The sequence below is a fragment of the Saccopteryx bilineata genome, chromosome 3, assembly GCF_036850765.1.
Source record: "Saccopteryx bilineata isolate mSacBil1 chromosome 3, mSacBil1_pri_phased_curated, whole genome shotgun sequence".
Classification (NCBI taxonomy): Eukaryota; Metazoa; Chordata; class Mammalia; order Chiroptera; family Emballonuridae; genus Saccopteryx; species Saccopteryx bilineata.
The window spans coordinates 149,535,298-149,652,962 of NC_089492.1; the positions used below are offsets into that span (position 1 = coordinate 149,535,298).

Here is a 117,665-nt window from a genome sequence, read left to right on the forward strand (position 1 = left end):
AGACTGGAAAAGCCATCTGCAGCATGTGTGGAGATGGAGCTTCTGTTCTCCTCTGCCTGGAGAGATGAGACCAGGTTGCTTTTCCCTGGAGCTCTGCAACTGTGGCTTGGTAAAGAGAATTTTGGGATACACTAAGCTGGGTGGCAAAGGTAGATTCATAATAGAAGTTGGCAAAAAGGGGAAAGAGAGCTCTAAATTAGGAGTAGGTCCCAGCCTGAAATATGAGTGGGGCATTGAGGTAAGAGGAATAAAGGAAACACTATATAATATTAAACAAGCAGCAGAAAATAGGACTATCAATACCCACAACAGAGATCTTCGAGGGAAGAATAAAAAACCTGACTATTTAGGCAAGACATAGTTAAGTGGCCCTTGTGCAAATGAGATCAGTTTACCTGCTTCTTGGAAGAAATACCCTAAGCTCATCCACAGTGTCATAGATGGAGCCTACGGCCCTGGGCACCTTCAGCCTTCAGTGGCAAACCCCAGCATTCTGGGCAAGGTTAGGTCATAGGTGGCTGGAGCAGGGCTGGAAGAGACTGAACCCTCCCTTAGAGGAGCGAGGGGTAAGCCTACCTTCCAGTGTCCCTGTTTCCTCAATACATGAGAATGTTTTATATTTTTAACATTTTTTTTTATTAAAGATTTGTCTGCGAGCCAGATGCAGCCATCAAAAGAGCCACATCTGGCTCGCGAGCCATAGGTTCCCAACCCCTATTCTATAAAATAAAATGGGGCAGACCAGGAGTTTGCTGTCTCTCTTGGTTCCTGAGATTAGCTTTAGAGAAGAGAGCAGAGAAAGGCCAGGTGGAGGCCAGGAGAAGCAGCCAAGATGGTGGAGTGCTGAAGAAGAAGCCAGTTTGTGCAGGAAGAAGGAGATGGGGAACAGAGGTGAATAAGGCTGGTGAGGTAGAAAACTTTGATTCTAGGAAACTTGGATAAGTCAGTGGCTTTGGGAGCCCTGAATGGAAAGGGAAGTGTTTTCCCACTGTGTATATTTCTTGCCCACCAGGTGCAAGCTAGGATAAAGATGATGGCCCACCAGTTCTTGGCTCCGTTGCTTCATTACCATCTGTCCGAATCAAATGCGAATCTGCATGGGCCAGATGGCTGTGATGGTGGCTGTGGCTACTGGCTTTACACACACTTATGGAAACTAGAAAAATTTCTTGAGCTCTAATTCTCCTGCTGTGTGGTATCCTCAGGTTAAAAGTATCAATTGATATCCTATTGCCTAAAAAATAGTTTAAATTCTTTATCCAAAAATGTAAAATGTGTTATGTGGGGCAACTGTGTTAGGCTTGCTCATGGGGTTTCCAGCTGCAGGCACTTTGCCTGATTGATACGTGAGTGCATGGCTGTGCCCAGTGTGTATGGCCTATACAGTATAAAGCTATGGGTTCTTGTGCTCAAGAGAGATTGGAGATTGCAGATGGCAGATTGCTTCCCCGCCACTGTGAGGGGCCATTTTTGTTGTTCATTTGCCTGAGAGATGGTTTTCCCTGCCTGTGTGCTTGTCCACCATTGTGAAACTTTATTAAATGGAATGTCCCAACCCTTTCTAGCTCCACAGTTTGTCTCCCATCTGCCTGAATCCAACGTGAATCTGCCAGGCCTCAGCCACCAGCATTGTGTGTTGAAACTATGTCTGCATTAAAATGGTCTCCTGAGAGTCCTAAAACACTTCTTGCACTTTGTAGCCTTAGTGTCTGGGTACCTCCTCATTCCTTTATTTGGAATGTTGACCTTTAGGGATTAGCTCAAATGCCTCTTCTCAGAATACTTCATGCCAAGAAAGAGCCTACTGAGGACTGAATCCTTGTGCCCTACCATCCCCCAGATTCCTGTGTTGAAACCATATTATATGTGATGGTGTTTAATGGTGGGACCTTCAAGAGGTGCTTAGGTCATGAGGGTGGAGCATACATAAATGGAATTAGTGTCTTTTCCACCAAGTGAGGACACAAGGAAAAGATGGCTGTCCATGAGTCAGAAAGCAGGCACTCACAAGACACTGAATCTGCCAGCATCATCATTGTGGACTTCTCATCCTTCATAGCTAGGAAAAATAAATTGTTTTTTATGAGCTGCACAGTTTACATTATTTTTTGTCATAGCAGCCCAAACAGACTAAGACAGAGCCACTCTTTAGAACTATAAGTAAACTGCCTGTGGGAAAAACGGCTGTGTTAGACTTGCTCACGGGTTTACCGGCCACAAGCACTTTGCCTGATTGGCCAGTGGGTGTGTGGTAGCACTACTTGTGCGTGGTCTATGTAAGGCTGGGGGTGCTTTTCCTGGGGAGCGATTCTCCCAGATCGCTCTCCCATCACGATGAGGTGCTATTTTCCCTGCTCCCTTGCCCTTACTGAGAATAGCAGATTTTCCTTTTGCTGTTTATTCGCGTGCCTGTCTGTGATCCTACATGTAAGGCCGTAAGGCCAGTATGCACAGCCACCATGACAGCCACCAGGCCCATGCAGGTTCGCACTGGATTTGAACAGTCAGTAAAGAAACAACAGAGCCAAAAGCTGATGGGCCATCATCTTTATTATTTTTTATTTTTTTATTTTTTTATAGAGACAGAGAGTGAGTCAGAGAGAGGGATAGACAGGGACAGACAGACAGGAATGGAGAGAGATGAGAAGCATCAATCATTAGTTTTTCATTGCGCGGTGCAACACCTTAGTTGTTCATTGATTGCTTTCTCATATCTGCCTTGACCACGGGCCTTCAGCAGACCAAGTAACCCCTTGCTGGAGCCAGCGACCTTGGGTTCACGCTGGTGGGCTTTTTGCTCAAACCAGATGAGCCTGCGCTCAAGCTGGTGACCTCGGGGTCTCGAACCTGGGTCTTCCGCATCCCAGTCTGATGCTCTATCCACTGCGCCACCGCCTGGTCAGGCAGGCCATCATCTTGAATCCTAGCTTGCACCCAGCGGGCAAGTAAAAACACACACTGGGCTCCAAAAATCACTCATTCAGTGCTCACAAAGCTACTGACTTATCCGAGTTTCCTAGAATCAAAGGTTTCTAGCTCACCAGACTTATTGACCTCTGTTCCCCATCTCCTTCCTTCTCTCTGCACAAACTGTGCACAAACTGGCTTCTCACTCAGCACTCTACCATCTTGGCTGCTTCTCCTGGCCTCCTCCACGTGGCCTCTCTCTGCTCTCCTCTCTAATGCTAACCCCAGGAACCAAGAGAGAGCAAGCTCCCGGTCTGCCCCCATTTTATAGTGTAGGAATCAAAACCTTTAATCCAAACAAGGAAGTCTCTGATACAAAGTCACTTATCTGAAGCATAATGGGATTCCTCATGAGAGTGCATGCACCACCCTACATCAAAAAGGGTAGGGCCCTGGCCAGTTGGCTCAGTGGTAGAGCGTCGGCCTGCGTGCAGGAGTCCCGGGTTCAATTCTGGCCAGGGCACACAGGAAAGGCGTCCATCTGCTTCTGCACCTCTCCCCCTCTCCTTCCTCTCTGACTCTCTTTTCCCCTCCTGCAGCCAAGGCTCCATTGGAGCAAAGATGGCCCGGGCACTGAGGATGGTTCTGTGGCCTCTGCCTCAGGCGCTAAAGTGGCTCTGGATGTGACAGAGCGACGCCCCAGAGAGGCAGAGCATCGCCCCCTGGTGGGCATGCCGGGTGGATCCCGGTTGGGCACATGCGGGAGTCTGTCTAACTGCTTCCCCGTTTCCAGCTTCGGAAAAATGCAAAAAAAAAAAAAAAGGGGGGGTAGGAAAGGCCCTGGCCGGTTGGCTCAGTGGTAGAGCATCGGCCTGGCGTGCGGAAGTCCTGGGTTCGATTCCTGTCCAGGGCACACAGGAGAAGCGCCCATCTGCTTCTCCACCCCTCCCCCTCTCTTCTTCTCTGTCTCTCTCTTCCCCTCCTGCAGCCGAGGCTCCATTGGAGCAAAGATGGCCCAGGAGCTAGGGATGGCTCCATGGCCTCTGCCTCAGGCGCTAGAGTGGCTGTGGTCACAACAGAGTGAGGCCCGGATGGGCAGAGCATCGCACCCTGGTGGGCGTGCCAGGTGGATCCCGGGTGGGTGCATGCAGGAGTCTGTCTGACTGCCTCCCCGTTTACAGCTTCAGAAAAAAATAAATAAAATAAATAAAAATTTTTTAAAAGGGTAGGAAAGGCTAGTCTTAAAACTAAGCCTTAGGCTATAAGAATCCTGCCTGCTTAAATCCTGTCCCCCCACATCCAAAGCAAACTTTAAGCGAGTAAACATATATATCATTATTCACAAACTTATTTGACCAACATTCCACCCCTTTTGCTCCCTTCACAATCTATAAAGCACAGGTATTCCTGCACAAGGAAATTAGGCACATTACACAAATTACAACAACATGACAAATCATACAATTTCAACACTTCCTCGTCTGGTCCACGAGACCCCAGGTGGAAAGCAGCATTCTTCATACTTAGTTCCTGAAGGACCTTTACTAACTCACTATATAGCACTGCCACCAATTCACTGCCCCCAGCAAGTCCCCAGCATCCTGCCAGACCATATGAATGGCAGTCATCAACCATTCTAATAGGGTATAGTCTCCTGGGTTGTCATGGCAGTTCTGAAGACGCTGCCTCAAGGAGGAGTGTGTGGTAATGGTGGCCAATTTCTCCATCTCTGTTCCATACAGCATAATACCATCCACCCCTATGTCCTCAGTAGCTAGGCTGCCAGAGGCTCCATGGGTTTCTGCCTGAATTGTGCCCCCAATTCAATCAACTCTGCCCGGGTGTAGGGCCGGACCACAGAGTGCTCCACTATCTGTGGAGGAAGCTGTGGTTGCCCCTGAGGGACTCTTTGCTGCTGGGGTTCTTACCTTCTTGGCAAGCACCAGCCAGGCTCTGAGTCTGTGGACCGCGGTTGCAGGCCGAACCTCCTCCTCAGAAAACAAGGAGCTGGAAACATCTGCTCCAGCCACTCTGCTGGCAGGAATGCAGCTCCATCTTCTGCGCCTGCTTTGGCTCCCGCAGCTTCTGGCTCTTGGCCCAAAGCTGACTCTCGAGCTCCTGAACCCAATTCTCAAGGTCCTGAACCCACAGTTGTTTCTCCAACAGCTGTTGCTGCTAATGTTCAGCTTCCAGGGCAAACTACAACTTGTAAACCCACAATTTCTTCTCCAGAGACCACTCCAGTTCCAGGCACCATTGGTGTTCAGCCTGCACCTCACAATGCAACTCTTGAACCCGGTCGGCCTCCCTCTCCAGTGCTGGCTCCAGTTCACATAATCGCTGGTTCTCAGCCCTTAGCCTGACTTGCAATTCTCAGTACTGCAGCTCTTTCTGGAGCTTTTGACCTCAGGCCACCTCTCACACAAAGCTCTCGGTTTCCTCTTGCAGGGCTATAAAAAACACCCAGCCTACGGCCCCCAAAGGGATAGCCACAGGGAACCATACGCTGGAGAACAGCAACCACTCCTCTACCCCACCCTTCAAGGGTATTGGCGGCTCCATACTCATCTGCTCTGAACCCTGCCCACTATGCCAGATATAATGCAAGTGTCCAAAGCCAGGCAGGTTCACATTAGATTTGGGTAGATGGTAGAGAAACTGCGGAGCCAGAAAGTGTCGGGCCATACCCATTTATTGGAGGCTTGCAAAGACAGATGAGCAAGCAAATAAACAACAAAAGAGAAAGAGCTAATAAACAAAGGAAAATCTGCAATTGGTAGCAAGGGCAACAGAGCAAGGAAAACTGAACCTGATGGTGGTGTGAGAGCGATCTGGGAGAATCGATGCCCAAGGGAAGCACCCATAGCCTTATATAGGCTATGCATACGTGCTCATGGACTAATCAAGCAAAATGCTTGTAGCTGGTAAACCCGCAGGCAAGCCTAACACAGCTGCCCCACACCCTACAATACTCCCAAAGATCCTCAGTCCTCAGGTGCCAGCACAGTGCTGTGTTCCCAATAGAACATGTCACTCTGCCATCACCCCCATACCCCACAGCACTCCAGTGTCATTAACAGCACTGCTTGGATTCTTGGTATGACAAAGTCTCTTAAGTAAACAAGTCCTTCTGTTCTGCCACAAACCCACTTTGCTCATGAGGGCTCAAAACACAGGTCCAGCCCTGACCCAGTGATTCAGCAAATAGAGCATCGTCCTAGCACACCGAGGCCACTGGTTTGATCCCCAGTCAGGGCACATATGAGAAGCAATCAATGTACTGTATTTCCCCATGTATAAGTTGCACCTTTTTTTGAAAAAACTTTGGGATCTAAAAACTGGGTACATCTTATACAGTGGTTGTAGATTTTTTTACTTGTATTTCCCGCTTTTTTGCATTTACTGTCTTTGTGCTTATTGTTTTGCACTTGTTACCAGTATATTACAGTAGGTTACGTTTTGCCACATTCTGCCCAGAAATGACTGAGAAAAGATTTTCGTACAGTGCTGAGTTCAAGTTAAAAGTGACCCAGTTTGCAAAAGTGATGGAAATTGCGTTGCTGCTGAACATAAGTTTGGTCCTCCTCCAACTAAGAAATTAATCTGAGACTGGCTACAGGAAAAGCCTACTGAAAATGCCACAGCAGAAGGCCATGAGAGGAAAGTCAGTAAGATGGCCTGATTTAGAGAAGGAATACAACATATGGCTTGAACAGTGAAGGACAATTGGAATCCCTGTGTCCACAAAATGGTTTAGCATAAGGCAAGAAAAATTGCTGATGAAAAAGAATTTACTGATTTCAAAGGAGGACACAATTGGTACTTCAGGCTCATGAAACAGAATGGACTAAGCATGTGTACACACACCAGACTTGCCCAGAATATGCCTGAAAGCTATGAGCAAGAGGTCCTTGAATTTCATTGTTTTGTCATTCAGTGTTGGAAGACACATCAGTTTGAGTTGGGACAGATTGCAAATATGGACAAAGTCCCCCTTCAATTTGATGTCCCAAGTAACAGAACTATTGATAAGAAGAAGCTGAAAACTGTTACTGTGAAGACAAGTGGACATGAAAAGAGTCATTATACAGTTGTTCTAGCTTGCGCCAATAAAACCAAGCTGCCTCCTATGCTGATTTTCAAACACAGAACAATGTCAAAAGAAGACATTCCTAGAGGAGTGATTGCCCACATTCATGACAAGGGTTGGATGGATCAGGATGGGCTGACATCTGGTTTGAGAAAGTTTGGAGAAGGAGACCAGGTGGGCTCTTATGCAAACCTGCCCTATTGGTGCTTGATCAGTTCAGGGCACACATAACAAAAAACACAAAGAAGATTGCTGCAGAGCAAAAAACAAAACTTGCCATCCTACCTGGAGGCTTGACATCCCAGCTCCAACCACTTGATGTCAGCATTAACAAACCCTTCAAAGCTGCCATGAGAGACAAATGGAACCAATGGATGAAGTCTTCTGCCACCAGCATGAAGAGTGAAGAAACCAACTATAGAAGAAGTTTGTAATTGGGTGAAAATATCCTGGGACAATATCAAGATTGAGATCGTTGTCAAGTCATTTAAGAAGTGTGGCAGTTCAAAAGAGAACACGAATAGCCTCAGCAATCTTAAAAAAGAAGATAAAGGGGGAGGTATCACACTTCCTGATATCAAGCTATACTACAAGGCCATTGTACTCAAAAGAGCCCGGTACTGGCCCTGGCCGGTTGGCTCAGCGGTAGAGCGTCGGCCTGGCGTGCGGGGGACCCGGGTTCGATTCCCAGCCAGGGCACATAGGAGAGGCGCCCATTTGCTTCTCCACCCCCCCCTCCTTCCTCTCCGTCTCTCTCTTCCCCTCCCGCAGCCGAGGCTCCATTGGAGCAAGGATGGCCCGGGCGCTGGGGATGGCTCCTTGGCCTCTGCCCCAGGCGCTAGAGTGGCTCTGGTCCCGGCAGAGCGACGCCCCGGAGGGGCAGAGCATCACCCCCTGGTGGGCGGAGCGTTGCCCCTGTCGGGCGTGCCAGGTGGATCCTGGTCGGGCGCATGCGGGAGTCTGTCTGACTGTCTCTCCCCTTTTCCAGCTTCAGAAAAATGCAAAAAAAAAAAAAAACAGCCTGGCACTGGCATAAGAACAGGCACATAGATCAATGGAACAAAACAGAGAACCCAGAAATAAACCCACAGCTCTATGGACAACTGATATTTGACAAAGGAGGTAAAGGCATACAATGGAGTAAAGACAGCCTCTTCAACAAATGGTGTTAGGAAAATTGGACAGCAACCTGCAAAAAAATGAAACTAGACCACCAACTTACACCATTCACAAAAATAAACTCAAAATGGATAAAAGACTTAAATGTAAGGCATGAAACCATAAGCATCTTAGAAGAAAACATAGGCAGTAAGCTCTCCGACATCTCTCGCAGCGATATATTTGCTGATTTATCTCCACGGACAAGGGAAATAAAGGACAGGATAAACAAATGGGACTATATCAAACTAAAAAGATTTTGCACAGCCAAAGACAATAAGAACAGAATAAAAAGACAAACTACACAATGGGAGAACATATTTGACAGTACGTCTGATAAGTGGTTAATAACCAAAATTTATAAAGAACTTGTAAATCTCAACACCAGAAAGACAAACAGTCCAATCAAAAAATGGGCAAAAGAAATGAATAGACACTTCTCCAAAAAGGACATACAGATGGCCAATAGGCATATGAAAAAATACTCAACATCACTAATCATTAGAGAAATGCAAATTAAAACCACAATGAGATATCTCACACCAATCAGAATGGCGCTCAGCAATAAAACAGAATAAATGCTGGCGAGGATGTGGAGAAAAGGGAACCCTCCTGCACTGCTCGTGGGAATGCAGACTAGTGCAGCCTCTGTGGAAAACAGTATGGAGATTCCTCAAAAAATTGAAAATTGAACTGCCTTTTGACCCAGCCATCCCACTTTTAGGAATATACCCCAAGGACACCATAGAATGGTTCTAGAAGGAGAAATGCACCCCCATGTTTATAAGCAGCATTGTTCACAACAGTGAAGATCTGGAAACAGCCCAAGTGTCCATCAGAGGACGAGTGGATTAAAAAGCTTTGGTACATATATACTATGGAATACTACTCAGCCATAAGAAATGATGACATCGGAGCATTTACAATAACATGGATGGACCTTGATAACATTATACGGAGTGAAATAAGTAAATGAGAAAAAACTAAGAACTATATGAACCCATACATAGATGGCACATAAAAATGAGACTCAGAGACATGGACAAGAATGTGATGGTAACAGAGGGTGGGGTGGAGGGGTGGGGAGGGGGCGAGGAAGGAGAGGGAGGGGGAGGGGGAGGGGAGGGGCACAAAGAAAACCAGATAGAAGGTGACAGAAGACAATTTGACTTTGGGTGAAGGGTATGCAGCATAATCAAATGTCAAAATAATCTGGAGATGTTTTCTCGAAACATATGTACCCTGATTTATCAATGTCACTGCATTAAAATTAATAAAAATAAGATAAAAAATGTGCAGTTCAAATGCCATAGATGGAACTGAGGATGAGGCAATACATGAAGACAGTGATTCATCATCAGACATAGATGAGAACAAGCTAATGGATAGGAGGTTTGACAGTGATGAGGAGTTGTATGAATTTTATGATGAATAAAACTTGAGTTCAATAACTTTATGTAATACATTTTTTTTCAAATTTCAGGCCCCAAACTTAAGGTGCGTCTTATACATGGGAGCATCTTATACATGGGAAAATACGGTATATCAATGAATGCACAACTAAGTGGAAAAATGAGTTGATGTTTCTCTGTTTCTGTCTCTTCCTCCCCATCCTCCCCCATCAATGAAATAATTTTTTTAAATGACTGGGTTCATTTTTCTTCTCTCTCTTTATAGTTATTTAAATTTATTGGGGTCACATTGATAAATAATATTGATGTAAGAAATGTTCAAGCATGTAGAGAATGTTTTATCCGTTTATTTGAGCCAAATTGATTACAATTGCTGGGAAGCAAAATCCCAACAAATTGAGAAATGCTGCAGAGAATGGCAGGTTTGCAGCTTATTTTCTACAAGTCAAAAAGGAGATGTAAGGGGTCGGGCTATGTGAAATTCATTGGTGGTAGATTAGGGAGGCAGGAGAAAGCAAAGTAGTGAAATTTCAGATTGGATAAAGAGTAAACCAGAGAAGCATATCATATTTCCCCACGTATAAGATTTACCCTTTTTCGAAAAATTTAGGGTCTAAAAACTGGGTGCGTCTTATACAGTGGTTGATATTTTTACTTGCATTTCCTGCTTTTTCGCACTTTTTTTTTTTTTTCAAATTTCAGGCCCCAAAATTAATGTGCCTCTTATACATGGGAAAATACAATACCTTTTTTTTTCTTTTTTTTCTTTTTTTACATTGGTGGGTATGGGACAGTTAACAGTTACAAAAAGAGATGATATGCAGGATAAAGATAAAAATGGAGCCTGACCTGTGGTGGGGCAGTGGATAAAGCGTCGACCTGGAATGCTGAGGTCACCAGTTCAAAACCCTGGGATTACCTGGTCAAGGCACATATGGGAGTTGATGCTTCCTGCTCCTCCCCTCTTCTCTCTCTCTCTCTCTCTCTCTCTCTCTCTCCTCTTTCTCTCCTCTTTCTCTCCTCTCTAAAATGAATAAATAAAGTCTTAAAAAAAGAAGCCTCAACTCTTAGTTGCAGCATAAAAAAAATACATTAAAAAAAAAGATAAAAATGGAGGGTTCTGGGGTCTGTGCCAAGGTAAAAGGTTGTGCCTTGAGGGGTCTGGAAAAGGGGATTTTCTGTTATACTCCAAAGGTATCTTACCTTAGATACAAAAGACAATATACAGCCTGGCCAGGCGGTGGCGCAGTGGATAGAGCGTCAGACTGGGATGCGGAAGACCCAGGTTCGAGACCCCGAGGACACCAGCTTGAGCGTGGGCTCATCTGGTTTAAGCAAAAATTCACCAGCTTGGACCCAAGGTCGCTGGCTCAAGCAAGGGGTTACTCGGTCCGCTGAAGGCCCATGGTCAAGGCAGATATGAGAAAGCAATCAATGAACAACTAAGGTGTCGCAATGGGCAACGAAAAACTAATGATTGATGCTTCTCACCTCTCCGTTCCTGTCTGTCTGTCCCTATCTATCCCTCTCTCTGACTCTCTCTCTCTGTTTCTGTAAAAAATATATAAAATAAAATAAAAGAGTTTTAAAAAGACAATATACAGACTTATTTAATGTCAAGATTGACCTCTGTCAAGGAAGTTCAGGTCTAGGAAGTAACTACCCCTATGACTTGACTTTTACACATTTTTTTCATTTAGACCAGTGGTCCCCAAGCCCCGGGCCATGGACTGGTAGCGGTCCATGGACCATTTGGTACCGGTCCGCAGAGAAAGAATAAATAACTTACATTATTTCCATTTTATTTATATTTAAGTCTGAACGATGTTTTATTTTTAAAAAATGACCAGATTCCCTCTGTTACATCCGTCTAAGACTCACTCTTGACGTTTGTCTAGGTCACGTGATACATTTATCCGTCCCACCCTAAAGGCCGGTCAGTGAAAATATTTTCTGACATTAAACCGGTCCGTTTAGCATGTGTCCCTTTCTTTGTCCACTTTAACATTACATGTTTCAAGTATACAATTTCGTAATACATTATTTAACTATTGAACCGTGTGCTCATAACTGTTAGTCCAATCTCCTTCCATCAGGCTATATTTGCTCCCCTTTATCCCCCCCCCCCCCTGGATTGTTTTCTATTGCTGTGTAAAATACTAGGGCAACTCCCATGGGTTAGGAGTCCAGGGAAGCAAGTCCTCTATTAGGGTCTCTCAAGACTACAGTCAAGGTATTAGCCACACTGGATTCGCACCTGGAGGCGGTGCTGGGGAATAATCTGCTTCCAAGTTTATTCACGTTGTAGGAAGTTAATATCCTTTCGGTTGTAGGACAGGAGGACTCTAGCTTTTAGCCTGCTGTTGTGCTGCCATTCCCAGAGACCACATCCGTGCTTTGCTATTTGAGATTCCTCAACATGCTTGCTTACTTCGTCCAGCCCACAGGAGAGTCTCCAGCCTGTTAATAAATTTTTGTAACAAGTAATCACGGTAGCGAAATCCCAGCAAGTCACAGCTCCAGGCCCCGCTGCACGGTCACGCCCTCACTGCACAGAAGGCGGCACTGGACACGCCTCCCCCACCCACCCCCGTAAGCGCGCAGTGCCCTGTGACCCGCCGCGCCATGTGACCCGCCCTGCCGCAGGCCCTCCTGCGCGCTGGGCGCGATGGCGGACGTGTCGGAAAGGAAGCTACAGCTGTCAGTGCTGTTGGCTTTCGCCTCTGGAGTGCTAGTGGGCTGGCAGGCGAACCGGCTGCGGAGGCGCTACCTGGACTGGAGGAAGCGGAGACTGCAGGACAAGCTGGCGGTGACGCAGAAGAAACTGGACCTGGCCTGAGCCCGGGACGTAGCCCCGCTGGATCCCGCGCGTCCACGTTGTCCTGTCTGCGCGGGGCCTTTCGCCTGAGTCAGGGTCGTTTCACACTCCAGGCTGCTCCCGAGTCGGTGAGCAGTACTCAGAGTGGCTCTAAGCCTTAGGGGAGACTTTGGAGAGGGGCGGATGTCTGGGAACTGCTCCTGCAGACACCAGAAAGGAGGAAACTGTTTTCCCCAGTAACTTGCACTGGTCCCCTTGTTCAGTTCTTGGCGTGTGTTCCCTCGGAATTACCACGAGCAATGTCGGTCGCTGCATTCAGCTTAAATGTTAATACTGGAAAGAAGGAAAGGACAAGCCAGTCAGAGAAAGACAACTATCATATGATTTTACTCATGTGGAATTTAATGAACAAAATTAACTAACAAGCAAAGTAGAGACAGACCCATGAAGAGCACGCTGACGCTGCTCTATGTGTGTTTTGGTGGAGGTGGAAGGATTGAGCTAAAAAAAGATAACCCAAGGACAACTGTGTGGTGATTGGGGGAGGATATGTAGGATAAATGGTGATGAACAGAGACGTGGCTTGCGGTGGTGAATATACAGTACATTGTACAGATGATGTGTTGTAGAACTGTGCACCAGTATGCTTTTGTTAACTAGTGTCACCCCAGTAAATTCAATAAAAAGGAAAAGATTTTTAAAGAACGAAAGGAAAAAAAGATGTCCTTGCCACCCTTTACCCCTACAATCATTCGTTTCAATAATATCCTTGGTAGCACCCTAGTTTTTTCATTCTTTCTAATCTTGTCTGAATCCTTAGGTCATTGGCAGCCTGGCAAAGTGGTGAGGAAAATGGCCTGGAAGTCAGAACTGTGCAAATAAATGTTCAGGGTCTGATTTTTCTAACTTGTAATGCTGTATCTTGTAGTTCATGTTTTAACTGTACTATAGGATAATTTAAAGTTAGTAATTTTTTTTCTTTTTTCTGTTTCCAACAGCTTGTTGAAGATGGATATAGAGCACTGGACAGAAATAATTTCTCCATATATATTATGAATCAATTTTATTTTTTAAAATAAAGTTTTAAACATCTTTGAAACTTTTATTAAAAGGAAAATGGATGTCTTGCCTGCTGTGCAGTTCACTGCATCAAGAGATCTGGATGATCAAAACTGATTAATTAGTACTTTTGAGCAGACACGTTGTTTCTTAAGGAATCTATGCTAGTTCCTTCATAAAACTGCAAAGCAGAGTTAGCTTGGGCACCATTATGAGCCCCTTTGGTCAGTTATTTTACCAGACTGGATCAGCAAAGTAAGAGGCTATGTAACAATAACTGAGGTAGGCGTGATGTATAGAAGACCTTTGAGTGTCTAGGGCTAATAATATTCTTAAGGTACAGAGTATATATTTTTATTGGTAAAAATTTTATTTGTGTCATGAAATACGCACGTGACGGAGAATTCCTTGTGAATAGAGCTTAGTGGTAAATCCCAACTATGTCTAAAAATCAAGAGTAAGTGACCAAATCACTGATTATCTTTGGATTTGCAAGAAGTATTTTCTAGAACACTGCCCTTGCTCATTCCTGTAAAGATTAATTTTAGGTTTTAGCCAGTTTAATAGCAGCTCCATGTTAACAGAAAATTCAAAGAAGTTGTTTCCATAGAAAGCTTTCTATTTTTCCATTTTTTAAGAGCCATTATGCTTTGTTACTTCCAACATTATGTTCATTCTGCAAAAGTAGTGCTCGAGCACTGAAATGCTGGCTCTTAGAGCGCTATCCCATCTGGGCTGCAGTCATTATTGCTCATTGAGGCTCTTTGAGAAAAGGTAGGTTTCTTAAGGCACATGGTGCTCCCATACTGTGGGTATTTGTCCAGGTAAGCATCTAGGTTATGACTAGCTCTGCCTGTTTGGGCCTCTTCACATGTAGTGTTTGTGGTGAACCTGGTCATTCCGATGTTGTTTCCTTTCCCATTATTTATGTGCAGCCCCCTGACACACTCATCTCCCTCTCCTGTCTCACCTCAGTGTTCTGTCATACCTGGCCCTCTGGGCTGTGCAGTTCACTCTGAGTCCTATCTTGGTGCTTATGTGGTTTTCAACCAACTCATGCCACTCTTAATCGTTTCCTCGTTTTCCGCTGACTGCCTCTTTAAACTGTGGTTCTGTGTCCCAGCTCTGTGATGGGCATTATCTCTGTCACCATTTCTCCTCTAGCCCTCTACCCCTTGCCTTACTTAAATGCATGTTAGTTTTTCCTCTAAAAATGTTGTCTCACACAGAAATGTTCCTTTGTCCATGGTAGCTAAAATTGGCAATGAAGAGGTTGGGAGATGGGTTATGATGCCAGTCATGTACCCTGGAAATTATAAGCTGTTCGCTTGTTGAAATATGTATACATGTCTCAACACAACCCCCTGCCCCCCACCATGTTGATCTTGATGGCGTTCCAGCATTCACAGGGAATAAATTCTTATAACTCTGACTATGGAACAGAAATATATAAGACCAAAGTCATCTTTCTACCTGAGCCGTCTCTTTGCTCATATTTGCACACATAAGTAGGGGTTTTGTTTGTTTTTTCCAACATAAACTATGGTCACAACCCTGTAACTTCTCCATTTATAATATGAGAATTCCTATAAATCAGATATAGGATATTTTTAAAGTTTATAGACATTTAAAATAAGGATTTTATAAATGATTAATTGCCTTTAGTGTAATTACTTTTTGCTTACCTCTTACAAGGTAACTTAGAAGTACTGACTTGTTAATCCATTTTAAAATATATTATAGCACTTAATCACTTACTCATTTGTTACATTTTTAATGGAAATACTATATCCAGCTATTTAAGTGAACTTTTAAGTATCATATGTCATAATGGAGAAAATAAAAATAAAGACATGAGCTACAAAAAGAGAGTACCAAGTGTTGTTAAGGACATGAACAAAAACCCATATGCTGCTGGTAGGGAATAAGTCAGTAAATGTTTGGGAAACTAGGCAGTATCTCCCAAACCTGGACATAAAATATGCCCTCTGGCCCACCATCCTGTACCTGTGTTCCTACTGTATACATGTGTATATAGTAGCACTAGTTATAATAGCCCTAACATGGAGACTACCAACATCTAACAACAGTAGAAGGAATGAATCTGAGTACATCAAGTAAAATACCGGGATGGACGAACTACCACCTCACACAGTGTACAGGTGCATCTTAGGACACAGTGCATGATTCCCTTTCACAGTCCAAAGGAGCAAAACAAGATTTTGCTCTTAGCATTATATTGTGTTTAATTTTGTTGTGGGAGGGAAGACTGGCAGGCAGATGTGAGCAGAGCAAGGCCTATAGGCCAAGCACAGAAGGCCACCCAGATGAAAGCTCCAACAGCCTAGCAGTGGGCAAAACTGGGAAAAGAAGGACCTCGCCCCTCAGTGTGACCTTTCATTTCTTAGCTGGTCACAGGGTTTAGACCCCCTGCTTTCGTAGTATTGCTAGTTGCAGAATTCAGACCCTGCCCTGGCCTATCACTAGTCATGTGGTTTTAGGCCCCCTTAAAGGAGAAACGAACAAGAAAGCCTGAGAATAACACTTAAGCATCAACCTCTAGAGGTAACATCTGGGCCTCAGTTGTGTTACAGCTCCAGAGTGAGAAATGCAGCAAAACCAGACAAAGGAAAGCCACAGCTGACCTCAGGACCAGCTACATTGACTAATGTCCCCCTGATTCAGCTTTTGGCTGGGATGCTGCAGGGACTGCAGCTGGCCACGCGGCCTCTGCAGCCCCAGCAGATGACATTAGGGGGTGATGCCATCAGCATATGCCCACCTCAGCCCCCTGCTTTGGCTGTTATGGGGCCTGGGCCGTGGGGCTTCAAGGGCGCTGGAGATGGAGAGTTGGGCTCTGGAATCCTGGAGCTGCCGAGATCCACAGACCTTCCCCACTATTATGCTCCCATCCCAGATTCCCTCACCAAACCCAGGTTCTGACCCCTCATCCATCCCAATCCCAGGGACCCAACCTCCCGAAATGGTGACCTTAGACTGAGTGCCCTCACCATAACATTTCAGTCTCCGAACCTAACACCGCACCTCCAAATCCAACGTTTTAACAGTAACCATTTCCAACCACCTCTGCACCCAACGCCACTCTCCACTCTCCAGCCCGGTGTCTCCAGCCTTCCTCCAGTGGAGGCTGTTACTGCTTCACTGGGACTCAAGTTAAATAGGAGAGTTATAGAATAATCCTAATATGCAAGAGCAAAGGACTTGAACTGATGAAGAAGTACAAGTAACTAATACACAAGAAAAGTTAACTTCAAAGATAAGTAATTGCAAAGTAAAAATATCTCAAACTATATATATATTTGGGCTCACCAGCTTGCGCATGGGGTCGCCTCCTTGAGCAAGGGATCATAGACATGAGCCCAAGGTCGCTGGCTTGATTGAGCAAGGGGTCATTGGCTTGTTGAGGCATTGACTTAACCTGAGCTTTGGCTAGATATTTAATATGGTTCTGTATCTAATGATAATACAGTGCAGCATTGGAAGAACCAGGAAAAGTTTGAGATGTAAACTACAAAAATTGTTATTAAAACAAAGATAAAAACTGTTAATAAGGGCCTGACCAGGCGGTGGTGCAGTGGATAGAGCATCGGATTGGGATGTGGAGGACCCAGGTTCGAGACCCTGAGGTCGCCAGCTTGAGTGCAGGCTCTTCTGGTTTGAGCAAAGCTCACCAGCTTGGACCCAAGGTCGCTGGTTTGAGCAAGGGGTTACTCGGTCTGCTGAAGGCCCGTGGTCAAGGCACGTATGAGAAAGCAATCAACGAACAACTAAGGTGTTGCAATGAAAAACTGATGATGATGCTTCTCATCTCTCTCCGTTCCTGTCTGTCTGTCCCTATCTATCCCTCTCTCTGACTCTCTCTGTGTCTCTGTAAAAAACAACAACAAAAAAAAAACCCCAAAAAAAACTGTTAATAAGGATTGTTCAACCTGGAGAAGAACAGGCTCAGGGGCCTTTGATACCCTGAATATTTCAAGCTCTTTGATAGTGTGAGCTCATTCTTCCCTGTCCCTACATAGGAAATACAGAACAGAGTTCCAACTGGTGTTCAAGGGACAAAAGCACAGCTCATTCATGCCTGTGATGACTGACTGTCACCAGGTGTGTGAATGTTGTAATAACATCCAGACAGATGCGGAATAGCAAGAGTAGAGAAGCTAGTGAGCTTTTATCTCTCATTCTTCATCCACATTATGTTCACATCATTTATAGAAAAGAACACAATGGAAGTATAAGGCTCTTTTGTGGGTACCTCAGTAAATTTACATGTAGTATTTTGAAAATACTCAGTCAAGATATAAGATAGCCTGACCAGGCGGTGGCGCAGTGGATAGAGTGTCAGACTGGGATGCAGAGGACCCAGGTTCGAGACCCCGAGGTCGCCAGCTTGAACGCGGGCTCACCTGGTCAGGGCACACATGAGAAGTGATCATCTGCTCCTCTCCCCCTTGTTATCCCCCTCCTCTCTCTCTTCTCTCACAGCCAGTGGCTCTATTGGTTTGAGCCTTGGCCCTGGATGATGACGATAGCTCAGTTGATTCAAGCATCAGCTCCAGATGGGGGTTGTTGGGTGGATCCCGGTCAGGCTGGTCAGGCATGTGTGGGAGTCTATCTCCCCTTGTCTCAAAAAAATAAAATAAAATAAAATAAAATGTATGTATTTTATTGTATGTAAATTTATGCCACATAGTGAATTCTAATTAGTGATATCCATCACGCATTATTTAGAGGGAGATGTATTGATGATTGCAGTTTCTTTTGAAATAAATAAAGAAATAAGATGGACTGATGAATAGATGGATCAAATAAGTAGAATTATAGTAAAATGTTAATGGTAGAATCTAGCTGGTGGGTTCGGGTGTTTACTGTAAAGTTATTTCCACTTTATTGTATGAGTTCATCATAAAATGTTGGGGGGGCCTGACCAGGCGGTGGTGCAGTGGATAGAGCATCGGACTGGGATGCAGAGGACTCAAGTTCGGGACCCCGAGGTCACCAGCTTGAGCGCGGGCTCATCTGGCTTGAGCAAAAAGCTCACCAGCTTGGACCCAGGGTCGCTGGCTCGAGCAAGGGGTTACTCAGTCTGCTGAAGGCCTGTGGTCAAGGCACATATGAAAAAGCAATCAATGAACAACTAAAGGTGTCGCAACGAAAAACTAATAATTGATGCTTCTCATCTCTCTCCATTCCTGTCTGTCTGTCCCTGTCTATCCCTCTCTCTGACTCACTCTCTGTCTCGGTAAAAAATAAATAACTAAATAAAATTTTAAATAAATAAGTGAATAAAATGTTGGAGGGAAGATTAAAATTTAATTTCCTAAAATTACATGGTATTTAAGAACATGATATTTTAATGTCTCCATTTATTGTGGGTTGGTAATTTGCTTTTTGAGAGTTGTTTGAAAGGAGCTCTAGAAGCCAGTAAAAGGCAAGATATTTACCATAGGTAAAGCATACTAACTTTTATAAGCTTCCCAAGAACTATACTTACATTTCAATGAGCTGTGTTTACAGCATAGAAACTGAGGATTTCTTTCCTTTTTTAAAATTAGTACAATTTTGCCTGACCAGGTGGTGGCGCAGTGGATAGAGCGTCGGACTGGAATGTGGAAGGACCCAGGTTCAAGACCCCGAGGTTGCCAGCTTGAGCGTGAGCTCATCTGGTTTGAGCAAAGCTCACCAGCTTGGACCAAGGTTGCTGGCTTGAGCAAGGGGTTACTCGGTCTGCTGAAGGCCCACGGTCAAGGCACGTATGAGAAAGCAATCAATGAACAACTAAGGTGTGGCCGCGAAAAACTGATGATTGATGCCTCTCATCTCTCTCCATTCCTGTCTGTCTGTCCCTATGTATCCCTCTCTCTAACTCTCTCTCTCTGTCTCTGTTAAAAATACATAAATAGGCCCTGGCCGGTTGGCTCAGTGGTAGAGCGTCAGCCTGGCATGCAGAAGTCCTGGGTTCGATTCCCGGCCAGGGCACACAGGAGAGGCACCCATCTGCTTCTCCACCCCTCCCCCTCTCTTTCCTCTCTGTCTCTCTCTTCCCCTCCTGCAGCCAAGGCTCCTTTGGAGCAAAGTTGGCCTGGGCCCTGAGGATGGCTCTATGGCCTCTGCTTCAGTCGCTAGAATGGCTCTGTTTGCAGCAGAGCAACGCCCCAGATGGGCAGAGCATCGCCCCCTGGTGGGCATGCCGGATGGATCCCGGTTGGGCGCAAGTGGGAGTCTGTCTGACTGCCTCCCTGTTTCTGGCTTCAGAAAAATACAAAATAAATAAGTAAGTAAATAAATAAATAAATAAATAAAATACTTACACATTTAAAAAATAATAATAAAATTAGTACAATTTCTAAAAATAAAAACCTAATAATGAGTAATAATATTGAGAAAACAATGAATGAAATTTTTCAAAATCTATTTAAAAATGTTTTACCTACCCATTAAAATTAATAAAATAAAATAAAAACGGCAAAAAAAATGTTTTACCTATGGCTTCCAGGTCTAAATATTGAATGATAATATTATATTGAGAATTACAAATGTTAAAAAGGGCAACTTGACTCTATGTAAACAGAAATTAAAATCATAAAAAAAAGAGGCAACTTAATTTATTTTTAGGGTGGTTTGCACTCTAAAAACATTTTCTTTTTTCCTTTTTAAAGTATTTTCTTAAGTGAGAAGCAGGGAGGCTGAGAGACAGACTCCTACATGTGCTTTGACGAGGATCCACCCAGCAAGTCCCCTACGGAATGATGCTCTGTCCATCTGGGGCCATTGTTTGGTGATCAAGCTATTTTTAGCACCTGAGGCGAGGCCATGGAGTCATCCTCAGCGCCAGGGGCCAACTTGCTCCAACCAAGCCATGGCTGCGGAAGAAAAGAAAGATAGAGTGAAGGGAAAGGGGGAGGGGCGGAGAAACAAATGGTTGCTTCTCCTTTGTGCCCTGACTGGGAACTGCACCTGGGACATCCACACGCCAGACCAATGCTCTATCATTGAGCCAATCAGCCAGGCCCTAAAAACTTTTTCTTAATTAATTTTCACAATAACACCATGAAAAATCAAGGTTCACAGTGGTTAGTTAATTTGTCTAACATTACTTTGCTATAAAGCATTAAAATGAAAAGGCAATAAAAATGTTTAAAGTTTGCTAAGAAATTCTAGATTTAGTCAAGCAAGAGAAGGAACATCACTGAAGTTGCAGTGGAGATGCAGTGTTGGTTCATTGGACACCAATGGAAGAATGACATCACGGTATAACTTGGATCTAGGAGAAACCACCCTGAACCTAAAGGTGTGGACTAGTGACAGCAACTGTAATAACTGCTCAGAGAGAACATAGGTAGTTAGGCAGGATTACGGTGGGTCCTTGGCCTGTGTAGCCCCAGATCATGTGATCTGGTCAGAAATCTCTGTCTATTAACAATGCAATTCCCTTCAGGTGGGAAAACTGTTTTCTTGGTGGGTAAGGTTTTTGTTTTCTTTTGGCTTTTTTTTTTTTTAACCCTGGGAGAGTTTAAAATTACATAGTCATGATGAACTAAATCAAGTTAGACTATTGTATTAAGTTTAGGACAGGGGTCGGGAACCTATGGCTCGCAAGCCAGATGTGGCTCTTTTGATAGCTGCATCTAGCTCACAGACAAATCTTTAATAAAAAATAATAATAACGTTAAAAATATAAAACAGCCTGACCAGGAGGTGGCGCAGTGGATAGAGCGTTGAACTGGGATGCGGAAGACCCAGGTTCGAGACCCAGAGGATGCCAGCTTGAGCCCAGCTCATCTGGTTTGAGAAAAGCTCACCAGCTTGAGTCCAAGGTCGCTGGCTAGAGCAAGGGGTTACTCGGTCTGCTGAAGGCCCGCAGTCAAGGCACATATGAGAAAGCAATCAATGAACAACTAAGGTGTTGCTACACGCAACGAAAAACTAATGATTGATGCTTCTCATCTCTCCCCGTTTCTGTCTGTCTGTCCCTGTCTATCCCTCTCTCTGACTCTCTCTGTCTCTGTAAAAAAAAAAAAAAAAAAAAAAAAAAAAAAAAAAAAAAAAAATATATATATATATATATATATATATATATATATATATATATATATATATATATATATATAAAACATTCTCGCCCTGGCCGGTTGGCTCAGCGGTAGAGCGTCGGCCTGGTGTGCGGAGGACCCGGGTTCGATTCCCGGCCAGGGCATATAGGAGAAGCGCCCATTTGCTTCTCCACCCCCCCCTTCCTCTCTGTCTCTCTCTTCCCCTCCCGCAGCCAAGGCTCCATTGGAGCAAAGATGGCCCGGGCACTGGGGATGGCTCCTTGGCCTCTGCCCCAGGCGCTGGAGTGGCTCTGGTTGCGGCAGAGCGACGCCCTGGAGGGGCAGAGCATCGCCCCCTGGTGGGCAGAGCGTTGCCCCTGGTGGGCGTGCCGGGTGGATCCTGGTCGGGCGCATGCGGGAGTCTGTCTGACTGTCTCTCCCCGTTTCCAGCTTCAGAAAAATACAAAAAAAATAAAATAAAATAAATATATATATTTTTAAATATATATAAAAAAACATTCTCATGTATTAAATCCATTCATTTCCTACCGCTCATGTTCATGGTTGCGGGTGGCTGGAGCCAATCACAGCTGTCCTCCGGGACAACATCAAATTTTTATTGGATAATGCCTAATGTACACGGGTTGTTGTATGGCTCTCACGGAATTACATTTTAAAATATGTGGCGTTCATGGCTCTCTCAGCCAAAAAGGTTCCCAACCCCTTTTTTAGGACATCATTAAGATAATCTGTGGTTTGGGATATTTAACTCATTTATAACATTCAAAAGAACATGAGGTTGATTCAACTAATTTAAGTGATTCTTTAGATTCATTTGAAGAACTTTTACTAAGTGAGGCATTCATAGTGCTTAAAAGCAAGATAAAATTTATATGAATTTTTAAATGTCTAAAGGAATTTAATTACATTCTTTTTGTGACAGAGACAGAGAGAGGGACAGGTAGGGATAGACAGACAGGAAAGGAGAGAGATGAGAAGCATCAATTCTTCATTGCAGCACCTCAGTTGTTTATTGATTGCTTTCTCATATATACCTTGATGGGGGGGGGGGGAGCTACAGCAGAGCGAATGACCCCTTGCTCAAGCCAGCGACCTTGGGCTCAGGTCTATGATCCCTTGCTCAAGCCAGAGACCCTGCACTCGAGCTGGTGGGTCTGCACTCAAGCTGGTGACCTCGGGGTTTCAAACCTGGGTCTTATGCATCCCAGTCTCACGCTCTATCCACTGCACCACCACCTGGTCAGGCTAATTAACTACATTTATTAGTAGAATTGATTGTTTTAGAAATTTAGTTCAAAATCAAACAATACTGAAAGAATGTGAAGGTGCTTGTATTGCTGAACTAGAATTTAAAAATAGGATAAGATTTATAGGCTAAATTTGAAGTCCCAAGGAAAACTAGGTTTTTAAATTATATTTTAATAAACTAATTAGTTTTAAATTCAAGTAACCATAAAATAGTCTTCTCTGTGTATAAAATGCTATAGCAAGGAGCTTCCTAAACCTCAGATCACTGACTCGGAGAGTGAGGAGCCTCAGAGGACTCAGGCCAGTGACTCTGAAAATGAGGAACTTCCTAAACCCTGTATTAGTGACTCAGAGAGTGAGGACCCCCCCCCCCCAAGGAACCAGGCCAGTGACTCTGAAAATGAGGAGCTTCCCAAACCCTGAGTCAGTGACTCTGAGAGCGAGGAGCCTCAGAAGGAACTGGCCAGTGATTCGGACACTGAAGAGGCCTCCAGACACCAACAGAAGCTAGAGTCAGATGATGACAGTGATGGGGAGAACAAGGGGGAGGAGACAGAGATGCAGAATAACGTCTTCAATTCAGACAGCCATGTAGACAGGAAAAGGTTTCACAGTTCTGACAGCGAGGAGGAGGAACCTAAAAGGCCAAAAATTGACAGTGACGAAGATGAAGAAAAGGAGGGGAAGGAGGAGAAAGCAGTGAAGCGAAAAGCTGCTGTCCTTTCGGACAGAAGAAGAGAAAGCATCAGCAAAGAAGAGTTGTGTTGTCTCAGATGCAGAGGACTCAGACAGTGATGTTGCGTCAGACAAATCAGGTGGGAGAGGGAAGACTGCAGCATCCGACAGTGATGAAGGAGCAGGGAAGGAGCTGTCCGACTAGAAAAACGAAGAGAAGGATCTGTTTGGGAGTGACAGTGAGTCAGGGAATGAAGAAGAAAATCTCATTGCAGACATATTTGGAGAATCTGGTGATGAAGAGGAGGAAGAATTTACAGGTTTTAACCAAGAAGATTTGGAAGAAGAAAAAAGTGAAACACGTGTAAAAGAAGCTGAAGAGTCAGATTCTGATGATAACATAAAGAGAGGAAAGCACATAGACTTTCTGTCGGATTTTGAGATGATGTTGCAGCGGAAAAAGAGCATGAGCGGCAAGCACAGACGCAATCGTGATGGCGGTACTTTCATAAGCGATGCGGATCATGTGGTGAGCACCATGATCACCAAGATGAATAAGCCTGCTGAGGAAGACAGACAGTTGAACAATCAAAAAAAGTCAGCACTGAAAAAATTAACATTATTACCTACTGTGGTTATGCACCTTAAAAAGCAGGACCTTAAAGAAACATTTATTGACAGTGCTGTGATGTCTGCCATCAAAGAGTGGCTCTCACCTCTACCAGACAGGAGTTTGCCAGCACTAAAGATCCGAGAGGAGCTGTTGAAGATTCTGCAAGAGTTGCCCAGTGTGAGCCAAGAGACCCTGAAGCACAGTGGGATCGGACGGGCAGTGATGTATCTCTACAAACATCCCAAGGAGTCAAGGTCCAACAAGGACATGGCAGGGAAACTAATCAATGCATGGTCTCGGCCTATATTTGGTCTGACCTCAAACTACAAAGGAATGATGAGAGAAGAGTGGGAGCAGAGAGACCTAGAGCAAATGCCTCAGCGTCGAAGGGTGAGCAGCACCGGTGGTCAGACCCCTCGAAGAGACCTGGAGAATGTTCTAACAGGAGAGGAGAAGGCTCTTAGACCTGGAGATCCTGGATTCTGTGCCCATGCAAGAGTGCCAATGCCCTCAAACAAGGACTATGTTGTCAGGCCCAAGTGGAATGTGGAAATGGAGTCATCCAGGTTTCAGGGGACCTCCAAGAAGGGTATCAGTCACCTGGATAAACAGATGAGGAAGTTCACAGTTATCAGGAAGAAAAGCAGATCCGCACATGCCGTGAAGATCAGCATTGAGGGCAATAAAATGCCTTTGTGACCTTGCCTGGGAGGCATTCCCATCTCTAAGAAATGCTCAGTGGACTCTTTGGAGAAAAGATGATATTTTAAATTTTTTTAGTGTATCTATCTGTAAATGGTTCAGGTTGTATCAAGTATTGTCATAGGACTTGCATCTCTCTCCATTTTATTTAAAACCATTTGTTGTGTACTTTGTACAAAGGAATAGTAGTCACACTTCTATAAACTTTACACAATAAAATTCCAGTCTGGTTTTGGGAGAAAAAAAATGCTATAGCAGAGCTGGGACCAGAACTCAGTGTTCCCATCCTTCTGTCAAGGTCCCACTTGTCCACGATGCCATATTGATTTTGGTATTAAATTCATGACAGACATGGCTCAATTGATTCAAGCATGTTGGCCCCGGGCACTAAGGATGGTTTCATGGAGCCTCTGCCTTGGACGATAATAGCTCAGTTGTGAGCGTGGCCCCAGATGGGCAGAGCATCAGCCCCAGACTGGGGTCGCCAGGTGGATTCTGGACAGGGCACATGCGGGAATCTGTCTCTATCTCCCCTCTTCTTACTTAAATAATAATAAAAAAAATTCATGGCTGAAAGACTCATTCATAATAACCTCATTCTTTTATTCATTCCAAGATCTTACAATGTTATTGCATGTATTTGGTCATGGTGAGTAGAACCTGAGGTCTTTATGTATCTCAGAGCAGAGCGAGAGGTGGGCTTCCCAGCAGAAGGTAGAACAGGGTCAGGGGAGTAGGAGGGGCAGGAGTATACAGTATAAACCTCAAGGGGACAGGAGTTGGTGGCCTAGAGTGCCTGTGGTAAGCAATGGTGTAGATTAAGCAAAACTGAACCCCATCTTGAACAGCATCAGGCCTGCAGCCTGGGATATGGATGGAGTATCAAACAAATGGGAATGGAGAAATCAGCTAGCAGAACTAGAGTTAACTTCCAGGAAAAAAAGAGGCACTCGGTTAGAAAGACAAGAACACAAGACCTCAAGGGTCCTAGAGCCAGGCTGAAGGGGGGTTATGCTTCCTGATCTTCCAGGTGGAAAAGCTCTCAGGACATGGAGCATGCAGGAATGGGGGAAAGTAAGGGGGAACCTGGGACATCTCAGGGATCCTTGTGTCGTGGTGTTCAACCCGAGTAGGGACAAACAGGAGACTTTACCCAAGGGCCTGCTACAACTTCCTGTCCCTAGGCCTGGGATCAGGACATGAGGAAAGCAGACAAACACAGGGTTGTTGTAGCAGTGACCTGCACAGGGAATATAATAATTGCTTTATTATATAGCATAGACCAGGCATGCCCATCCATATACTGACATCTGAAATGAAGAAGGCACATTAGGCCAGGCAGCAGGTCATAGGATGGCCCCATATGTGCATTTTCTGATAAAACTGCAATATCATCTTGTCCCTAAATGATGCCCGCGTCTTTACTGAATATCTAAATGAGGTATAAGTGGTGGAAGGGTCCATAGAAACCACATTCTAATATATCCACATTGAGGGGAATGTAAAGCTCAAAGGGGCTAGGAGCTGCCGTGGCTAATAGGGAGAAGGCACTGGTCACATGGATGAGTGAATAATGGACATGGGCCAGATAGGACAAAAACTACCTTTAATCCACATAAATGGCTTTGATTTTGGAGTATTCCAACTAAATAGGCCATTTTCATAACTAAATAAATTCCCAACTAACACTGTTATTTCTGAGATGCATTCTTTCCCAAAATTTCAGAGCCATGCATTCATAAATTAAACTTTTAATTATTCATATAGATTTCCACTGCTGCGAACCAGCACAGCTAGTAATTCCAGGTCCGGAGGGAGAACGCTGCAGAATTAAGAAAATAGACTCATCAAGAAAAGAGGATGAGCTCGGGAGGCCTTTTCAATGCTGATGGCAATATCAGAGAGAGCGAGACTCTGGTCTTTGCTTTATTATATAGCATAGACCAGGCATGGCCAACATATGGCCTGCGGGCCAAATCCAGCCCACATGATAAGTTTATGTGACCTGCAATTAAATTTTTAATATTCTCTGCTACTTTAAAATCCCAGCTACTCAGAAGCGAAAGCATCTTTGATTATTGGAAATCGAGATATTTAAGAAGATAGTGATACGCAGAAATGAATTATACGTGTGACTAATCTAGGGTTAACTTCCAATAATTGGTCGAATGGATTCACAATACTTATTTATTTATTTATTTATTTATTTATTTATTTATTTTTGTATTTTTCTGAAGTTGGAAACGGGGAGGCAGTCAGACAGACTCTCGCATGTGCCCGACTGGGATCCACCCGACACGCCCACCGGGGGGCGATGCTCTGCCCATCTGGGGTGTTGCTCTGTTGCAACCAGAGCCATTCTAGTGACTGAGGCAGAGGCCACAGAGCCATCCTCAGCACCCAGGCCAACTTTGCTCCATTGGAGCCTTCGCTGCGGGAGAGGGAGAGAGAGACAGAGGAGAGAGAGACAGATAGGAAGGAGAGGGGGAAGGATGGAGAAGCAGATGGGCGCTTCTCCTCTGTGCCCTGGCCGGGAATTGAACCTGGGACTCCTGCATGCCAGGCCGACACTCTACCACTAAGCCAACCGGCCAGGGCCACTTCTTTATTTTTTAAAAAAATTCCATTATAAAGATTTACAACTTTTGTATTCGTCTCTACTCGGCATGAACTGTTTGACATTTAGCGGCAATGTGAAACCTACATTCTTTTTAGGTGGAGTTTGCCAGTGCGCACCCAAGATCAAACAATTCGTTATTTTGTGGTCAAGTGTGCTGAATCAAGTGGCACTGTAGCATAGACAATAGCTGCAGTTGATAACTGAAAATGTGTCCAGGTTGTTTGTAAAATGAAATAATTGTTTTATTTGCAATATAACCCCTTCAAGCTCATTCTATTAATTAAATATTGTTTTGATTGATTGCGATACAGTTTGGATATTTACACGGTATGTAATTATATTTTTATTAAAATAATATTGTATATTAAAATTTTTCACTCACATTTATTCATAAACAAATTGCATAATAAAATTTTGTTTACTTAAGTGAATTGTTTTTGTAGTAAACATTTTTTTTTTTTTTTGCATTTTCTTTTCTGAAGCTGGAAACAGGGAGAGACAGTCAGACAGACTCCCGCATGCGCCCGACCGGGATCCACCCAGCACGCCCACCATGGGGCGACGCTCTGCCCACCAGGGGGCGATGCTCTGCCCATCCTGGGCGTCGCCATGTTGCGACCAGAGCCACTCCAGCGCCTGGGGCAGAGGCCACAGAGCCATCCCCAGCGCCCGGGCCATCTTTGCTCCAATGGAGCCTCAGCTGCGGGAGGGGAAGAGAGAGACAGAGAGGAAGGCGCGGCAGAGGGGTGGAGAAGCAAATGAGCACTTCTCCTATGTGCCCTGGCCGGGAATCGAACCCGGGTCCTCCGCACGCTAGGCCGACGCTCTACCGCTGAGCCAACCGGCCAGGGTCTGTAGTAAACATTTTTTAATTTCAGTATTTCATCCAGCCCGTGAAAAAAATTTTCTTTCTAATCTAGCCTGGGGGCAAAAACTGTTGGACATGTCTGGCATAGATAATTAAAGCCATTAATCCAATGTACAAATAGGAAAGTCTCTGATACAAAGCCACTCATCTGAGGCATAAATTGGATTCCTCATAAGAGTGTACAACCCTACATCATGTAACAGTCAAGGGTGTGGAGAAAAGCTTAGTGTTGAGAAGATCTTAGTATTAAAAGATCTTAGTATTAAGAGAGTGGGAAAGACTCAGTCCCAAACCAAGCCTTAGGCTACAACGACCCCGCCAGCCCACAGCACATCTCCCACATATGCCCCTTTTTTATATTTTTTAAATTTAGCTCATGTGCTTGATAGATACATGAATTCACCAGAACTTCCAACTGCCCTTTTGCTGTTCCGCTTGTCTATCTGACCCCACCCTTGCTTACTTACTATCGCCTCTGAAGCAGAACAGTTCTAGGAAGCTGGTCGACTGCCCCAAGGAGAAGTGTTCCAGGAGGCCGAAATCGTAGGACTGCAGAAGGGAGCATACCAGAACTGCTGACTCAACACATACTTGCTCAATGCTCTCCCCCCTACTCTATAAAATTTTGCCTCAGAGTCTGTTTCAGTGTCCTTCTCCCCGGAGAAGTGCCTGGCAGGGTTCCTTTCTTCCTTTCAATAAAGCCTGTTATTCTGGTCTTTTCAGACTCCCATGGATTCCAACAGTGCTGAGATTTGCACTCGTCTGATTTCCCAGATTCTAATACAGAGGCAGATAGAAAAAATACAGAATAGGCCCTGGCTGATTGGCTCAGTGGTAGAGTGTCGGCCTGGCATGCAGGAGTCCCAGGTTCAATTCCTAACCAAGGCACACAGGAGAAGCGCCCATCTGCTTCTCCACCCCTCCCCCTCTCCTTCCTCTCTGTCTCTCTCTTCCCCTCCCGCAGCCAAGGCTCCATTGGAGCAAAGATGGCCCGGGCACTGAGGATGGCTCTGTGGCCTCTGCCTCAGGCACTAGAATGGCTCTGGTTGCAACAGAGCAACACCCCAGATGGGCATAGCATCACCCCCTGGTAGGCATGCCCGGTGGATCCCAGTTGGTCACATGCGGGAGTCTGTCTGCCTCCCCATTTCCAACTTCAGGAAAAAAAAATACAAAAAAAAAAAAAAGAAAGAAAAATACAGAATAAACAGAAAATTAGCATAGCCAATGTTAACAGATACCGAAACAAGTGTCTTAATACATTACAGGTATGAAAGCCTTTAAGCAAATTCTTAGTCAATATAACAGGATTTATAATAGTGTCTTTGCTGTTTTGAATGTCCTTTTAAGAATTTATTTTTTATTTTTTATTTACAGGGACAGAGAGAGAGAGAGAGTCAAAGAGAGGGATAGCTAGGGACAGACAGGAATGGAGAGAGATGAGAAGCATCAATTATCAGTTTTTCGTGGCGACACCTTAGTTGTTCATTGATTGCTTTCTCATATGTGCCATGACCGTGGGCCTTCAGCAGTCCGAGTAACCCCTTGCTCGAGCCAGCGACTTTGGGTCCAAGCTGGTGAGCATGTGCTCAAGCTGGTGACCTCAGGGTCTCAAACCTGGGTTCTTCCACATCCCAGTCCGATGCTCTATCCACTGCACTACTGCCTGGTCAGGTAGTTTTGAATGTCCTTAACATGTTCACCCAGTCCATGCTAACACATCATCATTCCACATTCCCTGCAAATGCAACGCAACCCCAGTTCAGTCCATTAAGAGCTGTCATAAGGAGCAGGAGTCCAGGAAACACATCCAGGAAAAGTCCAGGAGTCCCAGAAAAGTCCAGGAGTCCAACAACACATCCAGGAAAAGTCCACACAGCACTGGAATTGTTGTCACATTTCTACACTTTGCAGCTAGAGTCCAATTCCCAATGACCACTTCTTCTAGGTGGTAATGATTCAGGTAGACTGGAAAAGCCATCTGCAGGCATGTGTGGAGATAGAGCCCTTATTCTCTTCAGCCTGGAAAGATGAGACCAGGGGGCCCTTACCTGGAGTTTTGCAGCCCTGGAAGTGGTGAGGAGAACCTTGGGATATACTATGCTGGGTGGCAGAGGTAAATTCGTCTAAATTAGGAGCAGGTCCCAGCCTAAAATAGGCATGGGGCAAACAAAGCAGCAGAAGATAAGACTATCAACACCCACAACAGAGATCTTCGAGGGATCAATAAAAACCCAAATATTCAGGCAAGGCATAATAAGTGGCCCTCGTGTTTACAAGAAACGAGATCAGTTTACCTGCTACTTGGAAGAAATACCGTAGACTCGTCCACAGTGACATGAGATGGGTCTATGGCTCTGGGCACCTTTGGCCTTCAGTGGCAAGTCCCAGCAGGCTGGGCAAGGTTAGATCACAGGTGGCTGGAGCAGGACTGGAAGAGACTGAACCCTCCCTTAGAGGACCAAGAGGGATGCTTACCTTCCAGTGTTCCTTTTTCTCCACAGCAAAGGCATGTCCCTGCTGGGGGCTGAGAAGCCTGGCAGGCTTTAGCTCAATGACCTTCCTTTCCACTCTTGAAGCAGGGCCCTGATTAGTCCTATGAGGCATCTTCAGGGCATTGGAACCTTTAAGGGCATATACCAAGAGCTGGTATTTTGTCTGATCTCTTTTGGGCTTTGTCTGCCTCTTGGTCATTATAGACCTTAAAAGCCATGCTCAGAAGATCTCGCTGATGGGTTTGAGGGTCTTCATCTACAAACTTTTTCCATATATCTGGAGCTATTTGGAAAAAGAGAAATCATTCATCTGAGGCATAAATTGGATTCCTCATAAGAGTGCACCATCCTACATCATGCAACAGTCAAGGGTGTGGTGAAAAGCTTAGTGTTGAGAAGATCTTAGGATTAAAAGATCTTAGTATTAAGAGAGTGGGAAAGGCTCAGTCCCAAACCAAGCCTTAGGCTGCAATGACCCCAACATCCCACAGCCTGTCTCCCACATTCCACAGCCTATTAGTGTCTTCCATTAAACTTAAACTTCAGGCTCTGGCCAGTTGGCTCAGGGGTAGAGTGTCAGCTGGGTGTGAGGATGTCCCGGGTTTGATTCATGGTCAGGGCATACAGGAAAGTGATCATTTGCTTTTCTACCCTTCCCCCTCCCTTTCTCTCTCTCTATGTCTCTCTTCCCCTTCTGCAGCCATGGCTTAGTTGGAGAAAGTTGGCCCTGAGTGCTGAGGATGGCTCCACGGCCTCCTCTCAGATGCTAAAATAGCTCAGTTGCCTAGCAATAAAACAAGGGCCCTAGATGGGCAGAGCATCATTCCATAGGGGGCTTGCTGGGTGGATCCTGGTCTAGTGCGATACATGAGTCTGTCTGCTTGCCTCCTCTCCTCTCATTTAAGAAAAATTAAAGATAAATAAATAAATAAATAGCCTCACCAGGCGGTAGTGCAGTGGATAGAGTGTTGGACTGGGATGCGGAGGATCCACGTTCAAGACCCCGAGGTCGCCAGCTTGAGTGAAGGCTCATCTGGTTTGAGCAAAGCTCATCACTTTGGACCCAAGGTCGCTGGCTCGAGCAAGGGGTTACTTGGTTTGCTGTAGCCCCACAGTCAAAGCACATATGAGAAAGCAATCAATGAACAACTAAGGTGTTGTAACGAAAAACTGATGATTGATGCTTCTCATCTCTCTCCGTTCCTGTCTGTGTGTCCCTATCTATCCCTCTCTCTGACACTCTCTGTCTTTGTAAAAAATAAATAAATAAATAAACAAACCTTCAACTTCAAAGGTTCTGACACAATGTGCAGGTATTTAAGTCTTAGATTCCCTTCTAAGCCTTGGTTAAATGATTTTCCTACTCATATTTGTAGCCTCCATGGAAAGATCAACTCTAACTGTAAATGCAGAGTGTGAACTGTGGGCCACTGATACCTGACATCCAGACAGCTTCTACAAGGAGCAAGACCAGCCATCTTCCATGTAGGCCATCAGGGGTGGTCATTTGCCCATGTCTGTTCCCGCACAGCCATTCTGCAATGATGGGCCTGTCTGTGCGGACAGTCGGCCACTGCCCAGGATGCAGCTGAGAAGCAGCTGGGAGGGGCCGTCGCTGAGGCCCAGCATCACGTGGTAGAACATTCAGTAGCTACAGTTGTGGACCACTGTCCTGTGAATGGACACAGGCTGAGGGAAGCCACTTTCTTTTTTTTTTTTTTTTGTATTTTTCTGAAGCTGGAAATAGGGAGAGACAGACTCCCGCATGCGCCCGACCAGGATCCACCCGGCACGCCCACCAGGGGCGAAGCTCTGCCCACCAGGGAGCGATGCTCTGCCCCTCTGGGGCGTCGCTCTGCCGAGACCAGAGCCACTCTAGCGCCTGGGGTAGAGGCCAAAGAGCCATCCCCAGCGCCCGGGCCATCTTTGCTCCGATGGAGCCTTGGCTGCGGGAGGGGAAGAGAGAGACAGAGAGGAAGGAGAGGGGGAGGGTGGAGAAGCAAATGGGCGCTTCTCCTATGTGCCCTGGCTGGGAATCGAACCCAGGTCCCCCGCACACCAGGCCGACGGCTCTACCGCTGAGCCAACCGGCCAGGTCCGGAAGCCACCTTCTTATGAGAAGGTGGCTAAGCAGGCAAGCTCAGGAGACCCCAGACAAGAAGTCAAATTCTACACTCCCTTCTCCTCACTGTGTGGCCTAGTGCTATAGGTGGAAGCTGATTGGCCCCAGTGCCCAGAACTGATGTGAGCATGCTCCTATCTCCTAGCTGTGTTACCTGGTGCTGTAGGTGGCAATGACTGTCCCCACTTCCCAGCACTGAGGCACAGGCCATGCTCCCCCTAGTGGCACGCTCCCCCATGCCCCTCCTAGTGGCAGTAAGGAAGCTGCTTCGCCCCAGGCTCTTCAGAGCATCAAATTCAACAGAAAATCAAGCTCCTTCCTTGCAGTTTACAAATGTCCCAAGATTCACTATAATCTGAACAGTTTGGGATGGACATTGTCCCTGAGTCCCTGTGACCAGGAGGATTCAGTTCCCTGACTGGCCAGACCTAGAGTTCCTTGTCTACCCATGTGGATGAGAAGAGGGAGGAATGGTTCCAGGAAAAGAAACCAAAGTACTTTTACTAGAGAGGAGGGGGGTGATGATGAGTGGCTGAAATGCAAACATCTACAAAGGGAGAGGATGCTGGGCTTGAGGCTACCGTTCACATTAATCTACCCCTCCCGACAAGGCTGGGCTCCTGTTGGTGTGTATCCCCGCCCCATCAGCACACCCATCACACGGTGCTGTCATCGTTTTCTCCTATGTCTTTCTCTTCAAGTTCCCTTCAGTCATCTTTGTTTACCGAGCTGATGTCAGAATGTCTTCTCTTAGATCTCAGCTAGTGAGGAAAGGAGAGAAAAGGTAGTTGCCCACTAATGAAATGTCACTGTAGAGCAGGGCTCAGGAACCTTTTTGGCTGAGAGAGCCATGAACACCACATTTTTTTTTTTTTTTTGTATTTTTCTGAAGCTGGAAAAGGGGAGAGACAGTCAGACAGACTCCCGCATGCGCCCGACCAGGATCCACCCGGCATGCCCACCAGGGGCGATGCTCTGCCCACCAGGGGGCGATGCTCTGCCCCTCCGGGGCGTCACTCTGCCGCGACCAGAGTCACTCTAGCGCCTGGGGCAGAGGCCAAGGAGCCATCCCCAGCGCCCGGGCCATCTTTGCTCCAATGGAGCCTTGGCTGCGGGAGGGGAAGAGAGAGACAGAGAGGAAGGAGGGGGGGTGGAAAAGCAAATGGGCGCTTCTCCTATGTGCCCTAGCCGGGAATCGAACCTGGGTCCCCCGCACGCCAGGCTGACACTCTACCACTGAGCCAACCGGCCAGGGCCAACACCACATATTTTAAAATGTAATTCCGTGAGAGCCATACGACCTGTGTACATTACGCATTATCCAATAAAAATTTGGTGTTGTTCCGGAGGACAGCTGTGGTTGGCTCCAGCCATCCACAACCATGAACATGAGCGGTAGGAAATGGATGGATTGTAATACATGAGAATGTTTTCTATTTTTAATGTTATTATTATTATTTTTTATTTTTTTGTATTTTTCTGAAGCTGGAAACGGGGAGGCAGTCAGACAGACTCCCGCATGCGCCCGACCGGGATCCACCCGGCACGCCCACCAGGGGGCAATGCTCTGCCCATCCGGGGCGTCGCTTTGTTGCGACCAGAGCCACTCTAGTGCCTGGGGCAGAGGCCAGTGAGCCATCCCCAGCTCCCGGGCCATCTTTTGCTCCAATGGAGCCTCGGCTGCGGGAGGGGAAGAGAGAGACAGAGAGGAAGGAGAGGGGGAGGGGTGGAGAAGCAGATGGGCGCCTCTCCTGTGTGCCCTGGCCGGGAATCGAACCCAGGACTTCCACATGCCAGGCTGACGCTCTACCACTGAGCCAACCGGCCAGGGCCTACGTTATTATTTTTTATTAAAGATTTGTCTGCGAGCCAGATGCAGCCATCAAAAGAGCCACATCTGGCTCGCGAGCCATAGGTTCCCAACCCCTGCTGTAGAGATACACCAAAAAATGCAACAGAAACTCAAAGAAGGGCAAGATTGAAGGGGTCAGGAAAGCGATTCTAGGGTCTGAGGGCCCTGAGAAATACAGGAGTGGCAGCCAGGGGCCAAATATGTATTGCTGCTAGAGAGGCTGGGCTGGAGTACACACGAGGCCAACCCCTAGCCAGAGAAAGCCTCCCCTGCTCCTGCCCCCGTAGGCTGAGCCCTCCTCAGTGAGAGCAATGGGCTTATGTGCTCTAAAGGCAGCTCACACTCCCAAGAGGTATGACCAGTTCCCTGCTGCCATAACCAGAGTTGTCATTTTTGACTTTCCCTGAGGCCAAGCATGTGAGAGGACAGGGTATTACCCCTATTGGAGCTCCCTGCTTGCAGAAGGAAACAGGTTAGGTTTCCAAAGGTTCTAAGAGGAAGTATTTAAGGTAGGTCTACCTAGGACCTAGGTCCTAAGCTCCAGGGATTGAGAGCCTTTAGGCCAACATTTTTAGCTGAGCCAGTGAAGGAAGGAAGGAAGGAATCATACGCAATCACTTTCTGGGCTCCAGGCCCTTCACTGTTCACTTGGGAAAATAAGTACAGTTCTTGCTTAAAAGAGGCAGGGAGCCTTCCTCCCAGGTCAGGGTTGGTGGAGGCTGCCTGAACAAGATTCTCACCAGGGATTTTGATCTGGTTCTGAGAAGGGCTGACTTGTATGCAGCCCTGTCCTTGATGACAAACACAGATGCTTTCATGAATTGTTTAAGGTTATAGATCAGGGGGAAATTGCCTGCTATGAAAATTCATGTGCTGATGAATAATTGGATGAATTTTGTAGACACTTCCATTCTGAATAATAGATGAATAAAGCTTTGGGTTACATACCGTTTTGAAGAAAGGAAAACGCAATTATTGCTGCCTTTTGGCTTGATAGTTGGAGCCTGGTTATTGTATCAGACTCACACAGTTATTTCCCAGGTACTAGGGGAGAGGGAACCAAAACATAGGCATCAAAGCTAACCCTAATTAACTTAAGAGTTGGTCCATCTAACCTTCTGGGGAATACCTATCCTTAGGGGTAATGCCTGAGAAATTTCTACATACACTACTGGTAACGAGTGCTTCCTCACTCTCTGCCAGGTTCCCACACTGGGAGAGATGTCCAGTCATCTCACCTGCACAAGGAAGGGCTGGACAGAGGGCAAGGGCATCTGCTGAGGGACAGCAGAGAAGGCTGGCTGCAGAGGGGAGTGTGCAGTGCCCCAGCACTTTCGTGACCTAACTCTCAATACAACTTTCCTGGACAGGCATAGTTTATTGAACTCAATGTCAGTTTGTTTCAGGTTGGGTTCCCTGGGAAGCTAACTTTGAGATTAATATATGGTATTGAGAGTGCTTTCAGACTCAGGATCTATGGAGAGGGAAGGAAATGGCCTTGGTCAGAGGGAGAAGGTGATGTGTAATTTCAATAATGGCCTCAGCTGAACCTGTTGTGAGAGTTCTGAAGCTGGTCTCTCAAGTTGTCCTGAGTTGGAGTCAGGGCCAAAGCCTTTACACCCCAGCTTCAGCCAGTCATGGGATGCATGCTGTTCCCAGAGAGGAGGGTGTGACCTAGGGGAGGAAGCTCTCTTCATTTGCAGACAATTCCTGAAAAAGCCCTTCCGTTGTGAGGGTAGACCTGGATGGTTTATCATGGTGTCGACTACTCCTTTGCTACTCAGATTCACACTTCTTTGTATGTGTTCTGGGAGCAGCTGTACTTTTCCTGGAGAAAAGTGATGGTTAATGGGACAAACTACAGTCCCCTCCACGGCAGCTGGTCTTGAGGCCCCAACTGATAATCTCTCCTCTATTATCCCTTTTAGATGCTTCTCGCCTTCAAAAAGCACCTATGCTGAGTCCCTGGTCACCATGCCCTTTTCAGGATGTACCTGTCCACTTACCATTAAAACTGAGTAAGGGTGTATGGTTTGCCTTTTTCCTCCATTGTATAACCTGGCTCTTCCTGATGAGCAGGGTCAGTTGCTCCTGCCAGGGCAGTGCCTACTACTTCTCGCCTGGTGGTCCCTTGGCATGAGGAGCTCAAAGTGCCTGGTGGCAAGTATAAATTAAAGTTCAGTGGGACTTTTGCTATATCCTTTGATGGAAATTTTTTTTTTTGAGAACCAGGGTCTCAAAATGCTCAGAACTCAGAGTTGTGATAGAAATACCACAGTGTGATCATTAGAATTAATGGTAAGAGGAGCCATTCTTTCTTCCACCCTTGGCCCCTAGACGTATCTGTGCTTCTTACTGGGACAGAGCATCACACTCTTTGGCAAACTTTTTACACAGGGGGCCAGGAAAGTCTGTCCCACAGACCTTTCGTTGGAGGGCCACCACATACAGTGCTCCTCTCACTGACCACCAATGAAAGAGGTGCCCCTTCCAGAAGTGCAGCAGGGGGCCGGATAAATGGCCTCAGGGGGCCGCATGCAGCCCGAGGGCCGTAGTTTGGGGACGCCTGGTGGTGCCCCATCCTTAGATGGCAGCCTCTTTGTTTCAGTTTTTTGAAATGAGCTTCACTGTATTTATGTACTGAGGGAGAGCAGTAGAGAGGAAGAAAAATGGTCGGACTAGAGGGGCTCACTCAGCTGGAGTTCAGAGAACTCATTTTGATAAAACAAAATACAAACAGAAACAAAATAAAAAGACAAACAGAAGTGCTAAGCTCCTTTTAATCAAGGAGCACAGTAGGAACATTCAACCTCTCTGCCAACAGCCCCCTCCCAGCCATTTTACCATCTCTTAGAAAAGCCTGGCTCAACAAAGCATCAAATACTAACTGTTATGTACCCATTTCTCCTTACTTGCTTTCAAGGAAAATTAACATCAATACTTATCACTAGAGTAAAATCAGACAGTCTGGATACAACAGATATAAATTTCGGCTCCCAGTAAAGCATGGATTTATATTTCTCTTTTTGGAAAAACATCTTTTATTAACAACACCTAAAATTGCTCCATTAGCTACCATAAAATTTCTAATGCGTTGCTTTGGAATCAGCCCAGCCCCCTTAACATCAAGACGTTCTTCAACAATGTTTTTGTTTAATAAGGTACTTAATATATGTGGAAAAAAAACAATTCATTGTAGGGTTTCCCTGTTGGCCACCCAGCAGCTTCATTTTTACGAGGTTGGGGACACAATAGTCATTGAATGTCCTTCCAGATCATTTAGCTAGGCTCTTCATGGGTGCTGCAAAGTAGGTTTTAGGATACCAGTTTACCTCCTAACTTTGGTATCTTTGGATCACAGCTCCTCCCCGACCTGGGGCATGTGCAGGCAATTCCAAAGAGCGACCAATGATCAAGGCTGAGACGGCCACCAGCACACATGGCTCTCCAGAAAGTGTCCTGGGCTCTAAGGATTCCACCCGCTCCGCAAAGATTACACGAGTGCACAGACTCCGACCTCGGGTACCATCTCGGCGCCCCGGATATTACGGGTGACTCGGAGACAGCCACCTGGGGAGGCCGAGGAGCTGCTGCCAGGCCTCAAGAGCGTTTCCATTCACCAAAGGCGTCTACACGGTCCCGCCTACCTGGACACCCCGCAGAGGCAATGCCAGGATCCTATCCCAATCGCAAATCAAATTAATGAGTGCGGCGACCCAGCACCGCGCAGGATTCCAGTGACACTTGGCCCCGCCCCTTCTCCCGCGGGGCGGGGTCAGGCGACCTGAAGATGGCGGCGGCGGCGGGGTCCGATGGTCACTCCCCGGGGCGCCCTTGACTGGCTTCCGCCGCCGCGCCACCAACCTTGCTAGAGAGGGGACCCGGCGCGTGCGTGAAGGGGAGGGAAAGAAGGGTAACGAGCACTTGGAGCGGCCAATTAGCAGCGAGGAGTCCAGGCGGCACCCAATCAAGGCCGAGTTCGCAGATGCGAGTAGTTGCAGTAGGACAGCGTGTGTGGCGGACGCCGAATACCCAGGATCGAGCAGCCCGCCTCACTTTTTCCTGCACGTTCCGCATCGGGGCCTCTGGAGCCGGCGAGAGGGCACTGAGGAACTGGCCAGGTTCGTTGCCGGGGCCCACGAGCGCCTTCTGCAGCCGTTGCGGGCCACCTCCTCAAAGCGGACCCTTCCTCGGCGGCTGCTGCAGACAAACATGACGGGCTCGGCGCCGGCCAACTAGGAGAGTCGCCGGAGGCAGCGGAGCCCTCCCGGACTCATTCTTCGGTCCAGGGCGCGCGGCGGGTGGCATGTTTCCACGGAAGCTGGCGGGCGCGGCGGCGGCGGCGGCGGCGGCACGCGTGGTGCCGCGGGGCGGGGGCCTGTTCGCCCTGCTGGCCAATCAGTGCCGCTTCGTGACGGGCCTGCGCGTGCGGCGCGCGCAGCAGATCGCTCAGCTCTACGGCCGCCTGTACTCGGACAGCGCGCGCCGCGTCCTCTTCGGCCGCCTCTGGCGCCGGCTGAGGGGTCGCGCTGGCCATGCCTCGGCTGTGATGGCGGCACTTGCCGGCGTTTTCGTGTGGGACGAGGAACGGATCCAGGAGGAGGAGTTGCAGAGGTAGGACCAGTGGCAAGGTCGCTGCGTTCCCCGGGTGGCGCGGCTCAGGTGGAGAGCGCGGAACCTTAAATCTGCGGCTGCACTTTGGTTCTGCAAGCGGCGGCGCAGTAGGTGGATCCTGTTTTTTAGTCCGCGCTTTTTAAAATTGTGTGTACATTTGATTCGTCGGGCTCGAAATAACAGGACGTGTAGACTAATGTAGAAGAGAGACTTTGGGGTAGCAAGACTGTAAAGAAATAGCATTATTAAAAGTAAGTGAAATGTTGAAGGCACCTACATGGGGCCATTGTTCGCCTAATCTTTAACGCGCCCAGAAAAGTCAAATTCAAGGTAAGTTTCAAATTTGACTTGAAGGGGTAGACATACAGTTTACAAAGTGACCTCGTTCCCAGTAGGACTTGGTTAGAATCGTCACTGTGACTCTTGGGGCAGAATGATGAGACTGTAAGGGATTTTGCCCTCCTCTGACAACCCAGTAGCCCAGACACTAACTTGTGAGAGTTAGGTATTTTGGTACTCTAACCAGAACTTTGAGAGGACTGTTTCATTCGGCTCTGAAATCATGCTTCCTTCGTCAAAACCTCAGTGTGAAAAGCATGTGTCATTGAATTTGTTAACTTGTTATTCAGAATCAGAGCCCTTAACACTTCTCAAGTAATCTGATAGAGAAGCCTTGCCTCAGCTCTTGCTTCACGTTGTCTCTGTATTTTTTTTTAACTGATACTCCTTTTTTTGGGGTGACAGATAGGGACAAACAGGAAGAAAGAGAGATGAGAAACATCAGTTCTTCCTTGTGGCACCTTAGTTGTTCATTGATTGCATTCTACATGCCTTGACTGGAGGCTACAGCAGACCAAGTAACCCCTTGCTCAAGCCAGTGACCTTGGAGCTCAAGCCAGCAACCCCGTGCTCAAGCCGGCGACTTCACGTTTCGAACCTGGGTCGTCTGTGTCCCATTCCGACCCTCTAGCCACTGCGCCACGGCCTTGTCAGGCTAACTGATGTTCTTAAGCTGTTCTCTCTCTCCATACCACATACACTGTACCCCGGGAACCTAGAACATTGTCTCCCCCCCCCCCCCCCCCACACACACACCCTTGCATGAATCCCACACAGGTCTACTTATTACAGATATTTTTTCTATTATGACTTATTTTTGGTTCGGTTAAATATGGAAATACTTGAGTAAAGTTAACATTGTGATCTGTTTGGAGGTGTAGCACCCAAATGCCAGGCATATTTGTGCAACAGTGTGAGTTGTGGGTAAATGGAAGTTAATCTTAGGAACTGGTAATACTTTTTCTAGCAGGGAGGATAACTGTTTTATAAATGCAATTTAAAATCGTAACTACAAATGATCTTATTCACAAAAAGTTAAGATACCAAAGCATGATTGCTCATTTGCCTAGCTTCTGTTAGTATTCTTTTGCTATTTGTCCATTTGTCTAATGAAAGAACCTCAGATGTAAGAAATAAAAGGAAACTTTTTAAAAATCAATTGATTTTTAGAGAGCAGAGAGAGAAGGGGGGAGTGAAAAGCATTCATTTTGTTCCACTTAGTGGTTGCTTCCCATGTATGCCCTGATCCCAGGTATTGAACACACACCTTGGTGTTTCCAGATGACACTCTGACTGAGCTAACTGGGCAGGTCCTAAAAGAAACTTTTTTTTTTTAGATTTTATTTATTCATTTTTAGAGATAGAGAGAGAGAGAGAGATGGGGGGGGGGGGGGTGCAGAGGAGCAGGAAGCATCAACTCCCATAAGTGCCTTGACCAGATAGTCCCAGGGTTTCCAGCGACCTCAGCGATCCAGGTCGACACTATCCACTGCACCACCATAGGTCAGGCCTAAATGGAAACTTTGAAATTGAGAAATTATCAGCTGTTTGAATTTTCATTGTTGTGTGTGTGTGTGTGTGTGTGTGTGTGTAACAAACAGTGAGAGAGAGGGACAAATAGGAATAGACAGGGAGGGAGAGAGATAAAAAGCATCAATTCTTTGTTGAGGAAACTTAGTTGTTCATTGATTGCTTTCTCATATGTGCTTTGACTGGGGGCGGGGGGACTACAGCAGAGCAAGTGATCCTTGCTCAAGCCAGCAACCTTGGGCTTGATAGCGACCATAGGATCATGTCTATGATCTCATGCTCAAGCCAGTGACCCTGCGCACAAGCCAGCAACCTCGGGATTTTGAACCTAGGTTCTCTGTGTGCCAGTTCCACTGTGCCACCACCTGGTCAGGCTTATTCTTTTTGATGATGAAATACCCATATTCCACAGTGGTGAAGTTTGAGGGGGAAGTTCCCAGTTGGATCTGTTTTGGGAAGAGGAGAAAGACCTGAAAGGGGCTATTGGAGTGAAAGAGAGGGAAGATGTTTTGGGGAGTCAGAGTTGAATGGTATTGGAGCCTAGGGAGCAGATGTCATATTTTGTCTTACTTTGTGTGTTTTTTATGGAGATATGTCCTGGAAGTTCTGTTTAGTGGGTCTCCCATTTGCCGGAGCTGTAAGGAGATACAAGATAGGAAATCAAAGTGTAAAAGTTTGAGTTAGTCACTATCCACAGGGGCAGAAAAATAAGAGCAGTTGATGACCAGGCCCAGTATTCATTCCATTTCCCTCTCTTTGGGTTGTTTCTGAAAGCTGGAAGACAAATAATATGCTATTCAGCTCTATCTTCGTTGTATAGTAGTTTCATATGTCTTTGTTCTGATAGTTTGGTAGTTCTATTTTGTTTAATACAATGAAACACTCTTGGTTCTAATGCAATTCCTAAAGAAGTATTGCTCTGGGTTAACCCTTTTGGGGATTTATGAAACTTAAGTGAAGGCTAGTCAGAACACTTAAGGTGCCTTTTTGGACTCTCTCCAGGGTTGTTATAATAAAGGCCCTCATTTAACACTTCATCGTCCAATTTATGCTTGAATTCAGTCATATACTTAAAATTTGATCAAGTTGTTCATTTTGAGGAGTTTTAACAATGTTTGTTAACTTTCTTTTCCCTTTTTTCCAAGTGAGACTCCCCCACATGTGCCCCCAGCTAGGATTCACTCAACAACCACCATCTTGGGATGATGCTCTACCCATCTGGGGCCATGCCTGCAACTGAGCTATTTTTAGTGCCTGAGTCAGAGGCTCCAGGGAGCTGTTCTCAGTGCCCAGGGCCAGTGTGCTCAAATCAGTCAAGCCATGGCACAGGAGGGGAAGAGAGCGAGAGAGTAGAGAAGCAGATAGGTGCTTCTCCTGTGTGCCCTGACCAGTAATTGAACCCGGACATACACACACCAGGCTGACACTCTACCATTGAGCCAACTTGCCAGGGCAAAAATGTTTGTTATCTTGATAGAGAGACAAATAATATACTATTCAGCTATATCTTGGTTGTACAGTAGTTTCATATGTCTTTGTTCTGTTAGTTTGGTAGTTCTATTTTTAATACAATATTCTGGTCCAGTTCAACTTTTTTTGATTGGTGTTTAAGTATATTTACTTTAATAGAGGCACTGTTAAGGTTGTTATAGCTAGGTTCTTACAGCTAAGGTTGTTAAAACATTGTAGATTTTGTTTGTTCTAGTAAGATGATTTTGTGTAGCTTCCCTGATGGAACACAGCTGAATGTGCCTTGGGACAAATGCATTTCTTTCATTGTTAATGGAAGAAAAGAATAATTGTCCCTTGGCCCTTAAATCGTGGACTTTGGCTCTTCAGCGCTGTTTCTGTATCAACTTGTGCTGGTACAAACTAATTCTGCAATTGTCTTTGTTAAACAGTGATGGAGTGTGCAGGATGTCTCTTTGAATATTTTAAAGTGGTATGTGTATTTTCTTGTGTTATTTGAGTTTCTGTTTGGAATGAAAAAGAATAACCTTTTCTATTCTCTGTGTTTAAGAATATCTTAACACATTGGACCTCATGAATCTAGCAACAGGAAGAAAATGGGAGGAGAGAGGGGGTCAGGTGTACTAATCAAGTCTTTTAATGCTTGGTCTAGTATTCGTACCCTATTGCCCTCAATTAAACAAACAAAATCACTTCAATCCTTATTTCAATGCTACGTGGCATTCTGAGTCCAGGGCAGATATTATGGAAAAATACAAAAGTAACTTTTTATTGCTTTGGAACATCAAGAAAAAATTATGGGAACAAAAAGAGGAAGGAAGTTAAGAAATATGAAAGGCTAGGGGAAAATGTTCCATTCACTTTTCCCTTTAAAAAAAAAATTACAGTTCATTGCTCTAGAAATTTGAGTAAATAAGTGCCAGTAAATTTTCATACAGAAAACTGGCTGTTTTCTCATTTCTGCCTTTCTGGGCATTTAGAATACGTACTTTTATGTGCAGTATGCTATTTACATAAATCAATAAAAAGTCCTTTTGATTAAAGGATTTTTTAAAGAACACTATTGAGGATATTTATTTGATATACCCTTCTTCGATCATCATAACTACATAAAAGCTGACTTGAATTTTTTGGGATTGTCTTCACTATTTTACCATTAACCAGTTGGCCCAGAATTGCAATGAGCTAGTCTTATTTCTAAATGTGTTCATAACAGTTATACTTAAAAATCTCTAATTTTGACAGTAATTTGGAATTTGAGGGAGGGGCTATGTGAAATAGTTATCCTACTGAAATTGTTAATTACAGGGATGGCTTTATTTGAATCATTTTCGAGTCTTATATCAAGCTCTATACTGAGACCAGGACCCCTAGATGAACCAAACATGGTTATATACTTACTGTTCTGTTTTAATGGTTTTATGCCTTCTGTTTCTGTAGCTCTCGGTCTAGCCTTTCCCAAATTTGAACCCATTTAAGTTTTGGAGAAAGGGAAGCATTGACTGTCTTTCCTTGATCCTCTTACTAATCTCTTCTGTCACTATTTTGGGAATAATCTCTTTTGTCCTTTCTTTCTTATTACTTGTTTAAGTCTCTTTGATAACAAGGTTTAGACATCCATCCCACCCAAACAAGATTTGGTACAACAGGTTACAGCGATGAGTGGTGAGAGCTGTTTTTCCTTCCTTTACACCAGGGGCCCCCAAACTTTTTACACAGGGGGCCAGTTCACTGTCCCTCAGACCATTGGAGGGCCGGACTATAAAAAAAAACTATGAACAAGTCCCTATGTACACTGCACATATCTTATTTTAAAGTAAAAAAACAAAATGGGAACAAATACAATATTTAAAATAAAGAACAAGTGAATTTAAATCAACAAACTGACCAGTATTTCAATGGGAACTATGGGCCTGCTTTTGGCTAATGAGACGGTCAATGTTCTCCTCTCACTGACCACCAATGAAAGAGGTGCCCCTTCCAGAAGTGTGGCGGGGGCCGGATAAATGGCCTCAGGGGGCCGCAGTTTGGGGACCCCTGCTTTACATATAGGGTAGTGAGTGACTGTGCACGTGGGTCTGTCATGTTAACAATTGAGACCTTTTAGAGATTTTGAACCTGAGGAGATAATCATTTACATTTTCATGATACAGACTTGCTCCAGCATTTATATTGTACTATATTCAAAGACTGAACGTTATTTTTTTACAAGACATTTCTTGTCCCCTGTTGGAACTTAGTCTTATAATTTTAATAAAGGCCACTTAGTGCTCTAATTATATGGGTCAAAAGCTCTGTACCACATTGAGTCTTCAGAAGGCCATTAAAAATATTGCTTATAGTCATATAGCTTTTTTTAAAAATAGAATTTAGACAAAGAAAGAAACATTGATATGTTTTTCTACTTATTTGGGCATTCATTGGTTGATTCTTGCATGTGCCCTAACTGGGGAATGAAACCCACAATCTTGGTTTATTAGGATGATGCTCTAACCTACTGAGCTACCTGGCCAGAGCAGTTTAATTTTCTTAATACCTTATTACTATGTAATTTAGGGAGCCTCTGATTTATTTTTAATAAGATATTCCTGCCTCTCTTTATTATGCAATAGCAATAGCAGCAGTCAATCCTATTTTGCAGCTTTTAATTAAAATTAAAACTTATTTTATTATTTTATTTTATTTTAATTTTTAATTGTTTTGTATTTTTCCAAAGTTAGAAGCAGGGAGGCAGTCAGACAGACTCCCACATGCACCCGACTGGGATCCACCCGGCATGGCCACCAGGAGGCGATGCTCTGCCCATCTGGAGCATTGCTCCGTTGAGGCCCGAGCCATTCTAGCACCTGAGGGGAAGGCCATGGAGCCATCCTCAGTGCTGGAGCCAGCTTTGCTCCCATGGAGCCTTGGCTGTGGGAAGGAAAGAGAGAGATAGAGAGAAAGGAGAAGGGGAAGGGTGGAGAAGCAGAAAGGTGCTTCTCCAGTGTGCCCTGGCCGGGAATTGAACCCAGGACTTTCACACACTGGGCCGACACTCAACCACTGAGCCAACCGGCCAGGGCCTAAAACATTTTAAAGTCACTACCTTCTAGGAGGTTTTATTTTATTTTATTGTTTTTTAATTTTTATTTATTGATTTTAGTGAGAGGACAGGAGAGACAGGAACATAGATCTGTTCCTGTATGTGCCCTGACTAGGGATTGAACCAGCAACTTATACACTTTGGGAAGATGCTTCAACCAACAGAACTATCCAGCCAGGGCAAAACTTTTCTAAAAGGGTTAATTTAAACCTTTTCATTAGACCCTTGGTCGGCAAACTGTGGCTTGCGAGCCACTTGCAGCTCTTTGGCCCCTTGAGGCCAGCTTAGGAATACCCTAATTAAGTTAATAACAGTGTACCTACCTATATAGTTTAAGTTTAAAAAATCTGGCTCTCAAAAGAAATTTCAACGGTTGTACTATTGATATTTGGCTCTGTTAACTAATGAGTTTGCCGACCACCACATTAGACCATCAGTATAAATAATAGGTTCTTAGTGGCCAACAAAGAAATTGATATTGGTTAACTTAAGACACTCAGAGCACTGGTAAGAAGGCCAAAGAAAAGGTTATGCAAGGGAACAGACAAGACCAGCTACAGGAATAATCTTCTTAGGGCAACTGCTGGTTTTGTTTCCCCTAGATCCATTGCATTACTGCACTCAACTCCCTCAAGGTCACTGAGACTACTCTCCAAAATATCCTGTCCTTTCTTATTTCCTTAGATTCACAGTCTCTCCCAGAAGTCCTAACCTCAGTTAAATCAGGAGCGGTGCTCTGATGGAGAAGGGGGCTCCACCCCACCTACTGTGGGATTCTCCCCAAGTGAGAAAAGGTTTCAGTCAGTCAGAACAACAAATTTCCCCCTCTAAATATCAATATTTTCATCTAATTCCGAAGTTTAAAATTCGGAGGCCTGGCCTATGGTGATAAACTTGGAATGCTGAGGTCACTGGTTCGAAACCTTGGGCTTGCCTGGTCAAGGCACTTCTGGGAGTTGATGTTTCCTGCGTTCCTGCTTCTCCCCCGCTTCTCTTTCTCTCTTTCTCTCTCTCTCTCTCTCTCTCTCTCTCTCTCTCTCTCTCTGTCCCCCCCCTAAAATGAATAAACAATAATCTAAAAAAACTGGAAAATTGGGATTTTAGAGCTAATAGAAATCTTCAACAAATAATGTCCTCACTTTACAGATGGAAACAGGGAGGGCTTTACAGATGAAATATACTTGCTTAAGATTACACAACTAGTTGGCAGAGCCAGGACTAAAACACATATCTTTACACTCAGCGTCACTTTGTGTCACTCTAAATCAGGGGTCTCAAACTTGCGGCCTACCGAACAATTTTGTGCGGCCCACAGACTAATCCACGGGCTTACTTAATTTTATCCAAAATATTTTGAACTTCATGGATTAGTCTGTGGGCCGCACAAAATTGTTAGGTGGGCTGCATGCGGGCCGCGAGTTTGAGACCCCTGCTCTAAAATTTCCATCTGGGGTTACCAGTATAACTTTAAATTTTTGACTTTTTTTTTTTTTTTTTGTATTTTTCTGAAGCTGGAAATGGGGAGAGACAGACAGACTCCCGCATGCGCCCAACCGGGATCCACCTGGCACGCCCACCAGGGGGTGATGCTCTGCCCCTCCGGGGTGTCGCTCTGTGGCGACCAGAGCCACTCTAGCGCCTGGGGCAGAGGCCGAGGAGCCATCCCCAGCGCCCGGGCCATCTTTGCTCCAATAGAGCCTTGGCTGCGGGAGGGGAAGAGAGAGACACAGAGGAAGGAGAGGGGGAGGGGTGGAGAAGCAGATGGGCGCTTCTCCTGTGTGCCCTGGCCAGGAATCGAACCCGGGACTTCTGCACGCCAGGCCGACGCTCTACCACTGAGCCAACGGGCCAGGGCCTATTTTAATTTTTTTACACAGAGACAGAGTCAGAGAGAGGGATAGATAGGGACAGACAGTCAGGAACGGAGAGAGTAGAGAAGCATCAATCATCAGTTTTTCATCACAATACCTTAGTTGTTCATTGATTGCTTTCTCCTATGTGCCTTGATGGAGGCCTTCAGCAGACCAAGTAACCCCTTGCTCAAGCCAGCGACCTTGGGTCCAACCAAGCTGGTGAGCTTTGCTCAAACCAGATGAGCCTGCGCTCAAGCTGGCAACCTCGGGGTCTCGAACCTGGGTCCTCCACATCCCAGTCCAATGCTCTATCCACTGTGCCACCGCTTGGTCAGGCTAAATTTTTGACTTTTAAAGCAATGTATTAATGTAATCTTTTAATAAGAATTTGAATTATTGAGACCTACTTACATATTCATTTACTTGCTTAGTTTATTCAGTAAGCATTTGTGGAGCATTTAATGTTTACCAGGTACTTGCTAGGACCTGGGAATACAAATATGCAAACAATTGCTGATTCTGGCCATTAGGGAATTCATAATTTAGTAAGGGAGGCAAATATAAAGATTAATTATAATGTGGAATGTTTCTGTAGAAAGAGTAATTGTATATGATTAATTGCCTAGAAGTTAACCTTTAACCTTGTGGGGTGTTTTGAAGGTTGAAGAGTAGTAAAGTGCACTTCAGACAGTGTAACAGTAGTTAGTGGGGGTTTTTTTAGTCTGAACGACGGAAGAGTTGTACATGACATAGATAGCTAACAATCTTTCTTTCCTGCTGTTTAAAGGTTAAGGGAAATGTACAAGCCATGTTTTTAAAAATTAAAATAAAATGTTTCAGATATATAGAAAGATTAAAAGAGTAACATGAATGTTACAAATACAGTTATTTTTAAGAAATAAAATATTTATTAACAAATTAATACCTCTATATCCTTTTCCAGTTGCACTCTCCTCTCTCCAGATTATCCCAATTTGCTGTATTTTATTTCACCCTCATAAATATACACATACACACACACACATACACACTTATCCCTAAATGATGTATAATGACACATAGTATGATATATGGTTTTGTTTTGAATGTTTTAAAGCTTTATGCAGTTCTGTACTAAATGTGTACTAATGAGCTGAATCCAGCAATATATAAAAAGGATCATATACCACGAACAAGTGGGATTTACCCCCGAAAAGCAAGGTTAGTTCATCATATAAAAACAACTTAATATTCCATATTAATAGAATAGAAGGGAAAAACCATTTGGCAAAATCTAATCTTCTTTCATGTTAAAAAATTTAACAAAGAATAAAGGAAACTTTTTCAACCTGGTAAAGGGCATCTATGAAAAACACAGTTAACAAGAATAGTTATTAGTGAAAGACTAAAAGTTTTTCCTGTAAGATCAGTAACAAGACAAAGATGGCTATGCTCACCACTTCTATTTAACATTATACTACATGTTCTTGCCAAGGAAATCAGCAAAGATAACAAAATAAAAGGCATCCATATTGGAAAAGAAGAAGTAACACAGTGTATTTGAAGCTGACCTTGTGTTGTATACAGAAAATCCTAAGGAATCAACAGGAACCTGTTAGAGGTAATAAAGGAGTTTACCAAGGTTGCAGGATACATGATCAACATTTAAAAATCCTACTTCTATATACTAGCAATGAACAATCCAAAAATAAAACTAAAGCCATTATATTATACTAGAAAGCCCGGCGGTCATACGAAATGACTGCTGTTCTAGATATTATAAATTGTAATTAAAATGATTTGTGCAAAGGTGTCTGCTAATTCAAACTGAATTACCCAGGGCAGGCTGCGAGGACGCCCCTTTGCTTACTGCCCCACGGGGTTTCCCCCTTCTACTTGCTTAATTGCTTAAAGTAGAGTGCAATGAAGGAAATCACTGGCGGTACATTTCTTAAGAGCCACCGCTAGCTCAATAAATAAAGGTGATTTAAATAATAAAATGTTAATTCACATGTCAAAGATCTCTTTGTACACAACATTTCTTGTGTAGCTCTTTCCATCATTTTTATTTTTTTTTATTTTATTTTATTTTTATAACTAAAGAACATTTATTTGTTTCTCACTGACTTTATCTTAGGACATAACTAAAACTGTGCCACCAATGGACTGGATTTAGCTCAGCGGTTCCTTGGAGTCAAATTTACTTGTTAAAATTATGCCACCACCCACCCCTCTTGAAGAAGGGTTAGTACAGTGAATGTTATAAAGCAGATACGCGCAGTTTTAAAAAGATTGGAACCACATTAACTGACAAAAATTTCCTTCTAAATCATAACAATGTTTAAGTAGAAAAAAAAAAGGTGGTGGGGGAGGGAGGCAATGGGAGCTTCAGATTGAACAAGATCCTCACATTTCATCTAATACATTCAATCCTGGCTAGAATGAACCAAATGCATACAGGATATCTATAATACAAAACTTCCACTACAGATTGCTGTACATATCTGTGTTCCAAGCCCATCCCTAAACCCCTAATGCTTCCAACACAACTATTTCCCGGCTTGTTGGGCCTGCCGACGGAGGAGCACGTAGATCTTCTCTTTAATCCAGTCTTTATTATAAGGCTGGTATGTCTGGGTATCAGCTCGGTAAACAAGACAGCTGAGGTCTGCCAGATCATCAATAAAATCAAACAACTGGCTGATATCGTATGTGATAGAGGGGCTGTTGGGATTCATTCTCTTCAGATGTTCTTCATACATTTTACAAACACCTTCCATGCATTCATTCACTGATTCATAATCGGCGTAAGTTCTGCCTTCTGGCCTCTTGGTAGGCTGTACCAGCAAAATGGTGTGAGACATCGCGCCAAACTCTTTCGCTGCAGCCGCCGCCAACAGTGCCGCCACACACGAGCTTAGCCACACGCAGCCCTTTCCATCATTTTTAAGCTCGCCTTGCAGAGGACCATCAATTATTATTATTATTATTATTATTTATTTATTTTTTTTACAGAGGCAGAGATAGACAGGGACAGACAGACAGGAACGGAGAGAGATGAGAAGCATCAATCATCAGTTTCTCGTTGCGCATTGCGACTTCTTAGTTGTTCATTGATTGCTTTCTCACATGTGCCTTGACCACGGGCCTTCAGCAGACCGAGTAACCCCCTGCTGGAGCCAGCGACCTTGGGTCTAAGCTGGTGAGCTCTTTGCTCAAGCCAGATGAGCCCGCGCTCAAGCTGGTGACCTCGGGGTCTCGAACCTGGGTCCTTCCGCATCCCAGTCCGACGCTCTATCCACTGCGCCACCACCTGGTCAGGCCATCAGTTATTTTTAATTTTATGTCCGTTCTTTCATGAACTCTTGAACAGGCAACATAAAGTTGACCATGTCCGAATGCAGGCTCAGGTAAAAAAAATGCCAACACGCTTAAGCGTTTGGCCCTGAGACTTATTGATGGTCATAGCAAAGGCAAGTTTTACAGGAAATTGTCTATGTCTCAATTGAAACGGCAACCCTGTTTGAGATGGAGCCAAATCAATTCTTGGAATGACATGTATTTCACCTTTAGAGGAGCCAGTCAAAGACTTAGCTATTATGACATTATTTTTCAATTGGAGAACCTCTAGTCTTGTACCATTGCAAAGACCCCTTCTGGTGTTAAGATTTCTTAACAGCATAATAATTGCTCCAATCTTTAACCTCAATTTGTGAGGTGGCATGCCAGAAGGTGGGACTATTTGAATGCCGTGGCAACTTCACCCCATTGGCTAGTACAGTTATGCAAGCAACCAATAAGCTATTGGCGACAGACACTTAAGCCGCATATTTATATTATATTTATAGTAGCATCAAAAGGAATAGAATACTATGCCTGACCTGTGGTGGTGCAGGGGATAAAACTTTGACCTGGAATGCTGGGGTTGCTGGTTCGAAACCCTGGGCTTGCCCAGACAAGGTACATATGAGAAGCAACTACTGTGAGTTGCTGCTTCTACTCCTGTCCTGTTCTCTCTCCTCTCTCCAAAATCAATAAATAAAATAATTAAAAAGGGGGGCCTGGCCGGTTGGCTCAACAGTAGAGCGTTGGCTGGGCGTGTGGAAGGCCTGGGTTCAATTCCCCATCAGGGCACGCAGGAAAAGCAACCATCTGCTTCTCCACCCTCCCCCTTCTTTCCCTACCCCCCCCTTTCCTGCAGCCATGGCTCGAATGGGTTGAACAATTTGGCCCCAGGCATGGAAAATGGCTCCATGGCCTTGCCTCAGGCCCTGAAATGACTTGGTTCTGAGCAACAGAGCAGCGGCCCCAAATGGGCAGAGCATTGCCCCCTAGTGGGCTTGTCAGATGGTCAGGGCACATACAGGAGTCTGTCTCTCTACCTCCCTGCCTCCCTGCTTCTCACTTAATTTAAAAAAATTTAAGAAAATGCTCTGGCTGGTTGGCTCAGAAGAGCCTTGGCCTGGTTATGGATGTCCGGGGTTCAACCCCCTGATAGGACAGGACACACAGGAGAAGTGACCATCTGCTTCTCCACTCTTCCACCTCCCCTCTTCTTTCTCTCTCTCTGGCAGCCATGGCTTGATTGGTATGAGCACATTGGCCCCAGGAGCTGAGGAAGGCTCCATGGAGCCTCTGCCTCAGGCACTAAAAATAACTAGGTTGCGAGCATGGCCCCACATGGGCAGAGCATCAGCCCCTGATGGTTGTCAGGTGGATCCTGGTTGGTGTGCATGCAGGAGTCTATGTCTCCATCTCCCCTCCTTTCAACTTGGAAAAGAAGAAAATAATAGAATACTAAGGAATAAATTTAACAAAAGTCCATTACATAGTGAAAACTACAAAAGATTGTTGAAAAAAATTTAATCTTATTTTATATTTTTAAAAAATTGATTTTAGACTCTGACTAGTTGGCTCAGTGAATAGAGCATCAGCCCAGCATGAGAACATCCCAGTTCATTCCTTGGTCAGGGCACACATGAGAAGCAACTATCTGCTTCTCTTCTTCTCCCTCTCCCCCTTCTCTCTTTCTTCTCCTCTCACAGCTCTCTCTATTTGTTTGGGTGCCAGCATCAGGCGCTGAGGATAGCTCAATTGATTTAAGCATTGGACCCAGATGGGGGTTGCCAGGTGGATCCCAGTTGGGGTGCATGCCAGAGTCTGTGTATCTCCCCTCCCCTTACTTAAAAAAGAAAATTTAAAAAGGCATGACCTGTGGTGGTGCAGTGGATAAAGTGTCAACCTGTAATGCTGAGGTTGCTGGTTTGAAACCCTGGGCTTTCCTAGTCAAGGCACATATGGGAGTTGATGCTTTCTGTTCCTCCCCCCTTCTCTCTCTCTCCCCCCTCTCTAAAAATTAATAAATAAAATCTTTTTAAAAATAATAATAATTTTAAGAAATTGATTTTAGAGAGAGAATAATTTGTTGTCCCCCTTATTTAATTTATGCATTCATTGGTTGGTTCTTACATATATGTGCCCAGACTGGGGATAGAACCTGCAACCTTGGCATATGGGGACAACATTCTAACCAAGTAAGTTACCTAGCCAGGGCCAAAAGAAATTTTAAAAGACATAAATAAATGGGAAGATATACTGTGTTCACGGATTAGAAAACTTAGTATTATTCAGATGGCAATCTTATCCAAAACGATCTATAAATTCACAATTTCTATCAAAATTGTAGGCTATTTTGTGGAAATTGACAAGCCAACGATACTTACATGGAACTGAAAGAGACCCAGAATAGTCAAAACAATATTGAAAAAGAAAGACAGACTTGGATACTCATCCTTCCTGATTTCAAAACTTAACCACAAAGTTATATTAATTAAATGATAAAGTACTGGCGTAAGGATAGATATTAAAATTGTTGGAGGTCCCTGGCCCAGAAAGCTCAGGTGGTTAGAACATTGACCAGATATGCCAAGGTCAGGGCACATACAAGAATCAACCAATAAATACTTAAGTAGTAAGTGGAACAACAAATCAGTGTTTCTCTCTCCCCTGTCCTCTTAATAAAATCAATTTTAAAATTGTTAGACTCAAATTGAGAGTTTAGAAATAAACTCCTACATTTATGGTGAATTAATTTTTAGCAGAGATGCCAAGACAAGTCAGTGGGAAAAGAATAGTCTTCAACAGATGGTACTGGAACACGTGATGTAACATGCAAAATAATAAATTTAGGCCCCTTATCTCACATCATACACAAAATTTAACTCAGTGGATCAAAAACCTAAATGTAAGCTGAAACTAAAAACTCTTAGAAGAAAATACTAGCATAAGTCTTTATTTTTATTTTTTGAGAGAAAGAGATCAGCTCATTGTTACTTCTTATTAATTGTGCATTAATTGATTCTCGTACATACCTTGCCTTGACTAGGGATCAGGCCATCAGACTCAAGTTGAGCCAACAACCCCTTGCTCAAACCAGCATCCTTGGGCTCAAGTAGCAGATCCCACACTTAGCCAGCAAGCTTGGGTTTTAAACTGGCAACCTCAGTGTTCTGGGTTGATGCTCCGTCCACTGTGCCACCACCAGTCAGGCTAGGCATAAGTGTAAGGTTAAGACCTTACATTGGTCAAAGTTCTGATATAATACCAAAAACATAGGCAATCAGAGAAAAAAGAGATAAATTGGACTTCATCAAAATTAAACTTTTGTTTCTGACCAGGCAGTGGCTCAGTGGATGGAGCGTCAGACTAGGATGCGGAAGGACCCAGGTTCGAGACCCCGAGGTCACCAGCTTGAGCGCGGGCTTATCTGGCTTGAGCAAAAAGCTCACCAGCTTGGACCCAAGGTCGCTGGCTCCAGCAAGAAGTTACTCGGTCTGCTGAAGGCCCGTGGTCAAGGCACATATGAGAGAACAATCATGAACAACTAAGATGTCGCAACGAAAAACTGATGATTGATGCTTCTCATCTCTCTCCATTCCTGTCTGTCTGTCCCTATCTATCCCTCTCTCTGACTCTCTCTCTGTTCCTGTTAAAAAAAATAAAAAATAAAAAAAATAAACTTTTGTGCCTGACCAGGCGGTGGCGCAGTGGATAGAGTGTCGGACAGGGATGCCGAGGACTCAGATTCGAGACCCCGAGGTCGCCAGTTTGAGCGCGGGCTCATCTGGCTATCCCTCTCTTTGACTCTCTCTCTGTTCCTGTAAAAAATAAATAAAATTTAATAAAGTTAAACTTTTATGCTTCAAAGGTCACTATCAAGAAAGTAAAAACAACCCACAGAAGGGGAGAAAGTATTTGTAATTTGTATATCTAATAAGGGTTTAGTATCCAACATGTATAAAGAACTCTTGCAATTTAACAATAAAAAGACAATTCAACTTTAAAATGGGCAAGTATTTCAATAGATATGTCTCCTAAATCTTCATTTTGGAAGAGACACAGATGGCCAATTAGCACATGAAAATATGTTTAACATCATTAGTCATTAAAGAAATACAAATTGAAGGCCACAGAGATACTACTTCACATGCACTCGCATTGCTACAATCAAAAAGGTGGACAGTGACAAGTGTTGGCAAGGATGTGAAGCAGTTGAAACCTTCACACTGTTGGTATGAATATAAAATGATGCAGCTGCTTTGAAAAATAATTTGGCAGTTTGTCAAAAAATTAAACATAGGACTAAACATGACCCAGCAAATTTACTCGTAGGAAGAGAACTAAAAACCTACATTTACACAAATGTTCAAAGCCATATTATATGGCCCTGGCCAGTTGGCTCAGTGGTAGAGTGTCAGCCTGGTGTGCAGGAGTCCCGGGTTTGATTCCCAGCCAGGGCACACAGGAGAGGTGCCATCTGCTTCTCCACCCCTCCCCCTCTCCTTCCTCTCTGTCTCTCTCTTCCCCTCCCACAGCCAAGGCTCCATTGGAGCAAGGTTGGCCCGGGCGCTGAGGGTGGCTCTGTGGCTTCTGCCTCAGGCGCTAGAATGGCTCTGGTTGCAACAGAGCAATGCCCCGGATGGGCAGAGCATCGCCCCCTGGTGGGCATGCCGGGTGGATCCTGGTTGGGCGCATGTGGGAGTCTGTCTGACTGCCTCCCTGTTTCCAACTTCAGGGAAAAAAAATTTATTTATTTATTTATTTATTTATTTATTTATTTATTTACCTATGCTGGCATAGTGGTTAAAACCTTGACCTGGAAAGCTGAGGTCACAGATTCGAAACTCCAGGCTTGCCCAGTCAAGGCATATATGGGAATTGATGCTTCCTGCTCCTCTCTCCTTCTCTCTCTCTCTCTATCTCTCTTCTCTAAAATGAATAAAAAAAAAAAAAAAAAAAAGCCATATTATAATAGCCAAAAAGTAGAAACAACCTAAATGCCATCATCTGATGAATGGATAAATTAAAGGTGATATATCCTTACAGTGGCATATTAGCCATAAGAAAGGAATAAAAAGAACATGAATGAACCATAAAAATAGGTTAAGTGAAAAAAGCCAGACACAAGAGACTGTATTGTATAAAACGTCCATTATAGACAAGTCCAGAGAAACTCTAGTTTAGTGGTTGCCAGGGGCTTTGAGGAGGCAGGAATGAGGAATGACTGTTGATGGGTATAGGTTTCTTTTTGGGATGATGAAAATGTTCTGAAATTAGTTGTAGAGGCTGCACAACCGTGTGACCATCGAAAGCACTAAATTGTATACTGTAAAAGGATTCTTTTTTTTTTTTTTTTTACAGGGACAGAGAGAGTCAGAGAGAGGGATAGATAGGGACAGACAGACAGGAATGGAGAGAGATGAGAAGCATCTATCATTAGTTTTTCGTTGTGACATCTTAGTTGTTCATTGACTGCTTTCTCATATGTGCCTTGACTGTGCACCTTCAGCAGACCGAGTAACCCCTTGCTCGAGCCAGCAACCTTGGGTCCAAGCTGGCGAGCTTTTTGCTAAAGCCAGATGAGCCCGCGCTCAAACTGGCAACCTCGGGGTCTCGAACCTGGGTCCTCCGCATCCCAGTCTGATGCTCTATCCACCTCGCCACCGCCTGGTCAGGCAAAAAGGATTCTTATGGTATATGAATTATATCTTTTTAAAAGAGGAGTGAAAATACAGAAATACTCTTATAATGTAATAGGAAGACAAACAACCCAATTAAAAATGGGCAAAAGGAATTAAATGACCTTTCACAGACACAGATCTTAATAGAATATTTAATAAAACATTTGAGCCTCAATTATGTGCCAGGTCCTAAGCACTTTATATATAAATTTCATTTTTACAATCAACCTTTGAGGGCCCTGGCTGTATAGCTTGGTTGGTTAGAACATTGTCCCAAAGCATAGAAGTTGCTGGTTTAGTCCCTGGTCAGGGCACATACAGGAACAGTGATGTTCCTGTCTCTCTCTCTGCCTCTCTCTCTCTAAAAATCAATAAATTAAAAAAAAAAAATTTTTAGGTCAAACTTTGAGGTGGGCAATATTGTTATCCCCATTTTACAGATTAAGAAATAGTGACTAGTTAAATAATTCAATATACTAGTTTATAAATGTTGGAGTGGGAATCAGACCCTGGAACTCATGTTTTTATTCACTTCACTTTCTATTATTTTAAACCCATACTGTTTTTACACAAGTCTTTGTGTGTACATGTCAGTTTCCAGGGCTGACTCTATCCAACCACCTTCACTGTGCCTGTTGTTTTTCTCCTTTCTAGATCCATTGATGAAATGAAACAACTGGAGGAAATGTCAACTGTGTTTCAGAGCCCTGGGGTTGAGCGCCACCCTCCAGAACCAAAATCCCCAACAGAAGAGAATGAAGGTTTAGGGAGCAAAGAGCAATCTTGGGAAATGGTGATGGATAAGAAACACTTTAAGCTGTGGCGGCGCCCAATTGCAGGCACCCATCTTTACCAGTACAGAGGTGAGCTCAGCTTGGCTGCTGTGGGTGTTCTGTTGTTGCCCAGGTGTGCAGGACTTCTATTCCTCATGCTCTAAATTGTTTGTTCCTTAGGGAATTTGCCATGGTATACTGTTTGTTGTTTTTCTTCTCCTAGATGGCAAAGAGGTACTCTGTCTCCTTTGCTATATGGTGTCTTTGCCGCCTCAATATGACTTCTAGTTTCTGAATTTGCCTTTAGGATCTGTCAGTACTATAATTGAAATACAGTTAAATAATAGGAATAAGGTGAGTGTTGAGAGTGTGGCAAACATTCCTGATTCTTTCTTGTCATTCTAGTTTTTGGAACGTACACAGATGTGACACCCCGGCAGTTCTTCAATGTTCAGGTGAGTACATTTTTCTTCCCAGATTTGGACCCTCTAAGCTTGGAAGTTCAATTAACCACCATCCATGTGAATCCTTTGTGTGTGTGTGTGTGTGTGAGAGAGAGAGAGAGAGAGAGAGAGAGAGAGAGACAGACAGACAGACAGAGACAGAGACAGAAAGAGAGAGAGGGACAGATAGGGACAGACAGACAGGAAGGGAGAGAGATGAGAAGCATCAATTTTTCATTGCAGTTCCTTAGTTGTTCATTGATTGCTTTCTCATATGTGCCTTGACCAGGGGGCTACAGCAGAGTGAGTGACCCCTTGCTCAAGCCAGCAACCTTGGGCTCAAGCTGGTGATCTGTGCTCAAACCATATGAGCCTGCGCTAGAGCCAGTGGCCTTTGGGTTTAGAACCTGGGTCCTCCGTGTCCCAGTCCGACGTTCTTATCTACTGTGCCACCACCTGGTCAGGCTCTATGTGAATACTCTCTGATTCAGAAGACATTGGCTTCAGTCCATCCATCTACCTCTGTACCCCTTATCCCATGTTGAATAGCATCTGGGTAAACATTTGATTCATAAATCTCTGTCCAGTGGGGACAAGACCAATTCTGCCCCCTCAGTTGCTAGTTAATTATAATACCCATTGTAATATGCAAGTGCACACTTTGCTCACAGGGATGTTGCAAAGATCATATAGAGGAATGGATTTTTAATGCTTTGACATGTTTTGTAAGGACTTGTAGTTTACTTTTTCTAAACATTTTAAGAGTAAGTTACATACCTGGCCCTTTATTCCAACATCCTTCAGTGTATTTCCTAAAATTAGACATATTCTCTTAACTAACCATGATACCATTATCAAAGTCAGTAAATTTAACTTGATGCAACACTTATATCACGTTATTGTTTGTATTCCAGTTTTATATATTGACCCAATAATGTCCTTTATAGCATTTTTCTCCTTAGTACAAATTTAGTCAGGGTTTAGTAATTTGGAATGTTTCCACAGCGAAGGTTTTTTGTCTTTTGTGAAGGATGAGAATGTTTGTTCAAAGACTGCTTTTTTTCCTCCTTGGGGGGAAACATGAAAAGGGCAAGGGGGACCACCCAGAGTTCTCCAAACAAGTTTCATCCTTCCTGGATTTTTCATTTGTTTTGCTGGACTTTACAGACTAATTAATGATTATGACATTCACTGTATTGTGAAAGTGCACAAACTTTCCCTGAATTTTGTCAGTTTACATTAAATTTGTGTTGGTTTGGATGTGTATGATTGTGTTTAATTATGAAATTCCTTAGTTGCTAGTGATGTTAGAAATTTTAAAAAATATGGTACTTGCATTTCTTTGTTGTGATGTGCCTGCTTATCTTTTTGGACTTTTGCCTGCTTAAAACTTTTTAGATTTACTTTGCTTTTACACATTTATATTATTATTATGTGTTACAGCATTTTTTTTTTTGCACTGTTTTTTGGCTTATCTTTTTTTTTTCAGTCACTTTAAATTTAAAAGACTCATCTGTAGTAAACATAGCAATGTCTTTCACACTTTAGCACTGTTTTTGTTTGTTTGTTTAATTTATTTTAGAGATGAAGGGAGAGGGAGAAAGGCAGATGGAAACATTGAGATCTGTTTCTCTCTGTGCCCTGACTAGGGATCAAACCGGCAACCTTTGTATTGGGTCAGTGCTCTAACCAGCCAAGCTCTCCGGCTAGGGCAGCACTATCTCTTAGGTTGGATCACTGTTTCAGAAAACGTCCTAGGGTCAGAGGCCCAAGCATCTGAGGAAGGCCTCTGCAGCTTTGTTTTAAATCTCGGGTCTTTCCTCTTTCCACAGCTGGATACAGAGTATAGAAAAAAGTGGGATGCCCTGGTAATCAAGCTGGAAGTGATTGAGAGGGATGTGGTCAGTGGTTCTGAGGTTCTTCACTGGGTAACACATTTTCCTGTGAGTATTTTTGCTTCTGGTTTTACTCTTATCACATCCATGTGAGCCAGAAACATAACCGTGCTGCTTTTTTTTTTTAAGTATCCGATGTACTCACGGGATTATGTGTATGTTCGTCGATACAGTGTGGACCAGGAAAACAATGTGATGGTGTTGGTGTCACGGTATGTATGGTTTACCTGAGTTTTGTTAGCTGTGTCCTTCGTTCATACATGTCTGTGGGGGTTTATATGCTCTCAGTGCCCTTCTGAGTGAAGCCTGGGCCCCAGCCGTCCCAAATAGAACTGGAGATTAAAGGGATATAAGCTTTTCATTATATCATTTCTTTAGTTTCTTAATATTGATACTCTAAAAAGGAAGTGCTCTGTCTTCAACACAAAGCCTGGTGAGTTGGGAATTACGTAAGGGAACTACTTTGCTTTAGAAGTTAGTTTGTATTCATTTGTCTTAGTGACTCCTCTTGTATTTTAAATATTAGTGCCAGCTTTTTAGATTTTTCCTCTTAACTTGAGCTTCTGCTGTTTTGTACATAGACATTATTCAGTTTCCTTAACTTTTCTCCTTACCAGTGCTGTGGAGCACCCTAGTGTGCCGGAGTCTCCAGAATTTGTCAGGGTCAGATCATATGAATCCCAAATGGTTATCCGTCCCCACAAGTCGTTTGATGAGGTGAGTGTTATATCATCCAAGAGATGATATATAGTGGCTTTGGGATTTTCTTGAGGAGTGCCTTTTGTCTGAAATGGAGAAGGTGTGGGTTGCTGTAGGGCAGTGGGTCTTGGAATCCACTAAAGCTTGTTACAAGACAGTGATATGCTGCGGCCTTAGAATTTGCATTTTTAGGAAGTTCCCAGTTGAGACTGATGCTGCTAGTCTAAGGACCACACTTTGGGAACCCCTGCTGTGGGCTGATAGACCTGGTGGAACCTCCCCTGACAAAGGTCCATTTATGTGAAAGCCAAAAAGATATGATTGTCCCCGACTCTGCAGCTTGTGGTTAGCAGCATTCTTTAGGAATTAGTGTGAGTACTTTTCCATTAAAATTTCACCACAATAGGTAGAACATATACAACCACCTTTCTGGACTACTCTTTCCCTATCTATAAAATAAGAGGGCTAGACCAGCAATATTTCAACCTTTTTCATCTCATGGCGCACATAGAAAAACTCGATGGCATACCAAAAAAAATTTTTTTTGCCAATCTGACAAAAAAAAAGAGTAGGTATAGGTTTGAGTCATTCATACCAGGAGGCTATTGTTGTGTTAGCTGTTGGCATTTTTTAATTTGACAATCTAAAGGAAAAGAATTCAGTGTCCTTGACTAAATAGTCAGATATGGCATGTTTTTTTGTGACAGAGGTAGAGGGACAGATAGGGACAGACAGATAGGAAGGGAGAGAGATGAGGAGCATCAGTTCTTTGTTGCAGCACCTTAGTTAGTTGTTCATTGATTGCTCTCTCATGTGCCTTGACTGGGGGGCTACAGTAGAGTGAGTGACCCATTGCTCAAGCCAGCAACCTTTGGGCTCAAGCCAGCAACCATGGGGTCATGTCTATGATCCCATGCTCAAGCCAGTCACCCCGCACTCAAGTTGGTGAGCCCGTGCTCGAGCCAGCGACCTCAGGTTTTTGCACCTGGGTCCTCCACATCTCAGTCTGACCTCTATCCACTGTGCCACCGCCTGATCAGGCAGGTATGGCATGTATTAAAAATTCATGCAGCACAGAGGTTGAAAACTGCTGGGTAAGATTTAATGCTCTCTTCCTTCTTTAAAATTCTATGACAGTTCTTTGAGAATGTTTTCATCAACTTAATGGAGGGCTTTTTGTTTGTTTTTTGTTTTGAGAGAGAGGCAGAGGGAGAGAAAGACAGGAACATTGAGCTGCTTCTGTATGTACCCTGACCGGGAAATCTAACCAGCGACCTCCACACTCGGTCGATGCTACAACCAACTGAGCAATCCACCTAGGGCTTAATTTTTTATTGATTTTTTTAGAGAGAAAGAGGGAGAGAGAGGGGACAGAGAAGAGAAGCATTCATTCGTTGTTCCACTCAGTTGTGCATTCTTTGGTTGCTTCCTGAGAGTGCCCTGACCGAGGGTCAGTCCCACAACATTGTCGTTTCAGGACAACACTCTTAAGCCTACTGAGCATACTGGCCTGGGCCTGGATTTTTGTTTTGTTTTTTAAGATTGTTTTTATTGGTTTTACAGAGAGAGGGGTGGGGGAGCGAGAAGTATCAATTCATAGTTGCTTCACATTAGTTATTCATTGATTGCTTGTCATACATGCCTTGACTTGGCAAACCCAGGGTTTCAAACTGATGACCTCAGTGTTGTTCCAGGTTGACACTTTATCCACTGTGCCACCGCAGGTCAGACTTTTTTTATTTTTAGCCAAATCTTTGTACACACTGATTCTAGTGATTGCGGTTTTCAGTTCTCTTTCACTTAATATATCTAGTATAAAATGCTAACAAAGCGAGCACCTGTTTCTCTTTGTAATGACATTTTTTCTCCCCATTTTTGTTTGTTTTAGAGCTACATGAACTGTGTTCTTTAGTATGGTTTTGATGTTTTCATCAAGTTTTTTTATTTATACCATCTGAAGTGGGACTTTAAATATGACAAAGAAATTGTGGCTCATTTCAGGTGGTGTAGTATTTGCCTCTTTCACTGGGAGATCTGTGTGTTTACTTCAGAGCTATTTTTAGAGAAGTATTTTTAAAACCATGGTTTAGTATATTTGTGGCAAGCTCTTATGAATAGGGGAAGGCTTGAGTTGGTTCTTGTGAAAGGCAGGTAGAATGTAGATAGAGGAAAATAGGAAGAGCACTGGGTTTGAAAACCTGGTTCAACCCAAGACAGAGATAAGAACGAGCTCTGCATGTGTTCAGAGATGCCCAGCATAGAAGGGCGGCAGAGGCCAGGGAGGGAATGATAAAATGCATTGACCTGTACAGAAGATGCTGGGAAAACAGCCAAGCTTGGGTTGGCCTAATGGAAAATACATACTTGAGCCAAGGTGTAGTGTATGTTTTATTGTCAAAAATTTGAAATTATACAAAAGATAAAGAATTAGCAACAACCTTAGGTATTCATCCCAGCTGCAGCAGTGATCAGCTCATAGCCAAACTTGTTTTATCTGTACCCTTTCCCACTCCTCTGATTATTTTGAAAGAAATTCTAAATTTTTTTGCTATAGAAGAACCCATAGAAGAATTCTCCTATAGATGTTTCAGTATTTATTCAAGAAAATATTTTTGAAAACATAATGTCGGCCCTGGCTGGTTGGCTCAGTGGTAGAGTGTCGGCCTGGCGTGTAGAAGTCCCGGGTTCGATTCCCGGCCAGGGCACACAGGAGAAGTGCCCATTTGCTTCTCCACCCCTCCCCCTCTCCTTCCTCTCTGTCTCTCTCTTCCCCTCCCGCAGCCGAGGCTCCATTGGAGCAAAGATGGCCCGGGTGCTGGGAATGGCTCCTTGGCCTCTGCCCCAGGCACTAGAGTGGCTCTGGTCGCAACAGAGCGACGCCCCAGAGGGGCAGAGCATCATCGCCCCCTGGTGGGCAGAGCGCCGCCCCCTGGTGGGCGTGCCGGGTGGATCCCGGTCAGGCGCATGCAGAATTCAGTCTGACTGTCTCTCCCGGTTTCTAGCTTCAGAAAAATACAAAGAAAAAAAAAAAGAAAGAAAGAAAAAGAAAACATAATGTCAATATTATAATAATGTTTAACATCAAATATTTGGTCATTGTTCACACTTTCCTGGTTGTCCATGATTTTTTTTTAAGTTGGTTTATTGGAATCAGGATCAAAATAAGATCCAGACATTGAAGTTTGTTCATATGTTGTTTTGGTTTTTTTAGAATTTGCTATGACTAATATGTTGCACATTTGTACATAATACTTTCATATCAAATAGGATAATTCTTACAACAGTTCTGTGAGGCAGGCCTTATTTTGTAAATAAGGGAACTAAAGTCAGAAGGTTAAGGGACATACCGATTTTATACACCTGTGATAATACTGGTTACCCCATTATATATTTAACAGCCCCTGGTGCTTTGTATGTGAATTGTTCATTACAATGCAGTGAGATAGATACTATAATTCCCAATGAATAGATCAATACATTGACATGCTTTAGAGTTATTTCACCTGCCTATAATCACACAAACAGCAAGTGGTAGAGCTGAGATTTCAATCCACGGTGAGACTGACCTCCAAGCCCAAACACCAGGCAGCATTTATTGTCCAATCTGGTAAGTGGTACAGTCACAGATTGAACCCACATCCTCATAATCCAGAACTGGTGCTCAACTACTCTGTACATTTTGCTAAGACACCACTACTCTCAAAAACTGTCAGCTTGTTTGAGTTTCCCATCTGGCACATGATTTAATGAACAGTGAAATGACCAGTGATCAAGTAGATAGAAAAGAGAGATAGAAGATGGAAGCTGTGTGTAATTCTTGTATTAAGACCATCAGCCTTCCGAATACCACATTGTGCACTGAATATAAAATTTCATTCAGAATGGGAGTATAAGTGCTCAGCTATCTAGAAGAGTATATGTGGCTGGCTATGAGGATTGGCAATACCACACTGTATGAGCTGCTGTGCCGGGGGCTGACCCCAGGAGATGGAATTTGGGCCAGTGGGGTCCAGTGCCTGCTGACACCTCCTTTTGGGTATGTCACTTGTGGAGCTAATCAGGTTATGTTTGTTTTAGTCTGAAGCCATTCACTGCGTATGTTGTTTCAGGGGGCTCTTGGTAGGGACTCCAGGGCAAGTCAATATCAGGTGCTGCCTGTGACCTGCCCTGGACTACATGTTAAGAGTTGTAAAGTGGCCTGACCAGGCGGTTGCGCAGTGGATAGAGCGTTGAACTGGGATGCCAAGGACCCAGATTCGAGACCCCGAGGTCGCCAGCTTGAGCGCGGGCTCATAAAAGCTCACCAGCTCGGACCCAAGGTCTCTGGCTAGATCAAGGGGTTACTCGGTCTGCTGAAGGCTCGTGGTCAAGGCACAAATGAGAAAGCAATCAGTGATCAACTAAGGTGTTGCAATGCGCAGTGAAAAACTAATGATTGATGCTTCTCATCTCTCCGTTCCTGTCTGTCCCTGTCTATCCCTCTCTCTGACTCTCTCTCTGTCTCTGTAAAAAAAAAAAAAAAAAAAAAAAAAAAGAGTTGTAAAGTGATCCACAGTCGGTAGCTGCTTGTGGTGGGGTCTGGGTGTACATGGGAGGGTCAAGCTGTGTACTGAGGCCTGGCTACCACCAGTACCAGGCCTCAGGCAGGTCAGCAGAAGGCCCAAGGTATCCTGAGACCCACCGGCTGCCTTTTAGGCTCAGCTACTGAAATGATCTCGGGCACTATGTAAGTTTTATGAGTCAGGTTCTCAGGGAGTCACCACAGAGGGGCTAGTGGTGTTCACAAGGTTACTGCAGACTCAAACTTGGCGCCAGTGCTGGGTCTGAGGCCACTCAGCAAAAGTCACCTCATCCACCTACACACCAGCTGCAACCACCTGGGATCTTTGTATCTTTGTGGTGGGGCACGGTTTCAGGGAGTCATCGCTGTGGAGCTAGTAGAGTTTATTAGACTAAAGCAGATTAGGATTTGGCCTTGTGGAGGAGGGCTTAGTGTAGTATTAGTGGTGCCTGTAAAACGGGCGATAAGAGGTCTTACATTCTAGGATTGTTGTGAGAATCTGAAGCAGTTCTTGGCACATAGTTAAGCACTATATAAATGTTTTCTGTTAGTAGTAGAGTTAATACTATTTTAGTAAAGATTAAGATCTTTTAAACATTGAGGGTATGCCTTGGGATCCTCAAGACCACCCCCACATTAGAAGATTCACTAGAAGGACTCACAGGACTCAGCACGTAGTTGTCCTCACGGCTCAGATTCATTACAGTAATATACAAGGATGCACGGCTGGATCATAAGGGAAAAGGCAGATTTTGGAGGGATCCATGTACAGGCTTCCTACGCCTTCTTCCTGCCATTAGGGTTACATTCTTCCAGCAACAAGGCTGCAGCAACATGTGTGTGATGTTCCTGCCCAGGGAAACCCATGAGAGACTTGGCATCTCGGATTTTTAGTAAGATTGGTCACATAGATACCCTCTCCCCAGAACATACCAAACTCGCAGAGTCCCAGACGGAAGCAAGTGCTCAGCTTAAACTGCATAGTTTGCACTAATACATGAGGCCCAGGGAGCCACCCTTGGCAGTTGATTGGGGACACTCCAGGAGCCAAGTTCCCAGACTCCAGTCAAGAGCCACCCTTGCAAGCAGGCCTTTCTGCTGATAGTACTCTCTCAGGTATTCAGTTTTCGCTCTACTGCTGAGGGTTAAAAATGGTGCTCTGCCCAGACTCGGGTCATGGTTATCCTGTGGGCCCGGATAGTGGAGGCTGTTTTGGGTAATGCAGGTACCTTCATCTTTGCTCTTTTTCTTTTCCAGAATGGCTTTGACTACTTGTTGACATACAGTGACAATCCCCAGACAGTGTTTCCTCGCTACTGTGTCAGTTGGATGGTCTCCAGTGGTGAGTGGGCACTTGTGTGCAGGGGAAGAAACCTAGATTGAACATTTGATTTTTCTCTAGCTTCTCATTGGCAATAAAAAGAGTACATTGGAGCCATGTTGGGGAAATTAAATGTCCTCCGAAGCTGGTGCAATACTGTGAAGCTTTGGAAGCCTCCAGCTGGCTTTGGATAGATAAGTTTGAATTCTCAGAATGGAACTGTACCCAGAGGGGAGTTTTAAGAACATTTGCTTAGTGCCTTAAATTTGACTGTGGTCAATAATTCACTTAATAATTTTCTTTTTAGTGTTGGAGGTCATAAAATATGGCAGGGAAATGGGGCTGTAGGATGGTCTCCTGGAGAAAGGGGCATGCCTGTCCTAGCAGGTTGTACACTGGCTGTGCCCCACCTTTCCCTTCTAGTGTCTTGCCTTTTAAAGCAGCCCTGATGTGATGTGTTTTTCTTCTAGAAGCTTCTTATATCTAGGAGAGAATGGAGGGGAGACTAAGTGTTTCTGTGTGATACTTATTGAAACAAAATTGGCAGATATGCAGGCTGTGCTACTGATAAGTGATGTTTTTTTCACCTGAATGAGAGCTAGTTGGGGTTTAAGTGACCTGATCAGCATCCCTTTTCAGAGGATTTCTGAGGTCATAGGTTCTGTTTGCTCCCTGTACATTTTCAGAGGCAGTTGTCACAGGTAGTCAGGCTGTGATTTCTGTAAGGAGGGATGGGCTCCACCAGAAGGAAATAGGGCTTTTGAAATTTGAGCCCGCTGCTGGTTTGTCTGTCAGCCTACTAAATTTCCCTCTTTCCCAACAGGCATGCCAGATTTCCTGGAGAAGCTACACATGGCCACTCTGAAAGCCAAGAACATGGAGATCAAAGTAAAGGACTATATCTCATCTAAGCCTCTGGAAATGGGTAGTGAGGCCAAGGCCGCCACCCCGTCTTCCGAGCGGAAGAATGAGGGTAGTCGCGGTCCTGCCCAGATCGAGTATGCTTGAAGGGCTTTGGGATAAGAAGGGACAAGATGCTTCTGGCCCTGTCTGGTCCTTTTCACTCTGCTACAGAATGGGGACATGTAGTAGAAGACATCTGCTGTAACCACCAGTGCAAGATAATTCAGTAGCTGGTGTCTGATTTCATTTGGTGTCCTCCTTGTTATCAGAACTGAGAGGAAGGAGGCATCCTGGCGTGTTAACGATCTCAGACCAAGAATTTTGCAATTCAGTATTTCAGAGAGCTAATCTGGAACAAACCTCACCTCGGGCCAGAAGCGGACGACTTGTTTTTGCTTCCTCTGCATCATCTCTGCCAGCATTCCAGTTTTCACCATCAGTTCTGCCACATTTGGACTTCCTTTAGTCTGAAGGTCCAGTTGGAAAGTGAAGTTGGCTGGTTGGTGATTCAGTGAGGGATCATTGGGAGTACTCTTGGTAGTAGTATTAGTGTTGAATGGATGTGAGCTATTGCTTGGCAGTGTAAGTGCCTTGTCCTCACCTTGCTTCCATCTTTAGGGACACAAAATTTGTACCAAGAATTTCTCTCTTCGCCTCCCAGATACCATCCATTGACTACCCAGAGCCATTTCCTTTGGATTCTCTATTCACACACTAGGCTAATTTGGCTTGGTGCCTCCTTCCTTGGCCCATTTACCAATAACACTGGGAAATAAATCCTTTAGGAAGCAGCTTTCTGACTTATTACTGTTTTACTAGGATCAGTGGAGATGCTCAAAGCATCATACATTAATATATTTTTAAAATCTTTGTGTCAAGTAGGAATTGGGGATTTGAATAGAATTTCTCTAGTCCCACTGTTATTTTTTACACTTCGTGTTTGACAGGATGCCAAGTACTTGTGCATCTCGAAAGACTGAAGGCAGAGAAGTGGGGTTGGGCCACTCCCTGGAGCTGTAGGCGCTGTAGACAAGCAGTGTGAACCAATAGATGAATTCTTGCCCCAAACACTAATATAATGAGTTTACGTGACCCTTTTGTTCCTCTGAAAGCTTTTCCTCCTCAGTTCTCCTTGCTGATTCTGTGTGGTTATGCTGCCATCTTACGGGAGAATATTAAACCCTTCTCCTTCCCCCCTTTTTTTAGAATTTAAATGAACAGGTTTCTCTCCTTTTTCCTACTTGGATGTGAAAGTAACTTAAGCCCCTCAACCTTTTTGTTACCTGTAAACTTCTGTGCCAAGGGAATAACTGCCCAGTGTTCCCTGTCTCCTCTGAGTCATTGGCAGAACAGAGACACATTGAGCAGTCCCAGCTTCTTTCACTGATCTTTCCTCTTTTCTCATCCCTGGGACCTGACACTCCAGGGAAGAGGCTCTGGGTTAATGTCTGCACTTAGCTCCAGTGATTGTCAGGGCGGGGGTGGCCGTGGGCAAGAGTATGTAAGTGCACAGGTGTTAAGGAGCTCTGTGTTGCTCTTGTTCTGATTTTTGGTAATTTCACTACACTTGGGGTCAGTTTGTGTGGTTACTTATGTCATAATGATTTTACTCCTGATATTTTTATGAAATGTGTGAATAAATAAAGATTGGTACAAGAGTGTTTCTTTTTGGACACATGGTGAAGGGGAAATCTTGCATATTGGGCTTATCATTTCTTCCTAATTATAAAGTTTGAAAAGGAGTGTTTCTGCTCATAGAGTTGGCATGTGGAAATAGGTGTGGTCTTGCCTTGTGGTTGACAGATAATCATCTTGTCAAGACAGCCTCTTCTAAGTGACCAGTTGACAGCTGAAAACAAGCAGCCTATTTCTACTTTCTTGTGTTGATCTACTAACCCTCGCCCTTTGCTTTCACAGAATGATCAACTAAGAAGTAACTGGTAGATAGAGCCTTGCTGGTAAAACATGAGGGAATGAGGAGGGGAGGGACTTGAGCAAGCCCAAATCTAGAGTTGTGGAGGATCAATTCCAGACCCTGTTGGAGAACTCAAAACCCACTTGGGTTACACAGGCCATTCCTCTAGAACGCAGATTTCTTCTGAGCAGTTGATGGAGACTCTGGAAGCATAATACGTAATTTGAATTTATGTGTGATTTTGCCTGTAGGTAACACTAGGTCAATACAAGTGCACACCCAGCCTCTTCACTCTTTTCTTTAAACTTCTCCAGGATCACTGGAGAGACTACTGGTTGTTAGGGATTGTGTGCTTGCACATATGTCTGGATGGTATGAAATCTGGAGTTGGCTGTTCAGGCCACCCCACTGCAGAGGCCCCACACGGCAGCCCTGATGTCGCTCTCCAGGCCCTGGTGAATGCTGACACGCATCAGACAGCTCTGGTATGCCTCCTCATGTGTCTTGCAGTGGGTCCAACCCTGTCCTTGGGTTGGCAGAGGAAATGCTGCCATGGGTCACGTCACAGTCTGGAGACTATTCATGGGACCCTATGCTTTTCCTGGCTTCATGTCTTGAGCAGCTTCAAAATTCCTCCAGCATTTTATTTGGAAAATTTTCATATATAATGAAAAGTCGAAAGAGTAATAATGTAGGCTTGGGTAAAAGGTTAATAGTTCGTATGGGAAAAGACATGTAGGTTATGATTATTACAAAGCCTTTGTGCTTATCTGTAAAACTATTGCCCCACTATGTAATAAGACCTTGTTAGACCCCTTGCGTAACTAACTGCAAATAACAGCTTGCAGTAGTATGTGCTTTATTCTTTTTCTCTACATACACTTTGATAAGTACTGAGTTGTGTCCTTGAAAATTTGTGTGCTGAGGCCAAGACCCCATGTGATGACATTCTAGGTGGGTCCCTTGGGAGGTGATTAGGATTAGGTGAGGCCTGAGGATGTGGCCCCCACAGTGGGATTAGTGCCCTAGTAAGAAGTGACAGTAGGCTGTTCTCCCAGCCTTGTGAGGACAGAAGGTGGCCATTGGCAAGATTCACCAGGAACAGAATTGGCTGATCTTGGACTTCTAGCAACTAGAACTGTGAGAAATAAATTTCTGTTGTTTATAGGATTTTGTTATGACAGCCCAAATGGACTACACTTTTCATCACCATTTGAAAGTAAGTTATAAACATTACCATTTTCATTCCTGAACACTTGAGTGTGCTTTTAAAAAGTTTTTTTTTTTGCATTGATTTAATTTTAAAAATCTTAAATTTATTGATTTGAGAGAGAAAGGAAGAGAGAAACTGATTTGTTGCTCCAACCATTTATGCACTCATTGGTTGATTCTTGTATGTACCCTGATGGGGGATTGAATCTGCAACCCTGGTGCATTGGGATGACACTCAAACCAACTGAGTTACAGTGTGGGTTTAAATAGACTTTTATAATAAGGATATTCTGTGTAACCACACTACCATTTTAGCACACAGATCAACTATTTAATAATTTAGTCTATATTAAAATTTCCCCACTTGTCCCCCCTTGAAGACTTTTCTCTCACCCCGCCCCCCAAATCCAGGCTCCAGTTAAGTACCCTGTGTTGCATTTGTGTCTTTGGTCATTAGCAGCTGAGTAGCTGAGGCACCCATAACCTGCCATTTGTGTGGAACACAGCTTTATGGGTGCTTTCAGGGAAGTACATTGCAGTACAGGGGTCCTCCAAGCCAGCTGTGCCTGGGCCCCACCCCCAGACCAGTCACAGAATTGCTGGGGTCCAAAGCGTGGAATGTCCATGCAATCAAAATCCAGAATAGGCAGCAGTCTCCCTTGATCTGTGTACTGCTAATACAAGCTTAGGTGTCATTTGTCACATACGTTTGCCTTATGTTGACCTTGGGATCAGATAGACATTGCCCCCATTACTGAACACTTGCTGTGTGGGACACTGCTTCATGCTTTTAAGCAGGATCTCATCCTACAACTGCCTTTGAGTATATAGCTATCCCTGTTTTATAGGGAGGAAACAGCATCAGAGGTTAAATAATTCTCAAGGTCACAGGAAATGACTTCGCTTTGACCTCTCCAAAGACACCTAGCAGCATGGATTTAGACTCCGGTTAGTTTCTCATAAATGCTGCCATTATAGTTCCTTTCCCATCTGTTGACTTCTGAACCTGAGTCATAGGCTTTTTATCCATCTTTGCTAAATTTTAGGTGCTTTAAATTCCCACTTTCACCCCCTAGTTTCATCATGCAATTGCCAATTGTTGCTCCTTCTAGGAAGATCAAAGCCTAAGTATACCCCTTATGCCTGACCAGGTAGTGGCGCAGTGGATAGAGCATCGGACTGGGACATGGAGGACCCAGGTTCAAAATCCCAAGGTCACTAGCTTGAGCATAGGCTCATCTAGCTTGAGCACGAGCTCACCAGCTCAATTGCGGGGTCACTGGCTTGAGCAAAGGGTCACTTGTTCTGCTGTAGCCCTCCCTCCGCCCCGTCAAGGCACAATGAGAAAGCAATCATTGAACAACAGGAGCTGCAACAAAGAATTGATGCTTCTCATCTCTCTCTCTTGTCTGTCTGTCCCTCTCTCTGTCTCTAAAAAAAAAAAAGTATATCCCTTAGTATTAAGGGAGGGGGCAGTATTCTTGAGGACATCTTGAGGTAGCATTTTCTAAAAATGTTGCTAAGACAGGAGTCTGGAAATCCTTTTCAAAATGAAAATACTCTTCATAAAATCTGAGAACTTTTTTATTTAATTTTTATTTTAGTGAGGGGGGTAGGAGCAGGAAGCATCAATTCCCACATGTGTCTTGATGGGGCTACCCAGCAATCTCAGCATTCCAGGTTGATGCTTTATCCACTGCATCACCACAGGTCAGGCATCAGATTTCTAATAAATAAACTTGCAAGTGTCTAAAAAAATTAAACTATAACATGGATGGAAGTGATTTTTTAATTTTTATTTGTTGATTTCAGCAAGAGAGGAAGGGAAAGAGACAGGAACACTGACCTATTCCCATCTGTGCTCTGACTGGGGATTGAACCAGGAACCTCTGCACTTCAGGACAATGCTCTAACCAACTGAGCATTCCGGCCAGAATGGAAGTGATCTTAATATCAAATATTTTTTCTACAAACTTCAGTGGTTACTTGATAGAGCATTATTCTAAAAGAGCCCCCAGAGCACACACACTGTCACAGTTGCTCTTAGATCCTCATGGTTGATTTTGATCCACAAATACACTAAAAATTTTTTTAAACAAATAACTTATGACTGACCTAACTTTATCATCTACTTTTTTCTTGTGAGGGAGGCCATATGCACCCTGACCAGGATCCACCTGGCAACCCCCATCTAGGGCTGATGCTTAAGCAAGCTATTTTCAGCACCTGAGCTGACGCTCAAACCAGTCAAGCCACTGGCTGTGAGAAGGGAAGAGAGGTGAAGAGAAGACGGTCACTTTTCCTGTGTGCCCTGCCCGGGGATCAAGCCCAGGACCTCCTATGCGGGGCCAGTGCTTTATCCACTGAGCCAACCGGCCAGGGCTATCCTCTACTTTTAAAGAGCCTAACTACACCTAAAAAGGTAGAGTAAATGTTTGAAAGTAGTAATAGGTGTTTTTATGGTTAGTGCATTTTATCATATAACTCAGCTGTGTACATGAATTAGGATTATGTCTTCTTAGACCTAAACTCCTGCTGCCATTAACCCCCCTTCATCCCATGGGGCTGGCATTGGGTTATACTTCTGGATAAACTATAGTTTGTCACTGCTTTTCCTAAAATGTGGGCCCAACTGCTTCCTCGTGGGTGAGCCCATGAGGATGGGCTGTGTCTGTTCATTGCCTGCTCACTGAGTCCTCAGTGCCTTGTGGGGTCTGCTCCACTACTGGGAAGGAGCAGAGGAGAAAAGAGTATCCCTCTATTGATCCACCCAGAATGGCACTCCATTTCTGCTTACACCCCAGTGGTCAGAACTTAGAAGACCACACCAGCTACTAAGAAATAGTCTATACTTTGGCAACCATGTGCCCAGTTATAATTCAGAGGTAATTTTGTTGAGGAAGAAGGAGAATGGAAAGGGGGCATCTGGCAGGCTTTGCCAAATTGTAGCTAAAACAACTTTAAAGGCATCACTTTGAAGACTTTTTTTTGAAGGGGGGATAAGTAATCCTTTGTGACTATAATCTTTTTTTAATTGGATTTATTGAGATGACATTGGTTAATAAAATTATCTAAGTTTCAGGTGTACAATTCTATGATACATCATCTTTATATTACACTGTGTGTTCACCTCCTCAAGTCAAAGACATTCAGTTACAAATGTTATCAGATAGGGGTCTGCCTGGGGTGGGTCTGTCCCTGCACGGTCTGGGATATGTGGATTCTTGACTCGTGCAAGGGAGATTTGAAGACACATGTGCTTGTGAAAGTGGGAGAAAGTGTATTAAAGCTTGGATCTGGATAAAGGAAGCAAATCATAGGGTCAGGACTGAGCCAAGGTGGGGCTGCTCTAACTCAGAGAAAAGTGAGGCAGGAGGAGGGCCCTGTTAGCGTAGGAGAAAGAAAGTGCACATTTGAGGAAATGGAGGCTCTTCCTTGGTCCTGAGGATTTTATCTGTTTTTTTTGTTTTTTGTTTTTTTTTTGTGATAGAAACAGAGAAAGAGAGAGAGAGGGACAGATAGGGACAGACAGACAGGAAGGGAGATGAGAAGCACCAATTCTTCATTGCAGCACCTTACATTAATAGTTTTCTCATGTGCCATGACCAGGGATGGGGGGGGGTGCAGCAGAGCGAGTGACCCCTTGCTCAAGCCAGCGACCTTGGGCTTCTAGCCAGCGACCTTTGGGCTCAAGCCAGCAACCATGGGGTCATGTCTGTGATCACGCACTCAAGCTGAGCCCGCGCTTGAGCCAGCAACCTCGGGGTTTTTTTTGTTTGTTTTGATTTTTAGAGAGAGAGGAGAGAGAGAGAGAGAGAGAGAGAGAGAGAGAAGGGGAGGAGCAGGAAGCATCAACTCCCATATATGCCTTGACCAGGCAAGCCCAGGGTTTCGAACCGGCAACCTCAGTGTTCCAGGTTGACGCTTTATTCCACTGCGCCACCACAGGTCAGGCCTCGGGGGGTTTTGACTTGGGTCCCCTGCATCCCAGTTGACACTCTATCCACTGCATCACCACCTGGTCAGGCTTATCTGTTTTCTATAAATGGGATTTTTAGAGGAGGTTCCAGGAGAGAATCTTTAAAAGTGTTTATTTTATTGATTTTTTAGTGAGGAAGGGAGAAAACGAGAGAGACAGGAACATCTGTTCCTATATGTATCCTGACCAGGGATCGAACCCCAAAATTTCTGAGGTTCAGAAGCATGCTCTAACCATTTGAGCCATCCAGCTAGGGCCCAGGAAAGCATCTTAACATACAATTTAACTTTATTGGTGTGTCAAGTATGTTGATATATCAAAATGAGCTTGGTCAATTTTACATCTATCTTGGATTAGTCTGGCTCTAATTGGTTTTCTGGCTTTAATTGGGTTTTTGTTATCTGTTCCCCTAAGGTGACTTAAGCCATTTGCTCTTAGATATCTTTGGTTGGGGAGGAGAGGTTTAAACCCTCTGTTCCTGGGTATCTTTGGTTAGGGAGGATAAGGTTTTTGTGATTTATTAGCTGGCTGCTAATCGCTCTGCCTTATTGGGGTCGTTGGTCTCAGTTTCTGCGTTCCACTTGCCAGGAAATATTCCTAGTTTCTTGCTAACCTGCCTCAGAAAGGCAAAACATTCCCAGTAAAGTTGGGACTGCTATTGTAGGCAGTTAGGCATGAGCAGAGCAAGGACGTCGGGGTCAGGTAAAGAAGGTCACCAGAACAGGGAAGATAGGCGAGCGGCAGGTCCAGAAAAGCAGCAAAACCAGACAAGGGAGACTCCACGCTGACCTCAGGACCAGCTGCATTAAGGACCCTCTGCCCTGGTGCAGAACAATGACCCTGAAAGGACACACCTGGAGAGTGGATGAATATATGAATATTCTATTGAGATCCTCCCCTGGAACTGCCCCTAAAATTTTTACCCTTAAAAACCCTTAAGCTGGAGAACCCAGTTCTCTCTCCCTCCTGGGAGTACATCTGTACCTTTCCCTTCTGTTAGGTCACCAAAGGAGGGACACACAAGGCCTGATGTTTTGTTTTGTTTCTTAATTTAATGAGAGAAGGGGAGGCAGAGACAGACTCTCACATGCACCCCAACTTAGACCCACCTGGCAAGCCCACTAGGAGGCAATGCTCTGCCCATTTGGGGCCATTGCTCAGCAGTGGAGTAATTTTTTAGCGCCTGAGGCAGAGGTCATGCAGCCAACCTCAACGCCTGGGACCAACTTGCTCCAGTCAAGCCATGACTGCAGGAGAGAAGGAGAAAGAGAGAGAGAGAAGTGAGAGGGGGAGAGGTGGGAAAGCAGATGGGTGCTTCTCCTGTGTGCCCTGACTGGGAATTGAACCTAGGACATCCACATGCTGGGCCAACGCTCTACTACTGAGCCAACTGACCAGGGCCAGGTTTTTTTTTTTTTTTTTTTTTTTTTACAGAGGAGAGGGAGAGACAGAGAGAGGAGAGACAGGGAGAGAGAAGGGGGGAGGAGCTGGAAGCATCAACTCCCATATGTGCCTTGACCAGGCAAGCCCAGGGTTTCGAACCGGTGACCTCAGCATTCCAGGTCGACGCTTTATCCACTGCGCCACCACAGGTCAGGCCCAGGGCCAGGTTTTTAAGAAATGTATTTATGTATCTGTGCACAGGCGGGCTGAGACCCCAGTGGCATCAGCAGTGAGAGGATGGGAAGCCTCAGCCTATATTGGTCTGAGTTTGGCTGTATTTCTTGCCACAAGGGGAAAACTCTGTTACCTGTGGCAGTTGGACAGTGGAAAGGTTAACAACGGAGGGTAGTGATTAATGGCCAAGCAGCAGAATGTTCAGTAAGTGAATGGGAGGGGTGACTAACTGGCAGAAAGTCCGAGGGTCAGGCAGAGGGAAGACATCAATCAGGATTGCTCAGGTGAAGAGCTACAGGAACTGCCCTGTTGTGGGGTCACCTAAAGTTCCACCTGGCTAGTTGAGGCTTTTGGTAAGGGACCCTAGACCCGAACCTGCAGCCACCGTCCTCGTCCTCCCAGGCGTGTTTTCCTTGCCTCTCTCTTTCTCCAGAGGGTTGGGACCTCACACAGCTGGGTCTGGGCTTGGCCCACCAGTCCTGCCTGGATCTGTGGGTGACCCACCTAGACTGAGGACTTTCTCCTAAGCTCCAAGGACTCTGTAACTTGCTTCCTAAAGCCCATTTCTTCTAGCTCTATAACTTTCTAAATAAACTTACTCTTACTGCTTGAATCTTGGCCTGGAATTTTTTCTTAGCCAGAACTCAAGTACTGAGGTTGCTGAACCAGGTCTGGTCTGACCTCACCAGTCTAAAATCTGGTGCCATTTTGCCACAGCCAACACTAGGACAAAGTACCACAAACCGAGTGGCTTGCACAAAAAGATATCATCTCCCAATTGTGGAGGCTGGAAGTCTGAGGTCAAGGTGAGGCAGGGTGGGTTCCTTCTGTGGCTGTGAGGGGGCATCTGTTCCACGCATCTTGGAGCTCCTGATGGTTGGCAGCCATCTTTGGTGTTCCTTGGCTTGTGGAAACATCACCCTAATCTCTGCCTTTATGTCCACATGTGCATCCCTGTGCCCAAATGTCTTATTTTAGTAAGGACACCAGTCATATTGGATTAGAGACCCACTCTAGTTCAGTATCATCTTTTTTTTTTGACAGAGAGAAAATCAGAGAGAGGGACAGATAGGGATAGACAGGCAGGAAGGGAGATAAGAAATATGAACTCATCTATGTAGCACCTTAGTTGTTCATTGATTGCTTTCTCATATGTGCCTTGACAAGAGGGCTACAGCTGAGCCAGTGACCCCTTGCTCAAGCCAGTGACCTTGGGCTTCAAGCCAGCGACCTTTGAACTCATGCCAGCCACCATGGGGTTATAGACATGACCCCATGCTCAAGTCAGGGACCCTGCACTCAAGCTGGTGAGCCCATGCTCAATCTGGCAACCTTGGAGTTTCAAACCTGGGTCCTCCATATCTCAGTCCAACGCTCTATCCACTGCGCCACTGCCTGGTCAGGCTAGTCCAGTATCATCTTAACCTGACTAATTACATCTGCAATGGCACTATTTCTAGTAAGGTCCCATTCTGTGGTCCTGTGGGTTAGGATTTCAGCATATGACTTCTGAGAGGACACAATTCAAATCATAATAGGGGGAGATCACAGAGAGCTCAATTTAAGAATAGCTTTTCATAAGAAATGGCCCCTTAGGGAGTACAGAAAGATTTCCCTGCCTGGTGGGTCCCCTGTCCTGTAGCATCTGTGTGATGGCAGCAGGGGGGAGGGCTGCGCCTCCTGTAGGAGCCTCTCAGGCTGTCCTTGGCCGCTGGAAGGATCACACAGCTCATAAAAATCCATGGTTCAATGTGAGTCTATTTGGGCACCACCAACCTGCCCGCAAACCCCGATTGTCCTCGAGACCTATTAATAAATGAGAGGAAGTGGGTCAGATGACCACACCCTGTGTGGGTACATGGTAGGCTGGGGAGAGGAGGCGGCCAAGGGCAAGTGGGAGGTTCACAAGCTCCCAGCCCAGGACTAGGAAGCCCTGTGTATGTGGGGGTGTAGGGGGCAGTGCCGGGGTCCAGCCCGGGGGGAGGATCCAGGGGTCCCACAGGAGGAGATGGCGTCGGCGAAATCGAGTGAGAGAGCCGAATTCTTTATTCTCTGGTTAGCATTTACTGCCAGGCATCTCTCTCAATGGCTGGTCTAACATTACTTTTTATGCATACACACTGAGTTACAGTCACATGGTATTTTGTTTCACTATGGTTACATGTTTCCAGATAACAGTTAATTCATATCTATAAGCTACAAGTCAGGTGGTAAGTTATTCAAAGTACAGTTATACAATAGTAATAATAATATTGGTACAAACTTCTAAAAGATTAGTACTAATTAATAACTCTATTTTACTCTTGTTGTGAGTCAAGGGCACAGAAAGAGATAGCAGACGAAATCATCAAGGACTAGCAGAGGACCACCGCTTGCTCAGGCAAATAGCCTTGAGTTCATGTAGTGTCCTAATTCTTTTCTCACAAGACTACAAAAGGCTTCCTATTAAGAAACTGACATAGTATAAAGAGTAATTTTTACTTAGAGATACATAGAGTGCACCTGCAAGATAGCTAGTAGCAACATAATATCAGAAGGCATTAGTTGCTATTGCTGCTGTGAATCCCACCACATACCTCTCCTATTCTTGGAAAATACAAAAATCTCATGAGAATGTTTTACTGAGAAAAGCCCAGCAACTGCCTTCAGTGACAAAACAAGTCTTTTAACAAAACATTCTTTACTAGCCAGCTGCACTCCTATCCAAGGCCACGCAACAGGCCACTCCACTCCACTTTACCTAAGATTCTAATGTCTAGTTAAACTTTATTTATTTACTATATTCATATACTAGCTAAGTTCTAACTATATTCTTTCTAACATGATTAATAAGAAGAAATTCTCCTACAAACTTAACCCTTTATGAGGGATATCATGGCCAGCCTCTTATGTTTATGAGCCCAGTTCAAGGGGCTTACAGGCTTTTCCGTGCAACTTACACCTTCTGTCTCATTTCCAAAGAAATTACTACAAATCTACAGGGAAAGCACGGTACTATTATCCCTGTGCTACAAATAATAGCACACTCCCAGAAAAGGGGGGAATATAAGGCCAGATTAATTCAAAAGATTAAAGGGGGAAGTGTCGTTGTGCCTTTCCTTGCGGTGACTTTGTCAACCCGCAGCTGTTGGTCTTTACTGCGGTGACTCTATCTTCTTTTGCTGTGACTTTGTCAACCAGCAGTTGTGGATCTTCTTCTGCTGTGACCTAGTTAGCCAGCATTAGTGGATCGGCTCCCGACAGGGCAGAGGTGAAGAAAAGGAGGCAATGGCTCTGACTAGCTGCCTTCTCCTCCTCGGCCTCCCTGCTTCTGGTGGCCCATCCAGTCCTCAGTCTAGGGAGGTGGGTCACCCACAGATCCAGGCCGGACTGGTGGGCCAAGCCCAGACCCAGCTGTGTGAGGTCCCAACCCTCTGGAGAAAGAGAGAGGCAAGGAAAACACGCCTGGGAGGACGAGGACGGTGGCTGCAGGTTCGGGTCTAGGGTCCCTTACCAAAAGCCTCAACTAGCCAGGTGGAACTTTAGGTGACCCCACAACAGGGCAGTTCCTGTAGCTCTTCACCTGAGCAATCCTGATTGTCTTCCCTCTGCCTGACCCTCGGACTTTCTGCCAGTTAGTCACCCCTCCCATTCACTTACTGAACATTCTGCTGCTTGGCCATTAATCACTACCCTTCGTTGTTTAACCTTTCCACTGTCCAACTGCCACAGGTAACAGAGTTTTCCCCTTGTGGCAAGAAATACAGCCAAACTCAGACCAATATAGGCTGAGGCTTCCCATCCTCTCACTGCTGATGCCACTGGGGTCTCAGCCCGCCTGTGCACAGATGCATAAATACATTTCTTAAAAACCTTCTATATTCAGCCCTGGCCGGTTGGCTCAGCGGTAGAGCGTCGGCCTAGCGTGCGGAGGACCCGGGTTCGATTCCCGGCCAGGGCACACAGGAGAAGCGCCCATTTGCTTCTCCACCCCTCCGCCACGCTTTCCTCTCTGTCTCTCTCCTCCCCTCCCGCAGCCGAGGCTCCATTGGAGCAAAGATGGCCCGGGCGCTGGGGATGGCTCTGTGGCCTCTGCCTCAGGCGCTAGAGTGGCTCTGGTCGCAACATGGCGACGCCCAGGATGGGCAGAGCATCGCCCCCTGGTGGGCAGAGCGTCGCCCCTGGTGGGCGTGCCGGGTGGATCCCGGTCGGGCGCACGCGGGAGTCTGTCTGACTGTCTCTCCCTGTTTCCAGCTTCAGAAAAATGAAAAAAACAAAAACAAAAAACAAACAAAAACCTTCTATATTCAGCACCTAGGAAAGAAGGCATGATGTGATATTCAGCAGTTAATTAACGAAGGTCCACTATTGCTGTATGGCTTTTAAAGAGTTCCATAGCCCTGGGGAGATGACACTGAAGTAGACAGTATTAAAGGAATCTCACTTCTGTGTGGTGAAGAGGAGGCAGGAGATCAGTAAGTAGTCTGGAACATATTGAAATGTGTTATGCTGATTCCAGTGAAAGCATTCTTGTCACTCTTGGATTTTGCCTTTATATTCTTTTGTTTTCCAATGTAATTGTAAGATTGAATGGGTAAAGTATTTATTTTATACATAAAAATATAAAGAAAAATAACCAATAATTCTTACAAGCCAAAGAATCAGTGTCTTTTTCTAAACTCCTATATGTATATGATATTTTTGTGGCTTTATCAAAGCATTTATAAACACAGTTTAAAAAGTCAAATTGTTTGGGCCCTGACCTGTTGGCTCAGTACTAGAGTGTCTGCCTAGCATGTGGATGTCCTGGGTTCAATTCAAAGTCAGGGCACATAGGAGAAGCGACCATCTGCCTCTCCACCCCTCCCCCATCTTGCTTCTCTCTCTTTCTCTGTCTTCCCCTCCTGCAGCCATGGATCGATTGGAACAAGTTGGCCCTGGGCACTAAGAATGGCTCCATGGCCTCCACCTCAGGTGCTAAAAATAGCTTGGTTGCTGAGCATGACCCAAGATGGGCAGAGCATTGGCCTGTAAGGGGCTTACCATATGGATCCCAGTCAAGGCGCATAAAGGAATCTGTCTCTGCCTCCCCTCCTCTCACTTAATTAAAAAAAAAAGTCGAATTGTTCATATAAAATTTGTTACAAATTTTTTGTGTGTGTATGAGAGAGACAGAGAGAAAGAGGAATGGAGAGAGATGAGAAACATCAACTCATAGTTGAGGCACCTTAGTTGTTCGTTGATTTCTTCTAATATGTGCCTTGATTGGGGGGCTACAGCTGAACCAGTGACCCCTTGCTCAAGCCAGTGGCCTTGGGCTCAAGGCTGTGACTTTAGACTTCAAGCCAGCGACCTTTGGGCTCAAGCCAGTGACCCTGGAATCATGTCTATGATCCTGCGATCAAGCCAGCGAGCCCACACTCAAGCTGGTGAGCCTGCACTCAAGCCGGTGACCTCAGGGTTTGGAACCTGGGACCTCAGTATCCCAGGTCGACCCTCTATCCAACAGTCAGGCAAGTTTGTTACAAACTTTATAACATACTTCCCCTTCCCAGGAACAGCCAGCTTCACCTCTCGAAAGGATTCTATTGGTACTTTCCTCCAAGTCAGTAAATAACATTCTGCATTACCACTCCCCAACTTTTCATTTTAGGCATTATATGAAAATTCCTCTCTTCCTTCCCCTTCTTTCACCCCTCCCATTCCCTCATTCTCCTTTAGCAGTTATATCGAATTTTAGTTCCAGCATTATTTAGCATTTGCCACATGTTGTGATGAGCATGGAAATGTTAATCACAGACATGACACAGTAGGGCGTCTTCTTTCTTTCACACCTTTTTCTTTTCTGAGAGTGAGTACTTGGTGTTTCATTGGCTTTGTTGTGTTATTACAAATTCCCCTCCAGCCTCTGTGCTCCTTGTGATCTCTCGATATTCTGGGCAGAAAGTGCTGCCCTGGGCGCCCGCTTGGGCTTGGTGCCTGGGCTCTCCCTGCCCCTTCCCCTTCCCCTTGGCTCCTTTCATGTCCACCCGGTGCTCTGTGTCCCATTCTTCCTCTGTTTTCCTCGATGGTCAAAGAAGAAAGGGTCCACAGGAGGTAGAATTTTCTAACTTCTCACAGGTTGGCTAATTCAGTCAAGAACTGGTATTTCAAGAGACATACCAGTTGGAAATAGTTTGCCTTCAGAATTTGGGTGAAGTCTGCCAGTATTTGGGTTTCTAACTCTTTCTCTGTGATATGTAGCCTCCCCTATCCTCAGCCCCCACCCCTGGAGCTCTGCTCTTTGTTCCTGGTTTCTGCCTGACTTGTTTTACCTATTGTGCTATCACTACACCTTCGTTTGTACACTCACGACTTTCAGTTCTGGGGAATTTCCTGGAAGTAGTTCATTTTCCCTCTTCTCTCTTTTGGCCCTTCTGTTATTCAGATGTTTAATCGCTTGAACTGTTCTCTCGTTTTCTTATCTCTTTTCTCCTGATTTTCACCCATTTGTCTTTCTGCTCTACTTTCTGGAAGTTTCCCTCATCTTTATCTTTTTTTTTTTTAAGATTTTATTTATTGATTTCATACAGGTGGGGAAGCAAGAAGTATCAACTCATAGTTTCTTCATTTTAGTTCATTGATTGCTTGTCCTATGTATTTTGATCCAGCAAGCCCAGGGCTTCGAACCCGTGACCTCAGTGTTCCAGGTTGATGCTATATCCATTGAGCCACCACAGACCAGGCTATCTTTCAGACCTAATATTGAATTTCTAATTTCTGCTTTCTTATTTTTACTACCGAAGAGAGCTGCTTTCTGAATGTTCCCTTTTGTGGTAACTGTCCTTTTTTTATGGGTACAGTATCTTCCCCCTTCTAAATATATTTGTGATTTTTGTTAAAATGTTCTTTTTCCTGCATACTTTGTTTCATATGAGTGATTTTTCCTATCAGATTCCTCTCCTGCACAATATGGAGGGTCTTGGTTGTCGGTTCATATCCGGAAACCTGGCCCGGGAGCTCTGAGCGTGTGCGTGTTGGCGGCTGGCTATGAACTCCACTCACTGCAGGGTGGGCTGGCTGCGTCTCACACAGACCTTCTGCTGGTTCTTATTCTACTCCCCTTTCTTCACCCCTCCTGGGATCCCACTTATTCTGAGCCCTTGGGCATTCTCCTGTGCAAACAGGATTGGCCCTCATCCCCACTATTGACCAGGAATCCAATGTTTTGCTTCTCATAAGCCATTTACTGTTTTGTGTACTACTTTCTAGTCTCCAAACATTTTCCTGTTTGCCCTCTCCTTTTTTTTTTTTTTTTTTTTTTTTTTTGGTGGCAGAGACAGAGAGAATCAGAGAGAGAGGGACAGATAAGAACAGACAGACAGGAAGGGAGAGAGATGAGAAACATCAATTCTTAGTTGCGGTTCCTTAGTTGTTCATTGATTGCTTTCTCATATGTCCCTTGACCAGGGGGCTACAGCAGACCGAGTGACCCCTTGCTCAAGCCAGTGACCTTGAGCTCAAGCTGGTGAACCTTGCTCAAACCAGATGAGCCCGCACTCAAGCTGGCGACCTCGGGGTCTCGAACCTGGGTCCTCCACATCCCAGTCCAATGCTCTATCTACTGCGCCACCGCCTGGTCAGGCTGTTTTCCCTCTCCTTGATCATCAAGTTTGCCATAAATTATGCTTCCTTCTCTGTTGTGGCAGTGAGTTGCAAGAGGAGCAAAAGTAAACCTGTGTTTTCAACCTGACATCACATCATTGACTGTTTTTGTTTGTTTCTTTAGTTTATCTCCCAACTCTATTGATGTGTAATCAAAGTACAGTTAACTGCACGTATTTTAAATGAACAATTCATTCAGTGTTGACCTGTGTATACACCTGTGACATCATCATCATGATTAAGGTAATGAATATTCATCACGCACAACAGTTTCCTTGAGCCCCCATCCTTAGGCAACCATTGATCTGCTTTCTGTCTCCATAAAATAGTCTACATTTTCTAGGATTTTATATAGATGAACTAATCCAGAATATACTAATTTTTCTATGGCTTTTTTCATTCAGCACAAGATTCTGAGATTTGTTCATGTTGCATTATAAAGAATTCATTTTTTTATATTGCTAAGTATTTTTTCTTTGAATGGATATACCACAGCTTGTTTATTCATTTACTGTCGAGGAACATGTGGATTGTCTCCTGATTTGGCTATTACAAATAAAGATGCTATAAACACTTATATACAAGTCTGTGTGTGAATATGTTTTCGAGGCTTTCTTTTTAGGTAGATACCTGCAAGTGGAATGCATGAGTCATACAGTAAGTGTATTTTTAAATGTTTTTGAGTAGCCACCAAAATTGTTTTCCAAAGTGGTTATAACATTTTATATTCCCACTAGTAGTGTATGAGAATTGGGTTGCTCCATCTTGTCTAAACCTGTTATGACCAATGTACTCTTTAAGTTTTAATTTGCATTTTCATGATGACTAATGATGTTTAGCATCTTTTTATGTGCTTATGGGCATGCATAAATCTTCTGTAAAGTATCATTTTAAATCTTTTGTTCATTTTTACTGGGTTGTTATTATACTATAAAAGCTTTTATAACATAAGAATTTTATTTTTTTCTCCTTTAAAAATGAGTTACAATTCACATACCATAAAATTCACCCTTTTAAAGAGTACAATTCAGTGGTTTTTAGGATATTCACAAAGTTGCAGTTCCTTAGTTGTTCATTGATTGCTTAGTTGTGGTACAATTCAGTGGTTTTTAGGATATTCATCATCACTATCTAATTCCAAACATTTTTATCCCTACCCATAAATAATCCCCAGACAAACCTCCAACCCTCTCCCCCTAGTCCTTGGCAACCATGAATCTACTTCCTGCCTCTATGGAACATTTGATATAAATGGAATTAATACAGTATGTGGTCTTTTGTGCCTGTCTTTCTTCACTTGGAATAATATTTTCAAGGCTCAGCCATGCTATAGTATGAATCTGCACTTTATTCCTTTATTTTTTATTTTTTATTTTTTATTATTAATTTAGTGAGAGGAGGGAAGGCAGAGACAGATTCCGCATTTGCCCTGACAGGGATCCACCTGGCATATCCACTAGGAGGCGATGCTCTGCCCATTTGGGGCTCTTGTGTGGTTGCAACCGGAGCCAATTAGCTCCTGAGACAGAGGCTGTGGAGCCATCCTCAGTGCCCAGGGCTAACTTGTTTTAATTGAGTCTTGGCTGCTGGAGGGGATGAGGAGAGAGAGAGGGGGAGGGGTGGAGAAGCAGATGGGTGCTTCTCCTGTGTGCCCTGACTGGGAATCTAACCCAGGAGGTCCACAAACTGGGCTGATGCTCTTCCGTTGAGCCAACCAGTCAGGGACTGTATTTTATTCCTTTTTATAATCAAATAATATTTCACTGTATCGATATACCACATTTTGTTTACCCATTCATCAGTTGCTGGAGTTTGAGTTTCCTTATTTTGTCTATTATGAATAATACCATTATAAAAAACTTATGTACAAGTTTTTATATGGGCATGTTTACACATATCTTGAGTAAACACCTAGGACTAGAATTGCTGGGTCATATGGTAACTCAATGTGTAACTTTTCAGGAACTGCCAAACTGTTTTCCAAAGCAGCTGCACCACTTTACATTTTGGCTAGCACCATATGAGGGTTCAATTTCTGCACATCCTCACCATTTGTTACTGTTTTTTTATTCTAACCACTGGGTGGGTGTGGAGTGATATCTCAGTGTGGTTTTGACTTGCATTTCCCTAATCACTAATGATGTTGAGCATCTTTGCATGTTGCTTATTGGTCATTTATACATCTTTTTTGATGTAATGTCTGCTCAAAACCTTTGCTTTTTTTTTTTTGTTTGTTTTGTTTTGTAGTTTGCTGAAGTGAGAAGCAGGGAGGCACAGAGATCCATCTGGCATGCCCACTAGGGGTGATGCTCTGCCATCTGGGGCGTTGTTCCGTTACAACTAGAGCCATTCTAGTGCCTGAGGCAGAGGCCATAGAGCCATCCTCAGTGCCTGGACCAACTTTGCTCCAATGGAGCCTTGGCTGCAGGAGGGGAAGAGAGAGAAAGAAAGGAGAGGGGGAGGGGTGGAGAATCAGATGGGTGCTTCTCCTATGTGCCCTGGCTAGGAATCAAACCTGGGACTTCCACACACAGAGCCAACACTCTACCGCTGAGCCAACAGATCAGGGCAACCATTGCTTGTTTTTAATTGGGTTATTTTTTATTTTATTGTGGAGTTGTATATTTATATATTTATATATTTTAGGTGCAATCCCTTTGTCTGATATTGTTGGGGATATTTTCTCACTGACTGTGGCTTGCCTTTTTTTTTTCTAGTCATGTCTTTCAAAGAGTACAAATTTACAATTTTGATTAAGTCCAATTTTTCACTTTTTTCTTTTATGTTTTGTGTTTTTATGATCTATATAAGAAACTTTTACCTAACTCAAAGATGCAAAATATTTTCCCCTTGTTTTCTTTCGGACCTTTTGTAGTTTTAGGATGTACATTTAGGTTTGCAATCTGTTGAGGTTATTTTTGTATATGATGTAAAATAAGAGACATTTAAAATTGAGGGTATTTCCCATTATTTCTTTCCTCCATTGTTGCATATATACTGTCACTACATATTATTTTATATTCATGTGAGGCAGAATGGGAGTGTCATTCTCCTTCAGACCCTATCCCACCTTCCCCACATCCCTGACAGGAAGATTTTTCTGAGCTGTGTTTTTTGTGCTTTTATTTTTTAAGAGTAAAGATTCTGAGCTATTGCCAACCTGGAGTATACCTTTTTGATTCAATAGTGCCACACTGCTTTCCCTATACCTTTGATGACACTGTAATATAGAACTTTGATTTTTTGTTTAAAATAATTTTTTTTTTTGCCAATCTGGATGGTGTAAAAGGATATTTACAGTTTCATTTTTTATTTCTCTAGGAGTAGAATTGCTGGGTCATATGGTAACTCAATGTGTAACTTTTCAGGAACTGTCAAACTGTTTTCCAAAGCACCGGAAATGTAAAATGCTTGGAAATTTAAGTATCTCTTCACATATTTGTTAACCATTCATATTTTCCTTATATGAATCGTCTGTTATGGCTATATCTATTATTGATATTTTTATGTAATTCCTCTATTTTTCTTGATTTGTAAAAATTCCTTGTATATGCTAAATTAGAATTCCTTAAGAGTTTATTTTATTTGTGAAATTAAATATTATAACATATATATATGTGCAATAACCATCATCAGTTTTAGACACTGCAAGCATTTTCTTTCATTCTATCACCCATCTATCTGTTAACCCTGTCTGTGGTGTTGTTTATTGAACAGAGATCTTTAATTTTTACTCGGTCAAATCTATCATTTTTTCAGCTACACTCTGTGCTTTTAAAATCTTAACTCCCTCAAGGAAAAAGGATGTCTTTCTTCAAGCTCCTCTCTTATCTTCATGGTTTTCCCTTTTATGTTTAGGTGTTTACTCCATCAGGTATGTGTTGTGAGGTTTGAATCCAACTTTATTTTTTCTATTGTCCTGGTTTACCAGTTCTGTGTCCTAATTATAGTTAGCACAACTGCCAGGCAGCTGAGGGGTGGAGCGGCCTGAGGATCAGGGCCCTGAGTGGGGGCAGAGCTTGAGCCGTCTGGTGCTTCTCTCCAGCGGCCTGGGCTGAGAGCTGGAGTGGACAACTTTAGGGGTTTCTCCTAGGCATCAGAGTCAGATCAACAAGGTGGAAAGGGGGCTCAGGACTGGGCAGGGGGCAACAGTGGACATGATAATGAAATATAGAAAGAGCATATCCCTAACCATAGCATGAGTTTTGCAAGATTTGCAGATGAGTAAATGAAAAGAGTTCTGTAAAGGCCATAAATGTTCACTAAAGTCTAGATTCTGGAAAGCCCTCAAGATGCTGCCTTAACAACCTCTGTAAAAGGCCAAGATAACCGAGCACATTCTTTTTCTATTTGTAAAATGCTTCACCAAGCACTCTCTCCCTAGATTGTTCCAACAATAACCGAAAGCCTGTTTCACTTTGTAAACTGCTTTGGCTAGGCGCTCATCCCCTCCCCTCGCTTCTTTATGCCTTTAAAAGCAAATCCCTGAGTTTGTTCGGGGCTCGCAAGTTCTTTTTTTTTTTTGTATTTTTCTGAAGCTGGAAACGGGGAGGCAGTCAGACAGACTCCCGCATGCACCCGACCGGGATCCACCGGCATGCCCCCACCAGGGGGCGATGCTCTGCCCATCTGGGGCGTTGCTCTGTCACAACCAGAGCCATTCTAGTGCCTGAGGCAGAGGCCATGGAGCCATCCTCAGTGCCCGGGCCAACCTTGCTCCAATGGAGCCCTGGCTGCAGGAGGGGAAGAGAGAGACAGAGAGGAAGGAGAGGGGGAGGGGTGGAGAAGCAGATGGGCGCTTCTCCTGTGTGCCCTGGCTGGGAATCAAACCCAGGACTCCTGCACGCCAGGCTGACGCTCTACCACTGAGCCAACCGGCCAGGGCCAGGGGCCGCAAGTTCTTGAAGATGTGAATTCACTCGTGGTCGCCGGCATTATATTAAAGACTGCTTAATTTGGCTACTTAATTGTGTGGCAAAATTTTTGTTTCCTCGCTGTCCAGACATAACATTTGAGGGCTCATCCAGGATCGAGTCCTCTGGACACATTTGGTTCCTGCCACACACGGACAACTGGCCTCCTCGGCCTGACTGCCGGGAACGGAAACCCAGCAGGGGAGGTGCCACTTGTGATGTTCCAGAGCTCCGCTGCTCTTTTCTGTCTGGCCGACAGTCAGCTGTGGACAATCAGCATGTCCATCCACCCATTTGGAGTCATCTAAAAAGCCTCTGGAGGTGAGTAGAGCAAATTTGCAATTTGCTCAAATTCGTAACCTGCTTCTGGCTAGCAGTCTTGCACCTGTTGCGATCAAGGATCAGACGTGATCGCACTAACACAACGGGCTCTCCAGGGCCAAGATTTTGGCAGAGAGTAAGTGTGCTCTCAGGGAAGACATTGCAGGGCCTAAGTTAAGTTCCACCTCAGGCTTCCCGGGACACGTCTATTTGTGCTGTCTGTTCTTGTTGAGATCTCATCCTTTGCTTTTGCTTTGTTATTCTGTCTCTACACTGAAAACCACTGAGTGATTAGTATGTGAATAAGGATTTCTGGTGCCTGCACCTGAGTTTCCAGTTTGTGGCTCCACCCACGCTACGAGATGCCTAAGCTCCCGCAAGGGATGTTGCCAGGCAGGCACCTAAGTAGCCCCTCATGGGGCAACCCCTTTTCTTGTTTGTTAAACTGTGTTGAAAAGTCAAGAATAAATGTAGATAGTAAATTGTCTGTTTTGTAGGTTTTCTTGTTTTTCAGGAAAATCTCTGGTACAATTTCAATTGGAAATTTCTGGCTTAAAACCAGAGGGCAAAGTGAAGGGAAATTCATAAACTCCATATGGTTTAGTGGCCGTCTACCGAAAGCTGAGGGAAACTCTTCCATCTCCAGGTCTGACCTAGTCAGGGTTGTGTACTGACCGGCCTATACTAAGGAGAGCATATATCCCAAGGTGGACTCAGCAGATAGTTGTCACTTTTGAAAGGCAACTGAGAAAACTGTTCTAAAGCCCACAAATTATAAAAAAATAGCAAAGCAAAATTCATAGAAATATCATATTGCTTAAAGCTAAAACTAACTAAAGACCTAAGAGAGTGCTAGAGGAATGCGGGGCTGCCACACCCTCGCTACAGTCCCCTACTTCCTCTGCTTTGGCTCCGGGGAATCACTGCCTCATACCTAAAGCCAGACCCGAGGAGAAGATAGGGAATACTGCCCCTTCTAAACCCATTTTGCCCCTGAGGGAAGCCACCTTTCATAGTTTAAATCCCTTTCTCCTCTAGTGACTTGTATAATTAGAAGGCTCAAAATTCTCTTTTCTCAAAGAAGCCTTAGGCCCTAATAGGACTGTTAGAATTTGTATTGGACACACTTTGCCCCACTTGAGACTATTGTCAGCAGCTTCTGGTTACCTTGTTCACCGCTGAAGAGAGGGAAAGAATCAAAACTGAGGTGAGAAAAGCTGCCATGTTAGGAATAAATAAGTCTGAGGAGGATAACCGAGACCACCTTGAGAAGTTGTTTCCGGTTGTCGGCCTGAATGGGACCCTAACACCACAGCGGTATGAGAAACTCTGAACACTTTTCACCAGTTTATGTTAGCCTTGATCAGGGGAGCTACTAAGAACCCATGAATTTGTCTAAGGTGTCAGAAGTTATTGGAGATCCTCAGGAGACTCCCGCGGTTTTCTTAGAAAGACTGCAGGAAGCCTACGGGGTCTATTCACCTCTACACCCAGAGGCTTCAGAAAATGCTAGGGCAGTTAACTTAGCTTTCGTGTCCTAGGCAGCTCCAGATATTAGGAAGAAGCTACAAAAATTAATAGGCTTCCCAGGGATAGTAATTCCCCAACTGTTAGAGATAGCTCAGAAAGTTTCCAATAATAGAGACACCTTACAGAAGAAACAAACTGAGAAAATAACTAAGGTTGTTGTAGCTGTTCTACACTTGATCTTAGCCAAAAGGCCGAGAAGTGATTATTGTAGCTGTTCTAGAACAGTGGTCCTCAACCTTTTTTGGGCCATGGACCGGTTTAAAGTCAGAAAATATTTTCACGGACTGGCCTTTAGGGTGGGATGGATAAATGCACAAAATAAAATTATGTGACTGGCGTAAAAACTGTGGTATTTTTAAATATAATTGTCGAACTTATGAGACAAGCATTAAGAGTGAGTCTTACACGAATGTAACAGAGGGAATCTGGTCATTATTTTAAAATAAGACATCGTTTAGACTTAAATATAAATAAAACAGAAATAATGTAAGTTATTTATTCTTTCTCTGCGGACCGGTACCAAACGGCCCACGGACCGGTACCGGTCCGCGGCCCGGGGGTTGGGGACCACTGGGTTAGAGAGCATCATCCCAATGTGCAGAGGTTGCTAGTTCAATCCCCAATCAGGGCACATATGGAAACAGATCAATAATCCCATCTCCAACATCAACAAATAAAAAAAAAAATTTTTAGCCTGACCTGTGGTGGCGCAATGGATAAAGTATCAATCTGAAATGCCGAGATCGCTGGTACAAACCCTCAGGCTTGCCCAATCATACGAGAAACAACTATTATAAGTGGATGCTTCCTGCCTCTCACCCATCTTTCTCTATCTCTCTGTCTCTTCTCTCTAAAATCAATAAATAAAATCTTTAAAAAAATTTTTTTTAAGCCTAACCAGGCTGTGGCGCAGTGGATTGAGCATCAAACTGGGATGCAGAGGACCCAGAATCAAAACTCTGAGGTTGCTGGCTTGAGCACAGGCTCACCAGCTTGAGCACGGGATCATAGACATGACCTCGTGGACGCTAGCTTGAGCCCAATTGTCACTGGCTTGAAGCCCAAGGTTGCTGCCTTGAACTCAAGGTCTCTGACTTGAGCAAGGGGTCACTTGCCCTGCTGTAGCCCCCTGGTCAAGACACATATGAGAAAGCAATCAATGAACAACTAAAGTGCTGCAACAAAGAATTGATGCTTCTTATCTCCCTCCCTTCCTATCTGTCCCTTTTTCTGTCTCTGTCACACACACACACACACACACACACACACACACACACACACACAATCTCCACTGCTCCATTGAGATACGCCTTGCCAGGTACTCTGAACACCCCTAGTGAGTGATACAATGGCATTCTGCAGAATGATCTTTGGGGTGCGTTTGGGAGGACAAAATAAAGTTAGAGAGATGACACCCCGAGTGTCTGAGTAGCCTGGAGAGTCAGAATCAGGGCTGAAGCAGGATGGGCTCTCTTAGAGCTGTCCTCAAGGGCTTCCACACCCTTTGGGCGGCCTCAGCAGGCACCCTCCACTCGGGCCTGTCATGTCACCTTGAACACCTCATTCTCCCTAGACACCCTGGGTTTGTAACCAATGTTCAATGAAGACACACGCATAGGATGGTGTGAAGAGCAATGGTACCCATCCCTGATGACACATACACAGTACTAGATACCATGACACATGCCTTCTGGGGACAAGGAGCTCTGGAACAGGGGCTGTCACGAGCGCCAGCATGGACAAGCATTCTGAGGCCTTGGAGCCGTCTAGGGATGTGGGAGAGGCTGTGCTGCCTGACTGGGGCAAGTGGAGAGGCACTCATCTGCCATAGGAGAGTCACAGACATGGCCACACACAGACACACACAAATGTAGGAACACCCATGCATGAGACACATAGGTGTGTGCAGGCCAGGAACAAGACACCCACACCCATAGGATGACCACATACATGAGTGTACACACACACAACCCCACACACCTATCCACATGCTCCAGGAAGGAAGTGGGGTCTGACCACAGCAGCACTGGACCCAGTTCTGAGTCATGGACACAGCTTTTTCCTCATAGGACCAATGCCTGTAACAGGAATAAGGTTGGAGCCAGTCTCCCAGAACCATATCTGGGAAAATCCACCAGCATAAGAGAGCTTGGGCCGAGGGCAGAGAGTTAAGTGTGCACCTTCCTCCTTCTGTTTCCCACACCCTGAGGCACAAGGGAAGGTAAGTTCTGATTAAGAAACAGCTTTTGAGCATTTTCCTAGACATTGACTTGAGACCAAATGCTTGGGAAGTTGTTTTTTAAACAAAACAGTATTTTATTGACACATCCTCAAAGTTCTGTATAAATATAAAGTGCTAAGTTTCCAGCCCCCCCCCCACACACACACAGAGGAAGTAGGGGCGGAGTGTTAAATGTCAGTTGAACACAAGTAACTTTCCAGTGCCAACACAGGTGTGAAATGCTCAAATATACACACACAAGCAAGAGGTCCACATGCAGGGGACACATCCCTTCCCGGAACCCAGCTCCCCAGGAGCACAGGTCTCAGGCTCCAGGCCCTGGGGTATGCCACTCCCAGACAGTGCTCCTGGTTGTCACAGCTTGTTCCTTGGGCTCTCAGGCTGCCAAGGGCTTCAACATAGTGGTGTGACCAGTGGATCCACTGGTGTAGAGTCCAGTTAGTTTCTGCCAGAGGATGGGGGAGGAGGGACGCAGACAAACCCTTCACTCTTGTCCCCAAATGAGGGCCAGCCCTCATACCCCTAGTAGAAGAGCACCAGGAGAGAAAATCTAGCATTCCTGAACTTCCAGTACCCCCATCTAGAAGCTGAGCTCTCCCTGAGATGAGGGGGCTGTAAGGCCAGGAAGGGAGCCCAGCTGTTCCTGGTCAGGTCCCCAGGATCATGGCTGTGTGCACCTCGGCCCTGCCTCAGTGACACAGCACCTGAGTCTCAAACTGTAGCAGCTGCCCCATGAAACTGAAGTTTGGGGAAATGACTCCCCGGCGTTGCTTAACAAAGTCAAAGGCCTCATCCAGCCGCACACGGCGGCTCTGTATGAGGTATGCCAGGCAGATGGTGGCGGAGCGGGAGATGCCCGCCTGGCAGTGCACTAGCACTCGGCCTCCACTGTTCTTCACGGAGTCTGCAAGGACAATGGGAGAGGGTCAGTAAGATGGGAAGTTGAGGAGGGAGGAGACCATGCCCCAGTCCCTCCCCTGAGCATCCTCCATCCCAAGGCTGAAGTCCCTCATACCAATGAAGCCTATGGCCTCCTGGAACCAGGCACTGATCTCCACCATCTGGTTGTCCTCCACGGGGATGCTCTTGTAGCGCAGAAGACCCTCAAAGTGGTTGGGGCAGCTGGCGGAGACGTTGAGGACAGCTGTGATGCCACAGGCCTGCAGCCCTTGCAGATCAGAAGAGTGGCTGCAGCTGCCTAGGAACAGGTAGGGCAAGATCTCCACGGGGCCACCCTGCAGGCAGAGGGGGATGGGGTGAGGTCAAGTCTGCTGAGCTCAGGCCTGGAGGAACCCTGGGCCAGTCCTGACCAGGGCCAGATACCCTCACAGATACACACTTCCGCCTCCAGCTTCCAAATAGGCTGCACACATCCAGAGCCACAGGAGCCGCTCATGTCGGACACACACACGGAGACAGTGACAAGGAACCCTGATCTCACCTCACCTGGTCATAGAGGGGAGCTCTGGGGTCTAAGCGGCTGTTTTCTTTCCCAGCAGGCGGCATCGCTGCGGGAGACTCCAAGCACAGGTCAGGACAGCAGGCCTGGAAGGCGTCGAAGCCTCCTACGGAGAGAGCCGGGGCAGGTTAGCGGGAGGGCCGGATGGGCAAGAAGGCCAGGCGTGGAGAGTAGGGCTGGCCGCTCACCTCGGAGGAAGCACACAGCGGTGGGCCCGGCGTGGGTCTCGTGTAGCAGCGCAGTCATCAGCACCCGAGCCGGGCAGTCGGGCGGCAGCGCGGCCAGCGAGGCGCCGGCCTGATCCAGCACCACAGCGCGCGCCAGCTCCCCGCGGGCCAGGCGTGCCCGCAGCGCACGGTCGGGCACCAGACAGGCCAGGGCGGCGGCGGGCGGGCCGCGCGTGCGGCGCCGCAGCATCGCGTTCCAGGGCACAGGCCGCGCGGTGCGCACGTGGCGCCGACAGAAGGCCAGGAAGGGGCGGCAGTCGAGCAGCAGTGTGCGCTCGGCCTCCCGCGGCTCTCGCAGCAACGCGCCCAGCGCCGTGCACTCCAACTCGTGCGCCTCCTCTAGCCCCATGGCGCCTTGCTCTTCCCCTCTGTGTCCCCGTTCCTACCGCAACCCCGGCACTCCGCGAGGCCCCACCGTCTGCTCCGCCGCCCTCAGAAGCCCGGCCTTAAGTAGCCTGGTCCAGCCCCCAGGTCACCATACAAGGGCAGAGCAGGAAGGCGCCGGTGCCGCCCCCGCAGCCTCGCGCGGGCTCTGCGGGGACTGGGGGTGGGGTGCACTGGGGGAAGTCCTGGGACCAGATCGCGAGGGAAGGTGTGTGGCAGGGACAGTCGAGCCCCAATACGCTCGATTTATGCCACAGCCTAGAAGCGTACATCCACCCGTTGATCTGCTCCTCGCTGCTCAGCCCTGGGCACAGGCTTTTCAGATGCACATCACCTTCCCCAGGGACTTAGAGCCGTGGTGCCCCTGCCCTGTGTCCTCTCCCTCTTCTCTGTCCCTCCAGGATGTTCCCCTAAGGAATTTGTTACAGCAAAAGCTGACACAGTGCCTGCTACCACCAGTGATTTCTACACTGGAGGGTACACTGTCTCTTCTACCAGATCCTAGGCAGGAGGGCTTGGTGTCGTCCACCCCGCCTCCCCCCGGCCCCCATTTCAGGGCTGAGGCTAGCACTCAGGTTTGCCAAGCAGGTTAGTGCCCAAGCTAGGCCAGGACATGGTCCTCTGAAGCCAAAACCCTGGGAGGAGTGGGAAAGGCAGGGGCCTATGATGAGTTTCCAGTTATGAATAGGCAAGGCTTCTTCCCCAGGAGCCCAGGGAAACCCCAGGGGCCCAAGGCAAAGCACTTCCCCAAGTCACAGGCCAGCTCTGAAGGGGAACTCTGCTGATGATACTGGACTCTTCCTGGAACCTCAGGGGAATTTCAGGAGTAGCCCCAAGGGGAAGAGGGACAAGAACTACCAGAACCTGCCTCTTCCATCCCCCCCACCCCACCCCCCAGACGTGCCTCAGATCCCTGGGCAGCAGGGACCAGGGCTAGTGCCCCAGCAAGGCCATGAGCTGTAAGAAGGGGAAGCCCTGCCCAAAGCCCTGGGGCCGGATGTGGTGAACCCCAGGTGTGTGTGTGTGTGTGTGTGGGAGATCTGGGGGATCTGAACTCCAAAACAGAGAAGCTTAGGTGGGTGGGGACAGAGTTCTGGAGTTAGAGCTGCCCCCACCCCCACTCCAACCTCCTCAGTCCCCCCTGCCCCTGAGCCACATTACTTTGCCCTCTGTGAGACCCCTCCAGTTCCCTGCTAGCCTCACCTCCAGACCATCTTGGAGGTCGACAACTCTGATCCATGAGCACTCCTCTGCCCTGCACTGGACCTGATCTGTGTGTGTGTTGGTGCAGATCTGTGTGCAATTTCATGATGTTTGAGACAGCTTGCTGCTTCTGTGTGATTTGAGGGAGAGGGAAAACAGGTGAGAGAAACTCCAAGGACACCCCAAAGTCACGTCACCCTCTCATGCCTCAATGTTCTCATCAGTAAGATAGACCAGCTACTTACGCACATTGGTTCAGCGGCTCTGAGGCCATATTGCTGCCTGAGTGCCTACAGTGCTCTTCCCTCCCTCCCAGGCCAGTCTGGAGGCTGAATTGGCAAAGCCTCCACAGTGCCTGGGAGTCTGGGCCGCAGATCCCAGAGTCCGATATGAGCCTTATCCTTGGCGTCAGCTGGCAGATGACTTAATGGCTGATTCGGGAGGCAAATTACAGAGCACATGAAAGGATAGCCAGGCCCAGGCTTGCTGACCATAAGGCTGGTGTCACCTGATGTGCTGGGTGCCCTGGCCTTTCAGCATCTTAGAGAAGAGGAGTGAGGACTGGCCAGCTGGCATCCATGCTCAGGAGGAAATCAGCTCAGCAGTGTAGGGGTTCCAGGCCCTGCAGTCCCTGCTGGGCTGAGCCTCCTCCCCTCCTGGGGTGGGCAGGGTGACCTTACAAGAAGTTCCCCATGGGAGTAGGAGTATATTGCTGAGGCTTTACTCTAGTGTTGCCAGCCCCAAGGGACTGCCATCCCCCTGGCCAAAAACAATGATTTCTGCCTGGGGGCTACATGTGTCACCCCCTCAATGCCACTTGCTTTGGGACTGTCTCTTTTTGGCTCGGAAACATAGGCTCAAGGAGGCTGACTTCACCATAAAGGATGGGCTCCCCTGCCCCTACCCTATTCTCAAACTGGGGGAGTCCCCACCCCCATAACTGGGTGAGAGCCTGAGGCCAGGGAAAGAGAGAGGGGAGGATGGTGCAGCCTACACCGCACCCTCCTCCTGCTCTAACAGTCCCCCAACCCTTGGTGAGTCATGGCAAGGTCGCCTTGTCCCCTAGGCTACCTCCTCAAGGACCACTGCTTGCCAGGCAGAGGCGAGCAGGGCTCTGGGCACATGAGTGGAGGGCAGTATGAGGAGGGATCTCACTAGACCTGATGCCCACAGGCTTTAGGTTCCGGAGGGAGGATCTTGCTCCTGTCACTAGATGGTAAGGGGAGGGCAGCAGGTGTGTGCCAGGCTCAAGAGGTATTTCAGTTTGTTGTTTTCCTGGCCGGGCTGTGACAGAGAAGACACTATCAAGTAGCTTTGGGGCTTGGCTTTTTTTTTTTTTTAATTAAAGTGTCCACTGGAACACATGCTGATTTAGTGTTATTTTTCTTTGTGACGGGCTGGCTCAGCCTTTGGGACCCCTGGTCTGTCCCTGTCCCACAGCACACCCCCACCCCCTGTAGAGTGGCTTGCCCACTCACAGTCACACATCACAAAGCTCTGTGCTGAGGGTGCCTTCCATCCCATTTCCCTTCCTCCTCCTTCTAAACCCACACCCCAAGCAGATGCCCCAGGGAGGGAGAAAGAAATGAATGGTGTTGCGCTGACCCATAGGACAGGGCAGGTATGAAGGTAAGAGTGATGAGCGAGGCCACCCCCAGTCCAGCTTGAGGAGTGAGTCAGGATGACGTCAGGTTTCCTGTGCCAGGCTTCTACCAGAGCAGCACAGGGGCCACCCCCACAGGCCCAGCCACCCCCACAGGCTCCTGCCAGGCAAGGACAGTGACTCCATGCTCTGCAAAGATGACCCTGTCCACAGTGGGAGGACAGACAAGAAGGAGGGTGATGACTGGAACACCTAGTCCTCAGCAAGGCTGGCTCAGAAACGGTCATGCACATGGCTGAGAGGACTGGGGTCTGTCCACACATGTGTGTCATGTTATGTGTGTGTGTGTGTGTGTGTGTGTGTGTGTGTGTAGGTAGGTAGGAACACACTTGGAAAACCCTGCTGGACACAGTGAATAGGACCAGAAGAAATTCTCCATGTGAGAGTAGCATGGTTTTGATACCTCTTAAATATTTGCTTTTCCTTGTTTAAATAAATGGGCTCAGTGGCTTCCCCAAGCATCCATTCCAGATCATGCATTCCCTTATGCATTTATTCATTTACTCAACCCCTCATTCAAAAGATATATTTGAGCCCTGGCCGGTTGGCTCAGCAGTAGAGTGTCAGCCTGGCGTGTGGAAGTCCCGGGTTCAATTCCCAGCCAGGACACACAGGAGAAGCACCCATCTGCTTCTCCTCCCTTACCCCTCTCCTTTCTATCTCTCTCTTCCCCTTCCTCAGCCAAGGCTCCATTGGGGCAAAGTTGGCCCGGGTGCTGAGAATGGCTGTATGGCCTCTGCCTCAGGCACTAGAATGGCTCCGGTTGCAACAGAACAGTGCCCCAGATGGCAGAGCATCGCTCCCTAGTGGGCATGCTGGGTGGATCTCGGTCAGGCGCATGTGGGAGTCTGTCTCTCTGCCTCCCTGCTTCTTGCTTTGGAAAAAAAAAAAGATATATTTGAGTACCTATGTGTGCCAGGAACTGTGTGGGTGCTGGGGATACAGCAGTAGATTGCAAGCCACTGCCTTTGGAGAGCTGACCTCATGGTTTCAATAATATTTACTTTTGTGATTATGTTGTGTTCATGGCAAGTGAGACTAGTTGTCCACCTAGAATAATGCTATAGTTTCTTTTTAAGGTAAATGTTAGGTTTGTAACAACTGAGTAGAATGGTACAGATGGTACCTAAAATGTTGCTAACCATAATAATGTAGGAGACACTAGGGTCAGGACAGGTTGCCAAGGAGAGGGTACTGGCAGCCCCTTCCAGCTTGGCATGGTGTCATTCTGTGGGGTCTGGTTGCCCCTCCTGCTGTCGTCCCCATCAGGAATGGAGAGGAGAGGCCACAGCCCTGAGGAGGGGGATCTGGGAGAGCCAGCCAGTCTTGTTTGCAAGCCCAGAGCTGGCTCCTCTGGTCTGTGCCCCTTCCTGCTCAGTGGCATGTCCATCAAAGGGACTAGACCTTGGCCACATCCCTAGATTTGCCTGGGCTTGGGGCTGGAGAAAATGCCCTCCCTTCTCTATTCCCTGCCACACACCCACCCCCAGCACACCGGTGGCCCCCAACCCCTGGCAGCAGTGAACTAGTTCGTTCCCACTCTGTCAGCCAAGTGCCCTTGACTTAGGTCCCAAGTGGCTGAGGACAAAGAGGTTGTTGCTAAGGGAGAGCTCTGTCACCAGTGTAATAGTTGGACAAGAAGTGAGGGATTTTCAGAAATGTGATCATTGTGGTCAGAGGGTACATGGCTCTGTGTCAAGAGACCTCCCAGGGGTCTCCTGCAGTCCATGCCGTGTCCTGTACCCTCTCCTCTCTCAGCATACCCATCCTGCCAGCTCCCACCTCTCCTCATAAATACATGACAAAAACTCACACTGACAGGCTTGTCATGTGCCCTGCCTTCTTCTAAAACCTCAAAGAGCCCTAAGAGGTGGGATGATTGGCACCCAAAATACAAACAGGGGACCAAGGCACCAAGAGGCCAACTAAGTGGCCCAAACTGTCACGACTGGTAGATGATGAAGCCAGAGCTTGAACTCACAGTTTTGAGGCCCTCCATCTTGCCCCCCAATCCAGCTTCCACCCCTAGGCACTTCACATCTGCGCCCCCTTCACTCAAAGCCCTCCTGCTTCTCAGCTGGGCTCTGACCATTCCATGCACTATGCAGGAGAACCTCGCTGGTTTTAGGGCATCAGTGCCATATCCCGAGTCAGTTCTAAACTCCAGGGAAGGCATGACACACAGGGTACTGGGAAGCACATTGCCCACCCCCAGGGATGCCTGGTGTACCTCTGGAGGGGTGTTCACTCACCTCTGTGTCTCCAGCTAGCCCTTGTGGGAAGGTGATTACCTAGAAGGTTGAACATCCGCAATATTGGACAGAGGTCAGTGTCAGGACGGGACACTGCTGTGCTCCTCACCCCGACCTGCCCTCGCTCCAGGGCTGAAAAGGTACCGTTGCGTCCTCAGAGAACAGCCCCAGAGAGTGAACACACCAGCATGTGAGTGGAATTGCCCCATGTAACTTTCATGGAGAGCTAGATGTCCTGGGTTCAAGGACAAGCTCTGCCATTGCAGCTGGAGGCCCCTGACAAGCTGCACTGGTTCACACACCAGGTATGCACACCACACCAGGCTCTGTGCTGGGCACGGGGGCACCAACCGGACAGAGGAATTTCCTGCCTCACAGGCTGCCCTTCCAGTGGGGAGACAGACAGACAAGTCAACAACTGAGCTGACATCAGACAAGGGCGGGTGCTGTGAGAATATCCAGAAAGGACAGTGAGGTCCAACAGGGGACCTCTGGAAGGTGATGGCCTTGGAGCTATAACTTGAGGGATAAGAAGACCGGCCAGGGATGGGTAGGGAAGTGCCATCCAAGAGGCGGAGGCAACAAGGACAAAAGCCCTGAGCCAGGGAGAGCCAGTGACTGGAGAAGTAGAGTCCCAGAAGCAGCCGCTGTTGGGCCTGGTCACCTGGAGTGTCTGACTTGATTGAAAGAACAGGGGGAATCCTTGGAAGGTCTTGATGAAGGGATCAAGCTGTCTGATGGGCAGCAGCACAGCTCCACTGGCTGTAGGTGGAGAACAGATCATGGGAGCAGGAGTAGCTGCAGAGAGAGGTCAGGGCTATGGCTGTGTTTTAGGGGATGGCAATGGGCTGGGGTGGCAATGAGGGGGATCCAAGATCCGGTGGGGGAAAAACCAGCAGGAATCATGGACAGAGCAATGGAGGAGGGCTCTGGTTTGGGCTAAGCTGCAGGGGCCGGCTGACTAAGGGAAGGTGTGGCACAGGCTCCCTCCCCTTCCTCCTACCCAGACCCCTGCCGGGCCCCTACTCTGGAGACAGGGCACTCAGGAATCAGCTGAGGGATGTCAGCTGCTGCATGTGCTCACCCACCACAGGACTCCATTCTACAGTCCGGAAGAGGCCACACTGAGCGCGTGAGGGAAGAGCAGGGAGGATGCTGGGGATTGGAGGGGGCAACACCAAGGAGCAGTCTTGGTTGGGGTCCAGGCTGGGTTAGCCAGCACAGATGGCTGGAGGGTGAACACCAGAGAGGAAGTGCCTGGAGAGGATTGGAAGGATTAGGGCCCCAAACTGGAGGGCACTGCCCTTGAAGATGTTGGACGGCTGTAAAAGCTGAAGTCGTCACTGATTATAGAGCTGCCTTGGACATCCAGAGAAGGCCGTGCATGTGCACACATACACGTGCACACAGACTCATACACTCACATGCCTGTTCTCATACACATGGTGTCATCACACGCAACCACACTCAAGCACTTTCCGCTCACCCATGGACATGGATGTCCTCTCAGGCTCAGGATAGCCCACTGGAGCCCCTTTCTGAGCATCCCCCATTCCAGTGTCCACAGGGGCTAGTCTCCACTGTCACACTCCCCTCCTGCCCCTGTGTGGTCCTCATACCTGCACACCTGACCACCAGCCCTGAGACTCACCCTGCTCACCAGCACCCACTTGTCTAACATGGAACTCAGACCAGCCTGGACACAACTCCCCACGTGCACTTAGACTCAAACAGCTCAAGTGTGACATCCCCTTCCCTTCGCAGCTGCCCTACTCCACCTTCACTGCCCCAAGAGAAAACAGGATTGGACTGCAGGGGTCCAGGCAGGGCTGTTTTTCAGAGCCTGGCTTCCTAGAAACGCCCACACACCACTAGTACTGCTCTGTGGAGGGGCCCTCATGGGGGGAACTGAGGCTAAAACAAGATGGCCCTTATCAGTCTCTGGTTTTGTAAATGTGGTGGTAACGGTCCCTGGTTGTCAGGCCTTGTGCTGGGTGCCTCCGGGCACCTCACGTGAGCTGAGCTTTGCTCTCATCTCCACTGACACAATCCCTTGGAGCCCACCCAGTAACCCCAAGTCAGACCCCTGCTCCAGGGAGAGGGCGCCCAGCCAGAGCTGTCAGGGTGGGGTCACATTCTCAGTGGGCCCTTCTCAAGAACCCCATGCAGAAAAGCTTATCGCTGCTGGCACTGCTCCTTCCCAGGGTGGAGCTGCTGACCCCGTCCCCCGCTTGACTCACACACAGCAGGGCCCGAACAAGGCATCTCTGCCTCAGTTTCCCTAAGGGCAGGGGCAGGCCTCGAGTTTAGTCTATGAAGGGAAGGCCCTGGAGGCGAGGCCAGGCAGGGCAGTGGTGGCCTAGGCCAGCTTTTGGAGCCTGCAGGCGCAGGCACACCAGATGCCTGGAGTCCCTGCCATTGTGGGTGGATTGTCTGGGGCTACAGCGGGCTGAGTGATGGAGGGCAGGAGGCCAGATGAGGCCATGAGCCCCAGGGCGCAGCCCCAGGACAATAATCATTAGGCAGGAATCTTAGGTGGCTGGAGCCTTCCCCTGCTGGTCTTGGTGCTGAGGGTGAGGAAGGGGTGCCTGGGACACAGAAGTGCCCAGAGCCCATATGAGTACCCCTAGAAGGGCAAGAGGATAGTGTCCCTACTGGAGTCTGCACGCCTCAGGCTGCCGCTGGCCCCTGCCCCCGGGAACGCTGTGTCTTGGTGCTGGCACAGGACTGCAGGACTGCAGCCCAAGGGGAGGGTGTAAGAGGGCTCTCGTGTGTCCTGCCTGTCTTTCTCGGCTTTGCCTCACCCCAGGGACTTTCATCAGCCATACTTTTTAGATGAGGAAATGGAGGCCCCAAGAGGGAAAGTGAGTCCTGCCAAACCATGTTCAGGGCAGCAGCTGGCAGGGGAGGGCAGGTCTTGCTCAGGCTGCCAGGAGCGGCATTCTGGAGCTTCCCTCTATCCCTTTGCACAGCTCTGCTACGGCAACATGCCCAACCACAGGGTGGCTCTTCCAGAACCACGCTGGGCAACTGAGCTGGGAAGCAGGTCACAGAGGAGCCATTGGCCTTTTCCTCTCAACCTCCCCATCCAGAGCCCCAGGGGCCCAGGAAAGGGGTGTCCAGAGCAAAGGGGTGGCCACACGGGTCTGGGGTCCCAGACAAGGCAGTCTGGACACACTAAGGAGAAGCCAGGAGAGGAATACTCCATGCCCCCACCCTGCAGGGAACCCAGGCAGCTCCCCCAGACTAAGTCCAGTGTGGGTGACAGGTCCAAGTGGGAAAGAGGCCCCCCCACAGCCAGGCAACTAAGGGGAACAGAAACTTTATATACCAACAACCCCTTCCCTTTCCCAGCAAACCCTGCTGGGCCGTCCTTAGCAAGACGGAGGGCGGCCTGGTGAGTCATCCCAGCATCAGCTGCCTCTGAGTAGCACAGCCCACCCGGCTTTTGTGAGAATGGAACAGCCACCATTCAGGAAGGCATTTGGAAACTGTGAAGGGTTGCCTTTGTATAAATAATGTAAATAATTAGAACACAACAGACTCATGAGTGTGGGAAAGTGGGCTGGTTTCCCGGGAGGCAGGGCAGCACCCACCTGTTCAGAGACTCCACAAAAGGCCTATCTCTGCTACTCACCACCCCCGCAGACACGAGCTGCCTTCGCTGCCCCACAGGGCCGTCCCCCTACCGCCAAGGACAAACCTTCCCCCAAAACACTTCTCTTGGTATTACACCTTAATCTCTTGACCAGTTAAGCCCCTCTGGATCCTGTGGGGGCTGCTCACTCTGTGTTTGCCACCCCCTTCTTGCACCTCTTTTGCCTACCTGGGCTGCTGGACCCTGGGCACACACATTAGAGGGGCCCAACCTGGGCCAGGGACACCTGTGATATTCACTCAACACATGTTTCTGGAGCAGCTTTTACATGCCAGGGCCACCACTCATGGCTAGGCTGGCTGTTCTGTTGGTCCTCCCTCTACCAGGCCCCTTTCTCTCCCTGCTCCGACCTGTGTGGACCCTCACCAGGCTCTCTGGCCCTCTGCTTCCTGAGGGTAAGCCAGGAGATGCCAGCTGGCAAAGAGAGATGAGAGTGAGTCTGGATACTCCGGACCCCACTCCCTCACTGCCATGGCACCAAGGTCTGGGCAGTGGCTGGGTCCCACTGTGACCCATGGGATGGAGACTCTGCACAACCCCCACACTCACAGAGCCCGTAGAAAGTCCCTCCCTTGCAGCCCCGAATGCAGGACAGTCCTGTGGTGCAATCCAACAATGACACAATATTCTGCTGCTCTGCCACGAAGACGTGTAGTCTGCTTCTCCAGCTTTGTCAAAGCGAGTCACACGAGTCACAGGGACAGCCGGGTTCTGTGACAGGCTTTTTCTAATATCCTCTCACTGAGATGCCCAACGGTTTCTGGGGGAAGGGTATTCTCCCTGGCTGCTAGCAATACGGCTTGTTCAACTACAAGTGTGTTCCTGGTAGTCTATGGCTGAAGAGGACTGACAGACTCCATCTCCACCCTGGTTCCAGCCTGTCCATTCTCCCCGTAGCAGCCAGAATGAACTTTCTGAAGTGCAAGTTTGACTGTCACACCCGTCAGCACTCAGGTGTGGGAGTAGGGGTCGGGTTGGGTGGTGGACCAGTAGCTCAGGTGTGAGCTGGGAGTACCTATAGGTGTGTAGGTACTCAGGGCAGGCCTGGAGCCTCACCTGCTTCAAGCACAAGAAATCTGATTCCTTCCATCCTGTGACTCTGCTGAGTATGGCCTCCATTTCCAAGGTCACCTTATAGTCCCAGCTGGAAGCTCGAGCTCCTCCTTTGGCATCAACATTTCAGCCAGCAGAAAGGGGTCAAGGACAAATCCTCATAAAAACATTGAGGGCATTTCTGGGAAGTTGCAGTCACTTCTGGTTATACTGCAATGGCCAGAATGTAGTCACCTGGCCACACCCAACTGCAAAAAAGGCTCTCGTTATCCTGGGCAGCCATGTGCCCAGCAGAAAGCCCACAATTCCTGCCACACTGAGCAAGTGTCTTTGAAAATTAATACTATTTTACACTCATTTGAGATAATAGAAAAGTGGAACCTAGAAATAAAAAAATAGAAGCCTTTTTTTATAGTTTTTTTTAAAGATTTTATTTATTGATTTTAGAGAGAGAGAGAAAGGCAGGGTGTGTGTGTGTGTGTGTGTGTGTGTGTGTGTGTGTGTGTGTAGAACAGGAAGCATCAACTCACTTTTGCTTCTCATATGTGCTTTGACCACACAAGCCTGGAGTTTTGAACCAGCAACCTCAGCGTTCCAGGTCAATGCTTTATTCACTGCACCACCGCAGGTCAGGCAGAAGACTTCTTTTTATAAAAATTTTTTTCCATTGATTTGAGACAGAGAGAAAGGGAAAGAGAAGCATCAACTCATTATTCAACCTACATGTACACTCATTGACTGATTTTCAATGTGCACTGACTGGGAATCGAACCCACAACCTTGATGTGTCGGGACGACATTCTATTCACTGAGCAACCTGGCTAGGGCCCAGAAGCCATCTTAACTCCAGCAAACCCTGTGCTGAAGGGTGAAACTCCAGGATCATTCTCCTTGAAGGAGGAACAAGATGAATGTGCCCCCTAGAATGGCTGCTGGGCTGTGTTCTGAGGTCCTGGCCTCTCAATGAGACAAGGAAGAGAAGTGGGAGAAGAGCTTAAACCATCTTTATCTTCAGTAACTAGGACAGCCCATCAGAAACAGTTAATAAAAGCATCTGGCCAGTATTAGAACTAAAAAAGGAGGTCAGCTAGGGAACCAGATATAAGATCATCACACAACAATCATCGCTTTTCCACACACTGGGAGAAACAATAAGAAATTGTAACCAAATTGTGCCATTCAAAATATTAACAAGGACTGTAGAACACCAAGAAAAAAGCCTAATGGGGATGTGGTGAGACCCATAAGAAGATGGCTATGAAATGTGGCTGAAGGACAGGATGGAGTGAATGGTACAGAGAACTGTGTTCCTCTCAGGAACAGGAATGGTTGACACAAAGCTGCTGGGCCCTGCCTGACGTGCTCTGTAAGTAGACCATGGTCCAGCCAAAGTTACACGATGTTTCCACAGGAACTGACATGCTGGTCTTCATGTTCATCTAAGAGAGAAAATGTACAAAAAAAGTAAGGACATTTTTGAAAATTAGGAACAAAGGCGGGGGGCCTTGGCCATATAGCTCAGTTGGTTGGAGCATTGCCCTAATATGCAAAGGTTGCCGGTTCAATCCTTGGTCAGGGTACATACAGGAACAGATAGATGTTTCTGTCTCTTTCTCTCCTTTCCTTTCTCTCTAAAATAAAATATAAAAGAAATAAAGAGAGAACAAAGAGGGGGGGGTGTTGTCCCACTTGATATAAAATTAAACTACAACAAAAAATGGGGAAAAACCCCAAAAGTAAACAAATAAAAAAAATAAAAAATAAAAGAAATTATGAAAGTCTAGTGATTTTGTAAGTGTGGTCCTCGCATAGTAATGAACAAATGGATCTGTGGAACCAATCAGAAAGTCCCAAAGCCCAATTAGTGATAAAGGGAGCACCTGAAACAGAGTCAAGACTGGATTCTCATCATAGCAACAGGATGGCTGGTGATCCATGAAAAAAAATTTTGATCCATATCTCATATCATTTACAAAATGCATTGCATGTGGAACAAAACACTTAAAATAAGACCAAAACATACAAGTATTAGGGAAAATAGATACCAGAATATGTTTGTAACTTTGAGATAATAAAGGCCTTAAGCAAAATGTAGAACACAAAAGCATGTGTGAAAGAACTAACAGGTTTGGCCTCATATAAATTTTTAAAATTATCTGTCTGACCAAACTCATCATAAACAAAAGGTAAGGCCAATAAGAGACACAGGGGAGATATTTGAAAAACATTCATAGAACAATTAGTTAAGGGTGGTGCCTAAATGCCAGGCACTGTCTTAGATGCTGGAAACAATAAAATGAACAAATGACAGAAGTCTCTGCCCTCCTGGATTTTCCAGCCTCGTGGGACAGGAGGAAAATGCAACAGGAAATAAACTGAGGGAGTGTGGGGAAGCCAAGCAAAGATGTGAGCCTCCAAGATTGACAAAGAAACAGCCAAGAGCACAACAGGAAAAGAAGCCAAGAAAAGCAAGTGTTCAGTAGACATGTGAAACCCACTGGAGAAAGGGTATGGCTCTATTTGCCCACCAGGTTGGCACATATTTAGTACAAGAGGGACAGGTAAATGAGTACCCTCATGCCTTTTTGGTGGGCAAGGGCTTTGGTATTGTCTTTTTTTTTTTTTAGAGGGCAATTAGGCAGGACCTATCTAAATGTTGAAAGTGCATGGCCTTTGTTTTTTACTTTGTTTGTTGTTTTTAAAGCAAATGCCCTTTGACCAGCGGCCCTTCTTCTGAGTATTATTCTGCAAGGAGAGAATGCACAGACTTCAAGTGCAGACTGTCTGCACTGGGGAAAGGGAATACACAATTTGTGTACTTCACCAAGCATCTGTGGAAAAAGAATGAAGCAATAATGATATTGACACAGAACCAGTTCAAGACCAGGTGAGAAAAGTGAGTTGCAAAATAAGGTCATAAAGCATGATACCTTTTCTTTTCTTTTTTTATTAATACCATTTATATAAAAAAGAGGAAGTTTCAGAGTCTATATAAACATAAATATGTATGAAAATGTTCTTGGAGAAAATGTCTAATTACAAACCAAGGAAAAGTACTGAAGCCCCAAGAGGCTGATGGTGACTTAGCCAGAGCTGGGGGTGACGCTGCAGCTTTGCTGGGGGATATGGGGCAGGGGTGTTGCTCTGATCAGGAAGGAGAAAGCCAGGTGTTAACGCTGGTGAGAGGCCAGACCAGAGGGAAGACTGCAGGTCAAGGGGATGGGCTCCGGCTAGGTGGGCAAAAGAGGCCCACAGTGACACTGACAGGCATCCCTCAGGCCAGGGTCCTGAGCTGGCTGGCACTGCCTGGGATGCCTTTCCCCAGCTCATACCCACCCATCCTTCAAGCCTTCCCAGATCCTCTGGTGGAATTCAGGGCCTCTCTCAGTGCCTCCCAGACAGAGCACAGGCTCACTGTGCCCTTTATGGACCTCATCACAAGACCCTCGATAGTGGCCTCCCTGAGGTCAGAGAGTGGCCTCAGCAGTGTCACTTTCCCTGGCCTGGGCGCAGACTGGCTGAACGAGCCCTCCGTCACTGCTGGCTGAGCGGACAAGTGAGCTCTTTGCCCTATTACTCCCTTCATTTTGGGCTTCGCCTTTGATTACCACGCCTCCCGGGGGAGCTGGGAGCCCTTGTTAAGTTTTTTGTTTGTTTGTTTGTTTTTTTGAGAGATTGGCAGGGAGAGAGAGACAGGAACATCAAGCAGTTCCTGCATGTGCCCTGACGGGGAAATCAAACCGGGCAACCTCCGTGCTCTGGGACGACCCTCCTGAGCAATCCGGCCGGGGCTTAATATTTTTTTTCTTCTTTTTTTAGAGACAGAGAGAGGAAGAGAGGGAGAGAGGAGAGGGGAAGGGAAGCATTCATTTGTTGTTCCACTCAGTCATACATTCATTGGTTGCTCCCCGTGTGTGCCCTGACCGGGGATAGAACCCTCAACCTTGTTTCCGGACATTGTTCTTCCAGAACAACGGACCTATTGAGCTAACCAGCCAGGCCTCCTTGTAAAAATTTAATCCCCATCTCTCCAAAAGGTCACATTTTTGTCCTTTCATCCGCTGCCACCTGCCTCTCACCACCCACCTAGGTATCAAATTCTGCCAGGAGCCAGGCAGGCTGGGGGAGGCCTGGTGGGGAGCAGGATGTGATGCCTCCCACACAGCCCCGGTCTTTCTCTGTGGCTCAGAACATGCTGTACCAGGTGGCCGCCTTTGCTGGGAGACACGTTACTTCTCAGGGCCCCCCTCTGCTCACATCCTGTTTCCACTCTTCTGACACGCTGGGCCCCCACCCCCGCCTCCTGGGTTTTCACATCACCTTTCCTGGGTCGTTCAAAGGGGCACATGCTTTTTGTTTTTAACTCCTGGGGGTTGGAAGGAATTTATACTTCATTCTGCTCTCCTGAAGGGATAGTTTAATGTGTCAAATGTAGTCTGAGGGACAGGCTCAGCTGAGGCAAGTGCCAAGGGGGAGGGAAAGGAGTGAGGATGAGAGTCAGGTCAGGGCCAGGATGCGGGGCTCCCAGACTGGTCCCCACCAAGATGCCACATGATCTTGGACAAGGCCCTTAAGTGACCCAAGTGGGGATCCAAAGGGATGGCCTCCCTGGTGAAAGCCAGCAACAAGGGTAGCACAGATCAGCCAGGAGGCCATTGAGAACCCTGGTCCCATCTCCCCAGGGACAGGAGCCTGATGCACCATAGCACACATGATCACACGACATCTGTTATTTCCCATGTTGTCCCAGAGCTCTGTCCACACTATAGAAACTGGAACAACTGGAAGGGGGTGGGGGACAGGAGAGCATCATCCCAAACCCCCTCAGCTCACTTTAGGCGTCACTTCCTCCAGGTGTGAGCTCTTTATAGTGCACTTAGTGAGGAAGGGCAAGAAGGAAGCATCATGAAGGAGGCCTGGCAGGGACCTTGGGGCACAGAGGGACCCCACTCCCCTCCTCTTTCTTCATGCCCTCTGGCTCACAGCCCCTGGGGGAAGGCAGGCCTCCCTGGGCTCTGCTGTCTCCCCATTGTCAACATCTTCCCTCCAGGGAGAGTCCAGGGGGCTGGAAGCCCAGGCACGCTCAGGAGGAGGCCACTCCTGACTGGAGACACCGCATCGCACATCCTGTGGTGAACATGATTGCTAGTGGCCGGTCTCCAGACCCTACCTTCCAGGTACACAGAGGCCTGCCCTTCCTGCCCTCCTGCAAGTGGACAGAGCCATAAGACTCATCCCAGCCAATGAAATGTCACTTCCAAGCTGAGGCCTAAAAAGCTCTTTGGGATTATCCACTCTCGTTCTCCTCCTCTGCCTCATTGTAGAGAGAATAACTCGAGGTAGTGCACCTATAGGTGGGAGGCCTGAGGGTCAGCCCTGAACCTTTGTTGATGTGTTAGGTGGCTGACATGTTGGACTGTTGTACAACGTCACCCAGCCCTCCTGACTGCCACAGCCTAGCTGTAGAGCTCCACCTTTGCATCCACTGGGACAAACCATTCTCTGTGACTCTGCTCCCTTGCCCCTCAACTTCCTTCTGGTAGGTCTATTAAATCCCTCTGTGTCCTCTCTCCCACCACCATCCTGGTCCTGAGTGTCTCCTCAGCCTTCAGACCATGAGTCACATGCAGCTTGTTCACTCCCATCCCAGATCCTAGGCAGTGAGGGGCTCACCTATCCAGCCTGAGGGCCGGCACCTTTAGGATAACCCAACCTTTCCCAGGGACGATCCTAATCGTCACTATACTTAGAACCTCTGCCGCCAGTCTGCCCTGGTCTACCCTGCTCTGTGCCGACTCCAACAAGAGTGGAAGATATGGAGGAAGCCCCTCCTATCACACTGGCTTGCCTTTTCTCATTTATTGTAACTTATGTATGCCCCTGTGTTTCAAGCATCTACCCACTGGAACCAAACCCCTTGCTCCTGTCCACAGCACTTCCCGGCTTATTGTTATATCTGGACAGCGAGGAAACAAATGTTTTGCCACACAGTTAAGTAGCCAAATTAAGGAGTCTTTAATATAATGCTGGGACCACAAGTGGATTCACATCTTAAAGAACTCGCGGCCCCGAACGAACTCAGGGATTTGCTTTTAAAGGCATAAAGAAGCGAGGGGATGAGCACCTAGCCAAAGCAGTTTTACAGAGCAAAACAGGCTTTCGGTTATCATTGGAACAATCTAGGGAGAGAGTGCTTGGTGAAGCATTTTACAAAAAGATAAAGAATGTGCTCGGTTATCTTGGCCTTTTACAGAGGTTGTTAAGGAAGCATCCTGAGGGCTTTCCAGAATCTAGACATTAGTGAACATTTATGGCCTTTCAGAACTCTTTTCATTTACTCATCTGCAAATCTTGCAAAACTCGTTCTATGGTCAGGGATATGGTGTTTCTACATTTCATTCCCTACTAGTTTTACTTAATTTTTTTTTTTTTTTTTTTTTTACAGGGACTGAGAGAGAGAGTCAGAGAGAGGGATAGATAGGGACAGACAGACAGGAACAGAGAGAGATGAGAAGCATCAACCATCAGTTTCTCGTTGCAACACCTTATTTGTTCATTGATTGCTTTCTCATATGTGCCTTGACCGCGGGCCTTCAGCAGACTGAGTAACCCCTTGCTCGAGCCAGCAACCTTGGGTCCAAGCTGGTGAGCTTTTTTGCTCAAGTCAGATGAGCCTGCACTCAAGCTGGCAACCTCGGGGCCTCGAACCTGGGTCCTTCTGCATCCCAGTCCGACGCTCTATCCACTGTGCCACTGCCTGGTCAGGGTGGTTTTACTTAATTTTAACCAAATCCTTGATTCAGTTTCATTGCTATTGTCTTAGATAATTGTATATTGCCCTCTGATTGTTATTAATCTAATAAAGTTTACCTTTTTTTGAACAAACCTTGCTATAAAATTGATTAAACATGGTACAAGAAAATATTAAAGTAAAAGGACTAATCGTTGCAGACAATAGGATTGTTAGCTAGGGTGACTAATTAAACATTTTTTGAAACCAGTTTTCTGACTGTTCAAATTCTTTTCTTCTTTTTTTCTATGTTTTTCCTGACCAGAGATAAACTTTTCTTAATTATTCTAGAATTATTAGCATAGAAACAACAAGTTTTTCTTAATGGTGCACATAAGCTATCCTGTTGGAGGAACAGTAGATCTAAACCTTTTCTATTTTGTAAAACTATTTCCTCTAAGCATCGGCCTAGCATGCGGAGGACCCGGGTTCGATTCCCGGCCAGGGCACACAGGAGAAGCGCCCATTTGCTTCTCCACCCCTCCGCCGCGCCTTCCTCTCTGTCTCTCTCTTCCCCTCCCACAGCCAGGGCTCCATTGGAGCAAAGATGGCCCGGGCGCTGGGGATGGCTCTGTGGCCTCTGCCTCAGGCACTAGAGTGGCTCTGGTCGCAACATGGCGACGCCCAGGATGGGCAGAGCATTGCCCCCTGGTGGGCAGAGCGTCGCCCCATGGTGGGCGTGCCAGGTGGATCCCGGTCGGGCGCATGCGGAAGTCTGTCTGACTGTCTCTCCCTGTTTCCAGCTTCAGAAAAATGCAAAAAAATAAAAAAATAAAAAAATAAAACTATTTCCTCTATACAAATAAACTTGAGGCATAACATATCCTAGAATATAGAACAGAGGCTTATTCTGTTCTCAAAACCTGTTGTGTTTTTTTTTCTTTGTATAAATCTCCTACAACCTGCACAAACTTTCTGCAACTTACATAAACCTTCAACTTTCATGAATTTTCTTATTTGTTTAGAAGTAACTAGCTTTTATAACAACTTATTTTCTCCTTTTTTCCCAAAAGTATCTCTATACCTTATACGTTTCATTATTAAAATTATATAATTCCTTTGTAATTAATTAGAACTCTTAATTTCTAAAAACCTTAATGTTCAGTGACAACCGAGCTAGCAACAAGTAATTCTCTTTTAAAATATACTTTCTTTTTGGAGGTGTCCTCCCTCTAAGTAGCCTATTGGAAACATGACTAATATTTACAGGTTACTCTACAGGGGTAGCTATGAGCATACATATATATTTTATTTACCTTGTAGCTTCTTTCCCAGCAAAGGGAACTACACCCTTTTCTGTATGACTCTTAGCAGCACATGCATCAAACCTTAAAATGACTCGTTCTGGTTTTTCTTTGACCTTAGTTTCCCACCCTTCTCAAAGTTTAATTATAAGGAGTCCCATGGTGAGGTTCCTCAGGGTTCTGCCGTATGTAGACTAGTCAGCTTCCAGTTTGTGGCTGGAGCAGGGCATGTCATTTTTCTTAGGGTCAGCTTATAGGGATTGGTGGGATCTGTCTGCACCGTCTCCAAGGGAGCTTAGGGAGAAGAAGTGTTGCCCTGCCTAATACAATTTTATACAGTGTGAATTCTGCTCGGTAAGGGGTGCATTGTGTTTTCAAAATAACAAAAGGAAAGAGGAGATTGACTTAGTTTTCACCCGTTTCTAAAATGAATTTAGTGAGGACTTATTTCAGAGTTTGGCTCATTTTTTCTTCCTGTCCTGAACTCTGAGGCCTGAAAGCACAATGTAATTTCCAATTGATATTGAGTGCCTTTCTTACTAACTGTGAGATCTTGGATACAAATGCAGGCCCATTATTAGACCCAATATTAATGAGCAAGCTAAATCTGGGAATAATTTCATACAGCAATTTCTTAACAACTGTTACTGTGGTCTCATTTCTAGTAGGAAAAGCTTCTGCCCATCCCGAAAAGGTGTCAATAAAAACTAACAGGTACTTATATCCCCATGCTAATGTTCTCCTGGGAAAGCTCTTCTTCCCTTGTTTCTTTTTACAACCTCTTTACTTTGCTTAGTGTTTACTTGAGTACAGACTAAATACTTGGACACTATGCTTTCTATAATAGATTCTAAGCCTGGCAAATAGTAATTTTTCTTAAATAATTCCATTAGCTTAGTTTGGCCTAGATAAGTAGCTGGCTGATAATCCTAGGGCTTCAGGTAAGAAAAGTCTTTTATCTGGTAGTTCTAACAATCCTCCCTTAATTTTAGACATTCCTTTCTTGTTAGCAAAATCTTCTTCTAGTTGGTTATAAAAAGGAGCCTCTGGCAACAAGGGTTCAGACCCTACTGGTTTTAGGGCTACTTCTTTTTTTGTTTTTTTGTGTTTTTTTTTTACAGGGACAGAGAGAGAGTCAGAGAGAGGGATAGATAGGAACAGACAGACAGGAACAGAGAGAGATGAGAAGCATCAATCATCAGTTTCTCGTTGCAACACCTTAGTTGTTCATTGATTGCTTTTTCATATGTGCCTTGACTGTGGGCCTTCAGCAGACTGAGTGACCTCTTGCTCAGCAACCTTGGGTCCAAGCTGGTGAGCTTTTTTTGCTCAACCCAGATAAGCTCGTGCTCAAGCTGGTGACCTTGGGGTCTCGAACCTGGGTCCTCCGCATCCCAGTCCGACGCTCTATTCACTGCGCCACCACCTGGTCAGGCAGGGCTACTTCTTATCAGCTGCCTGATTTCCTCTTGCTTCTTGCCTCGAGTGAATTTCCTTTCTGGTGCCCTGGGCAGTGAATGAGAGCTACAGTCTCTGGTAAGCAAATGGCTTCTAGTTAAGGCTCAAACTTCTTTGTTTTTAATGTCCTTACTAGCAGACGTCAGAAATCCTCTTTCTTTGTAGATTGCTGCATGAACATGAGCAGTAGCAAAAGCATACCTACTGTCAGTGTAAATGTTGACCTTCTTTCCTTTGGCCCACCTTAACACGTAGATGAGAGCAATAAGTTCTGCCTGCTGAGCTGAGGTCCCGTGGGGCAAGGCTTGGGCCCAGATGACCTTATAAAGAGTCACTACAGCTGCTCCCATATGTTGAACCCCGTCTAAGACAAATCTGCTACCATCTGTGAATAGCTGTTCTTTTACCCCAACTAGGGGTTTATCAGTGAGGTCCGGCCTTGCAGTTTGAAGAGAGTCTAGGACCTCAGAGCAGTCATGCAAGGGGATGCTAGCATCCTCATCAGGCATCAGGCTTGCTGAGTTGATGGCCTGAACAAACTTGATGTGAGGCTGATCGATGAGCAGAGCCTGATTCTGGGTCTAGCCACTTGGAGAGGTAAGCAATAGGCCTGCGCCATGGCCCTAGCATCTGGGTCTAGACCCCTTTTGCAAGTCCTTTGCTCTCATGAACAAAGAGCTGGAAAGGCTTTGTAAGGTTGGGCAGAGCCAGGGCAGGAGTCTTAGTGGGGGCCTTTTTGAGGATTTCAAAAGCCTCTTGTTCCGTATCTGTCCAAATTAATTCTTGGGTTCGTGCTGTGCAGGAGTACAAAGGCTTGGCTATCTCTGCAAACCTAGGGATCCACAACCTGAAGTATCTAACTACTCCAAGAAATTCTCAGAATTGTCTCTTGGTGGTGGGGGTTGGGATCTGAAGGATAGCTTCTATACGGCTGGAGTCGAGTACGCTTCCCTTCCTCAATGTGATAGCCTAGATAGGTTACCTTGGAGGTGCAGAGTTGTGCCTTTTTAGCTGACACCCAGTACCCCAGAGTCCACAGTGTTTGTAAAAGACTCTTAGTGGCTGTCCGGCAGCTTACCTCCATTTCCGCAGCTAAAAGCAAATCATTAGTTTACGTACTGTAGCAGCGTGCATTCCGGATGTTCCTGGTGGGAGGCACTCTGGATGTTCCTAGCGGAAGGTGAGCAGGTTCTGATGTACTGCCTCATCAAAGAGGATTGGTGAATTCTTGAAACCCTGCGGTAATCTGGTCCAGGTTAGTTGTCCCGAGATGCCTGCTTCTGGGTCACTCTACTCGAAGGCAAAGATGGGGCTGACTTACAGGGGCCAGGAGAATACTAAAGAAAGCAACCTTTAATAGTCTCTGGTGCCTGGCTTCTGAACAGGCAGTAAAGGGGTATATTCCATGGGGATTGACAAGAAACAAGAATACTAGCTTCTAACAGTCTCTCAATATGGGGAGTTATTCCCTTTTTAACTTCCCTTTCTTTCTATTCTGGTATTCTAGAACAGTGGTCCCCAACCCCGGGCCGCGAACCCGTACCGGTCCATGGGCCATTTGGTACCAGTACGCAGAGAAAGAATAAATAACTTACATTATTTCCGTTTTATTTATATTTAAGTCTGAACGATGTTTTATTTTTTAAAAATGACCAGATTCCCTCTGTTACATTTGTCTAAGACTCACTCTTGATGCTTGTCTCGTAAATTCAACAATTATATTTTAAAATACCACAGTTTTTACGCTGGTTGCATAATTTTATTTTGTGCATTTATCTGTCCCACCCTAAAGACCGGTCCGTGAAAATATTTTCTGACATTAAACCAGTCCGTGGCCCAAAAAAGGTTGGGGACCACTGCTCTAACCAACTGAGCTATCCATCTAGGGCTCTTGTCTTTTTTTTTTTCTTTTTTTAAATTTTAGCTAGTCATTTTTATTTGTATATTAAATTGACAATGTTGTTTGATGATTAGGGGCCAGTTTTGCTTCGCCTTGCTATATTTGTTTCCTTGTCTGTAAAATGGGGTTTATTGTTAGCTCCTACCAGTTAGGATAGGAGGTATCTAGAATTACACAAGTGAATTGTGTAAAGTTCCTGCACCTGCACACAGTAGGTGCTCAGGAATTGTTAGCTTCTGAGGGTCCCAGAGGCCAAGGTTTTCAGGTGTGCCATTGTACCTCTCAACCAAGCTGGATGCTTATGAGGCAGGGCCTACAGTTTGCTCAGCCCTGTGCCCAGAGTCTGGTACAGATGGGCACTCACTCCACAAGGCAGAATGGGGGTGAACAGCCTGCCCTTGGGGCCTTGTTTCCTCTGCTCCCTGGTGAGAACAGCAGGGCTGGATGGTCATCAGCTTCCTCAGACCCCAAGTGAGCTTCTGTTTGAACCTGACCACAATACCATGTCTATCTGTGATGGCGGGGCATCTGGGGCGCTGAGTTATCAGATCCCCACCTCACACAAAGCAGGACTGGTGGCTAAGGCCCCCTCAACCCTATCCTTTCACCCCTACCCCATCCAGTTCATCACCTACCTCACCCCATCCCACCTCACCCAGCACCTCTAGTCCACCTTCCTCTCCCCAGGTTTCTAACCTTGTCTTCCAAACAAACTGCATTTCCCTCCCTCCCTCCCTTCCTCCCTCCTTTTCTTCCTTCCTTCCTCCCTTCCTCCCTCCCTCCCTCCCTTCCTTCCTTCCTTCCTTCCTTCCTTCCTTCCTTCCTTCCTTCCTTCCTTCCTTCCTTCCTCTTTCTTTCCTTCAATCCTTTTTACTTATTTTTAAGTTTCAACTGTGGTAACAAATATGTAACAAAATTTACTATTTTTTTGTTTGATTTTGAAAATTTACTATTTTTAAGTGTTCAGTTCAGTAATATTAAGTGTATTTGCATTGTTGTGCAGTGGATTTCCAGAACTTTTCCATCTTGTAAACTCTGTCCCCATTAAACAACTCTTCATTCCCCTCCCCAGATCCTGACAACCTACCATTCTACATCTGTCTAGGAATCTGACTGCTCCGTACACCTTGTATCAGTAGGATCCTACGGTGTGTGTCCTGTTGTGACTGGCTGATGTCACTCAATATAGTGTCCTGAAGAGGAACAACATTTCTTAACTAAAAATGTGTCTCTCTACCCGAGCAGGGTGATTACTGATTATTAGGATGATTTTACCAAGCTCTGTTGTTATCTGAAGGGCAAACTCCATTGTTAATACCCTGCCTTGCCAGGGGGTATCTGTCTCCATCTCTTCTCCTGGGATTCCAGGCACAGCAGGACGCTGAGAGGTGCTTGAGAACAGTAGCTGTCCTCTTCGGTTCTATGGCTTTCCTTCACTGGAGTTCCCAAATCCTCGCCTCCAGGGTTTAAATCTAAGCAGGCCCCTGATGACCACACTCTGAGGGGCTTCTTGAAGGGCTAAGGGGGTTCAGAGGAACAGGAATAGGGACAAGGACCTTTAGTTTCTGAACCTGGGAAATGGGGATAAATGCCGATTATGCAAGGCTGTTTCAAAAAGACCCCTGAGAGGGTCTAGGTGTCCAACAGTTCCTCCTTGCCCAAGGAAGCCTTCTCCAGGGGCATGGCTTTCACCAGGTGTTCCGTTGTGACCTTTCCTGCACTTGTGATTGTCCCCTTTTCTGTATATATGTGAAAATAAATGCCTGAAAAAGTAAATAAATACAGTAAATCCTTGACCCTTCCTTTCTTCCACAGAATGACTGGGGGAG

General features: G+C 45.9%; 4 protein-coding genes, 1 long non-coding RNA gene and 2 pseudogenes across 5 annotated transcripts; 3 read left to right on the forward strand and 4 right to left on the reverse strand.

Moving 5' to 3' along the window:
* The first annotated feature begins 12,180 nt into the window (after positions 1–12,180).
* Positions 12,181–13,513, forward strand: MTLN (mitoregulin). Its single transcript, XM_066267735.1, has 2 exons — positions 12,181–12,513; positions 13,384–13,513. The coding sequence occupies exon 1, from the start codon at positions 12,236–12,238 to the stop codon at positions 12,404–12,406; it is 171 nt and encodes a 56-aa protein (XP_066123832.1). The 5' UTR covers positions 12,181–12,235; the 3' UTR covers positions 12,407–12,513; positions 13,384–13,513.
* Positions 12,522–38,460, reverse strand: LOC136330640 (uncharacterized). Its single transcript, XR_010730350.1, has 3 exons — positions 38,359–38,460; positions 36,718–36,865; positions 12,522–12,718 (listed from the first exon to the last, which is right to left on the reverse strand). It is a non-coding gene; the product is annotated as an uncharacterized lncRNA (long non-coding RNA).
* LOC136328648 (protein IWS1 homolog pseudogene) lies at positions 15,575–24,989 on the forward strand (annotated as a pseudogene).
* A 154-nt stretch (positions 38,461–38,614) lies between the features above and the next one.
* Positions 38,615–68,854, forward strand: STARD7 (StAR related lipid transfer domain containing 7). Its single transcript, XM_066267731.1, has 8 exons — positions 38,615–39,325; positions 57,253–57,461; positions 57,777–57,826; positions 59,647–59,757; positions 59,839–59,921; positions 60,327–60,426; positions 66,227–66,311; positions 67,114–68,854. The coding sequence occupies exons 1-8, from the start codon at positions 39,018–39,020 to the stop codon at positions 67,296–67,298; spliced, it is 1,131 nt and encodes a 376-aa protein (XP_066123828.1). The 5' UTR covers positions 38,615–39,017; the 3' UTR covers positions 67,299–68,854.
* On the reverse strand, positions 49,928–50,506 carry LOC136328845 (enhancer of rudimentary homolog). Its single transcript, XM_066264833.1, has one exon. The coding sequence runs from the start codon at positions 50,440–50,442 to the stop codon at positions 50,128–50,130; it is 315 nt and encodes a 104-aa protein (XP_066120930.1). The 5' UTR covers positions 50,443–50,506; the 3' UTR covers positions 49,928–50,127.
* Positions 68,855–90,341: 21,487 nt separating the features above from the next.
* LOC136332548 (U2 spliceosomal RNA) lies at positions 90,342–90,506 on the reverse strand (annotated as a pseudogene).
* A 2,161-nt stretch (positions 90,507–92,667) lies between these two features.
* Positions 92,668–94,647, reverse strand: DUSP2 (dual specificity phosphatase 2). Its single transcript, XM_066264835.1, has 4 exons — positions 94,193–94,647; positions 93,992–94,110; positions 93,561–93,780; positions 92,668–93,449 (listed from the first exon to the last, which is right to left on the reverse strand). Exons 1-4 carry the CDS (start codon positions 94,578–94,580, stop codon positions 93,235–93,237), a joined length of 942 nt encoding a protein of 313 aa, XP_066120932.1. The 5' UTR covers positions 94,581–94,647; the 3' UTR covers positions 92,668–93,234.
* Positions 94,648–117,665: the final 23,018 nt, after the last annotated feature.

What these genes read in the sequence shown, in the direction of transcription:
- DUSP2 (XM_066264835.1), bottom strand. Translation starts at nt 94,580, where the DNA reads ATGGGGCTAGAGGAGGCGCACGAGTTGGAGTGCACGGCGCTGGGCGCG. An exon ending in CGCTGTGTGCTTCCTCCGAG is followed by an intron (nt 94,111 to 94,192) that starts GTGAGCGGCCAG and finishes CTCTCTCCGTAG; the next exon opens with GAGGCTTCGACGCCTTCCAG. An exon ending in GGAGGCCATAGGCTTCATTG is followed by an intron (nt 93,450 to 93,560) that starts GTATGAGGGACT and finishes TTGTCCTTGCAG; the next exon opens with ACTCCGTGAAGAACAGTGGA.
- MTLN (XM_066267735.1), top strand. Translation starts at nt 12,236, where the DNA reads ATGGCGGACGTGTCGGAAAGGAAGCTACAGCTGTCAGTGCTGTTGGCT.
- STARD7 (XM_066267731.1), top strand. Translation starts at nt 39,018, where the DNA reads ATGTTTCCACGGAAGCTGGCGGGCGCGGCGGCGGCGGCGGCGGCGGCA. An exon ending in CAGGAGGAGGAGTTGCAGAG is followed by an intron (nt 39,326 to 57,252) that starts GTAGGACCAGTG and finishes TCTCCTTTCTAG; the next exon opens with ATCCATTGATGAAATGAAAC. An exon ending in CAGTTGGATGGTCTCCAGTG is followed by an intron (nt 66,312 to 67,113) that starts GTGAGTGGGCAC and finishes CTTTCCCAACAG; the next exon opens with GCATGCCAGATTTCCTGGAG.
- LOC136328845 (XM_066264833.1), bottom strand. Translation starts at nt 50,442, where the DNA reads ATGTCTCACACCATTTTGCTGGTACAGCCTACCAAGAGGCCAGAAGGC.